General features: G+C 39.3%; 5 protein-coding genes and 1 long non-coding RNA gene across 9 annotated transcripts; 5 read left to right on the plus strand and 1 right to left on the minus strand.

The window, feature by feature from the left end:
* Positions 1-40742: 40742 nt before the first annotated feature.
* lpar4 (lysophosphatidic acid receptor 4) lies at positions 40743-54668 on the plus strand. 2 transcript variants are annotated; one of them, XM_088344394.1, is made up of 3 exons: positions 40743-40966; positions 50349-51089; positions 53776-54668. In XM_088344394.1, the coding sequence occupies exons 2-3, from the start codon at positions 50514-50516 to the stop codon at positions 54256-54258; spliced, it is 1059 nt and encodes a 352-aa protein (XP_088200520.1). In that variant the 5' UTR covers positions 40743-40966; positions 50349-50513; the 3' UTR covers positions 54259-54668. The 2 variants fall into 2 exon arrangements, with proteins under 2 accessions (XP_088200520.1, XP_088200519.1); XM_088344393.1 differs by lacking the exon at positions 40743-40966 and adding an exon at positions 48084-48287.
* An 11508-nt stretch (positions 54669-66176) lies between these two features.
* p2ry10 (P2Y receptor family member 10) lies at positions 66177-69459 on the plus strand. The gene is given in 3 exon segments (XM_088344332.1): positions 66177-66355; positions 66427-66607; positions 68662-69459. Coding segments are annotated over 3 exon segments (1158 nt in total).
* Positions 69460-74625: 5166 nt separating this feature from the next.
* Positions 74626-84169, plus strand: LOC148359197 (uncharacterized). Of its 2 annotated transcripts, none has more exons than XR_015851381.1 (3): positions 74626-74770; positions 83202-83398; positions 84078-84169. It is a non-coding gene; the product is annotated as an uncharacterized LOC148359197 (long non-coding RNA). The 2 variants fall into 2 exon arrangements; XR_015851380.1 differs by lacking the exon at positions 74626-74770 and adding an exon at positions 75672-75817.
* gpr174 (G protein-coupled receptor 174) lies at positions 76104-78977 on the plus strand. Its single transcript, XM_088344280.1, has 3 exons — positions 76104-76298; positions 77855-78619; positions 78915-78977. The coding sequence occupies exons 1-3, from the start codon at positions 76104-76106 to the stop codon at positions 78975-78977; spliced, it is 1023 nt and encodes a 340-aa protein (XP_088200406.1).
* Positions 79343-96695, minus strand: LOC148359199 (integral membrane protein 2A-like). Of its 2 annotated transcripts, none has more exons than XM_088344397.1 (6): positions 96481-96695; positions 96128-96304; positions 89509-89694; positions 89327-89437; positions 87000-87144; positions 79343-81118 (listed from the first exon to the last, which is right to left on the minus strand). In XM_088344397.1, the coding sequence occupies exons 1-6, from the start codon at positions 96547-96549 to the stop codon at positions 81024-81026; spliced, it is 783 nt and encodes a 260-aa protein (XP_088200523.1). In that variant the 5' UTR covers positions 96550-96695; the 3' UTR covers positions 79343-81023. The 2 variants fall into 2 exon arrangements, with proteins under 2 accessions (XP_088200523.1, XP_088200521.1); XM_088344395.1 differs by having other exon boundaries at positions 96128-96310; positions 96481-96694.
* A 25034-nt stretch (positions 96696-121729) lies between these two features.
* On the plus strand, positions 121730-134817 carry tbx22 (T-box transcription factor 22). Its single transcript, XM_088343980.1, has 8 exons — positions 121730-122083; positions 122263-122440; positions 124946-125047; positions 125164-125338; positions 130035-130199; positions 133579-133643; positions 133849-133934; positions 134018-134817. Exons 1-8 carry the CDS (start codon positions 121942-121944, stop codon positions 134491-134493), a joined length of 1389 nt encoding a protein of 462 aa, XP_088200106.1. The 5' UTR covers positions 121730-121941; the 3' UTR covers positions 134494-134817.
* Positions 134818-144179: the final 9362 nt, after the last annotated feature.

A 144179-nucleotide genomic window follows, 5' to 3' on the forward strand; every position in this document is an offset into this window, starting at 1 on the left:
TTCTGGTAAACCATGTTCGAGCACAACGAATATGGCACAGCAATGGAGTTTTTGGGAGCAGGACCAAATAAGCATGGTTCTTTATTGATTTGGGTGAGTGACATGAACGCTATCATCTTCTATATATTGCCAAAAACTAAATGTGGAAAGACGTTTATTGGTGTAATGTCTTAGCTTGTGACACGGGAATTTTAGGCTATTTTCCTAAACTAAGTCTGTCCTAATTTAACGCCGCTGTCTGCTGTTCCAACAGTTTGCCAATAAAGGACTAGACCAACTCAAACAGTGTTTTAAATGTTTGTTCCAAAATCAATTTAAATTTGACTTCTACCTGGTGGTATCGAGTGAAAACGAAGCATACTGCAAATGTTTGGTTCCTACACCGCAACTACAGTACAATCAGTCTTCCACAGTATTGATACACTAAATGTGCACTTTGTAAGAATTTTTAATTCATCCTATACATAAATCAAGTACAGAGATGTCAAAACCATTTTTCCCACTGGTCTCTGTAAAATAAATCACAAAATAGACATAAATTCCCACTCCCCCCTTTTTCCATGTTATGGTACAGCAGGGACACATTGTAACTAACATCTATTTACATTTGCCTTTTTCAACGGAAAAATTTGTACTTGAAGGTTTGGAGAGGCAGATGTTATGCATTTAGAATCATTATAGGTGAACACCAGCTTGAATTAAGAGATTCCTTGTAAATGATTACAAATAATGTTTATTTGGAGTTTTTCCTGTGGAAGTCGTTAAAGGGTTTGCCTGGCGGTCAGCAAATGGAGTCCGGATGCATTGGTGGAAATTAACATACTCATTTTCACAACTGAAAGTTCTGTGCAGCGAAAGGGTGGGCCACTTTTGCTGTAACTCATTTATAAATTATCTACTTGCAAAAATAAACAGCAAACAAAAACCAGCAGAGGCTTTGTGGTAGGAACTTTCCACAGCTGTTTAATTTCTATTAAAATCTTAAAGGTTCATTGTGAACGACCCAACCTTGATCCAGAAAGCTTAAGTAATTACAGAGCTGTTTCAAACCTACCATTTCTTTCTAAAGTACTTGAAAAAGTTGTGGCACAGCAGCTGAATGATTTTATATCTGAAAATAATCTTTTTGAATCTGCAATCAGGATATGGGGCGAATCACTCTACTGAGACAGCCCTGATTAAGGTAACCAATGATCTTCTACTGGCAATGGACTCCGGCGCTTCATCACTCTTGCTGCTGCTGGACCTTAGTGCTGCCTTTGACACTGTGTACCATAATATCTAACTAGACCGGCTGGAAAAACGGAATGGTCTCACAGGAACCTTCCTCTTATGGTTCAGATCCTACCTCTCAGATAGGACACGTTGTGTTAAATAGGGTGAAATGACATCTGAGCCCTTAAGTGTTACCTGTGGGGTTCCGCAGGCTTCATTACTATATATAATATCAGTTTCCATTGCTACGCAGATGGCACTCAACTATATCTCCCGATGGCAGAAGCTGCCCCACCAAACTGTGGAAATTTGGAAGCCTGCCTCACTGAAATTAAAAGACTGATGTCACTCAACTTCTTGCGCCTCAACCCTGAAAAGCCGGAAATGTTAGTTATTGGTCCATTTAAATGCCGTGACTTGTTCTCAAAAACTGCTCTGAAGATTGAGAAATGTAATATCACCCAGAGTGACTCAGTCAAAAACGTAGGTGTCATATTTGACCCCAATCTGTCCTTCCAAACGTACGTTAAGAATCACTTGAACAGCTTTTTTCCATCTTCGCAACATTGCTAAAATTCGTCCTATGCTCTCCCAGTCTGATGCAAAGTTTATAATTCATGCGTTTGTTACCCCCCCCCCCCCATCTTGATTACTGTAATGTACTACTCTCCGGTCTCCCAATGTCGAAAATCAAGAGCCTGAAGCTGGTACAAAATGCCGCAGTGAGGCTTTTAACTAGGACAAAAAAGTCCGATCACATCACACCGATTTTGGCTAACCTGCATTGGCTCCCAGTTAGCCTTAGATGTGATTTCAAGGTTCTCTTAGTATTATACAAAATCATACATGGACTTGCTCCCGCTTATCTTTCAGATCTGATTTCCCCCTATGTCCCGGTCCAAAGCCTACGTTCTGAGAGTGCCGGTCTTCTGGTGATCCCGAGAGCAAAGAAGTGTTCAGCTGGTTCGAGAGCGTTCTCCATCCGGGCACCGGTGCTGTAGAATGCTCTTCCCCCTGAGATCCGATCTGCAACCTTAGTGGAAATGTTTAAATCCAAGCTTAAAACTCACTTCTACTCTATAGCATATGAATAACCTACTCTTCTCGTCGGCTCCAGAGAAGGGGAATGTATAATAATATTCTGAAAAATAATCTGTGTAATATAGTTAAAAATCTGTGAAGCCCTTTGAGACTCTTAGTGATTTAGGGCTATACAAATAAAAATGACTTGACTTGACTTATTATGGTAATTGAAATAAGAAAACCTTGCAGTGCATTTATTTTCAATTTTCTAATGTTTTGATTGAGCACCATTAGATGCCAATGCTAGTTTTCAAAGCTAGTTGCTAATACTAATACAGCTTGTCACATCTGTGAAATCGTTTGCTTAAACAAATGTATTTGCTAATGTTAAAGTAGTAAATACCGACCCTTAAGCAATGGCAACACAGATACTATGTCTAACAGCTAACTGCTAAAGTTATGCTTACTACTTTAAATAATAATTATTGTGGTGTATAACAGTTTCAATTTCCCAATGTTTTCAATTCAAAGGCTTGCCTTTGGCGACTTCAGTCGCTAACTGCTGACCGAGGCCCCATCAGTAGCATTGTTTTCCATTACCAAAACTACCGTAAATTCTGGACTATAAGCCGCTACTTTTTTCCCAAACGTTCAGCTTCAGTGAAGCCGTTCAGCTTTAGTGAAGCGGCCAATTTATGGAATTTTTCTAACGGCCACCAGCGGCGCTGGAGTGTAAAAGGTAAGATTAAGGCCAGTAGAATATGTGCGCCAAGAAAGACTGCAACCTCTTAGTTTAGGCACACATTGTCTGTAAAGTTAAGGTACGTCCCGACAATAAGGTAGACGCCCTTCATGACGATAGTTATGAGGAAGAAGTAAAGGACGATCTTACGTGAATTTCACAATTACGGGATGTTTTCTTTGAACAGGCACGTTTAATACATTGCGAGCGTGTTGGTACCTTTCAAAGGCACGGTTTGGGATGAAAGTTACATTATTATTATTAAAGCTTTGAAAACTCTCTCGGTGTACCGTCTTTCTTCGTAAATATGTGTAACCATGTATAATATGTATTTGCAACTGTATATTTTTGTAATGTATTTATTTTAGAGATTTATTCTGTTATGTGTTCTACGGACGAATCAAAAAGAAGGGGCAGAACAAACGCGGGCTGATGGGAATTGGGGTAAAGCTGAGTTACCTGTAGATCTGTGTGTTGTCGCAGCGGACAATAGTGGATATATATTTTTCCCACCCTTAACTTTGGAAATATACATTTTGTTTCCTTGTATTACTTTCAACGGGACCCAGACTTTACAAGTCTGCATCATACGTTAATTACGGGTATCATTTTCCATTCATGATGCCAACTGTGACTCTAGAATTGTGTACGATGGAATAAGAGCTTGCTCTGTCTACTCCACGCATCAGCCCGGTATTGATCGCTGCTTGGCTCTGTGGCTAGGACCTTGACTCTTGGCTGAGAGCAAGTGTCTCAGCCCCTTGGCTTTGTAGCGTATAATGATTTGACCGATAATGGATAATTGATAAAGAATATAGAACAATAAACCATACAACCACCCCCCCTCGCCCACAATCATGGAACTTACAGGTTGGCCTGGGTTAAACTTGTGATTGTGACAGAAGGCTTAATGCGGGCGCACGCGAAGTATACATAGGTGCGGCTTGTGTAAGAACAAAAGTGGCAAATCACCTAAAAAGTGGTGGGTGCGGCCAATAATCAGGTGCGCTCTATAGTCCGGAATATATGGTAGTTATAATGTTCTCTCCTGTGTGGAAGTAAACATAGTCTTCCTTCATGCCAAAAGTACCTTACATTTTAACACTAAAATTGAGCAATGCGTTATATTCTTGTACACGGAAGCTTCACCTCAAACTTAGCATTATTCTCCTTGCATTGTCTTCTTTGTCAAAAAGTAGCACTATTGTCTTCTTCTGCTTGAAAAGCCACCATGTTTCTACTATGCTGGAAACAAGTCTACTTTTCAACACAAAAAAACAAGCACAGCGTCACTCTATTCTTCTACACAAGGTATGCAATGCATATTGTTTGATGTGATATTCAAAATTTTGGCACAAAATAGTTTTTTCTCAAGTGATTTTGTATCTAGCATGAGTATTGTCACACGCTGCTCCCCACCAATGACGAGGTCCGGCTCATCTCTGATGACGCTTTACACCTAAAAACAATGACAACCAAATGACGAAGGTTCTTTATCCGAGTCAGATTAGGAGGTTTCTCCGGCTAATGGTAACCGTTGAAACAAGTACCATCCGTTTTATGCGGGGGGGGGCAAACCCCTATCCCAAAAAAAATGGCTTGGAGAGGGATGGGTGCCGCCAAGCTGTACTTGCCCAAGACACACCACAGGAAAGGGTGCCGCAACCCTCCTGGTGGTTAAAGGATCCCTGATTGGTAAAAAAAAAACAAAACATTAAAAACAGTATTAATTTGACTATTAAGCAGAAATACATGAACTATCAAATAAACATGTATTTATTAAATAGTTATAGATCAAGAAATTTCTGTTTTATTTACACAGAGGGAGCTGACATTATTGTCTGCAATTTTGCTGCTAAGGGTAGCCCTAAAAACAACTTTTGTGAAAGGATAAGCAGAGAAATTAGAGAAAAAAAACTGTGCCGTTTGGTAACCGAGTTTGTATTCTTCCATGTGCTTTGGTTTTGTTTGCATAATACAGGGACATCCACTCGTCAAATATTACATGGTGTCTCTTTAAATGAAAAACTGTAAATGTTACTTTCATTTGAATTTACAATTTGCCTTTTGGTATTTACCTCCGTCACCACTAAAGAATGTTGTGTCGCAATAGCTAGCATTAAGTAGAATGTGAGAGGAAATGCTCTACTTTCGACAACCAAAGTGGTTTACAAAGAGGCACGTGTCCGCAATGTTTGATAATTTTCGATTAAGACTGACGCGTTGGGAAACTTGCATTCCATGAGAGTTTTTTAATTTAATTATTTTTATTTAAAGCCAATAACTCCTGAGCTGTATTTTATGAAATAATCCAAACATTGGGCTTTATTGCAACATTGACTTTATGATTTAACCAATACTGAAAATCCTTGAGTGAGGATGATAAAATGTTAAGTTGCTAATGTACAGATAAGCACAAACAGGGACAGTAATGTGCCTTCAGGAGAGGCACGTGAGGCTGTGTCTGACCTGTCATCATAGAAATATGAAATTAAAAATCTATTAAATGGTTATATTTATTCAGTGTCATCAGTGTCAAAGTTCTTTCTCATTTGAATTCACAATTTTGGGATTTTCTTTCTCAAAATCGCCAAACTTTTACATTATACTATGAATATTATTAAGACATATAACTGTGCTGAACATCCGCAGAAGCAGAACGAGGCACACAAATTATGTGTGCAATAATGAGGGCACTAGTGAGAACAATAATTCTAATATGGTGCACATCTCAACCCAAATCTCAACCCAAACAATAAAATAAGTGATATTATTGGGAAGCTAAGAGCAAGTAATTTCGTCCATTTTTTTCCATTGATTCATGGACTTTTTTTAATCAAGTAGGATTACCTGTCTTTTGATGCTTTTATTCAAAAGGAGCAGAGCATTTATATGTTAATCCAAGACAATAAAACGTTTCTATGCTACAATTTATGTATTGCTTTTTTTATCTGCCTATCAAATGAGGAATACGTTTTTTTGTCAATCTGACTGTGCCTCACCTAACATGAACCTCACCACATGTGAAATGAAATGAAATGAAATGATCTGCATTTATGTAGCGCAATAATAATATAGTCAATGAAGACCTACCGAAGTGCTTTACATTGTGTTTCACATTTACCCATTCACACACACTCACACACCAATAGCGGCCGTGCAGCCATGCAAGGCGCCAACCTGCTTATTGGGGGTTCAGTGTCTTACCCAAGGACACTTCGACATGCAACACTGAGGAGCCGGGATTCGAACTGGCGATCTCTTGATCCCAAGACACCCACATGTCCCTGAGCCTTGAAGAGTTGACTGCAGCTGTGTTTATGAACTTGTATCTTCCATGTAAATTGGTGCATTTTGGTTAAAAACTGCTACAGTTTCTTGCTGCAATACAATTTTGTCTAAATGTTGTGCACTGGAAACAATGTCAAAGAACTACTCTAAAAAAATAATCAAAATGTGCAATTGAGTACAACCGTGCACAATAGGAGTCCCCACGCTATCCCAGATTTTTTAAATTTCTTGAGCTCTAATCATTGAAAAAACATTTTTTATGACACTATTAAAATAATAATATTTTTAAAGGTTTATCTAATGTTACGTATAAAAGATTGAAGGTTAATTTGTAAATAAAAAAGATAAGTCCACTCAAAAAACTATTAATTACTATTTGATCATTTAAATTCCTATTTAAACAAAAAAATAGTGTCCCACTGTCAGATCATTAGGCTTATTTTAAGTACCATTTCTCTCGTGTTACTAGTTTCAACTTGTACATTTTAACTTTGTTAAATTCAAACAAACAATAATTATAGTATGAAACATTTTGCATATGATACTTTGAAAAATATTAAAATTTCAACTCATGTGAGCATTTTAAAAAAATATTTTACTAGAAATACAAAGTTAATCTCAACCTGAATAGGGTGATACATGAATTGAGCAAAATACATTTTAAAAATAAATTATAGTGAAGCCTCGACACATTCCAAAGAGAAATAGAAACGTTTCGTTTTGACAAAGATTATACAATTAAAAACTATCACAAGTCAAAACTAGAGAATAAACCCTTTCTACAAACCCAAGCATTCATTTACCATAAATATACTAATTACTGTACCTGCAAAATGTATTTATCCTTTTTTTTTTGTACTAATCCCTACTCTGTTGGGGGCTGCTCAGCCATTCAACACAATTGATGTTGAAATTCCATGAAGGAACAAGACTGTAACATGGGATTTCTGTATATGGATTTCCCTGTGCATATAACGTTCATTTAACAGTACATACACTGGCATAAATTACAGTACACACAATAGCAGAAATTAATGGCTTCCAAACCATTTTAAATGAAATGCTTCTTTTTCGAGGTTTTTTAAATTGCAAACTCCCACTGCATATCCCCAGCAATACACATACCCACACTTTTTTAACATTGCAGTACAGTGCATGAAGCTGTTTCTTCACAGTTAATATATATTGATTTATTTGGGTTCTGTGGATAATGAGCTTCACATGTAAGTAGATCAGAGCAGTAGCGAGGCTGTTTTTGTTTTAGGCTTGGCCCACAGCGCTCTGTTCTTCAATCTGCAGGTGGTTATAACATGTGAGAGGTTAAAAAGTTATTAAAGTAGTAAACACACTTATTACTGTGTTACTTGTGTATACATAATGTGGGGAGGAATGTGCTCTCTCTGTTTCTTGTTTACTTTATGGCATTTTTGCGCCAGAAACTTCAGATCTCATCTGTTGGGACCGTTTCACTCTTTTACACTGCTTGGGATGCAAAATGCCGTTATTTTCTTTATAACAATCCAATTCGGTGAGTGTAAATCATAAGTTGTTTCTCACTCAACACTAGACGTGGGCCGACCGATCCAAATATCAATATCATGGATACTAAGCAAGGACTCGGATTGGATCGATACTATTGTCCTGAGAGAGATGCAGTATATGTCAGAAAATGCTTTCAGGTCAGCAATTAAATGAATTGATAAATCAAAGGCAGTAATTCAACCACAAACAATAAAATGTTTGCTATTTCCTCTACTAAACAGTTTTACTGGATAATGTGGGATAAACTATTTCGATCAAAGAACAATAGTGACAGTGATAAAGTACTCTACGGTATATATGGTGACAACTGTGTAAATATTCAAACACACACCATTGCCAGCATGTCCAAATGTTCATACAAAATATGACTGAATTGACACTTTCATCCTCATCAAAAAAAGCTTGAGGCCAGGCTCACATATGGATCTGCAGTTATTTATAATAGAATCAAAGAACTCCTGCGTCCGGAAATTTCCCACCCCCCTCCTCTACCTCACAGAAAAATGTATTTGTACACAACCACATTATTATCAGACAAGCTTCCACTTATCTAATAGGGTCAATTTACCATTTTATAATCATCTCAATTCGAAGGACCTTTATACACAAATGTAGTCCGTGTGAATCTTTGGTATCCGCACTAAAGTTGTAATTTGTGAAAGTCATAAGAAAAAAAGAAAATAGGTTATCAAATACCAGAAATGTGCAGGTGCGCTTTATAATCCGGTGCGGATTATAGGCCAGAAAATGTGGTAAAATACATTGGAAATGCATAGTTACAATAAAATGATACTTAATATGGTAACCATTTAATAACATTAGTGGTGAAACGATATTAAGCATTAATTTTAGTTTATCTTGTATAAATGTAGTCAATGTCATTTTATGTGTATTTTTGTGTGCATAATTGGCCATAATAGTAGTTTTAACTTCATGCGCCTTAGTACGGTGCACCTTATATAAAAATACATATATCACAAAGGACTATTGTTAAAAGGGGCCTTACAATCAGGTGTGCCTTATAATCAAGAAAATATTGTATATTTCCATTGCAAGCTTGAGGTTAATAAAAGTAGACTTTCTTTCAAAGCAGGCAAAACATCCAAATGAGGAGCACACATATTAAAAGAATGGAAGGACACTCTCTACTGACAAAGTGACCAGATGATGGAGGTGGTTGGAGGTTTATCTTGCTACTGATAACCGTGGAAGCCGATACTCTAACAGCCTTAAGAGGGATGCGCGCCACCAGGGTTTACTTGCCCAAGACTCACCACAGAAAGGTGTGCCCCAAAGGCCTTTTGATGAATATCATCTGCCTAAGAGAAAAGATAAAACATTTACTATCTTAATCCATCCAATATCTGCACTGCTTATCCTCAATAGGATCACAGGAGCTGCTGGAACCCATCCCAGCTATCTTCGGGCAGTGGGCAGGGGACACCTTGAACTAGTTGCCAGCCACCGGCAGGGCACACAGAGACAGGCGACTCACTCGCACATTTGCACCTAGGGAAAATTTTGACCAACCAATTAACCTGAATCTTTTTGGAATGTGGGAGGAAACCGGAGTGCCCGGAGGAAACCGGAGTGCCCGGAGGACACCCACGCAAGCAGGTAGAGAACATGCAAAATCCCCACAGAGAGGTTGAGGTAGCTGGACTTGAACCCCTAACCTTGGCACCGTGGGGCTGCACGCCAACCAACCAATCACCTTAATCCATTTAGGTGCAAAACCACATTTCTACCACTGGCAGCAGAGGTGCTACAGCACTCTTCTACCTTTATGGCCTTAATCAAATACGTCATTGTGATCTTATTTCCAAGTTTTTTTCTGGATTTGTAGCCAATGGAATGCATCAAAATACACATGTGAGTATGATATATGCCTTTTTGCATTTCCTAGATGATTTTACCAAGCCTTGACAGATTTGCGAGTTATAAATAGACAATGACCAACAACACGTTTTGTACCGTAGTAACAAAGATGTCAAATATTTAAATCACTGCTTTAAAACAGAATTTAGAACAAATAATGGGTATTCAATTCCCAATGTCAAACCTGGAACCATGTCGCAGACCTAAAGGTTTATGCAGCCATTTCTTCTTGGTTTTGGTATTTAGCCGGCTTAGTGCCACAACTCTTTTCAGGAGATTTCTGATCTGTGATTTTCCAAAACCCATCATGTCCTATACAGAAAATTAATGGTTGAAAAAATGTCACCAGGAAAGATAATGTTCCTGATGAGATATAGACGAAAACAAGGGGATTTTAACAAATAGCAAAAACATGAATAATTTAGCTTTTGCCATACATACAGAAATCATTTATCAGAGGGCTCCAAAAATCAGTGATCCCTGATCAGTGAAATCCCAAAAGTAGACACTTTTATTTTTTACAACTATCACATAAATAAATATTTTGTCATACAATGAAGCCATGAACCAAATCCCGTTATTAAACAGATTACTACTTTGATGTCAAATAATGATAACCGGGGAGACTGTTTAACAATCAGAATGCAGAACACAATGCCTGATGCATCCATAAAGTAACTCAACCGTAAAGGCAAACCTCATCATAGTGAGGGATTACTGTATACCGAATTTGTTCTGGTGCGGGTGAAAAACTTCTTTTGCACAATGGGAATTAATCAAATTTTCACTAGATAACTAATTCTGAAACAAGTATTCAAAGCTAATACTCTGAAAATATTCTATGAGACAGTTGTGGCAAGTGCCCTCTTCTATGCGACAGCGTGTTGGGGAGGCGGCGTCAAGAAGAAAGATGCCTCTCGTCTCAATAAACTGGCTAGGAAAGCGAGCTCTGTTGTGGGCAAAGAGCTGGACAGCCTAACAACAGTAGCTGAGAGACGGGCACTGGAAAAGCTGCGGTCAATCATGGACAATCCATCGCATCCACTACACAGCATTATCTCCAGACAGAAGAGCAGTTTCAGTGACAGACTGCTGTTACTGTCTTGTACTACGGACAAACTGAAGAGATCTTTTCTTCCTCATGCCATGAGGCTCTTTAACTTTACCCAGCAGAGTAAAAGCCCACATTAAACCACACCACCTACATTGCATATTACCGAATTTTATTGCAATATGTATTCTGTGTAGCACTATTTAGATATTCTATATAACACGCTACAGTGGGCATTTGCACGTCACACTGGGTATTTGTATATTGTATTCTTTTTGCTTTATTATTGTATTGTTCTCAGCTCAGGGAGGCTGCTGGAAATGTGAATTTCTCTTCGGGGATGAATAAAGTGTCTGTCTGTCTGTCTGTCTGTCTGTCTGTCTGTCTGTCTGATGGCAAAAAATGAAAGTCAGAGATCTGGCCCCTGAGCCAAACTAAGTTTGACATCTGGAAAGGAGCTAACGCTTCTTTAGACTTCTGCAATTTATATTGATTTCAATTCCTATAAAACCGCTGCTCCATCTGAACTTCATACAACAAGCGTTCATTGGTCACAGATTATGCATAAAATACAAATTGAATGCTGTTTGCTCGGAATCTAAAACAGTCAAACCAATAAATGCTGGAGCCCAATTTTGAAAATGCATGCCTGTGTTATGACTTCACATCACGAAAGAATTTTGTTTGATGTGATCATTTTAGTCCGGGACAAAATGTGACAACACAGCGCACGCAACAAGGAATATTAATGTTGACATTGATGCTGTCTTTAATCTCATGCACAAAAGATCTTGGTGGTCCATGTAAATGTTGTATAATGAGATTTAATCCTGGAAAAGTATAGTCAAAATGATACAATATTAGGAAAAAATGTAGTCAGCATTGAAAAAACAGTCGTTAGCGCATGTGCGGCACAGTTCTGAGGCCATGAGATCGAATCTCCTGTGTGGAGTTTGCATGTTCTCCTTGTGCTCGCGTGGGTTTCCTCCGGGCACTCCGGTCTCCCACATTCCATAAACATGCATGTTAGGTTAATTGGTCAGTCCAAATTGTCCCTAGGTGTGAATGAGCGAGCGAATTGCCCGTCCCTGTGTGCCCTGCGACTGGCTAGCAACCAGTTCAAGGTGTCCCCTGCCCACTGCCCGAAGACAGCTGGGATGGGCTCCAGCACCCCTGCGACCAGACTGAGGATAAGCTGTGCAGATAATGGATGGATGGATGAAAAAAAACACACACACACGTTTATATATATATATATATATATATATATATATATATATATATATATATATATATATATATATATATATATATATATATATATATATATATATATATATATATATATATATATATATATATATATATATATATATATATATATATATATATATATATATGTATACAGTTTAACTTTTTTCTTCAGTTTTGACAGTGCAGGCACAATATGTCACAATCCTGCACTCGATGTCTATATCATTTTGTGTTCTCTCTTCTCTCTCATTCGCCCTTACCTTATTTGATCACACACTTCTGAATTCTTTTATCCTCCTCACGGCCTGTTTTGATTTCCCTGTGGTTTTCCTATCATGACCCTTCCCTTTCTTAGTACTCAGTCCCCTTACTTCTTTGTGCTAGTTGGTTGCGTCATATTCCAAGCACCCCTGTTACAGCACTTTTGTTTATTTAGTGTACTGATGCCCTGCCTAACAACCCATACTACGAATTCTGATTGATGAACACTTGGACAGTCAACTGGATCACTTAACCTTTTTATTGGGTGACATTTGTTTGCCTCTGGTTTTCTGGATATTGTTGCGTCAATGCCTTCCTTACCCTGTAAAGAGCCTGGCCCTGATAACAGACTACTGTTCAATCGGACTGATGTGTGATTCTGCATTGTGCTTCCACAACAACCCGAGAGCGTCTTTGAGACAATATGAACATTCATGCAAAAACACCAGTTAAAAGTTAGGTATAATTATCTTGCCTCAATGACAAAAAAATGTGGCCCCTTCTTACGAGTCTTACTTTAATATTCATTATGAAAATCGTTTTGTAAAATAAGAAAAATAATCTTAAAATGAGCAAAATAATCGGCCTCAATCCAATGCTAATCTTAACCCCCTTCTCTTTTTATTCTAGTAGAAAAAAGAAAATGTCACGGAATAGGAGCAAGATCTGCCAAGAATTAGATTTTGTTTTAGGTTTTTTTCTGGTGTGTTTACAAAAACCTGTGTGCTTGGCCCTTTCAAACATGAGGATGCTGTTGACGTACTACCGATGATCACACAAAACAGAACACGCTGAACAGCTGCAGAAGGTCGGAAGTACTTTAAGTGTATTTATGGTTGTCAACATTTGGAATTATGTTAGGTCTGTTTTTTATGTAATATAAACCACCGAGCAAAAACTAGGTTTTTTAAAAAATCAGCCATCATTAGAAATATTTCTGTTGCTGACATGTGAATAAAACATACTCAAAAGTTTGCGGTCACCTAAACAATTTGGTGTTTTTTATGAAAAGTCATCCTTTTTTCCTGAACCAAATGAGTTGCAAAATAAATAGAAAGTATAGTCAAGACATTGAGGAGTTTATAAATGATGATTTTTATTTGAAAAAATAATTTGGTCCTTCAAACTTTGCTTTCGTCGAAGAATGGAAATGTCTAAGTGACCCCCCCAACCTTTTGAATGCAGTGTATCTTCTTTTAAAATATTTTCTTAACTTTTTTGCCTTTGTTGTATTTTTCTTATTTTACCAGAAAAAATGTTGTATGAAGGTACATACCTTTTTATTATCAGTATATTTCTGCTCAGTTTTAATGTTTTGAATAAGAAAATCAGATGTTTAAAAGGAGCAGAATTATTCAAAAGAAATGTGGTAAAACAAGACAAATAATAAGATTCTCAAGTACAATTGTTGTGCTCCACTATTATTTATGCACTTTTTAATATACTGTATCTTTATCCTTTTTATAAAATATTTTAATAACATAAGAACAATTATACTTTAAAATAAGCAAAATGATCTACCTCTTCTAACACATTTTCTTCTCCTAATAATTTATGAAAGAAAATGATTACATTTGCAAAATCATACGCAAATAAAACAAGGGTTTAAATTTCGCATTACAGTAGTTCATAAAATTCATCAAAACTATGCCAAGATTTCAAAATGCACAAAACGTCCAAGAATGACAAAAGAACAAAATAGCAACATTTTCATTTGATGCCAAATCTCAGTCACAAATGAAATCACATTAATTTGTCTTCACAGCTGACAATTTCATGTGGGGTTGAGATTTTGGGAATCAAATTACTCACCAGCAAATAAATCCTGGTCTGCGTGTTTGCAAAGTACTCTCTTCAAACAGTGATCCTTTTTTGGGGAAATGAAGATTTGAAAGATTGAAACTTAAAAGATGTCAGTAAAGAAGAAGATACGTCCCTCATGCTCTGATCTCTTTACAGCATGGTGGCTCTTTTCCAAAACTGACTCAACGCAGCCAAATAGAGTAAGAGCTGTGGGAAGGAGGATATAATAAACACAATAAGCACATGCAAATAGGAAAAAGCCTGGAATTTTGTGGGGGAAAATAAAACAAGAATGACTTCCTTTTTCAAGGTTCTCAAGGTTTTTCGAGGTCAGTTTGGAATTATTGTCTTGTTCATACAAAATGCAAGATATTTTTGGAAAAGAACAATAATAGAGATCTTGGATTTCAATCCTAGGTCAGCTCATTTGTGACTTTAACAAGCTACTCAAATCAAATCAGACACCTATAGACCCCTTTGCACGTGACATCACGTTGCCTTCGTCACGTTGGTCCAGCTCATGGTCGTGAGTTGTTTTCAAACACTGCCCTAAACCTAGACAAATGTAATATCACCCTTAGTGTCTCAGTCAAAAATCTAGGCGTTATATTTGATCCTAATCTGTCGTTTCAGTTACACGTGAAAAATATTACTAGAATAGCTTTCTTCCACCTCCGTAATATCGCGAAGATTCATTTGATGCTGTCCTAATCAGATGCAGGGGTTCTAATCCATGCGTTTATTACTTCTCGGCTTAATTACTGTAATGTATTGCTTTCTGGTCTCTCAATGTCTAGCATCAAAAGTTTGCAGCTGGTTCAGAATTCTGCAGCGAGACTCTTGACTAAGACGAAAAAGTTTGAGCATATTACTCCTGTATTGGCCAACTTGCACTGGCTCCTAGTCCACTTAAGATGTCGCTTTAAGGTTCTCTTACTAACATACAAATGTTTGCATGGACTTGCCCCCTCTTATCTCTCAGATTTGATTTCCGCTATGTTCCTGCACGGAGCCTCTGCTCTGAAAATGCCGGTCTACTTGTGACTCCGAGAGCCAAGAAGTCTGCAGGCTCGAGAGCGTTATCCATCTGGGCCCCGGTGCTGTGGATATAAGATCTGCAAACTCAGTGGAAGTTTTTAAATCTAGACTCAAGACACACTTCTATTCAAAAGCTTATGATTGATGCCCACCTCATATTTTGTATTGTTCTGTCTTTTTCCAACTGCCTGGCTGTCGATTTGAGATGAGTCAGCGGACCGGCGTCTGACCAGAAGCATTTAAATGCCTGCATTGACCAGCTGGCAGATATGGGAAGCTGCATCGTTGCTGTTATGGACTTTTTGGACCAGTTTACAGGCTTGAGGCATCGTTGCTGTCATGCACTTTCCGAACAAATTTCAACATGTTACCTCGTGTTCTCCTTTAGGAACGTTTACGTTTGTGTACTGTGACTCAATGCTAAATCTATTCCACCCTGGTCATCTTGGAAGGGGGACTACCACTTATGAGACCCCTTCTCAAGGTTTCTTTTTTCCTCACGCTGAGGTTTTGAGTTTTTCCTTGCCCGCATGTTGGTTTAAGATCAGGCAATGGTGTAATTGTAATCCTGTGCAGTCCTTTGAGAAATTTTTGTGATTAATGGCTATACAAATAAATGTGACATGACTTGGCAGAATGAGAGCCATGATGGAAGGCAAGAAGCACCGTAGCGGACAGCACTTAAATGGGCATTTAAGTTGACACAAATATCTTTAACAACATCAGAAGAATATTACCACTACTTTTTACAATGGTGATTTTTTTTCGCTGTGCCAACTGGCATGGGCTGAAGCCCGACTTGGAATTTTATCGTATTTAATTCAAAAGTAGATTAATATAATCAATGTAAATTCAAGTGCTTTAATAAACAATAAAATGCAAATAGTAGTAAAATACAAAAGTCAAATAAATAAATCAAGAACATGTAGCACCAAGTAGCACATTTTTATCTGAACAGGCTCTGCAAGCAGAACAACCAAGTAGCACATTTTTATCCGAACAAGCTCTGCAAGCAGAACAAGAAAGCCCAAGAACATGAACAAAGGAGGCATTGCATATTGTAGCTGGTGTTTGGCTTCCTTTTTAAGTGGAACATGCTTTTGATGTGAAGGCAAGGGTGCGCCTCCTCTTCTGTGTTTTCATAGTCGGTATTGCTAAGCAACATTTTCCATCTGTTTTATCCGTAATCAACTTCTCCCCCCGCTAAAGTTGAATATGGTCACGTGACAATGCTGCTACGTTTGATTGGTTGAACATGATAGAGCCTGCCGGTGTTATGCCGAGAATTGCATCCCCGCCGAGAAGCGTATCCCCTGTCGCGGGAGCGCGCAGACGTCACTCCTGTTGCTACAACCACTTTTACCTCGTTTTATCTCACTTTTACATCACTTTTCGGGTATGTAAGGGCGAACATATATCCCAGACCACTTCGTCTTGCATTTGTTGGGAATGTAATACAACTTAAACCATTTCTTCTTTGTATGCGCATGCTTACATGGAGGGGATTGATTAAGCACCAAAGTGACGACTTCGATGTGCCAAATGTAGCGGAGTCAAAATACAGTTTTTTCACAACTTTAGTTAAGTAAGAGTAAAAGTATTGGGATTTAAAAATGTCCCAAAACTTACTCAAATAAATGTAACGACGTAAATGTTCACCGTTATTGCCCACCTCTGCATTTATCACAAGGTACGTTTAATGTACAGTGGTATCTTTAAATATGAATTTAATTTGCTGTGGGAGAAGCTTCATAACCTAAAAACTTTGTAAGTAGGCATGCGTTTTGTATGTTAATGCGCTCGCAAAACTACAGTTCGATGTTTTCTTAATAATTCATAAAAGAGCATCAGACCATGTAACAAATGTATGTTAGAATTAGATTACCACACAATACACATAAATCGAGTGGCACAAAATGTAAACAAAAATGAAGAAAAAAGGAAATGATAAAAATATGTACTTACCTTTATGCCTCACGATTATTAAAAAACTGATCAAATGACGTCTGCGTTTGCCGGCTTTTGACAAACTGTCGGAAATGGCCGACTTAGCAATAGCCCAACTTGTCAACGCTTTTTTCAATGGATTCCGTTCCACGAGTGTTGAGACTCCATGGAATTTTGCTAAATTGTGTTTAATTTGGGGTGTGTCCTCCTCTCCGCTATCTTGCCAAAAACTCTCCTCCTCCTCGTCTCTGAGCTCTGAACTGTGATGGTGACACGATGAGTATGCTGGTAGCACGCATGGGCACTGGGTTGTTTACATTCAAAAACTCTGGGAGCGGCAAATAGAAGCGCTTACTGTACCCTATTGTTGACTTCGAATATAGAGGCATTATTTTCCCGTTCAGGTACTTAGTACTTAGGTAGAGACATGCGTAAGTGGCGGTACCACTCTATTTTCTCGCACTTTTATGTAAGTAGTTAGCCCTTTGCACTAATCATTAACAAAAAGTAGCTTTTAGTGTGAAAAAGATTGGAGACACCTGCCCCGCGCACCACATTTTAAATATATTTGACTATTAATCTTGACAGTCTTTTATCTTATTTTCTCTTTAAAGGTAAGATGCATCATTTTAAATGGAACTAAAAAAATTGAATTCTTGATATGTTTTCAAACAATGTTAACAATGCCCGACTGAGTTCAAAGAACTCTTATGTTTTATTTTTGACCGTGATTTTATCTTTCTTTTAGCAAAGTTGCTTGCAGTGGAGTCTTGGGATTGTGGAGTGCTGGAGAGTGAAGTCATGTTGTATTTGTTAGTGTATCATGAAAATGGTAAAAGTAAGAAGAGGCCTTTTTCAAGTACAGTTCAAACGCAAATTGAAACCCCAAGAAAGGTGGAAAAAAAAATTGAGCATGGCTACAAACAGGTTTAAAAACAGGCCGTCAAAACTGAAAATATATAACTCGCGACTTATTTGGGAATTTTTGTTGCTGCTAATGTTATCTCACTGCTTTTTATTGAACTATTGTTATGATGCACTATTCTTTCATTGCACTATTATTACAATTTGCGCTGGTCTCTAAGCATGATGTAAATATTATTTGCTTATTTATTCTGACACTGTTTTATCTTAGGTTTCCTCTTCAACACACTCAATGCCAAAGACCTATTTTTACTCCATGTGCAGTTTTTCACTTTAATACTGTAAACCAGGGGTTGGATACCTTTTTGATGGAAAGAGCCATAAAATTGAAAGAGCCACCCCACATATTTTAAGACAAAATTCAACAAAATCGCCAAACTCGCTCGCCAGACAAAAAGAGATCGGTTCCTGACCACAGCAGTAAACCCTCATTTATTGCAGTCAACGGGGATACGATCCCCCTGTGATATGAGTAAAGCCGCAAACTAGTCCCATCCTTTTTTTTCACAACCGCTCATCTGGCCCCCACTCTCAGCAATAGTCAACTTGGGTTAATGTATCGCGGCCAAAACAGCGCAGTTCGTTTGAAGCGGGTTATAATGGCACATTACAGGGATTAAACCGAAAAAGGGTGCCTTGCTGGAACCTGCTCTTAGCAAAAGTTGACTGGGGATAATGGATTGTGGCCACAAACAATTTTTATTTGGGCCAGAACAGTGCACTCTCCGACTAAAGTGCCTTTTGCTGGTCCTCACTCGCAGCAATTTGTGGGTGGGCATAATATATCGCAGCCGCACCAGTGCACCTCATTTGAGGCAAGAGGTAAGGCTAAAAAAGTTTTGCCAGACCCGTCAAAAGTGCGCTTTGCCGGTCTCCGCTTGCACCAATAGGTTATCACGAATAACGGATCGTGACCGCAAAAGTTTCATTCACATTTTGGTGGACAAAATAGCAAAAAAGGGTCCCGAGGCCCAACAAAAACATGCTCCTCCGGCTACACTCACATCAATATGCGATAATGACTGGGGAATATTTTTCCACCCGTGATGCTCACCTCACTTTCTGGATACATATTCTGCTTTACGGAGACTCAAACTCCACTCAACATGCCAGATGTCTGGCTTCTCTTTCCACTGTGCATGATTTTGACAGTTTCTCATGGTCTGACACCTCCCGTCTCACATCACAAGTTCTCCTGTCTGAGGTAAATTCGTGAACCACAAACAAAAGGGTCAATATTAATAGATGTGTGAACAGGCAAATTTATCTTGCAACAAATTATTTAAGTGTAACTCATTTACATTAGTAACAATACTTCTGAGGAGGCAGTGTATAAGTCTGGTGAAAATTGTTCAAACATTGCTTTTTGTGTAATCAAATGTTTCCCCAGTTTTTCTAGGACATGCTTTTGAACTCAGCTGCAACTCAATTTGACCAGGAGGACATTTTGATCTGTTCAATATATTAAACAAACCTCATCTGGCAACCTTTCACTTGTTTAATATGAAAGATAGCCTTAGAAAAACAGGCAGAAAAATCAAATTCTCATCAAATTTATGCTGAAGCCTAATAAAATTGTAGATATTGTATTCCGATACTGTGGATATTATCTTTTAATATTTGGTAATGTTAGCCTTTGTTATCCATTGATCCAAACCTTTCTTTTCTTTTTACCCTTGAAATCTTGGCCAGGAGAGCTCTTACCACAGTCACACTTGCCAGACTCAAACCCATCTGGAAGGACAAGAACATAGCAGTGAAGTCAAAGATCAGACTCTTGCAAGCGCTGGTTACATTCATATTTCTTTAAGCCTGTGAGACATTGACTCTGAAGGCAAAAATGGAAAGAAAAATCCAGGTCACAGAGATGGGATGCTACAGGAAACTACTATGTATGAGCTTCATAGCCCATTTGACAAAAAAAAAAAAAAACGGTGCGCAACATTATCATCAGGACTGGCCAAGATCATTCTTGAGGGCACAGTCCAAAGGGGCAGAAGGAGAGGAAGACAGAAGAAAAATTGTGCCGAGAACATCAAGGAATGGACTGTTGCCAACTGTGTCACGGCACCAAAACTGTCCAGGAACCATAAGCAGTCGAGAAAGCTGTCCAGATTTGCGTCCTCAAAGGTGCCTTGACGACCCAGGTGGTTAAGGAATCCCATAACCGTGAGGGTTATGGAGGCAAAATAATCAGGGAAGCCAACATTTTTCACTCCCTACCAAATTGCCAGCTTTATCACAGGCATTCATACAAACAAGAAGACGTTCCTCTACAATGTCGTGGGTCGTCCCCTGGTCTTCCTCCCAGTAGGATGTACCCAGAAAACTGTTCTCAGTGGCCAGAAATTATACCAATCATCTGCCCAAGCCACTTCATCGAACTCACCCCAATGCAGAGGAGCAGTATCTCTATTCATAGCTCCTTGAATGATTGTGTCATTTTTTTCAACAATGGATGGCCTGGTTACCTTGTAGAGCAGTGGTCCCCGACCAACGGGCCATGGACAAATACTGGGTTATTTGGTACCGGGCTGATTGGAAAGAAACATAAGTTACATGGTCACACCAAACGTGAAACGGCCATTTTGGAGTAATAAAGTCAGTGTGGTTTGCATAAGCGAGATCAGTTAGGCGGTGCAAGTATCACGGCAGACCGAGGAACCTCGTCTCTGGGAGATACAGCGAGGAATGACAAAAACTAACAATCTGCGCATCTGTACCACAAGTCCCACAGTGCTTTAGGGCATAAACATACTCATGATGAGGAAACTGTGGGTGGACACAAATACTCTGATGCATATCTATGCATGAGTTAATCAGAAAATGAAGTATCTAACACAGGGGTCGGGAACCTATGGCTCGGGAGCCATATATGGCTCTTTTGATGACGGCATCTGGCTCTCTGAAAATTTCTGAACGAAACAAATCAATCAATAATTTTACTAATAATGTTACTTTAGAAAAAAAATAAAATAATAAAGTCAGAAAAAAAACATGTCAAAAAAAAATAAAAAAATACACACATTTTAATTTATATATATTTTCACCTGCAACTTTCCGTTCAGGCACGCAGCTAAGAGCCAATCTGTTCTCCGGTGAGCGGGAGGGTCCGCTACCCGGAAAGTCTAATTTTAATGGATAATTTACAACAATCTGCACAAGTCATTTCGAAGCAAAGAAGTAATATTTCCTCGTTTTTGGTTAGCTTTTTTATGCAGAGTGAACCCTTCTAATCAAGAAGATGACGAAAAGGAAAAAAGATGAAGATTACCGTACGTTTCAGCAGGAATGGACAGAGCAATTTGCCTTTATTGAGAGAGCAGGTTGTGCAGTGTGTCTTATATGCAATGATAAAATTTCCTCGATGAAACGGTCAAATATAAAGAGACACTTCGACACACGCCATGCCACATTTTCAGCGAAATATCCAGTGGGAGACAACAGAAAGAAGGCCTGTCAAGAACTACTTTCCACAGTCCAGGCTAGTCAGCAGCAGCTCCGTGTATGGGCCAAACAAGGTGATTTTAACTCTGCTAGCTTTTCTGGTTCTTTAGCAATTGTGAGGAGCGGGAAACCGTTTACAGATGGCGATTATGCCAAATCATTCATGCTTTATGTGGCCAACGAGCTTTTTGACGATGTTAAGGATAAAGATAAAATAATCAAACGGATAAAAGATATGTCTCTTTCAGCAAGAACTGTGCTGTGATGTCGAATCAAGTGGAGATAAAAACAAGTGAATGACATAAATGCAGCGGAGTTTTTTTCCCTCGCTTTGGATGAATCAACAGATGTCAGTCATTTATCCCAGTTCAGTATTATTGCACGCTATGTTGACGGTGACTCGCTGCGTGAGGAAAGACTTGCCGTTTTCCACTAAAAGGGACAATGAGAGGAGAGAATTTATTCAAGTCTTTCATGGAGTTTGCAAATGAAAAGAATCTACCAATGGATAAACTTATTTCTGTGTGTACCGATGGTGCTCCGTGCATGGTGGGGAAAAACAGAGGATTTGTAGCGCTGCTTCGTGAGCAGGAGAACAGACCCATCCTCAGCTTCCACTGTATTCTACATCAGGAGGCACTTGCTGTATTGACCATGTTTGGATCTACTTATGCATGCGAACAGTCGTTCTCACACCTAAAACACATCAAAACCAACCTGCGATCACGTTTAAAAGATGGAATAAACGCCTGCATAAAGCTGAACCTCACCACCTATCAACCGAACTACAAAGCCATCAGCAAAACCATGCAACACCGAAAGTCGCATTAATAGTAAGTCAGAAGTACTTTTCTTATTAATAAATACCTTTAATTTTATTTTGAACAACATGTTATAACAGAGTCTTATTATAATATATATATTGTTGGTCTTCTTCAATTTAGATAAGAAATTGCTGACCTGAGGGCCTCAGACAGCGGTGAACAAGCAGAGCGGGCAAGTAAACATGGACAGATATGAATAAAACCTCAGCCTGCAGACCAGTTGATTGTTATACTTATAAATAATTGTTAGTTTTTGTTATTAACTTACAATGTTGTTCAAAATAAATTCTGTCTTATTATACTATAAACTCGTTGATTTTCCTCTTCCATTTAGCTGTTTTTGGTATTAAAATATACATATGGCTCTCCTAGGATTAGATTTTAAAATTTGGGGTTTTTTCGGCTCTTTCAGCAAAAAAGGTTCCCGACCCCTGATCTAGCACAACCATTACAACTGAAATACTCACAGTCGGACTAAGACCTCAATCAGATTGCTGTGCATGTTTACATGGCTTCACATATCCGGAATACTGGCAATATTCAGTTTGCAATCGGATCATTGCCTGCATTTAAACAAACCCAATTCTAGGAGCACAATAGTTAAGAAAATCTGCAGTAGTAGAAATAATATATTCAGTCATGGTGGGATGTTATAAGAGGTGAGGTTAGGAATACAGACAGAACAGTAAATAAAGAACTTCAGTTTTTTGGCTCATATACTTTAAATACACAGTCTCTGAAACTGACTGTTTATCTTCTACTACATTCTTGAATCTCTTAATATCAACACATCAGGTTTATCAAACTCCTCCTCCAGGGATTAAATCTTATCCACTTGGCTGCAAAGCATTCTGGCGGTAGTTGAGGACATATGTTTGATGATGCCAGATTAGCAAACTAAAAAAGTATTTAGCAATCCTACTCATAAGGGTTATCAGAAAAGAGTGAATGAGAAGAGTCGACCTTATTGGACTTCAAACCCCTTGAAGGACAATCCAACTGACCATTAGCAATGTGGACCCAAACACTGATGACTATCCTAAAGGGACCTGTTCTTTAATATTGTATTTGATTCCATTAAATTGGTGAAATTCCCACAGGAAATTATGAATAGCCTGGAGAGGGGTGGGCACCACCAGGCTGTACTTGCCCAAGACACAGGACAGGGAATGGTCCCCCTACGAACCTATTGGTTAAGGGGATCTACTCGCTTGGGGTTGTCCATCGATTTGATGATGACCCTCTTCTTTTATTTGTGAGTCTGCTGATGTTTGAACAGTCCGATCCTGGATCCACAGATGCGGTTGCAGACTATAAAACTGAATGGTTGGTCTAACTCTCATGCACTCCAGAACCCTGCTCATGGTGTGGTACACAAAAAAAAATACATACTTCTTTTTCCTGAGAGCAAGATTTTTTCTCCCAACTACATAATTTCTTTGGAACTTTTGAGAAATATAGTTCAATGCAGACCACCTCATATGGCATCAATCCTTTTAAAAAAAGTGTCTCTCTCCAATTTTCCTTGCGCCTGACCATTCACTCAAAGTCCGTGAAACCATGGTAGACAACATCAGTCTTGTGTGTGGGAACCAAACTATGATCACATATGCCCTAAACCTAAGTTAAAATGAAGTTACTTCATGCTGGTTTTCCGGCGACACTACTGTATTTTTTATGAATAGGCAACCCAACCCACAAGTATCAATTGTTTTACAATAATTTTTACAGGTTATTTCTAATTTACAAGTAAGTGTCTTTTGTTAGGTTACTCACATTTTGTGATTCACCACTCACGGTTTATGGATTCCTTAATGGCCTGGGTTTTCAGGGAACCACTAAGGATTCAACTCTGGACAGCTATCTCCACTGTTGACGGTTTATGGTCCGAGTTTGACTCATAACAAAGTTGGCACCTGTCCATTCCTTGATGTTCTTGGCCAAGTTATTTTTCTGTCTTCCTCTTCCCTTGTCCCTTTGGATTTTGCCCTGGAGAATGATGTTGGCCAGTCCTAACAATCTCAGGACATGACCATACCTCTGCAGTTTTTGTCTGTGCTCAGTCGACGACAGTTTTGCTAGGTCCAATGTGCCCTTTGATGATGCTGCACACTGTTTCATCTCTCACAAGGGCAGACGCCCAGAAGTTTCCTTCAGCATCACATCTCCATGGCCTGGATTATCCGCTCCAACTTTGCCGTGTGAGTCCATGATGGAAGTAACCAGCGCTTGCGTGAGTCTGATCTTTGATTTTACTGCTATGTTGTTGTCCTACTAGATGGGTTTAAATCTGGCAAGTGCAGCTGTGGTTTGAGCAATTTTGGCCTTGATTTCTGGATCCTATACCTCTTCTCATATGAAAGCTCCAAGATACTAACATTTAAAAAAAAAAGAAAAAATAAATAAATAAACTGCACACTCCTATTGACCCAGGCTTTTTCTTTTAGATAGTTTTGTTTGGCGTCACGTGCATACCCAAATGTAAAATATCGACCATATCTGGATGGGTTTAACGACATGGTTGATATTATCATGGGTCTGTAATGTTATTGGCTGTTTAATGAAAGTGAAGGTTGTGAGGTGTCGTTTTTTGTCTTCTCGCTAGAGTTACGTCTCATGACAAAAGAAGTAATGAATTATCGTCAAGGAAAGGAATAAACATGTTTTTTGAGGCTTAGTAGAGCAGACACCCAAATTGTATCCAGATAGGAGAATCAGTTTTGAACATTTCATAAACAGCAGGAACATAAAGTTATTCTATAATGAATAAAAGGGAAACTGTCATGATTACTGATGCGGGGCAGCCGAGTCTGCTCCTTTGGTGCCAACTGCCTCGGACGCTGATTGGCTGCCTATCACTTTTTAAACCCCGACTTCCTGTCACCAGTTGTCAGTCCGTCTGCATACCTCAGCCCATGCTAGGCAAGCCCTTTCAACCCTGACTTTATCCTGTCCTGATTCCCTTTTGATTCCCGGCTCTGACCCCTTTTCTGAACTCAATTACGTTTCTGCTCCACCGTACCGGCCATCAACCTGTTCTTCCCCCACTCTCGACACTTCCTTCGCTCGCCACGGAAGGAAGCGATCTGCCACCCGTGACCTACGATCACTGGATCGTGGGTGCAAGCCTTCTTCTCCTTCTAAATAAAGCTGCGAAAAACGAACACAAATGGGCCCAGTCTCCGTTTCTGGTTTCTGACAGAAACTTGATTGTATTTCTTGTTGACTTTCTATATGGTAAAGAAATAACTTAACAAAACTTGTCAGGCCAGACATTTGTTGTTTTTTTTCTGCTAGCTATAACATTAACAGCATTTTTTCTCTTCCTGAGTCGAGCTAACAACTATCCGTACTTTTTTCCGATTCTCTCCGCATAAGTTAAAAACAGAACATATTGTAATTACACAGCTTCAAACTCCCGATGAAATAGTTTTTAACTTAGTACTGAACTTTCATTCAACAGGCAAACCATCTGCTTTATACTCTTTGTGAAATGATATCTTTTAGACAAGGAAAAGCATAATTCCACAGAAAGACACACGAAAAAGCACCAAAAAACTACAGAACAAGACAATTGTGAACATTTATCGTCGTAACGTAGCTTCGAAAGTTTGTCTAACGAAAAACATTATAAATGTATACATACTCATCCAACATTGTCACCACTACGAGGGTTGCCCGGATTTAGATCACCTGATCAGGAAACCATCCATATTGACTCGGACAGCACACTGCGTCAGGTCATTTTTATTGACAGGTCAGGTTGTTTTATTTCCCTGATTTTGGTCTGGACATTTCTGTTTGCTGTTTTGAGTCCACTGGTTTGTTGTCGTTTGTTCATTTCTGTGTTTTGTCATTAAACATTTTTTTTAAGCACACATACATCTGTTCCTGCTTCCCTGCACATTGGTCCACCTGCAAATCCTACCAATAGCAAAGTGTCATTCTAAATTCTAAGCAACCTAAAACTTTGGTAAATATCAAATGTTTTAAAGTATATATAGTCTGTACTATCCCATAATGATTTTGAAGGCGCTGTGTTTAATATGCTACGATTTGTCATCCCACCTATTTACTATTTACTTTACAGACCCAATAAAAACAATTCTATAAATAGGTTAATCAATAGATGAATGAATTCTTCAATTTAAAAGAATTATTTTTTTGTTTGAGGAAGTCTTGGAGCTTTACGAGGTTTATCCTTTTACTGTCCTACAGACAAGTCACGGAGAATCAAGGCATATAAAGCAGTGCCTCACATAAAGTTAGAAAATATGTATTGTGGGTATGTATAGTAATGTCAGCTTCCTGGCTATTTGTTTGAGGCTCAAAAGCAAAGAACAACAGGAAGAAAGCAAATTGTGATTGCAGAGTCACTGCACAGTGCATATCAACACAATATTATTTCATATTGATATTGTTGGAAATATGAATTTATTTGAATGTATTCTAGATACGCTTTTTTATTTGTATAAATGTCATTGTGCCCATTACATCATAAGTGTAAATTATATTAAAAAACACTTTCTCTTTTAAGTGGTGCGACCTTTTAAAAAAAACAAAAATATGTTGGTCATTTTTTTCCTAAGTAGTGGTATACTTTTTTAAAATCATTTAATAAAAGCCAAGAAAGAAAACGTTTTGAAGAATTCAAAAGATTTATTTTTAACGTTATATTATTATGACAGGCTAAACTGTAGCCCAACTTTACAATGTGTATTTAAAATATTTATCTGTTCTTCTCAATATGATGTATCCTGTATACTGTATTATTCACTTCCACTTTAAAAAAACTACCTATTCTGTCCTATTGTGTACTTTGATTATCACATCATCATTTTGACTATTAACATTATTTTGATAGTTTTCTATTTCCCTTTTTTGTGTTCAGTGACCTTGAAAGTCATGAAAGTTGCCTATAAATTGTTTCTATAATTTCTTATTATTTTCAAGAAGAATCATTTTACTGTGGTTATGGCTCAAGAAGTAAATCAGAGAAATAATTTGACTAGATGTAGTTGAAATTATATATTTCTTTTATTTCATTGTTAATTCCACTATAATGAGCGGCATGTTACACCACTTAAAAATGTGCTTCGCTGAACTAGGTAGTTGGGAGAACAGTGAATCGTCAAAATATCTAAAATACATATATAAAACATGTTTCAAATAAATCAATATTTTGTAGTAGTTGAAAACATATTTTTCAAATATATTTTTCTGCTGATGAAAAAACACTTTAAATAGAAAAAATAACATTGATTAAGCTGACATTTTTGTCTCCAAGTGGTATCAGGTGGTAGAGCGATGGTCTTGGGATCAAAGGATCCCAGTTCGAATCCCGGCTCGTCCGTGATACATGTCGGTAAGACACTGAACCCCTAATGCCCCTCAATAAGCAGGTTAGCAAGCCTTACATGGCTGCACGGCTACTATTGAGAAATGTGAAGCACACTGTAAAGCGCTTGTCATTGCCTTGAAAAGCGCTATATAAATGCAGATCATTATACATTAGTACTAAAATGTTTTGCACACGTTGCTGCCTCTTCCGATGTCTAAAATAGCACTCTGCTGCTATCTACTGGACATAGGAGAATATTACAGTGTTTTTCGTAAAACACTGCACTCATCAACATTACGGTTTTTGCAAATAATTGTCAGCTTGTTGTCAACTATTTCTATGAAACTGGAAAATTTCTCATCATTCTTAAACAATAGGAAAGTCAGTTTTTATTTGAAGTTCCATTATTTTTCATTGGTATCATGTAAGAACCTTTTGCCAGGATTACCTTCTGGATGACTAGTTTCTTTCTCAAAGACAACAGGCTCACTGAAAAAAGAGAGAGAAAATAGAAAAGAGAAAGAGAAAGAAAAATAAAGCACGAAAGAGAGAGAGGGAGAGAGAGAGAGACAGAGCGAGAGAGAGAGAGAGAGAGGTGGGGATGGGGAGAGAATAAGAAAGAGAGAGTGAAAGAAAGAGGGGGGAGTAAAAGAGAGTGGGCAAGAGTGCGAAATAGTGAGAGAAATAAAAAATAGAGCGAAATCATGAAATCAAGAAATAGAGAGAGAGCGAGAAAGAAAGAGAAAAAGAGAGAAAGAGAGAGGGGGAGAGAGAGAGCTAGAAAAAAGCGATAGAGAGAAAAAAGAGAGTGAGAGGTGAAGAAAAGGAATGAGCAAGAGAGAAAAAGAGAGAAAAATTAAAGAAAAATAGATTGAGATAGAAGGAAAGATAGAAAGAAAGATAATATAGAGAAATAAAAATCGAGAGAAAGAAAGGGTGATTGAGCAAAAAAGGGAAGAAAGAGAAAGAAAGAAAGAGAGGAAAATAGAGAGATAGACAAAGAGAGACAGAGAGAATGAGAGTAAGCGAGAAATCAACCAAAGACAGAGAAAGAGGGACAACAATAGAAAGCGAGCGTGAAAGACGGAGAGGAAAAGGAGAGAGAGAAGGAAAGACAGAAAAAAGAGATATAGAGAGAGGGTTAGAGAATAAGAAAGAAAGCAAAGGATAGAAAGGGAGTAAAAAAGAGATAAATTGGGAGGAAGGGAGCAGAAAACAGATAAAGAAAGAGAAAAAACAGGGAGACAGAGAGCAAAAAAGTGACAGAGGGCAAAGGAAAGAGAGAAAGAGAGAAACACAGGAAGACAGGGAAGGAGAGAGAGAGAGAGAGAGAGAGAGAGAGAGAGAACGTGCAAGAGAGAGAAAGAGAAAAAGAGGCAAAGCAAGAGAAATAGAGAAAGCCAGCTTCAAAGAGCCAGTTAAATTTCCACCACTAGTGGCATTAGTCTGTTCCCCAGTTAGCTGACTTGACAACAGGCAAACGCTTTGGAACCCCTCGGCGGGCATCACTAAGTCATGTCCTGGCGGTAAGTCCATAAAGACTGCAAAACTCAAGCCTCTCAAGTTGTAGGGCCTGGTTGCCTTTGTTTGGTCATGTTGTCAAGGCAAAGGCACGTATGCCACGACGATGTCGCCGTCAAAGCCCCCTGGAACACACGCATGAGAAGATGGACGCAAGCAGAGGAGAAAAAGCAAAGGAAGTACACTCATCATTGCTTTCGAGGTGGCCAGGACACAAGGCTTGATGAAGAGGGCGGACGCAGGGAGGCTACCGAGCAGAGTACTGTAATGAAACCTTTGTTGGACTTGTGGGGTGACTCGCAAAGCCTTGGCCCGGCCAGTCTAAGCTTAGTTACCAAACACAGAAAAGGGGGGGGTACTGTTCCCCCTCATCTTCCAGGGGTCTAAGCATTCCGAAAAGTCTGCGAGCGTCACTTGGGATGATGGTTGAGCAACATCAATCCAAAGTGCCAAAGTGTGGTAAATTTTATGGCAGTAGTAAGGGAGGTAGAACACTTGTTTTGGGCCCATGACGTCACAGGTTCAATTCCCAGCTGTCAATAGAATAATAAATTTTCTTATTCAAATTATGAATTCATTTTCTGCATTAAATTATTGTTGGTAATATACTGATTAAAAGGGATCACCACAAACCTGGCTGTGGTATATATGTATATATATATAGATATATATATCTATATATATATATATACTGGACTGTCTCAGAAAATTAGAATATTGTGATAAAGTTCTTTATTTTCTGTAATGCAATTAAAAAAACAAAAATGTCATACATTCTGGATTCATTACACATCAACTGAACTATTTCAAGCCTTTTATTATTTTAATATTGCTGAATTTGGCTTACAGCTTAAGAAAACTCAAAAATCCTATCTCAAAATATTAGAATATCATGAAAAAAGTATACAAGTAGGCTATTCAACTAATCACCTGAATCATCTAATTAACTCGAAACACCTTGCGAGGTTTCCTGAGCCTTAAAAACACTTAGCTTGGTTCAGTAAACTAAATCACAAGTATGGGGAAGACTGCTGATCTGACTGCTGTCCAGAGGACCATCATTGATACCCTCCATCAGGAGGGTAAGACACAAAAAGAAATTTCTCAAAGAGCAGGCTGTTCACAGAGTGCAGTTTCAAAGCATATCCACAAAAAGTCTGTTGGAAGGGAAAAACGTGGCCGGAAATGCTGCACAACCAAGAGAGATGACCGCAGCCTTAACAAAATTGTGAAGAAGAGCCGCTTCCAGAATTTGGGGGAGCTTCAAAGACAGTGGGCTGAAGCTGGAGTCCAGGTATCAAAAGCCACAGTTCACAGACGTGTCCGGGAAATGGGCTACAATAGCCGTATTCCCATGGTCAAGCCACTTCTGAACTCAAGACAACGGAAGAAGCGTCTGACTTGGGCTATGGAGAAGAAGCACTGGACAGTTGCAGAGTGGTCCAAAGTCCTCTTTTCAGACGAAAGCAAGTTTTGCATTTCATTTGGAAGTCAAGGCGCCAGAGTCTGGAGAAAGGCTGGAGAGGAGCAAAATCCAAGTTGCTTGAAATCCAGTGTGAAGTTCCCACAGTCAGCAATGGTTTGGGGAGCCATGTCAGCTGCTGGTGTTGGTCCACTGTGTTTCATCAAGTCCAGAGTAAATGCAACTGTGTACCAAGAGATTTTAGAGCACTACATGCTTCCATCTGCTGAAAAGCTCTATGGAGATGAGGATTTCATTTTCCAGCATGATCTGGCACCTGCCCACAGTGCCAAAACCACCAGTTACTGGTGCACTGACCATGGCATCACTGTCCTTGATTGGCCTGCTAATTCCCCTGACCTGAACCCCATCGAGAATTTGTGGGGTATAGTTAAGAAGAAGATGAAAGACACCAGACCTACAAATGCAAATGAGCTGAAGGCCGCTATCGAAGCATCAATAACACCTCAGCAATGCCACAGGCTGATTGCCTCCATGCCACGCCGGATTGATGCAGTAATCCGTGCAAAAGGATTCCCAACTAAGTACTGAGTGCATCAATGGACATTTTCAAATGTTTGATTTAGTTTTGCTGTTATAAAATTATTTTTTTACTTGGTCTGAGGAAGTATTCTAATATTTTGAGATAGGATTTTTGAGTTTTCTTAAGCTGTAGGCCAAATTCAGCAATATTAAAATAATAAAAGGCTTGAAATAGTTCAGTTGATGTGTAATGAATCCAGAATGTATGACATTTTTGTTTTTTTAATTGCATTACAGAAAATAAAGAACTTTATCACAATATTCTAATTTTCTGAGACAGTCCAGTATATATATATATATATATATATATATATATATATATATATATATATATATATATATATATTTTTTTTTTTTTTTTTTTTTTTAGTCTTAGGTATGACTCGGCCGAGGCTTGAACCACAACCTCCCAGTCTCGGGACGGGCGCCGTACCCCCAAGGCCACCGAGCTGGTATCTTCTCCTTATACTTCCTTTATTCTCTTAACTTCTTTATACAACAAAATAATTCGTAATATAATGCATCAAAGCAAGTGAGCTGTTTGAGACTCTTTAATGAGTTGAGCCAAAAAAGACGGTTCTCTAAAAAGAGACGGACTTCCTTTCACTACACAACTCAAACTCGTTTGACTTGATTGATTTACCGTTTCGTGATAGTCGGTGTATACCGGATGGTACCCATCATTGACAAATTTGCGTTTTTTCTTACAGATTTTTTTGTAAGTCGTACATGTGTTAAAATGCATAATAAACGTACTTTGTATGGCAAAAAGGTACAGGTTGACAGGTATGAGTTATCAGCGTGTGAGAGTGGGAGTGAATGGTTTTGAAGCACATTGTAGAGTGTTTTGTGAGGTCTTCTGTGACTTGAAAGCATGATATAAATGCAGATCATTTTCTTTTTACTTTATCTTTCTCTTCTCAGTGTCTGAAACTCGTGACAAAAAGTTCCTGGACACCAAGGCAGACAACTTGAAAAGTTGCCTGCCCAGCCATAAAGTTGCCTGCCCCATTTTTCACAACATGAAACACAATAATCGCAAAAAAAATGAAAACATTGCTCCACAGCTTTAAGTATTGACAATCAGAATATATAACAGAACAAAACTTCAAAATTAAGCTTATTATAAATGTACTCATAACATTCATTGCATGTATATGACATCGCTGTTTTCCACCTGTCATCAGTATGTACCTGTATTTATTCATCTTCATTCATGCAATTTTCGCGTTGCGTCGTCTGCTACAAGCCACAAGAACTCCTCTTTCCACGATGCTTTTAATGTACGTTTACGTTTGTAGCGTCATCAATTTTGTTAGCTTCTTTTGAATCTTTCTTCTAGGGCTGAAGTTTTGGCTTGATTCGTAACCACTTATCCATTTTTCTTGTGTTCTCTGTGCGTCTACTTTTGTTAAGATTTGTCAATTTAATAGCGCTCTTACTCGTGGAATTGCGGTAAGACGTTTTTCATTGTGTGACTTCTTTAAGCACGCACCATTTTTCGTTTTGCTAATTGTTGATCGCCATGTTGTATTGAATGGAGCCGTGTTCTTGTTTTGCTTGCTGTTGAGGAATAAATATGCCTAAAGGCTGAACAACAATGTCCTGCTTCTCACGCATAAGGAAACTGCACACGCTGACATATTGTTAACAACTTTGGAAAATGATATGCAAATGCGCAACCTTATAACGCTAGGGAAAGTCCAGAAGAACGAAGTTATTTGATGTCTTCTGATCGGCTGCCAGGTATGCAATTTGCTGAACGAACCGAAATGCCGAAATTTCCAAACCGAAAGAAGATTTCAAAATCGGAATAAAGCAAACGTTTGATTTGAAAAGAAATCTGTCAGAGACCAGGAACGGAGACGGGACCCAATGTGTTCGTTTACTCAGTTTTATTTAGAAGAGAAAAGGGGACTTGCATCCACGATCCGATGATCGTCGGTCATGGGTAGCAGGTAGCTGGAACGCGGAAGTGGCACTTCCGTGTCGAGCGAAATAGTCGTTGTCAGCGAGAAAGCAGGTCGATGGCCGGGTCGGAGGAGCAAAAACATAAACAGGTCCAGAAAAGAGGTCAGCAAAGGGAATCAGACAGAAAACAGGGCAGGATAGTGTACAAAAGCTTGCCTAGCTGGGAGCATAGGTTCGCAGACGATCTGACGGGTTCTTTCAGGAAGACAAGAGTTTAAAAAAGAGTCCGACAGCCAATCAAGGTCCGTGGCTGTTGGCGCCAACGGGGCACCCACAGGTGCCCCGCATTAGTAATCATAACAAAATCTTTTGCTTTTTTTTTTTCCCCCTTGAAAAAGTTGTCAGCCACCCGGGCGGAGACATTTTGTGAGTTGTACGCCCGACGTAAAAGATGCACGCCCCGGGCGTCCAGGCAGACGTTATTTAAAGATACTTATTCTTTTCAAAAGTAGTAAAGTGCGTTTTTCTCACTTTGAGTCTCAGTACTTTGTCTTCTTCCTTGTGCTTTGTAGAACTTGCATTGTTTTGCACTTTACAACACAGTGACATCCACTGGCCATATATTAAACAAGGGACAAGGGTGTAAAATGTAGTGCCTCCTTTCATCCAATTTTAAAAAAAAAAACATTGATACGAGTACTGGTCAAAAATACGTGAACTATCATACCTGTGTTAATTGCTATAAAAAAAGAAACTGATATTTCTTTTGCACCGTGAAATCCCCACTTAGATCAGTGCTGTGCTTGTCCGGCATCCTGCTGCCACGTTGTGCCGCGTATTACCGGCCCTCGCTCGTACCAGGCAACACCGTGCCATCTGGCGTCAAATATTACCATTTGGAGCTTGACCAACGTCTAAGGTGAAAGTTATTTACACAAACCCAAAGATCCTTAAATTTGCGATATGACACATCCCCAATAACACATCTATTACGGTGCATGACTTAAACTGCACTCCAAAGGCAACTCCAACAATGGAATTGTAAAACATTGGATGGTGTGTATTGTACTTGGTTAGTTTGTGCACACGTGTGCGTGACCTGGGCTTATGTAGTATGCAGGATATCCTGTCCTCCCTGCTGCTATTGTGATTTGGCCAGACGCTACCCGTAGAACCATTTCCCCTCAGTTCAATGTCTCTTTTTCTTTGACACACAATCTAACACACGTCTCACACAGTCATGAGTGCGTGCACACGTATAGACATCACCCACAAATAGTTCCATGCCAGCCTTAACACAATGGGAACCTGTCCAACACCACCCAGTCAGTCAGCGTGCTAAAAATAACTGCTTTGCTCAGTAATGACCTGAAAATTTCACAACAATGGGAATATAGACATTGAAGATTCATATCAGTACACAATCACGCGATTTGTGAAAACGACATACAGTAACGCTGCTTATATAGAATTGAGTCGAAGGCATAATTATTTATATTTTTCATGTATTTGTCAGATGGAATGTCAGGGGATACAATCTTCTGTGCAACATGCATCATAAAGTAATTCAAGAAGTTTTACTGTCATTGTTGTTACTGTTAAAAAAAGACAGTGTCTTGTCTTTGTATATTGAAAGGCAATCGCAACGATAGCAAGAATACGAACTACGGAGACATGTGACCAAACCAAACGAAGCTTTTTTTGTATTTGTACCCATAGCAGCACGTTTCCTTAGTGCACTCGTTAGCACATTTGCTTCAAGCACGAAAGGTCACAATTTCAAAACCGTGTGGAAACATGTGTTGGCCTGGAGAGGGATGAGCACCACCAGGCTGTACTTGCTCAAGACACCCCACAGGAAATGATGCCTCTACGACCCTAGTGGTACTCTGATACTAGATTCCTCTATATAAGGCTCATATTGTGTAAAATGAATGAAAGTGTCTTGACCTACGGGTATTCTTTCAAATTTATTTAGATCAATAATTATGGTCATATATTTAAAAATAAATAAAGGTTAGGGCTAGGGTTAGGGTTAGGGTTAGGGTTAGGAAGCAATCTTTCTTTCTCAAGGTCCCCCAAAATTTGAGGCCCTTGAGAAAGTAAGTCTTTGCACTGGCCATTCAGGAAACTGGAGCGTTTCTTGTCTTACCTGCGTTTGTTTAGTCCATCTGGAAAGAGAGTGTTGAGTTTTCTTATCCAGTGTTTTTCTGCCTTGCGTCTTTCTTCTTGCGTCCAATTGCTGTTTGTTTGTAGGCCCCATATTTCTAGTGCCTGTAGTCCATGTTGTATGAAGTGGGCTACAAGGTGTGTGTTAGTTTGCCTGCTGTTTCTGATGTTGTAAATGTGTTGTGCTAATCTACATCTGATTGAATTTCCTGTCTCTCCTATATATTTAATGTCACAGTGTTGACACTTTATGACATATATACAGTTTTCCGTAGTAGGTGTGAGTGTTTGTTTAATTAGGTAGTTTGTGTTGGTGATGGTGTTCCTAACTGTGGTGGCTTGTTTGTAGAATGTGGGGCCCTGCGTTCGTGTTATGTTGATTTCCGGTAATTTACTTTTTACTAAGTAATCTTTGAGGTTTTTGTTTCTTTTAAAGGCTGAGATGATTTTGTAATCTTGGATTATGTCTGTGTTCTGTAGTGTCTGGTTTATATTTTGTCTAATTTTTCTATTAGCAGTTTGGCTAAATTCTGAGTAGGTGCTTATTAGGGGGATAATTTTCTGTGTGTCCCGTTGCCCTGTGGTTAAAAATGTTTTACGGACTTGCCTGAGGAAAGATCTAGAGCAGGGGTCGGGAACCTTTTTGACTCAAAGAGCCATAAAAGCAAAAAATATTAAGTTTATTTTGGGAAAGAGCCACACCATATATTATGAGACAAATTTACTAAATTGCTAAACCGGCGCCCCAGACAAAAGCTTAGTCTTCAGCACATTTATTTTTGATGATTTGATAAAAATTATGAAAAGAGAATAATGACAGAGCCCCTGTCCCAAATTCAACAAACAGACCACTTTAAACTTGTCTCTTTCTTGCAATTACTCAAGATCGGTTAAACTCCTTTTGACCTTTTTTTTCATACATATTGGTTTCAAAACCAGATGCAAGCATTTATTTTGTAAAAACGTCACAACATTCTGAGAATAGGGAGCCTCATGTGCTTACCTTTGGAGAGAGATGGGAGGGAATGCTTGTACTTTTTGCATAGCTCCACCCATCCCTCCCACTCACCCAATCAAATGACTAAGTTCTCTTCCGGTGTTTTGGCGTATTTACAGTTCTGTGGATTCATCATAAAGTATCTGAACACTGAACACAGATTATATAGTGGACTTTTAAATAAAGGATTCTTTAGCATTGTACAGCCAAAACGAGTTTTTTCCCCCTTTTTTTGTGTGACACGTTGACTGTAAATTGTAGTGAAAAACGTGCCCTATATATACTGCGAAGTGTTACCTTCAACTTTAGCTTTGGTTTGGCTTTACGTGTACCTGAGTAGGATAAACAATTTCGGTTTTGAGCAAGGTGGAGAAATTTTGCATGCAATCAAATTGGTCTCTGAGCCACAGATACTCATAGAAAGAGCCATATATGGCTCGCGAGCCATAGGTTCCCGACCCCTGATCTAGAGTATCCTCTTGGTCTCAGTGCCTTGAAAAGGCTTTGGGTAGCCTTTTCAAAGTCCGTATTCTGTGAGCAGATTCTGTGGAATCTGAGCAACTGTGATTTTATCAAGCCCCTGTAGGTGTGTTTTGGATGTAGGCTGTTTTTGTGTAAGAGCGCATGTGTGTCTGTGTCTTTGAAGAAGGCCTTAGTGTCTAAAGTTTGTGTTTGGGTGAATGAGGGTCCTTTGTAAGTGGTTTTGTCTAGAAAATCTATCTGGTGGTCATTTGTGGAATGTTTGACTGTAATTGTACTATGGTGTGTGTTGAGGGTTTGTATGAATTGGTTGAATTCCTCTATGCTATTTGTCCATGTTCCCCAAATGTCATCCAAGTATCTAAAATAATTGGTGGGTAGTATGTCGCATTTTTCAAAAGCTGTCTCCTCCCAATGTGCCATGTAGATGTTAGCATAGGCAGGTGCAAATTTTTTGCCCATGGCTGTACCACTAATCTGTAAGTAGAATTCCTTGTTGAATTCAAAGTTGTTCCTAGTGAGGTTAATTTCTAGGAGTTGTACTAATTCTGTGTCTGGGCGTTTGTCGTCCGGGTATTTTTCCATCCAGCGCTTTACTGCTGTTAACCCTGCGACTGTGTTTATGTTTGTGTAGAGGCTGTCTATGTCAATGGTGAATAGGATTGTTTCCTGCGTTATTCTAATCTGTTTTATTTTGTTTACAAAGTCATATGTGTCTTTAATGTAGCTATTATGTTTTGTGGATAGTGGAGTGAGGAAGTGGTCTATGTATTCAGCGATCCTGTAGGATTCACTGTTGCAATCTGAGACAATTGGTCTTCCTGCTAGGACTTCATATGGTATAGTCCACGATAATGGTGGTTTGTGGATTTTAGGTAGCAGGGAAAATCTACGGGGTCTGGCTTCTTCTTCTCCCATTAGGTAGCGGCTTTGTTTTTTGCTAATATATTTATTTTCTAGTAGTGTTTGTATGATATCTTCTATTTTCTGGGCTGTTTCTGGGTATATCGGTTTTGTTAATTTCTTGTGTTGTGTTGTTGAGTTGTCTGTATGCTTCATGTGTGTACTGCGTTCTGTCTAAGATAACTATTGCACTACCCTTGTCTGCTGGTTTAATAACGATCTGTTTGTTGTTAGCTAGTTGAAAAAGAGCTTCACATTCTCCTCTGCTAAGGTTATCTTTGTCTCTGTGAGACTGTGGGTTTAGCGTGTTGATTAGGCTTAGGGTTAGGGTTAGGGTTAGGGTTAGGGTTAGGTTTTTGAGGCAATCTTACTTTCCCAAGGTCCCTCAAAACATTTTTTTGGGGTTCTTGGGAAACCAAGTTTTTATTAGCACTGGCCATTCAGGAAATTGGAGCGTTTCTTGTCTTACCTGCGTTTGTTTATTCCATCTGGGAAGAGAGTGTTTAATTTTCCTATCCAGCCTTTTTCTGCCCTACGTCTGTCTTTTTGAGTCCAATTGCTATTTGTTTCTAGGCCCCATATTTGTAATGCCTGTAGTCCATGTCGAATGAAGTGTGCGACAAGATGTGTATTACTTTGTTTAAGGTTCTTAATGTTGTAAATGTGTTGTGCTAATCTACATCTGATAAAATTTCCTGTCTCTCCTATATATTTAATGTCACAGTGTTTACATTTTATGACATAAATACAGTTTTCTGTGGTAGGAGTGATTCTTTGTTTAATTAGGTAGTTTGTCTTGGTAATGGTGTTCCTAACTGTGGTGGCTTGTTTGTAGAATGTGGGCCCCTGCGTTTGTGTTATGTTGATTTCTGGTAATTTACTTTTTACTAAGTAATCTTTGAGATTTTTGTTTCTTTTAAAGGCTGAGATGATTTTGTAATCTTGGATTATGCCTGTGTTCTGTAGTGTCTGATTTATATTTTGTCTAATTTTTCTATTAGCAATTTGGCTAAATTCTGAGTAGGTACTAATTAGTGGGATAATTTTCTGTGTGTCTCGTTGCCCTGTGGTTAAAAATGTTTTACGGACCTGCCTGAGGAAAGATCTTGAGTATCCTCTTGGTCTCAGTGCCTTGAAAAGGGTTTGGGTTGCCTTTTCAAAGTCCGTATCTTGCGAGCAGATTCTGTGGAATCTGAGCAACTGTGATTTTATTAAGCCTCTGTAGGTGTGCTTTGGATGAAGGCTGTTTTTGTGTAAGAGTGCATGTGTGTCTGTGTCTTTAAAGAAGGCCTTAGTGTCTAAAGTTTGTGTTTGAGTGAATGAGGGTCCCTTGTAAGTGGTTGTGTCTAGAAAATCTATCTGGTGGTCATTTGTGGAATGTTTGAGCGTAATTGTACTATGGTGTGTGTTGAGGATTTCTATGAATTGTTTGAATTCCCCTCTGCTATGTGTCCATGTTCCCCAAATGTCATCTAAGTACCTAAAATAATTGGTGGGTAGTTTGTCGCATTTTTCAAAAGCTGTTTCCTCCCAATGCGCCATGTAAATGTTAGCATAGGCAGGTGCAAATTTTTTACCCATGGCTGTGCCACTAATCTGTAAGTAGAATTCCTTGTTGAATTCAAAGTCATTCCTAGTGAGGTTAATTTCTAGTAGTTGTAGTAATTCTGTGTTTGGGCGTTTGTCGTCCGGGTATTTTTCCATCCAGCGCTTTACTGCTGTTAACCCTGCGACCGTGTTTATGTTTGTGTAGAGGCTATCTATGTCCATGGTAAATAAGATTGTGTCCTGCGTTATTTTAATCTGTTTTATTTTGTTTACGAAATCATATGTGTCTTTAATGTAGCTATTATGTTTTGTGGATAGTGGAGTGAGGAAGTGGTCTATGTATTCCGCGATCCTGTAGGATTCACTGCCGCAATCTGAGACAATTGGTCTTCCTGTCTGCACTTCATACGGAATAGTCCACGATAGTGGTGGTTTGTGTATTTTAGGTAGCAGGTAAAATCTACGGGGTCTGGCTTTCTCTTCCCCTATTAGGTAGCGTTTTTGTTTTTTAGTTATATATTCATTTTCTAGAAGTGTTTGTAGGATATCTTTTATTTTCTGGGCTGTTTCTGGGTATATTGGTTTTGTTAATTTCTTATAATGTGACGTATTGTTTAATTGTCTGTGTGCTTCATATATATATTGTGTTCTGTCTAGGATAACTATTGCACTACCCTTGTCCGCTGGTTTAATAACTATCTGTTTGTTGTTAGCTAATTGAAAGGGTTAGGGTTAGGGTTAGGGTTAGGATTTGGGTAAGAATTAGTGTTAGTATTAGGGTAGGGGTTACTGTTACGCTCAGATAATAAATAAATAAATAAAAAATTAAAAAAATTAATTAAAAACTTAAAAAATTAAGAATAAAAAATAAAAAATTAAAAATTAAAAACGAAAAATAAAAAATTACAAATACAAAATAAAAAAATAACAATGAAAAGGTGAAAGTCAACTTTTCCCCTCGTAACAATGTATTACTACAGCCCACATGAATTCAAAGAGCCCTTTTTCGAGTGACTTTCCCATTTTGTTAGTGGATGATGAAAACGGTGGAAGTTAGAAAAGAAAACATTAGTCAGAAAATAAAGTAAGAAAATAATGGTTATTATGAACTTTCATATAAGTGTACCTTTTTCAAAATACTCATAGATTCATTCATTTTTCATTACCTAACATGAGCCTTACCAGAGGGAGCTTGCATTATTGTCTGCCGTCTTACTTAGTTACTACAGTTACCTCCAAAACAAAACTTTTCAAAATCTGACCAAATTTTTGTGGAAGAAAAACGGTGCGGTACGGTCACTTAGAGCCTCTGTAGTTGGTTTTCTTCATTGCACTTTTTACCACCAGTTTTTGGCAAACCCTAACCCTAACACCATTTTTACAAGAGGTCCACGGACACCTCAGCGGTTAAGTTGAGAGAGCCCTGGCCTAGTAGACCATACAGTGCTCTGTTGTGGTCAAATAATACACACTGCCCCTTTAATAATTATGGGCAATAAAAGTGTTTGTCTGCAAAGCTGCCCGCTAGCCCTCCCTTCCCTCTTTTTCTCCCTCCGTCCTCCTCCTACTCCCCCCTGCGGCCTGACCGAGGTGCTATTGTTCAGCTTCCTGTGGCCCTGGAACTTTGCCTCCGCTCGCACACTAACGCGCAACAGTGGCAGCTAGAAGCAAGTGAACAAGCAAGAGATCCCCGCAAGAGAAAATACAACTCTCGAACAACGAAGTGGAGGAATTCAATCTTTCTCGGAAGCTCGTCAAGAATTGGAAACTAATGCGAGAAGAGAAAGGTATGGAGTCAATGGCGTGACAGCTGCTAGCGTTCAAGGAGGAGAGCTGTCATCTTTCATCACGGTGAGTTCTGTTTGCTCTCGTCTGAATACAACGCGACAGGCTGCTCCATGCCATGTTTTGGCGCTTCACGTGATTCATCTCTTTCAACATTTACAACTCAAGTACGGCTAAAATCTTTCTCCTTATACTTACTCAACTTGCCACTTACGACACTTATGTACATCAATAAACTATACTACCAGGTTTACTTTAAAAGGGAATTAGTGGTAGTTAGTCACTACTTCTTCCAAAAGGTAACCGAGTTAGTAACTGAATTACTCAATAGTTATAGTAGTTACCAGGAAAAGTAACTACTTCTGTTCCTTCAAAAACAAGTTTTCGATAAATAATTTGAAATTTTCTGAGCAGATTTGAAACCGCGGTAATGTCTTTGACCGGAGTTTACTTGAAGAGATGGGGTCCCAAATGGCTATTTAGATTGTTTTTGTTGCTTTAATCCATACATTACCAAATATTTTATAACATTAGGCAAGGAGGGGGGGAAATAAAGAAAACAAATACACCGTTAGCGTTCTGCAGCCGAAGTAACGCAATATTTTTGACCGCCAGTTACGATAACGCCGTCGTAACGACGGAAAAAGAAATTAGGTAAATTACCCAGTTACTGAAAAAAAAAGATTGCCGTTATTTATGATGGCGTTATTCACAACATTGTATACTACACATAAATTAGACCAGGAGCCTCCAACCTTTTTGAAGCTGGTAGCTACTTTTTTGTAACTAGTTAGCACAAAGAGCACGTCTCATCTCATTAGCTGCCCCGCTTATCCTCAATAGGGTCGCGGGGGTACTGGAGCCTATCCCAGCAATCATCGGGCAGTGGGCAGGGGACACTTGAAATCATGATGATCCAGCACTGGGTTAGCAATTTTACAACCGCTCCAGGGGGCTACCGGGTACTTGCGGGCATTATGTTGGCGACCCCTCTATTAGACTATCATGTCAACAGCATTGTGTTAGGAGGTTCGTGTCTGGTGAGGCACAATCATGTCTGATCTTGTTGCATACAGTGTTTCACAAAGTTGATATCAATGACAATAAAGACAATCGTATTGTATTGTATTGTATTGTATTGTATTGTATTGTATTGTATTGTATTGTATTGTATTGTATTGTATTGTATTGTATTGTATTGTAATGTATTGTATTGTATTATATTGTATTCTATTGTATTCTGATCTGTTCTGTTCTGTTCTATTCTATTTGCCATGCGTTTCCTCTGGGGAATCTGCAAAGGCTGATTCGAAGTCACCTTTTTGTATTTCTCTTTCAAATTTTGTATTCTAATTAATGTGTTTGCAAAATAATCATTGTGACAGAAAATCCACTTTTTTCCTACACTACATTAGAAAATTTAACAATACTTAATCGGTATTGTGCCAATCCAGTATGCAAATTTCTTTACCAAAGAGACTTTAAAGTTGTGGTGCGTCATTTAAGGTTTCCTTAAAAAGTTGAAAGTTAAATATCTTCTCTATTTAGTATGTGTAAACAATGCCCAACCGAGTTAAAAGAGCCTTTATTCTTTATTTTCTTTCAAGCCTATCTGCTTTTATCCTACTTTTTTCAGAGCTGTTCGTGGTGGAACACATTCGGTTCGAGGAATGGGTGCTGTATGGGTCGGTGTTTGCTTGCTGAAGAGTGTGGTAATGAGCGTGCCCGCAGAATTTTATTTAACTTTCTAATTGTTGGTATAGCCTGGAAATGGTGAAAGTAAGAAAAAGTCTTGTTTTATTTCCTTTGTTCATTGTGTATGTGTTTGTCTTGCTATCGGTCACCCCTCTCGAGGGATATGACCAGGGTATAGATAGATAGATAGATAGATAGATAGATAGATAGATAGATAGATAGATAGAAGAAAAAGCCCACCTTCAATAAAGTCCAAACACCAATAAAACCCCCCAAAAAGATTAAAATAGAAAGGTTTATTTAAGAGTGTCTGAGAAATGCATGTATTTGCACATTCACACTGAATGAGCTGACTGAGGCTGAGATAATGACTTTAAGCCAGGAGATGGCAGCAGAGAGCAAAGTCCTAAATTCCATACAACTCCTTTATTATGTCACAAAAGCAAAGGACGCAATTTAATTTACCCAAAAGTTTGTTTTTTTTCAACAAATATCTGAAAGCCACGTATTGTATGATGTGATTTTAAACAAAACAAGCCTACTTAAATTATGGAAGCCAATTCAGCCTTTTTTTCCTTTGTAAAGTTCAGAAAAAAAGAGAAATCTAACCAGTTGATGAGTCAGATTGGGATGTTTTTTTTTCCTGCTAGTGGTGATCATGGAAACCAATACTATCTGTTTCATGTGAGGGAGCAAACCACAACCCCCCAAAAACAGCCTGGAGATTGGCCTCCAGGCTGTACATGCCCAAGACATACCACAGGAAGTTGTGCCCTGACAACCCAGGCATTTTGAGGATCTGTTTACCAATAATAAAATCGACCCAGTCAATATTTTTTAAGGCTTCTAACCGCATAAAACCTCATTTTCTTTATTACATTTCACTACTTTTTTCGATTGTGTACAATTTTATTTTAGCCATCCTAAGTCCCAGAATGCACCACTGCTAATGCTGGAGATTCCCAAGTTGCCATTGTCCATTCCAATATAATGTAGTTTATTTTATAATGCATTGCTATTAAATCAATTCAAAATTACCTAAATATGCAAATTAATTTAAAGATAAAATCTATAATTAACATATCAAAACATGTTAAATTTGATGCATCATATATTTTTATATTTGAAAGGATAATGTGTATTATTCAGCGCCTTCCAGGGATCAAATACCATTTAATAAAACATATATAGATTTAAATAAAAAGCAAAAATACCTGAGCTATCATATAAACATGTATTTTTTTCAAATACTTGTTTGTGGAGAAATGTGTATTTAGTTTACATAATATGAGCCTCACCAACAGTAACTGACATAGTTACAGTATCTACCATCTTGTTTCTACGGGTATCTGAAAACAAAAATATTGTTAAAGGTTTTGGCAAAAGAATGAGAAGAAAATTGATTGGTCACTTTGAGTCACCGTAGATTGTATTCTCTCTTGCGCTTTTAGCTCTTTTTTTTTGTTGCATTAGGCAATACGACATCCAGTGGTCATATAGTACATATTTTCCCTTTAATTAAAATTTCTAATAACAGACACATCTATTTTCAAAATGCATTGATTTATTTTGTTCTCTCTGTCACCCATCAAAATTGAAAACAAGCAATAAATTTAATTAGTTCAATTGAATCTATTTTTCAAAAATGGAAAACTTAAGTATGTTAAAGTTAAGGCTTGAAATTTACGAGTTTTAATTGATGCTGAATATTGAAAGTTTTAAAAGGGGCATTGTGTTTCTTTGAGGGCCGCATATCCTGGGTGTTTTCAGAGGTTTCTCTCCTTCAACTCAGGTGATTCAAAATATCACTTGTTAGCAAGCTGCAGATATACTGGTATATTAAATATATATCGATATATATTTATTTCTCTCACTCTCGCTCTCTCTCTCTCTCTCTCTCTCTCTCTCTCTCTCTCTCTCTCTCTCTCTCTCTCTCTCTCTCTCTCTCTCTCTCTCTCTCTCTCTCTCTCTCTCTCTCTCTCTCTCTCTCTCTATATATATATATGTGTGTGTGTGTGTGTGTTTTTGTTTTCTCCTATTTTTTTATTTTTTTTGCCGAGCCTTTACAAGGTTTTGGGATTTTTGGAGTACCCATAAAAACAAGATGTCGGATAATTATGTCAACTCCCTCTAGGTGAGGCTAATGTTATGTAAAAGAAATGCACATTTATAGATCTACAATATTGGTTGATTGGGTCCCTTAACCACTCGTGTTATTGCGAACCATTTCCTGTAGTGTCTCTTGGGCAAATACAGCCCGATGGCGCCCATCCCTCTCGCGGCCAACATGTTATTTTTTGAATGCAAATTTATATGATATGTTTAATAATTTCAATAATTTTTGTTGAATTTTCAACCTCAAGATTGTTTTTTGCAAAGAAAATATTGGGCAATTTCCTACAGCATACTAGACAAAATCTTGCACTAGCTTGCCCTGGCACACTAGGTTAAAAAACACTGCTTTATACAATTATCTTCTTCTGTGCCATAACATATAAATACTTTTTCAGAAGTGTTGTCCCTAAGTGCCAAAAACCAGACAAAATAGCAAGCATTGGCTGGGACTGGCACTTCCCATTTGAGATAAACATCTAGCACTGAATGAGTTATATTTCACAAAATTTTGTCATGCCAAATTATTTGTATTCTATATAAATTATCTCATCTCATCTCATCAGCCATACCGCTTATCCTCATTAGGGTCGCGGGGGGGGGCTGGAGCCCATCCCAGCCATCTCCGGGCAGTGGGCAGGGGACACCCTCAACTGGTTGCCAGCCAATCGCAGGGCACACGGGGACAGACAACTCATTCGTTCATTCACACCTAGGGACAATTTGGACCGGCCAATTCACCTGAAATGCATGTTTTTTGGAAGGTGGGAGGAAACCGGAGTGCCCGGAAACCCACGCAAGCACGGGGAGAACATACAAACTCCGCACAGGAAGTCTGGAGCTGGATTTGAACCCACGCAGGAGGTTCCCATGACATGAACTGTGCCGCACAAGCGCTAACCACTGCGCCACCGTGCTGCCCTATATAAATTATATGTTAGCTGCAAAGCGATGTGTAATATTTTCTGATATTGTATATAATGGAGAAAAGCTGATGAGAACAAATCTTATCTATCAATGAGAAAAGATGAATCCAGATGTTGGTGAATAGAGGTAACACATAAAATAAGAAAGAAATAAAAAATGTGGCGGGTCAATTACAGCTATATTGTGAGTAGATTTGGGCCTCTTGCACAGTAAACGTGATCGAGGGAAAGCAACAGCTGGAGGATGCAGCTGAACTCAAGCCTCAGAGATCAGCACCTCTCAGAGGCCCATTTTGAGTCCCCGTCAATGGGGGTTCGCTTGCAAATGCAGCTGTCCGTAACCCGTACATGAAACCAAACACACATGGCGGAGGCTGTAATCTTTTGGCCTCATGCTGAGACGTCCATCTGTGACGCTCTCATGCACTGCAGCCTTCAGTCAGTGAGTTGTTTGTGAGGACTGGCACATTTAAATGTTTGCTTTATCCAGTGCAGATTCTGTGAGAGTGCGTTTTCTGCAGTTGGGTACAGAGGAGGCATTGTGGGCGTCGGCCGGGACATTGTGAGAGGTGTGTGAGAACACCATCAAGATGTCATTGCAGCTGGCACAGGAAATCGCTAATGGACAGCGCTAGCTCACAGCGTTTCCTTTGTGGTGTGTGTTAAGTGAATCACAGTCTGTTAAGATTTTTACAAACTATAGACAAGAATTTTCACTGTCTTTGAATGAATATATCAATACTTGTCTTATACATCTGGACTTGATATTGTAAATTAGGGGGCGGCGCACACTAAAATTTAACTAAATGTAGGTCAAATATGAGCTGATTTCTGAGTTACAACTACTGTATATACTCACAATGTAAGCTTACGTAGCATAAACGCCAACCCCCCAAAAGTGATTTAAAATAGACACTTACAAAAATAAATAGAAGAAACATAGAAGCAATTAATCCCTACATGTTCCTCGGCTTGTGCAATCTTAAGAGCTTACAAATGAAAACTTGTCCGAGACATTCTATATCCACATTGTCTCTGGTTTTCAAACCACTTGAAGATGTTTATATCTGTTCGCACGTTTGGCTTTAGTAGCAAATTTCAGTGATGAATCTTGATGTCGTCGTCTGACATTGTTTTTACAACCAAATTCTTTTGCTGCGCTAAGGTTGCTTGCTTCTTCAGAGGCCTTTACAACTTTCAGCTTGAAGTAATATAGGTTTGAATGAGCGAGTGAGTTGTCTGTCCCTGTCTGCCCTGTGACTGGCTGGCAACTAGTTTAGGGTGTCCCCTGCCCACAGATGACTGGGATGGGCTCCAGTACCCCCCGCAACCCAACTGATGATAAGCAGTGCAGATAATGGATGGATATATATATATATATATATATATATATATATATATATATATATATATATATATATATACGGTTATTGTAGAATAATCAATTCTATTAAAATAAGAAAAATAATAATAGAAATGTACACAAACAATTTTTACTCAGGAAACAGATGTATGCCCGTTTTATTTATTTATTTTCCTTTTTCTTCTTTTTTTTACTGAATGTTGTGAAATTACATTTTTTTTGCAGTGTAGTGCAATATTTCAGAGTTCATAATATAATGTGTATCTCAAAGGTAGCACTAAAGAGGAGCTTTTAAATTACATGTTTACATTTTTGCTGAGCCCAAATTACAGGTACAGGATCGATGGTAAGTTACATTATTCAAAATAGCTCCCACTCTTCAGTAAAGCAATTCAAAATAAGTGCATTCTTATTTCTTTTCACATACAATTATGAGCTCTTGAATAGGTCTCTAAAAGCCTTAATAAAGTCTTTATTCCATGTTTTGCTACTTGAAAACTCCTATATATAGCAAAATCTTTAGAAGCCGGACAACTGATCAATTGATTAAGTTGTGTTTAAAGAGGAAGGTGAAAAATAATATTCTTTTAAAAAAAGATATTAGGTTGGTGATTAGTATTTCCAATAAGTACGTTGTTATCAAACCAATAGTAGATTAGTTAATGCAGGCAGAATTCAGGGCATACTGTTTAATTTAATAACAAAAACACAAGTGAAAATAATTTGAAATGTCTGAATAAATACAGCACGTATTTAAATAACCGGTAAACATAACACAATCATGATCAAACAAAAGCTAAAACAAAGCATGGAGTTGTTGATGCATTAAATAATATGGGAAAACAGATATGTTCCACTTTGATTATTGCTCAAAGGTCAAAGGATTAAGGCAGTTGAGACAACAAAGATGGTCAGTCTTGCCTTATTACTTTGCCTTACGTGAACCTATGCATTTTCCTTTTTCTAATTAAGCAACTTAGATTTAATAGAACAAAGGGGGCATTCTCTTCTTGGTGTGAAGTGGAAAAGTCTGACTTGTTGCCTTCCACAAATGCAACACATGCACCACAACAGCTGATGAGACAAATGAAGTTCACCTGGACAACATTTGAATGGCAGAAAGAATGGACGTTGTGACAAGTATAGGTGGAAACCGAAGGAATATGGAACAAGACTAGACAAAAGAATATAAGTCATTTCAAAAATAAATAAATAAATACAGTCCTATAGTATCGCTTTTGTAAGACGTCCAGGAAGAGGTTTATGTGTAAGTTATCTTCATAGAAAAAAGGTAAGACTATTTCTTCATGAATTTCTTTGCTTGAGCACAGAAACCTGCTGTAATATTTTGATAGATTCCTTTTGATCTTGTAACAGAGTTTGGGTTGAAAAGGCATCATTCCTAGTTGAATTGTTAGAGGTTGGGGTTCTTTAAATTGGAGGTCCCCATATTAAGTTATCTTTCATGCCTGACTATTACTTGACCCGTTGTTTTTACAAGTCTATTTTCTAAAGGTAGGGTGAATCATTTTAGGTCTCCTTAAAAAGTTGAAACCTGAAATAGTTTCTCTATTAAGTTTGTGTTAAAAATGCCCAAATGAGTTTTTATTTTCCACTGCATATCTCTGCTTTTATCTTTTGGTAAAGCTCTTTGGGGTGGAAAACATTCGTTACTAGGAATGGGGATTGGGTGTGCTGGAGAGGGACGTCATACTCCTCCAGTTTTTCCTTTTTGTTTCTACTTGTTAGTGTTGCACAAAAATGGTAAATTAAGAAAATAACTGCTCCGAGTCCAAAAGCAGCGAGTAATAAAAGTTCCAAATTTGAGAAATTAGTGTCTGTTAGTTTTTCCTGTTTTCATCCTCTAAGACTTGCATACAGTATAAGGCAGGTTTGTGAGTGGCGGCTGATCATGAGTCTGATGTCTGCGGTTTGTTGATGCCAATTCAAACATAGTTAAATATGATTTACATGCGTTTCACACGTTCATATTTCATTTTCTTCCCCGTCAACCCTATTTTAAATCGGTAACATGAAGGTCTAGCCTTAAAAGATTTTATGCTTAGAGCCCCAATGTGTAAGATTTGACTACTAAATGGCACTGCGTTGTCTGGTACCAGCGAGGGCCAGTGATACACAGCAGTCTGGTGGCAGGATGGCAGACAAACATGGCGCTGACCTAAGTGGGGATTCCACGGTGTAAAAGAAATACAAATTCCTCAACATAATTTTTTTTTTTTTTTTTTTTTTTTAAATAAAAACATTCATGTATTTTTATATCTTATTAAAATGTTTGTTTTTTACAAAGAAAAGCCAATGTTTGTTCTAAGAGGCACTAAATATCACACAGTCTCTTGAAATTTCATCTGCAAAAACACTGTACTTCCATCCATCCATTATCTGCACCGCTTATCCTCAGTAGGGTCGCGGGGGTGCTGGAGCCCAACACAGCTGTCTTCGGGCAGTGGGCATCGGACACCCTGAACTGGTTGCCAGCTAATCGCAGGGCACACAGGGACAGACAACTCGCTCGCTCATTCACACCTAGGGACAATTTTTGTCCCACAAGTTGGTGTGATCATTTATGTTCGCTGTTCTGAGATGCAGCTCTTTTGGCTAACCTAAAGATTGTTTTACTATACAAAAGAGAAAAAATATATCGTTTACGTTTCAATAAAGCATGAATACAAACAAGAATATCAAATATTCTCAGTGAACTGAAAAAACAAACAAATAAAAAACAATGTATCGAAGGCAGATTGCTTTACAATAATCTTATAATCATCTAATAGGCCAATCTAAATCTGCAAAGGCCTTTTTACGGTATCCACCAGGGTGATGCTGAGTGTTTCAAAACCAATTTGATTAAGTTTTCTATTTCTATGAAAAATGTACATTTAGATGTCTGCATAATAATTTATTGTTCCTATTCTAAAGACTTGTATACATTTCTTTGTCGTTTTTTTTTTGCCTGAGAGGAATACTTTTAAAAAAGGCCAACTATGAGATGATTTTTTTTTTTAATAGCAGTGACAATATGAGAAAAATTGGAGGTGCCTACAATATATTTTTTGTCATATATTTCAGAGGATTGCAGACATCATTGGGAGATACAAAAAAAAAAGCTAATCTTTTTTTTCCCCTCCTGTCATTTTTTTTTTAACCAAATGCAGCCCACTAAAGTTTTCTCAGCTCTGTGCTAGCCTGACACAGAAGCTGCAGGTCCACTGTAGGTCAGGGGTGGCAGTAGGGAGCAAAACATCCATTGCCCTATTGGACTTTGTGCTACTTAAGTTTTAAATGAACATTTATTGTTGTGCGATGATTACAACTTCCTCTTTTCCTTCCACAGGAGGACCGAGCATCCTGACTGCCTCCATTTATGCGCTCACGATGGCTTGGAGAAGGCTTGAGGGGATCCCCTGCTGACATATCCACTCCACCCATCCCGGCCCTTTTTTTGCTCTCAAAAACATTTTGGTGTTAGCCCATCCACAAAACCCTTTCGGCACTTGCCATGGCAAGTTTGGCAATCAACGAGACTGGGATGGAGGATTGCGGCATTGATGACTCCTTCAAGTACAACTTGTACTCTGTGGTCTACAGCGTGGTATTCGTCTTGGGCCTCATCACCAACTGTGCCGCTCTCTTTGTCTTCTGCTTCCGCATGAAGATGCGCAACGAGACCACAATGTTTATGACTAATTTGGCACTCTCTGATTTAGTGTTTGTTTTCACGCTGCCGTTTAAGGTGTTCTACAATGTTAACCGCCACTGGCCTTTTGGAGATGGACTGTGTAAGATTTCAGGAACAGCCTTCATCACTAACATTTATGGCAGCATGCTCTTCCTCACCTGCATCAGCGTGGACCGCTTTCTGGCCATTGTTTACCCTTTTCGCTCTCGCTCCATTCGCACCCGCAGAAACGCCGCCATGGTGTGTGCAGCTGTGTGGTTAACCATCGTAGGAGGAGGGATATCAGTCACCTTTTTCTCAACCATTAACAGCACCAATAGAGCCACAACCTGTTTTGAAGGATTCTCTAAGAGTACCTGGAGGACATATCTTTCCAAAATCACCATCTTTATTGAGGTAGGAGTCTCCGAATTGAAAATTACCTTTATCTCTTTTTTTCGTTTTTGACAGGTGACCATAAGTGTTCACAATTGTCTCACTAGTTCATGTTTTAAAGGACACAAACATTTGTTGACTGGATGCCGCTTTGTCGTGTAGCGAAACTGAAAACGAGTGTTACAAAGCTCAAGGAATAATAGAAACTTCAGAGACTTAGTGAGCAAACTCCACAAATTTTCTTATTTTTGCTAGAAGGTGCTAAATAATACACAATTTCTCATTAATACTTTACAAGAAGGATATGCAACTCTATTAAAAATATGGATATATTGTGATGACAAGCAAATAAAACCAATAAGAATACATATGAATATATGGTTAATCACAATGTGCATTAAAAATGTCTAGATGGTTAACTTGATAAAATATTGATGGGACGATTTGAAAAAATAAAAAACATGTAAGTGGAAAACCTATCCAGTTCTGTTTATATATGCAGTGAAATATTTCATTCTAAAGCTACGAAAAATGGATACACTTTGAACTACTCTCTCCATTTCTATAATACATCAATCTAATGTAACCTATTCATAACATCCATCCATCCTTTATCCACACCGCTTATCCTCAGTAGGGTTGCTGGAGCCCATCCCAGCTATCTTCGGGCAGTGAGCAGGGGACACCCTGAACTGTTTGCCAGCCAGTCGCAGGGCACACAGACGGACCACTCACTCGCTCATTTACACCTAGGGACAATTTGGAACGGCCAATTAACCTGACATGCATGTTTTGGGGATGTGGGAGGAAACTGGAGTGCCCGGAGGAAACCCACGCAAGCACGGGGAGAACATGCAAATTCCACACAGGAAGGTTCGATCTCATGACCTCAGAACTGTGCCGCACACGCGCTTACCACTGCGCTGCTGTGCTGCCTCTTCATTAGAGTCCTTGCAAATTTCACGCGGCACCAGACTTTGCATCATTATTGATGTGTATTTCAATTTGAAAAAAAATAAGTGGATTTTATTTCCAAATGTACTTTCTATTTGAATTTGTATTGTTTTTCATTATTTTTAAGTTTTATTCCAATTGTTCATTTTGTTTTTCTGAAAAATGGTTCACCCTTTTTGATCCAAGTCAGACTAATTTATCCTTGACTCTTTGTTTTTATTTCACCAAACGCAATATTTGTTGATTGCATAACCTATAGCTTTACATATTGTGAGGTCCATAAAGAAAATACAAACGGAAAATAAATGTTTCATTTATAACCTTAAAGGGCACAATGTGTAATAGTGTTTCCTAGTGGTACGAAAATACTCAATTCAGTTTAAAAAAAAAAAAAAAAACATTGATTTGAATATTAGGCACTGCGGCTGAGTGGATAGGTCGTCAGCCCAGGTGTGTGGAGGTCCAGGGTTCAATTCCAGCTGCAGCGTCCTCGTGCGGAGTTTGCATGTTCTCCCTGTGACTACATGAGTTTTCTCTGGGCACTCCTCCCACGTTCCAAAAACATGCATGTCAGGTTAATTGTCGGTTGCAAATTGTCCCGGAGTATGAAAGAGCAAGTGTCCATGTGCCCTGCAACTGACCTCTAGGTAAGGGTGCCCACTCCCCAAAGTCAGCTGGGGTTGACTTCGGCAACCTGTGACCCTAGTAAGGATAAGCGGTGTAGCAAATGGATGGATGAATACTAGGAAAAAATACATCAATATATTATTTAATTATTATTATTTTTAAACATAGGAATTCCACTTTGTAAAAGACATCTCTATCTAGAGGTCGCCACTATATTAGTCTGGGATCTTGCTGCTACGCTGGTTTCTGTTCGCATTTGACAACAGTGCCAATATATTGGTCAAATATTACACACTATGGTTTTAATCATAACATGTTTTTGCAAATGATTTATAAAAGTATTTAATCTTACCTTTTAACTTTCCTGTAACTAAAACCATTTATAAAAAAATGTGTTATGGTACTTAGGTGTCTTCAAATTCTCAGTTGAAGTCTGACCCTCAGCGTCAAGTCATTTTTATTTGTATAGTACTTAATCACAAAGAGTCTCAAAGGGCTACACAGGTTATTGCACAGACAATTATTTCAGACTATTATTACACCATCCCCTGATCTGAAACCAACATGAGGGCAAGGAAAAACTCAAAAACCTCAACATGGGGAAAATGAAGAAACTTTGAGAAGGGAGAAGAGTGTATAGGAAGAGCACAATGAGTGTTTACAACATAAGTATAACATAAATATAAACATAAATGAACATAAATATAAACAAATAGATTCATACAATAGGAAGCAATACACTGACATTACATTTTTTTTAAAAGCCACTCAATTTGCGTTTAAGCCATTCTACTTTAGATCCCAAACACTATGTTGAGGTAATCAAGATAAGAATTGGTTTATGGACCCATCAGAATAAGCTCTCTACACAATTTAGGACAGTCTACATAGAATTCAGTGTTTTTGTATTTAAAGCACACGTGTTGTGGAAACGACCAGCTTGCCGCTCTTGGTGCCGCCACGAAAAAAAAGAATAGGCCTGAATTTAAGGCCAGTATTTAAAATCTAGCAAAACAGTAGCGGCTTGTAGTGTGGAATTTAAGTTATGCTTTTTTTTTCACTGGCTGTACAATCATATGCAATGATTATAAGAAATGTACTAATTAATTTCCTCTTCACGTTCTAGATTGTGGGATTCTTACTTCCCCTTCTTGCCAACTTGGTGTGTTCTTCGCTAGTCCTAAGAACACTGCGCCGTCCTGCCACTGTGGGCCACGGCTGCGACAGCAAGAAGCGCGTTTTGAGGATGATTCTGGTCCACCTCGCCATTTTTATCATCTGCTTTGTGCCTTACAATTCCATCCTTTTTCTGTATGCACTGGTGAGGACGCAGGCCTTGGCAAATTGCTCCGTGGAGCGTTTTGCTCGCACACTTTACCCCATCACTCTGTGCCTGGCCAGTCTCAACTGCTGCCTGGATCCTGTGGTGTACTACTTCACCTCAGAGAGCTTCCAAAAAAGTTTAACCTTGGGGAGCAAAGGATCGGGCTCCCGACCAGACAGCATTCCCCGAAGCGACTCAGATTCACAAATCCCGGCGAACACTCTACCGGGGGACACTTTGACGAGAAACGGGAAAGACCCCAAAGTATCGGAAAGTCAGTTTTGACAAGGAAAAAAACAATTGAGAGCGCGTGTGAAATACCCTTGATTTGCGAACTCATGCATCAGATGTTTGCTCCTTGAAGTGCAGAGCGCATAACTCTGCAGATTAGTCCTGTGGTAAACCTGATAACTTTGGTCTGGGATTTATCAAATAATCCGCCACTTGGGAGCAGAGGAATTTACTTTATTATGAGTTAACACTGAGAAGCCACAGCAGACACTTGAACTGCAGTGTTAACACATTGTCTTGCACTGGAATTTTCAATAGGACTTGTAAATCAGGTATTGTTAATTGTTTAAAGCACAACCTGTTGCAGCTTAGTGTTGTCAGAGTTTTAACACATTTATCATAAATCCAATCTCAAGAGGGAAATGTATCAAAATTTGGACCGATTAAACGAAAGTTCTGAATTATTGCCGTGAATGCATTTATTTCTCTGCAAAACATTTTTAACTACAAGAAATTCTTCAGTCTGAGGGTGTCAAACTCAATTTCACCAAGTAACACATCAGTGCAATGGCTATCATGCCTGATGTACTGTAGCGTATAAATGTTAACTAATCTTTCACAATAACTCTGTATTTCCTATTCAAGTCACAAATCTTAATTGCATAAAAAAAATATGTGTTAACTAAATATAATACTAAATATAATGACATCTTCTTTGACATTTTCAGGACTATTTTCCAATTCCAATCATTGGCATAGATATGGAAACACTGCAGTGTAGCGGTCCTGAGCTGTCAGTTCTTGGGAATCCAGGCAACAGGCATTGTGAAAAATATAGTTTTTTGATAAAGCAGTCTTGAACCACTTATTCCTAAAGGCTTAAACATTTTAAGCCTCCGCAAGCTACACAAAATGATGGGGCGGGCCGCATTTAGCCGGCGGGCAATGAGTTTTACACATTTGTCCAAATCGAATTGTAAAAAAAGTTGGGGATTAAAATGTTGGGTTATAAAACTTTTTTTTTTTTCTTGGAAAAAAAAAAGGAAACCATCTTTCAAATAAGTAAAAGTAGTTATTGGGAATATAAAAACATAGATTACCGCTCCATAAAATAAGCATAATTGTCTCAGAAGATCTTTTAAAATTTTGTTTACCAATGGGTTTAATTTCACTTAAACAGGATAATGGATCTTAAAGGGACTGTGTATATTTTGACCATTAGATGTCATTCTATGGTGTAGTGTAGAAGTAATTTTTATGCTCAGAGCTACTCTTTTGTTACTGATTAGTATGACGAGATACCAGTTTATGCATCTCTAAAATCACATAACTACGTTGCCAAGTTTAATTATGAAGGTTAAAAAAGGCTTAATCAACCACTTAGCATTATGCCAGTTAGAAATCAAATTTCCTAGAAAATCACAACGACCCATGATACTGTATCTTTTCAGAACCAGTCTGTGGGCTAATTACGTTGTCTTAGTGGGGGAACCATGTTGGAGACGCATGGTGTAGTGCAACTTGAAACAAGTGCTAAAATACATGATTCAAATTGAATCTTTTCTTCCGGCGCCGTCACGAATGGCAGCCACTCCAGCAGCTCCCGTGTTATTTTCGATTGTTCTCGATTGTTCTCAGCTCAGGGATGCTGCTGGAAATGTGAATTTCCCTTCGGGGATGAACAAAGTATCTATCTATCTATCTACCTATCTATCTAAAATGACAAATGAAAATGCAACATTTGATATTACACTTTTTGAAGTTTTCCGGTACCTGAAGCAGTTAGATGGGAGGACACTTAGGCTAATGAAATGTAAAATAAATGCTAATTTTTTTAACCTACCAGTATTTTTAAAATGCTTATTTAAATATTGCTTTTGATTAAATACCACTAGGGAGCACTGGGTATCGTACACTGACTATATACAGTGTTACCCTACACTGCCCAAAAAATGGCTGTTACTCAATTTTACTCAAATCATCCATAAACTGAGGGAAGAATTCTTGGCAGTGTGTGGATATGCCCCATGTCTCTTGAGTTTATTTGGGCAAACCTGTTGTGAACTAGTTTGAACTGTAAACCCTTGGAGCAGGCCAATGGGTTTTTGCGGTATACGCAAGAGGCGTTTGGGATGCATTGGGGGACTCTGGCCTGCTGTATCACAGGCTAAATGCATCTAAAGACGCAAGAAATGCTCCATTGTTCGCATGTGAATGAGGTCCTTTTGTCCTAATCTGGTTTGCCACTGTAGATCTGCTCAAAGTCTCACAGCAATGTGTACACACTCCAAAGTACGGCTAAACAGTGTTGACTAAATAATCACCCTTAAAGTACTTCAAATATGGGACAAAAACAATGATGGTGTGAGTCAGCAGATCTTGGAGATGGAATTCGCCATTACCTCATTTTTAGCGTTTTTATTTTGATAAGGTAAACGCAAGTTGGCTCCTAGCTAGCTTGCCAGAAAACACCAATAGTCACATCCTTGCCTAGTGGTTGTTGTGAAAGTAGAAACAAATGCTTTATTGAGCGGTCGACAGTTGCCTTAGTGACTGTTGGCAAGCACACGTTAGGGTTTTATTAGAATGTACACAGTCTTGCATGGTTCTAACAAGCAAGCTGTAATGTGGAGAGATGTCTGCATAACGGGTTCATATTAAAGGAACAGTGGGTATTATTTGACCACTAGATGTCACTGGATTGTGTCGCGAAACAGAGTGCTAAAAAGCACTGGATAGAATAGTCAAGTCATGTTTTTGTATAGCCCTTAATCACAAGGATTCTCAAAGGGCTGCATTGACCCGATTTTTGCAAACCACAGACTATTATAGAACCATGCCCTGATCTAAAACCTACATAATGGCAAGGAAAAACTCAAAAACATTAACCTGAGGAAAATGAAGAAACCTTGAGATGGGACCGGACATGAGGTAATCCCCCTTCCAGGATGACCAGGCTGCAAAAGATGTTACGATAACAAATAATACACAGATATTGTCAATGTGAAATATAAGCCATTCATAAGCTATAGAATAGTAGTGTGTTTTAAGCCTAGATTCAGTTTTCCAGAGGTTGCAGATCGAATCTCGGTGGACAAAGCATTCCGCAGCACAGGCACTAGAATGGAGAACCTGCAGATACATACAACAGACTCAAACTGATCAAATTGCACCATTTTTCTTATTTACTCTGGCTGTTTCAAGATTTGTTTTTTGAGGTATCCTTAGCAGCAGGATGAGGACAATGACGTCAGCTCCCTTTAGGTGAGGTTCATGTTATGTAAAATAAATGCAAATTTCCCAGACTACAAGTAAATTTTTAAAAATACATGTTAAAGTGAAAGTACATGTGGATTTCTTTAATTAAATTTATATGTTTTTTCATTTTACAAGAAGTGCAGTATCTTCTTTTCCAAATGTTGCTTTCTCATTTTTATTTTTACAATTCTTGACCATGAAAATAATATTCAATGAAATTGGTTCACCAATAAAAAGATCATTTGAACTGAATTTCAAAATCTTTTTCATTTCAGTTGGTAAATTTAAACTCCACCTGACCAAAAGTGGAATTCCATCCAATGCGTCTCAGAGAAACTCAATCAGCAATCAGTAAAATGACTCATTTTTTTCATATTCCAAACAATGTTGTATTGCAAGTGATGTTAAATACTTTGAAGCAAAGCATTCTGGGAAATTAGTACTGTTCTCCCATTTGTAAAACAAAATACCGTTTTTCTTTTCTTAAATTATCCGTTTTAACTTGGTAGTTACAACAGAAACTTGATAAACAATTAAATTATCAATTGTTATTACAACATCCAATGCAGCATGGTCATCCCGGAAGGGGGATTACATCGTGTGGTCCCTTCTCGAGGTTTTTTCATTTTCCACATGTTGAGGTTTTTGAGTTTTTCCTTGCCCTCATGTCAGTATGTAGTTTATACTATACTGGTCTGTGCAGCCCTTTAAGACTCCTCGTGATAAAGGGCTATACAAATAAGCATTAAATGGCTAGACAAGGCCATCGGTTAATTTAACGCACCGGCCCGGTATTGCAGTACCTCCGGGAACGGTGCATTCGCAATGATCGCAGCAAGGCTTTAGGGCTAGGACCTTAGCTTGGCCCTTTGGCTGAGAGTAAGTGTCCCGGCTCCTAGGCTTTGTAGCGTATTATGAACTGACCGATAACGGATAATGGATAATGAATAACGAAGATAGATCAATAACCCTTAAAAACCCCAATTTCACATGATTTTAAAAAAATACAACTAGGAGGTGTTAAATAATGCACACTGTACCTTTAAATCCAAAGTTTTACTTTTGGCATGACCTGAGAAAACGTCGGACGACTGGAAATTATGCACTCTTCTGAATGTTTGTTTTAAAAAAGGTCATTTGGGGCTTCAGCTGAGATAAAATCTATGTTATGCGTATACATCTACACCATTTTTTTCTGGTGCTCGTAGAGATTTTTAAGTATAAATGAATTTCTTGGCACGGGTCATGATTGGAGACTGTAGCATAGGATGTGCAGACAAGCTGCGTTCTGTTACTTTGAACTCCAATGGGAGGGGATTGATAATGATGACATGGCGAACAGCTACTGTATTTTTGGACAGCTGCATTGTGTCTGTTTCCTTTTTTCAGATCAAAGTCATAAAACAGACGAGACTCAACCGAGCTTGTGTCTATGGCAACGTTAGATCTGGTTTGGCTGGTGTAATCAGCATTTGCAAGGAAGCTACAGCAATATATGGTACTAAATGCATATGTATTCAGGGAGAGTAATAGTACCACTTAGCTTTTTCTGCCGCTTAGAGATTGAACTGGAACTTCTTTCAGGTTCTATTTTTAAATGAGGGGCTGATTACAATTTATTGTTGTGTCTTTAACGCAGCAAGAAAACAGCGCCTGGGCAGTCAATGTTGCTCAATGCTGTACTCTGGTGGATTAAATGAAACATCACTTAAACGTCAAAGGGGCGCAAGTCCTCTCGTATTTTTCTCATACTTGTCAACTTTTGCTACTTGTTCCCATTAATAGATTGGAATTGCCCTTATTAAACGATTATAAACCCAACAGACACAACGCAGCACCTATTTACTCACAGCAGGGGCGATTTTAGTTTGAGAGCTTTGGGGGTGCTTAGCACCCAGAGTGTCTCGCTGGTTACATTTTTTAAACTTCACTTTGAATGATACATGTAAAATGCAACTATGATACCCATCTCATCTCTCATCTCATTAGCCGTACCGCTTATCCTCATTAGGGTCGCGGGGGGGCTGGAGCCCATTCCAGCCATCTCCGGGCAGTGGGCAGGGGACACCCTGAACTGGTTGCCAGCCAATCGCAGGGCACACAGGGACAGACAACTCACTCGCTCATTCACAACTAGGGACAATTTGGACCGTCCAATCCACCTGAAATGCATGTTTTTGGAATGTGGGAGGAAACCGGAGTGCCCGGAGGAAACCCACGCAAGCACGGGGAGGACATACAAACTCCGCACAGGAAGTCTGGAGCTGGATTTGAACCCACGCAGGAGGTTCCCATGACATGAACTGTGCCGCACAAGCGCTAACCACTGCGCCGCCGTGCTGCCCACTATGATACCCTTTTAATTAAAATATTTTGTTAAAGGCATTTTATTTTAGAAGGCCTTTACATCAACTGAATGTTCATTTTAAGACCGTTTTTTTTGTAATTTGAATGTTTGTTTTTATTACCTGAATGGGCCTTTTTAAAATGTAATTATGGCACTCTTGGGCTTCCATAACGGTAATGCAGCGGAGCCTCCACAGACTCCGCTGCTATGCAACAAGTGACACTTGACAAGGGAAAGGAGCGAGAGCAGTCAGAGTAATCAAATGGACTGAACCATTTCAAGGCGGTGGAGTACTGAATTTCTGGCGATGCTGTGTTCTCATTTATGATGTTTTCCTTTTTTCTATATTTTAGCTACCCTTTTTCCATTATAATTAACCCTATTCTGTCCTTTATTAAGGTAAGGAGAGTTATAAAAATGCTCTTTTATCTGGGTACTTGGCTTGAATTTGGGGGTGCTTGAGCATTCCAAAAACTGGCTGAATATGTCCATAACTCACAGCAAGACTATGTAGAATGAAAACAAAGGTCATGTGTATAAACTTTATTTGCAAAGTAAACAACACAAATAATCATTTCAGCATTTTTTTAGTTGTTTTGTCATGAGCTCTCTCGCTAACGGTAACCAGCACCAATCACCTACTTGCTCTGTCACTGTACCCTGTTCTGTTCCACCTGTCTGTTCTCGTTTACCACCAGCTGTTCTGAATCCCCTGCCAATCAAGCTCTGAATTTAAAGTCCTGCCGTACAGCCTACCTGGGTCAGATCGTTTGCAAAGCCAACACCCGGAACCTGTTTGTCTGCGCTTCTGACTCTGAACCTAGACTTGTTTGACACTTCTGCCTTCTCTTCAGCCCCAGTCTTCCAGACCTCTGGTGAGTGAGCCTGGACCTATCTCCTCCAACTACCCCCAACGCCACTCAGCCTTGGTGGCAAATCATGACGAATCGTTTCCAACTTCACTAATGAAAAATCTGTTACGGATCTTAGGACTTTATTTTAAATATCAATAATATGTGGCTATCCTCGGGTATGGTTCCTGTAGCCTTCAAGTCTGGTGCCATTAAACCCATGCTTAAGCTACCTAAACTTGACCCGGAAAGCCTATGTAATTATAGGCCAGTGTCAAATCTACCATTTTTTTGCAAAATTACTTAAAGGTCGTTGCACAGTTGAACTGAAAGTAATCCCTCTGAATCAGCATTCAGAGCAAATCACTAATGAGACAGTCCTGGCTAAAGTAACCAATGATCTCCTCTTAGCAATTCATTCCGGTGCTTTGTCAATGCTATTGCTGGTGGATCTCAGTGCTGCTTTTGATACTGTGGACCACAACATATTACTTGTTCGTTTGAAAAAATGGATCGGTTTAGGTCCTACCTGTCAGACAGGACGCATTGTGTTAACTATGGCAATCTGACCTCTGAACATTTTGATGTCCCTTGTGGCGTTTCACGGGGCTCTGTACTTTGACCTCTTTTTAGTATTTATATACTTACGCTTGGTTATATTATCCGCAAGTGTAATATTAGTTTCCATTGCTATGCAGATGACATCTAACTGTATCTGCCACTGGAGACAACTGCTCAGGTACATTGGAGAAATTTAGGAGCTTGCCTGAGATACAAAGATGGATGTCACTTATTTTTTTGCGCCTTAACCCAGAAAAAACTAAATGTTGTTTGTTGATCCAGCCCATTGTCGTGATTCAAGAACATTAACCAAAGCAGTAATCTATCTATCTATCTATCTATCTATCTATCTATCTAATGAAATGATCTGCATTTATATAGCGCTTTTCAAGTCAATGACTTCCCAAAGCGCTTTACATTGTGCTTCACATTTCCCAATAGCGGCCGTGATCTGTGCAGCCATGTAAGGCGCTAACCTGCTTATTGGGGGTATTGGGGGTTCAGTGTCTTACCCAAGGACACTTCGACATGTAACACGGATAAGCCGGGATTCGAACTGGGATCCCTTAATCCTAAAACGATTGCTCTACCTCCTGAGCTATCTTTCGCATGGAAGATTACGCTAACGCGAACATACGATTAGCCTGGGTTAGCTTCATGTTTACGTTCATGGTAAGCCTTCAAGGATTTGGAACGGATTAAAACAATTTTACATTACTTTTAATGGGAAAAAACGGCTTCAGTGATCGTACAAAGAAATGGAACGGATTATGGTCGAGAACCGAGGTTCCACTGTACTTGGCAGGTATGCAGAAACTTGCCAGCCACCGGTTTAGCGAGACTAGTCTGCTAAACCTTTCATCATTGCCTCTCGCAGGCAAGGGGCCAGAGACAACTAGTCGATGCCGAGTCATCTTACTGGCGAGATTACAGGTCCTAGCAATATTTTTCTTTGTAATCTCAGATTGCCTCGTTTTAGTATAATTAGAGCTGACGTGAATGACTATATCGGTGTAGCTAGCTCTGTCCTGGTGTCTAGATTTGCATGTCAGCTCCCTCAAATTAGCCTCAATATCGGGTGATCTGGCCCCAGAAATACACATAACCGTGGTTAGGGTGCTAAGATTTATGTTACGGGTGATGGAGTCACCCGTAACATAAATCTGTGGTCCGCGGCACCTAACATTTTCCTTTTAAACTGCTCTAGATCACGGACACGTCCCTCTAGAAGGGCTACTTGCTTACGAAAGCGGGAGCAACCTTTACAACAACCCATACTCACTGAGTGTCTTAGCAAACGTGGGAGGGGTTGCCCTTCACCAGTGATCGGCAGCAACGCGACTGTAAAGCAATTGTGCGCGGTACTTACCTTACGCCAATCGTCCGAAATACTTACCTGAAACGTTTTTTTCCCCACCAAATAAATGCTTGTTTAAGGATAAGATTTTTTAGCAGTAACAGTATTAGCAATCTACGAAGATGTTGTGGCCTGCTGCCACTGTATTCGAGCCTAAATGAGCAAGATGAAATCGGTCTAACAAAAAACGAGTAAAAAAGAAATTCCGTACAAGAATTGTTATATGGTGTATACAATTTGAAATGATCTATAAAATGAAAAAAATTGGGGGAAAGGTATTCTGTAGTCTACTTTTACAGCAGAATCAAATAAAATAATCTTTAGCAATGCATGTTGACACACATTAAGTGCATATTAATGTATGTGATGAGCTGTTAGTGTGAGAGCATGAACTAGATTTTGGGACATTAAGGTTTGTGATCAGGTTTTGGTGGAATGACAAAGGATGAGCTGACCACTTCCCTTCTCGCAACAGGAAAAACATATTTCAGTTAGAGTGGCAAAAAGATCTATATAAGCACTTGACTGATTTGTACAGTTGCAAGGAAGTAGCCACCTTAAACCAAGAACACCAGCTTGCGTCTGTCTCTTACTGTTGCTTTACAGATCAGCGGTAATCATTACTGCAAAAAAACAAAGAACAAGGTAAAGACTCTCTTGCACTTTATAGTTTTATTTTTACACTGCTGAAAATGTAACATTTACCCAAAGTAGATTCAGTGCAAAATCAAAGCATGTGCTTGCCTTCCACCAGAATGTAACACACATCGGTGTCTAATTTTCCTTTCTTAAGGCTTTTTTGTTCTTCTTGAAATAAGTGTACAAAATTAGTTAAAGGAATGTTGTTGTTTTTAAAGTACTGGTTACTGTATAGAAAATAAAGTGCGGTAATTTTTTTTAAGGTGTTACATTTTGGTTTTGAAATAATGTTTAAAAGTTTGTGTACCATGTGAGGTTTAACCACTTACTATTCCTCTACAATTTGCCCAAAATCCTAATCCAAGACCTACCTAAAGTAAATTGAATGCTTTTCTTAAACAGTTTGGAGAATATGGTTTTGGTCTCTTTGAAACTCTGACGTTTTCCCAAACTGAAATAATAACTGCAAGTGCTACTAACATTGAGTAATCGGAGTTAGAACACACACATTTCTTTTCATTTCAATCAAATGCCTATACATGAGTGTATGGGCATGTTAGCTGAAAAACATGGGAGACAATAGCTTGAAGTCTTACCTGGTACCTTCTCAAATTTGATCACAATTTAAAATTTTACACATTTTTTCTTATGGTAGAATTGGGCCAGGGTGTTCCAAACTTTTTCAAATTGAGAGCTACTTTTTGTTACCAATTAACACAAAGGGCACCCAGTTTGATATGAATTTCTCCAATACCAACCTATCTAGATGGCTTTCTAAATGGCTTAAAGGGTACCTTGATAGTTAGCTAGAAAGGTCAACAGATAAATAAACTAAAACTAAAACGGAGCTCGATAGCTAGCTAAAAGAGTAAAAAGCCAACTAAATAGACGGATATAAAGCTTAAAAAATAAAAAAGGCAGATAGGTCGCGAGAAAGTAGGCCGACGTTTAGCTTCATAACAAGCAAAAAAGGTAAAATGTTGGATAGCGTGGGAAACAATGTTTAAAAAAAAAAAAAAGCCAACTAGATAGCTTGCTAAAAAGGTAGCTACTGCATATATTTGCTCATTCGTGTTACATAACCCATAACTTGGAATGGAGATTGTTGTATTTCCGGTCAAATAAATCCATAAAAAGATGAATAAACTAATACATGAATAGATTATACTATTATGTTTATTGATTGCTTAAAATACATAATCAATACTTGAATATATTTTTGGGCCACAAAGCCCATGAACTGGATTTATTTGAATTTCTAAAATAAAACCATTGTTATTTTACTACGTTATTACCACGTTAATTATTAAAAATAGGGTTAAATGACCAATAAAAAAAGAATTACAAAAAAATCATAATGACCCAGCACTGGTGAGCTATTTTGGGAACAGGTCCCCGCGGGCACCTCATCTGTCTTTAGGAGACATCCTGGTACTTGCGGGCACCACTTTGGAGACCCCTGGTTTAGTCAATTCCAAAAGATGCCATTTGGTTTACATCACTAAAACCTTTGCAACGGTGTAATCTACTTTGGCCATTTTTTACATATTTCGAAAGAGTTGTAAATGTTTGGCTTCTCTCTCCAGAAGTCAATCCATGATTGTGCACACTTGCGCGTGATAATTGCGCATAAAAATTGATCCCGGGTAGCATTTATGCACGTTTATTTAAGGCTTTGATTTCAAAACTGCTTCTAAAATTGCGTAATATAACGTTGGAAATTGCATTGGCTAACCAATAGGTCAAATCAGAGTTGAATCGGTCACTACATGTTAAAAATTTTAGCCAAAACAGGCCCTCATAGGTTTTCAAAGGCTAAGGACAGTCAAAAAAATCATGCCATTGGCAAAGATGGGTGCCAGTCAAAAGGTCAGAAGCTAACGCTCATAGGAAAATCATCTGACGAGTCTGTTTATTTTCAAAGGGGAGTTATGGAGTAAGTAAGTAATCAGACAGATTACATCAAGGGTTGCCAAACGATGCAGGAATGCCTTAAGGCGGATTTTTTTTAATCCATTGGCATGGTCCTGTGTTTTGGAGTAAATATTTTACACTGGTGGATTCCCTGGACACCCGTGAATGTAACCACACCATATTTGTGGAGCATAGTTTCATGTTTAGAATTTCCGAGCACTTTTGGGTGAGTTATACTTTTCGGGTATCATGTTTCATACTGATCATGATGTTTTTGTGATGAGTATTTTTGAAATGGTCATCATATCTTGAATCCCAAGAGTTTAAGCTTTCCAATTATTTGTGACATGACCTATTCCAGTGACGACATTGGAACATTAAGAGGTTAAAGCATTTCTAATTTTAATTACATTTTGATTTGATTTTCAAGTAAATAATTACTAATAACTTATTTTCGTTTTTTTTTAATGTATTTAATCCATTACAGCACACTTTTTCAAACTAAATGGTTAAATATGTCAAAGAAATATTTGTGGTAGCTAATTTGGCTTACCAAAGGAAGTGGTGTAAGTATATATTAGCACTCATTTAATTTTATACAATAATTCTTTTTAATGAGAATAAGGCATGTTATAGGCGGCACGGCAGCTGAGGTCATGGGTTCAACTCCAGCAACCAGCCTTCCTGTGTGAAGTTTCCATGTTCACCCCGTGCTTATGTTGGTTTTCTCCAGGCACTCTGGTTTCCTCCCACATTCCAAAACATGCATGTACGGTTAAAATTGTCCTTGGGCGTGAATGAGTGAGTGAGCTGTATGTCTGTGTGTGCCCTTTGACTGGCTGGCAACTAGTTGAGTGTCCCGTGCCCACTGCCCGAAGATAGATGGGATCGGCTCCAGCATCCCCGCGACCCTACAGAGGATAAGCTGTGCAGATAACGGATAGATGGATTATACATGTTACTCAAGTGCTACAACCCAAGACTCCAGACCAGAAGAGGTAAATGTTGATGTTCTTTCTCTGTTCCCTTTTCGTTCCATGCAGCAATGACATTGAACACGACTCAACCAGCACACGGGCGCCAAGGGAAATCATCATGTGGCTACACAATGATTTACTGGGAAGAGCTCATGGACAAGCTATACACCTACGTTTACCTGTTGCTCTTCATCCCGGGGCTATTGCTCAATGCCATTGCTCTGTGGGTCCTCTGCAGAAACATTAGGTACACAAACAAACGCGTGCAACACACAACCAAATTCCAATGTAAAACGTTTGTTATTTTTTACATAACAGGAGGAAAACCAAGACTGTGATCTTCATGATCAATCTCGCCTTAGCAGATCTGATACATATCCTGTCCTTGCCTCTGAGGATTCATTATTATTTGACACACACATGGCCCTTTGGACATACTATTTGCCTGCTCTGCTTCTACCTGAAGTATCTCAACATGTATGCAGCCATTGGATTCTTGGTAAGCAGTGACTGTGAAATTTGAACTCACCTTAACTCTCCCGTTGTCACAAACAAGGAACGAAGACGGGACCCAATAACGCTCGTTTTCTCTGTTTTTATTGATAAAAGAGGGAGAGCGAACACGGGTAGCAGGTGGCGGGAACGCGGAAGTGGCACTTCCGTGTCGAGCGGGGAGGATTGGAGACAGGCGGAAAAGTGAGTCGTTGGCCGGGGCTGGAGATCAAAGGCGATGATGTGTTCGTAAGTGGGGTCGTAGGCAGAAGGCAGGCAGGTAACGGGGCAAAACAGGTCAGGTAACAGGAGGCAGGCAGAACGGGCGTAATCAGGTCCAGAAACAGGTCAATAACGCAGATCAGGCAGGAAAAGGCTTTAGCAAAAAACAGAGTCGGACGGGAATGCTCACTGAGCATAATGCAACAGTTCGCAATGATCTGACAGCCACCAAGAGGAAGCCGGGGGTTTAAAAAGGGATAGTCCACCAATCAGCTGTCCGGGCCAATCAAGCCGCCACAGGTGCCCCAAATCAGCAATCATGACACCCGTGTTTGACAGTTTTTTTATCATTTCAAATTGTGTATGTCATATAACAATTTTTGTATGGAAATTCAAAATGATACCGATATGAATAATGATACTTAGGAGTGTATAAAAGTCCCAATTAATCAATGACAGAAAATTATTGAGTACATTTCTAATATACTTCATTAGAGCATTTTATAAATGGCAGAAAATCAGATTTTTATTTTCATTTCTACTCCCTGAGTGTTAACTAAGCATGAATTCTAAAATGCAATTTCTGGAGTTTGCATCAATATAGATACTTGATTTAGTTAAGAAATGATCGTCAAAGGTGATATGAGAAATGTGAAATAACGCATAACACAAATTACATGGAGTAAGGGAAGCCTAATCAAGTCTCACCCATACAAATTAAATCAGTGTATGTTAATATAGTGATAGAGTATTCATTAATTTTGTCATAAAACAATTACAATAATGATAACAAAATCATGTTAGTACAGTATTTGTATGTTTTGTAATACACATGTACCAGTAGCTCTTTGTGCTGAAGTCTAAAACTTTTTTGAGTACAAGCACTTTTTCACAATTTTCAGTCGTAACACATAATTATTAAATACATTGATACCTTTGACTGAACGTTACACTTGCTTTCTGTCAGTCGTTATCTTGCATGTTTCAAATTGACTTATTTTCCTCATAACAAATAGTCTCTCTGCTCTTGAAAAGCCAATGGATGTTGCAAATTTAAATCTGGTTTGTGGCGGTCATTACTTGTGCTGTTTTTAATTGTACATCATTATACAATTTGAGAATGGTTGATTTGCTAAATAATGGGGTTCTGTCCTTGGTTTCAGTACTACTTGCTTATTTGTAGCATGTATTTTTTTATTTTCATAAATGTGCAAAATAACATTGAGCAATTCATTTTTGATGCATTCGTGAAATACACAAAGCCCGAGAGTCCAACTCCTTCAGAGGCTGCTGATTTTCTCTTGGTAGTGGTTTTAGCCAATCACAAAACAGATTTATCCTTGGGGAAGGGATGTGGGCCTGTGAAAAAAACACGGTAGTATTGCACAAAAGTGGAAGTAAGAAATCCGACCTTATTAATCATAAAACGACTGTTGCAATTATAGTCAACAGAGTTTAATGAAATGTCAGCAATTTTGTTGCAAGATCATTAAAATAACATATCAAGAGAGACCATAGAGATGTGATAAAAGCCATTCATTTTTCACACGATTGACGGTTTGAATGCCAGATGTAGATCTAGGATACTCTTAACCTGGTTGTTAGCCTTGTCTCGAGCAGGCTAGGTGGAGAGAATAAATCATCATAGTGCCGAGCTAACATTAGCCTACTCTCAGGCAACCAACTTAAGAATATATTCGGTAATGATAATGCGTATATAATGGCTTAAACCCTTATACTAGCATCGTGCAATCCCCGACCAGGATGTGCAAAAGCCAAGGAAACCAAACCAACAATGGAAATGTCTTTCAAGTTGTGTGTGTTTTTTTTTAATCTCAGGTGTGCATCAGCGTACAAAGGTGTGTGTTTCTGCTGGACCCCTTCTTAACTCGAAGGTGGAGGAGCCGCTACGACATTGTGATCAGTATCTTGGTGTGGGTATTTGTTGCCATGGCCTGTTCTCCTTTTATACTTATGCGTACTAACAGCACTGATGTTCAATCTTCGCTTTTGGTGAAAAGCACATCTCCAACGTTCAACCCCCGCACATCCACAGAGATCCTTACAAGGGAAGAGATTCAAGTCCGCTGTTTCAAAGACTTACCCATGTGTCACGTGCCACTTTCACTGGCTGTCACACTGATGTTGCTGGCCGAGTTCTTTGGTTTCTTGCTCCCACTGACTTGCATCGGTTCAAGCTCCATCTGCATTAGCTGCTCTCTCTACAGGAAAAAGGAACACGTTTTGAGGAACTCAACACTCAGTCCCAACACGCAAGGTTGACTCTCTTCAGCCGATGGAAAGAAGCGGCGTGCCCTGAGGATGGTTCTTAGCTGCTCCCTGGTTTTCCTTTTTTGTTATGCCCCTTACCACATCAATTTTCTTCTCTATCTGATGGTCCAGCAGGACTTGGTGTTGGAGTGCACCACCAGACTGGCCATAAGGCTATTCCAGCCTGTATCCCTGTGTTTGGCCAGCTCGAGTTGCTGCCTTATCCCGCTGCTGTACTACTTCCTGACAGCTGAATTCAGGGGTCCCCTAAAAAGACGAACTTCCTCTTTTACATCCTCTTTGGTCAGCTCTCAGAACACCGGGATCCACAGGTTGTTGAGTTTTGAGTGTAGCACTTCCAAATAAGATAACTTGTAATTTTTGTGCACATGGTCAGGTTGTGACGTTATTTCTGATGGACTTGATCACACGCAAATATTTCTGGAGACTTCATAAGGGTACTCAAAGGTTTCACTTGTTTGTTGGACTATTCCACCTTACTTGCCTAATGCCAGCATGCTAAACATTTGTTAAATTCATGGTCTTGTTTACTCAATGTGTGAGCTTACAGTATGTTCTGTATTACTTTGCATTTTTTGTATTATCCAGTTTGCCCTAGTTAGTATTAAAACACTTGTTACTTGGGTTTTAAAGTAAATTTGACAACTTTTATCACTGAAGTCTCTGGGAAATATAGGAAGTATTTTCTGTAAACTACCTTTCACTGATTTATCTGTAAATTATTAATACTGAAAATGTTATTTTATGGGATGATTTTCTCCTTTCAAATCAAAACCTTACAGTGGCAGATACCACAATTAAAAAGAATATCACTTTATTTTAGTATAAACACGTAACAAAATAAAAGAATCTCAGGTTAAATAAGTAAACATATTTACAAGGTAGTGCTCAAGACTGGCCCATAATATTAGTGGAATGAAAAAAGTGCATCAAAACAATAGTGCTATGAAAAGTAGTGCAATGACATTTCACGGTAACAACATTCCAGAAAAAGTCAAAAATTGACACAAAACCTGCGGTTTTGAGCCTCTCCAGCGTATACCATTGGACTTCAATGATTTGTAATGATTGTTACTTTTTTTGTTCATACATGATCCCTTTAAAAAAAAGACGTGTCGCAAGGGAAAGGGGAATGTGATGGATGTGGAAGCTTTGTGCTTTGAAGTAATGTGCTTTGTTTTCAGTCTGTGTGTGCATGTGAATGGTGTAAGTTCAACCAACAGTAGCTTTTGTACTGCCCGTTATTTTGTTTTTAAATTGGTGACGAGACTTAATCAGCGACTGAGTCCATCATTGATCACACCAAGGAGCATTACATTGTTTTCAGAAATTTCAGATTTTCCGCAACTCGTCTGCAATGCTAGAAGGAATGGACAGTTCACCACTCAAAGGAGCTCAGCGAGCGGTAAAGCAAGAAGTCAAGTCAAGTCAAGTCATTTTTATTTGTATAGCCCTTAATCACAATTAGTCTCTAAGGGCTTCACAAGGTATTACATATAAGAAGTTTAGGTTATTCATATGCTATAGAGTAGAAGTGAGTTTTAAGCCTAGATTTAAACATTTCCACCGAGGTCGCAGATCGGATCTCAGGGGGAAGAGCATTCCACAACACCGGTGCCCGGATAGAGAACGCTCTCGAACCAGCGGAACACTTCTTGGCTCTTGGGATCACCAGGAGACCGGCGCTCTCGGAACGAAGGCTTCGGGCCGGGACATAGGGGGAGATCAGATCTGAAAGATATGAGGGGGAAAATCCATGTATGATTTTGTATAGTAGTAGGAGAACCTTAAAATCACATCTTAGGCTAACAGGGAGCCAATGCAGATTAGCCAAAATTGGGGTGATGTGATCGTACTTTCTTGTCCTTGTTAAAAGCCTCGCTGCAGCATTTTGTACCAGCTGAAGACTCTTGAGTCTGGTCATCGGAAGACCGGAAAGTAGTGCATTACAGTAGTCGAGACGGGAGGTAACAAACGCGTGAATTATGATTTCCGCATCCGACTGAGAACCCTCTAAATTTGCAATTGACATGCTTACATCAAGCTGGACCAAATACAGTCGCCAAAACGCCAGTATTTAAAACCCGGCAGGAGTGATCGACGCGAATACAAGCAGACCACATGACCTGCCGTTAAAGTGCTCAAGTTCTCTGGTAAGGGGAGTTGCAAAGCTTAGAAAGCGCAATTTGAATTAGTGGCTGGGACTTCAGGGTGGTCAAATAAAATGAAAGCCATGCAATTGGCGCTGTCACCAACTAATGATGGTGCATTCTGTCTGCTGGTGTTAAATCACGAGGAGAGACCTAATTATACCACACTGGTGGGGGCACTGCAGAGGAATTTTGGGGAATTCAATGTGAAATAATTGCTGCATATTGAATTTAAGTAACATGATCAACAGCCATGGAGAGGGATATTACAGCCAACGAGGCGCTAAAGACAACCGCTTACCCCGTTTTGGCAACGTCAGTGACGGAAAGACAGGAGCGTAGACCTGCATGGGTGGGGGAGCTTGTGTGTACAATCAAGACATGTACAGTACAACAGAAGGAGGGGAATGACCCTGCTGTCTGCTAGGGGTGTGGAGAACCAGGTCACCTGCTTTACCACTGCCCTAAGATGATGAAACAGCAGGGAAACGAAAAAGGCTCTGTGTAGACCAGACTGTGCGTACGCCTCCAATTTACCTGGGAAATGCAACCTGCATGCGGAGAAGGTGTGTGCAGGTGCCCCAGCCTTGTTCGCTTGCAGATCGGGGACGTTTCCTACACAGCCCTGGCGGACAATGGGCCTTCAGCCACGATTGTTAGGCCAGATGTTGTTCTAGTAGGAACTGTCTTAAGACCAATCCTCACAGTACTGAGAACCGTGACCGCCGATACATCTCGGATGAGAGGAAGGGGAACATTTGTGTTCATCCTGGCAGACCAAACGGCTACTCATTCAACCCGGGTGGCGAATGTGTTTGACTGTTACATATTAGGTCAAGACTTTTCGAAAACTGCAATTATTGTGGTGGGGTGCTCCTCCTGCCAAGTGGTCAATGTGTGAAGCTGATTTCAGCCTCTCAGCGGGGTGCTGAGGGAATGACCGACAACGGTGTGAGTTCAACCAACAGTAGCTCTTGTATGAATGTTTATAACGCCTGTTATTTCATTTTTAAATTGACGATGAGACTTAATCAGCGACTGAGTGCACCATTGATCGCGCCGAGGGGCATTTCAAATTATATATGACATTTGATGCAATGACGAAGCCTTTTCTCATAACAGATGTTAGTTTGGTGATGACAATTCCCACCTGGAAATAGGATGCTTAGTTGGTGAAAACCACCTTTGTCATTAAAGTGTTTAAAGACCAGACACACAGAACTTTCATTCATTCAGAGACAATGCTCTTAAATCTTATTTTTTCACGCAAGTAATCCTTTCTCTTTGCAATCTTAAAGGCAACTTTTGTGCAGACCAGTGCACGGATCTACATAATCTCCTCGTGTAGAAGACAACTCGACACAAAAGCATCTCTATTGTTTTTATACTTAATAAATCAAAGTGTTTAACAGACATATATTGAGTCGTTTTTTTTGAATAAACAGGAACTGAAGCATCAGTATGTCTTGTTTTTTAGGGAAAATGTATTGCATAATCTTTAAAGAACACAAATTTAAAAATAAATACTACAAAATATGCTAACGAAAAAAACATCTTGTTTGACCAATCTTTACAATTTTATTATGAAGAATTATTAAGTTAAATGTTTGGAAAAACGTTTTGAACTTGAGTTTTGAAAACAGAGAATCTATTTGAATAAAAAAAAAAGATTCTGGCCTTTGTTATATTTGAAACTGCTATGAGGTGCAGTGCAAAAGTGTATTACTCAAGTTAAAGTACAGTTACTTCAGAATAATATAACTCAAGTAAAAGTACAAAGTGGTCACCCAAATAATTAGGTGAGAAAAAGTAGCCTCCACAGAGAAAAAAAAACGCAAGAGAGTAGCCTGTTGACCTGGCCCGACTTAATTCCAGCAAAAATTTGGGCCAAAATTCGGGCAGTGTTCGATTCCGGGCCCAAGATCGTACCTCTACTCTCAAGGTTGGCATAATACTGTTGCCAGATGGTATATGTGAATCACAATGTGAGACGGATCTGGACTGTGAACTTCCTAGTATGTTAAAATTTATGACAGTTGGCGGCAGCGGTTAAAACACATAAACCGCTGTTTGTCTGATAACCGCTTTTCAGTACCCACAGACTTGCTCTTGTTATTGCTGATCTCACCTAAAATGCAAAAGAATTATGCAACTGTGACCGCAGAATGTCACATTATCTCCAACTTCCATTTCCCCAGATAATACAGTTGTAAATTTGTTGCTGCCAGTTCCAAAATAATAATAATAATGCATTTTATTTAAAAGCGCCTTTCAGGCCACCCAAGGACACTGTACAGACAATGAAAATAATACAATTTAAAAAGTTGTAAGCGAAATAATAAATAAAAACAAGACATAAAATCATAAAAACATAGGAAATGGAGAAGCTATGTGTTGTAGGCAGTCCTGAACAGGTGTGTTTTTAGATGGGACTTAAAAGTGGAGAGAGGTGTGCAGTTTTGGAGGTCCGGAGGTAGATTGTTCCAAAGCTTGGGAGCAGCGCAACTGAAGGCTCTGGCTCCCATGGTGCTCCGATGGGCAGGGGGCACTGACAGTCGGAGGGAGGACGAGGATCTGAGGGAGCGAGTGGGGACGTGCACCTGGAGAAGGTCGGACAGGTAAGGAGGAGCCAGGTAAGAATGCGGAGGTGGAAATAAGCAGTGCGGGTGATGGTGTTGATATGTGAGTGGAAGGTAAGCATGCTATCCAGGATGACACCCAGACTCTTGACCTGGGGGGAGGGGGACACTAAGGAGCTGTCGATGTTGAGAGAGAAATTGTTTACTTTGGATAAAGTGGATTTGGTGCCAAGAAGGAGGAATTCTGTTTTATTGGCATTTCATTTAAGAAAGTTTGTTGTGAACCATGTTTTGAGTTCGGAAAGGCAAGAGGTGAGGGAGGGAGGTGGGAGTATGGAATTTGGTTTGCAGGAGAGGTAGAGTTGGCTGTCATCAGCAAAGCAGTGAAAGTGGATATTAAATTTGCGGAGGATATGACCAAGAGGCAAGAGGTAGACGATGAAGAGAAGAGGACCTAAGACAGATCCCTAGGGTACACCTGTGGTGACTAGGGAGGGCTTTGAGGTGAAGGATTTAAAAGACACATATAAGGATTTAAAAGACACATATTGATTATTTTTGTCATTTTGGGCATGACAACAATGCAAATTAGACTTTCTAAAACATTATGCTTTCAAAACTGCTTATTAAAAGAGAACACAAGCCACACTCTCTTCATGCTCAGGAAGCTTTGTGTGGGCCGAAAACCTTCTGGGGCACATAGACAAGTGAGACAAAGGCTGAATGACTTAAGAGGATATTGTTAGAGCCTAGCAACAGGAAATTACGATATCTGAACACAAACATGGTTCAGAACAAAGCAGGGTGAATAGAACCAAACATAGAAAGTGAATAATAGTTTGGACAAAGAAATTGCTTGGCCATGGCAAGATCTTCTGCTTCCTGTCTTGTCGATGCTTAAAGGCATCACAATGGAAATACGAAAAGGTAAGGTTTATTGATTGCTATTGAGGAAAAAATGCCAGAACAACAGCTGGATGCTTTCTTTGTTCTTCAAGTTTGAGGAATGTCAGCTATGTGTGGAGTGTGTGCTCATGCACATGTGTTGATTTTTTTTTGTTCCATTCCTGTTGCACACTTAAAAGTGATCTCACTGGACCACTTCCAAAATAGCTTAACAGTTATTTTGATTGTCTTGTAAATTTGAAGGGTAAACACTAGAAAAAGACTTATTTGTTGCAGCTTACCATCAATACCAATTTCTCCACCCTTTTTCCCAAGTGACACAATTGCACTTTAACATGGACTTATGCTGCTAAGTTTTTTTAAAAGCACTTTCAATGTTTACATTATTTATGGCTTTTAAGTTCTATGGATATTTACTTTATTTACATCATTGTCATTTTTGGCCAATGTTATTTTTTCATTCCTACACTCTTTAGGGTGGATCTGCTTCTTGTAACCGAGGAAATTTAATAAAACAAGGGCCCAGTAGAGAGCTTTTAAAACAGATTGGGAATTTTACATTGTGAGGGATTTTTTTTTACAGTCCTCCACTGTTCTCCAAGTTCAAACTTCATTGATGTCTTTGCTCTTTAAGTTTCAGCTACACAATAAACTTATCAAATATATAGATAATATGACAGGACAACATTGTATACATTATTTTTAATCATTTGACTGCTCATATTCATCCATCCGTCTATCAGTGCAATGGCTGCTAATTCAACAGCCTGGTTAGACAACCACTCATTTGAATAACCTAGTCTACTCTGAGTTTCACTTTGGCTTTTTGCACTGGTTATAACAGGCATGCATGCAGCGGACGTGCACTCTGTTTAAGGGTGCAGCTTCATCAGTGAGGTTCTCTATGTGGAAAAAAATAACACCCATATCAGTTAAGTTTTGTACATACAGGGAGGAAGATGTGAACGTGATTAAGTTTCTTTTTGCCTGAGCTAGCTTTTTCTCTTCAGAGCGGCACATTAAAAGCCTAAAGACGGACTCAAGCAGGGGACTTCAAATATTTTGTATGTAAGTACTTAACAAAAACACACAGACTTGTGATAGATCTTTTGAATCAGTGTTAGTTGTAATGTGCAAATGTTCCCTCTCTTCCTGCAGTATGAATCGAATTTAAATGAATCCATTTCCTTTCTTGTATCAGGACTGCCTTTGGATTACATTTGTTGACATTAATGCATTTTTCGATAAGAAATTTAGGGAGAATGCACTGAGCTCCTCCCCACAACAACATCTACCAAGAGCATGTATAAATATTTCTCAGAATTGACCCAACTGCTATAAAACAATAATAACAATGAATAGCAGCTGCCAAAACTCAGAGGAGTTGCGTATGTATCAGCACCAAATGTATGCGGTGGTGTACAGCATCATTCTTGTCCCGGGGTTGCTGGGGAACATTGTGGCCTTGTGGGTGTTCCGGCTTTATGTCAGAGAAACCAAGAAGGCGGTAGTGTTCATGATGAATCTGGCTGTGGCTAATTTGATGCAGGCATGCCATTTTTATGTACTATATGATTGCTTTTCTATCTTTACTGGGTTGCAGAATGACAAAATATATGTATATTTTCTACCTTTTAAATACTGGGTATCAGAGTTAGGCGCATTACAAAAAAAACAGTTATTAGTTAATTCATCAAAAAAATAATTAAATAATTTTACAGATAAAAATACCAAAACACGAAAGAACACGTTTACTGTAAATTCTGTGCTAATGTTTGTACTGCCTACCATTCGCTACTGGTGACAAAACCAAATATACGCATATAAGTTCAAGTACTGATTGCAGTGTTTGATTTAATAGTTGTACATTTGGCTAGGATGCGAGTATATGAGGTAGGGAGAATATTTCCATGAGGAAAAATTTAGCAATCTCGTACTCTGTGCTTGAGACAATGGCGCCAGAAACAGAGAGAAACTGGAGTGTCTCAGTTAGGTGTTCGGTTGCTATCTCTAAAGATTGCACAAGCCAATAAATAAGAAGGGTTCACTGCCATTACAAGTTGGTGTACATATTTTTTATTATGTGGCTATTTTAAAGCAGTTACAGGGGGTGTGGGTTTCTATTCCAGTATAGAGTATATGGTAATTTTTAATCTTCTAGAATATTTACTTACAGAGTAACGTGACATGATGCAGCAGTATTCAGATATCACAAGGCATAATACTTCATGGTCTGCATTTAGTAAGTAGTGAAATAATGCTTTAACACACTGTGGGGTATTGAGAGTGGAATTACAATATTTAAATTATAACACGGTACAGAACTCATGGCGGCGCCCTGTTCGGCTGTGGCTGCATCGGCTTGCAACGTTTTTTTTTTTACACGTCGGCCATAAGATCCAGTCTTCGACTCAGTTTTAATGGCGCACAAAGTCGGCTCGAACTGCAGATTAAGATACGATCGCAGTTTTTTTTTGCTGGATATGCGATCATCCAGACATCAAGCGCTCGGTGTTTACTAGCCACGGACTGCTATGTCAACAAGACCCAGCGGCCTACAAAGCAGCGAAGCAGAGTGGCAAGACAGCGGCGTGACCGCCGAACGAGGACATCAAGCGCTCGGTGCTACGACCACTCGGGAGTGTTTATTAGCCACGGACTGCTATGTCAACAAGACCCAGCGGCCTACAAAGCAGCAAAGCAGAGTGGCAAGACAGCGGCGTGACGAGGAAGCGGGCCGGGCTAACAGCTAGGCTAAAGGCTAACCCCTCTAACATCCATTTTGCTCTCCAACGTTAGCTCTCTGGACATTAAACTGGACCATTTAACAACTGGAAGTGGCATTGAACCGCGAGATGACGAACTGCTGCGCTAAAATTCTGACGAAGACATGGTTAATCTTAATCTATCCCGGCTGACGTTCAAAGAAACTGTGCGGGTCAGATGTATCGACATTTTGTTCTGTATACACGTGTACACGAATGACAATAAAGTGAATCTGAATCTGAACTCATCACAGAGAAAAGCAATTGTGTTCCAACGTGGTCCCTTGTAAGGCATCCCAACACTGCTATGCATACCAAGCTTTAATACACTTTGTTTCAGGTTCTTTGTCATCCGTTAAGGATCTACTACTACCTTAACAAGAGCTGGCCATTTGGTCACAATGCCTGCATGATCGCTTTTTATCTGAAGTATGTCAACATGTATGCCTCCATCTACTTCCTGGTGTGCGTAAGCGTTCGGCGCTGCAAGCTCCTCATGTATCCGCTGAAGTACAACGCCTCCAAGCACAAGATAGATGTGGCCATCCGCGCCCTCGGGTGGCTCTTGGTCTGCCTGACCTCCCTGGCCTTCCCTCTTCTGAGGAACACAGGGTCCGAGGACACCCTTGTGACCTCAAGGACGAGTACCACCTCTCCCGAGGATGACACGGTCTGTTTCTCTGAGCTGCCCATGCACATAGTTAGCACATCAACAGCCTGGGTTATCTTGATCATCGCTGAACTTCTCGGTTTTGTCATCCCCTTTGGTCTGGTGTTGAGCTGCACCTGCCTGACGGCTGGGAGCCTTCAGACAAAGACACATAGAGTCATGCATGACCGGGGGGAGAAGCATAGGGCTTTAAGGATGGTTATGAGCTGTACTATTGTTTTTTTGGTGTGTTTCGCACCTTATCATGTCGCTATGCCACCGAATTTCTTGGCGAAGGCAAAAGCATTGAGCAGCTGTGTTTTGAAGGAACTGGTTCTCATTTGTCACCCTGTCGCACTGTTCTTGGCTAGTCTGAATTGCAGCCTGGATCCCATATATTACTTTACAACCAAAGAGTTCTGGAGACAACTGAGCAATTCTAAAATAGCAGAGAAGGTGAGCTTATCTTCTTGTGGATTTTGGGTTATCCGTTTTTGTGGAAAGATCAGGTACATACATTTCGTCGTGATTTTTTTATTTTTAATATGTACATGTTTTCTGTGATTTTAATCAAAAATCACTTTATGAAAGATTAGTTTTATAACATACATGTTTCTTTTTAAATTGTGGTGAGAACAGATCTACAACTATTTGTACCAACAAGGGGATCATTACAATCACTCAAACTTTTAACTTTTGAGTTAACTAATTTTTAAACCCAAACAATGATTGCCACGAACAATTGTCATAGGGCATAGCCGAAAGCAGTACCACCCAAACCACCTGCCATGCGGATGGCTATAGAGATCAATGATCAATACTTACTGGGGTGATATTGAATTTGATAGTGAATCTTAGGGTGAACCAGCATTTGTAATCTAGGAAATTTTAATAAAAAGAAAGGGTTCAAAGAACAGATTGACATTTTCTCATCTGTGGGTTTTTTGTAAGTCCTCTACAGTCTGCTAGCAAGATCAAAATTGTTTTGATCAAAATATAACATTATCACATGTGACTTGTCCGCTTTTAGTGCAAAGCTTTGTTCTGCATAAATTATAGGAATACTATCAACAGCACAATAGAAAAATGGCACAAAAAAATACAGTGGTAATGCGTTCAAAGGACACCATCTTGTGGACTTTGATGGTAAATGGTCATAGAACAAATACACAGCTCGTGTCAATTCTAACATTGTTTAATTTATTTGCACAGAGTGAATACATGAATGTTTCAATTATCTTTAATCACAAAACAGAGATCCGTTAAACGGCTGTACACTCGGACTGGATTCGGTTAGAAAACATGTCTACACACAAGTCATGTTCGATTGTCTTTCTAGACAGGCATCATGTAAGGACACCTTTGAAAATACCTGGGACCACCAACTCTCACAAAATGATCATTTATAACAAACAGGGAGTCCTTGATTTACAAAATACTTTGTATTGGTACGCTGGTGAATTTACTCCAGAATTTGCCCAAGTCTGGCGACCTTTCAAGTGAAAATGCACGCGGGGGCTCGTAGGTAGAAAAAAAAATAGTTAAGGCTTACAGAGTTTGCATCTTCTGCTGATTATGTTATGATGGATGCAGTAAACTTTTAAAGACAGTGTTAGATTTAAGTGGAGAAATTGTCAACGTGGAAGACGTTTGCTTTCAGCACAGAAAGTCTCCAGAGTAGAAGACGCTTGTCTTTAAGGTAGTGTAAAACAAGGTGGGTTAATAAAGATATTCTATTTTTTTTAATACTCTGAGTACAAAAAGAATTTGCGCATCTGGGACGGATGGTGTATCGAAGAACACAATGTTCTGGGCGCAAATGTCAGACAAAATACACGTGCCAAAAAGTCGAAACATAGGGCAGATCTGGGCATTCTGGTCAGTGAGGGCTGCACATCCTGCCAGATTGTTTAGGTTTCTCTGCTCCAATACAGGTCATTCTAAACAACGGGACTGTTAACAAGCTCCTAATAGCATGTCAATGAGCTGAGATTATGTATCACCAGAGTTTAAGAAGAGAAACCTCTAAAATCGGGCTAGACATGCAGCCCACAAGGACCGGAGTTCCAAGGTCTGTCATAGGACATAGTGAATCGAGGACTCCCCTTAATTCCAACACTGAACCATTTACATTTTTTCCAAAAATTGGATCACAACTAACAGTAACTTTCACATTTTTTTATGACACAAATACTCGAAACAAATTATCATAATGTTACATACAAACGAGGATAGACACAATGGTCTTCTACAGAGTTAGGCTGTTTTTAACTAAGCTATAGTGAAATAAACACAATCTCCTTCACTGCCATTGGCGGTTATAGACATCAAAAATCCATTTTAGCAGGGCTGACAGCAAATGAGATATAATACAGCAAGACAGAAGAAACTTCAGGAAAGAGCCTTCTGGATTTGTGCTTCTAGACAGTTGACACTGCAAAGTGATGTGTGCTATCATACTACGACATGAAAACTTCCACTACGGTACTGTAGAACTCATGAGCTGCTTTGCAACTCTTAAGCATGGGTAACAGAGGAGCGGTATGCCAACACATACTTGGCAGATGTAATACAAATGTTGAAATACAGAAGCATACCAAAGAGTTAGCGGAAGCCTAGAAAGACAAGACTAATATCCTGTAAATCCTCAGTTAACTGGAGGATGCCCTGTTTAATTGCAAGACTTGCAGGTTAAGTGTTGAAATTCAAGAACAAATACATTTTGAAGGGAATCTAGCAGAGGAGACTAAAAACTCATCACTGCGGGTTAAAGCAAGGAATGCAAACAAAATTTTGAGATGCACTCTTTAATACCTCTTCAACACTGTTGCTCACCATCGCACCGTCAACTCACTCTGGTTCAAGCCTTGCAGATCCGAGTCTGTGTTACAAACTTGTTTTCAAAGTGATGGAACGTGAAACAGTCCTCAGCAGAGCGCTTGTGGATTCCACCATCTGGAAAATGCAAAAAGTAAAATATATATTATATATTTTTTTCTTGGGTGATAAGTTTATTGAGCCTTTTTTGGCTTTTAATATTGAAAACCTGCAAAGGATATTGCATAGGATGGCAGCTCATTATTTTGACTATTATTCTGTTCAGGTTTTTTGATGATGATGCAAAATGACATCATCGTCACCATCTGTCAATCATGTTGCTTTCTTTCTTTCTTTCTTTCTGTTTTTCAGCCAAATGTTTCATCATTTGCATCTTTTAATCTGCAGAATATGATTTTCTTTTCAGTGTGATTTTGTTCAGTTTCATTTCGCTGCACTTTGCCGAAATGCGCCTTCAACGCCCAGTGCGCACATCAGCGCCAAAGTGGTTATTTGGGCGTTGCACTTTGAAGTGCACACTTGATTTGAGGGACTCAGCCCAAATGAATCCCGAAGCTGCGTTCCTCGGCCGAAACACACACTTTTGCGCCTAAGTACCCACAAGCTTTGGGTTTACCCGGGCGCTGAAGTTACCTTTTTTTTTTTTTGTGCAGTTTTAGTGTACTATTTAAGCAACATTGTAGGAATTTTGTAAGGCAATGTATATGCATATGTTCAATTACTTTGGGCTCATTCCCTCAAATCAAGTGAATCGGTTGGGTTGGGTTTGGCTGGATCTTTTAGGCCTGATCTTACCTCAAATATGACGGTTTTACCTTGTACTACTGTGATTTTTTTATCATTATTTAGTTACATCTGAGGTGCTGGCTAAATGTTGTAATAATTGAAACTAAAGGATTTAACGGCCGCAATAGTTGCGCTGGTATAGTTTCTGAGCTCTCTGATCTTTTAGGAGTAGTTGGGTCATTTCCTTTTTATAAATGCTCTATTGACTCACTCATGAATGAGTTTAATGCTACTCTGGCTAGTGTCCTGGATTCCGTGGCACCCCTACGGCTTAAATCAAGACCTAAAAGACGCACACCTTGTTTCACTGATGAAACTAGATCACTTAAACAAGACTGCAGGAAATCTGAACGAAAATGGCACGCTACCAAGCATGAGGTTTTCCGTCAAACCTGGTGTGACAGCTTGTAAAAGTATAGAGCAGCCCTTGCCTCTGCAAAATCAGCCTTTTTCCCAAAGGTGATTGCCGCACAAAAGAATAAGCCCAAAATCCTTTTCGACACTGTAGCATCGCTAACTAAGCATCAGATTATTCCAGATAGTTCAACCCATTCAGCCCATTACTTCGTGGTCTTCTTTAATAAAATGCATACGGGAAGAGATTTCTAAAGACCATGTAAATACCTCACATATTAAAGGTATGAAAATTAGATGCGCGACATGGGGGCTCTCCAGGGATTTTTTTTCCCAATTTAGTGATCTGTCACTTGATAATCTTAAACAGGTGGTGAATACGGCCAAACTGACTACTTGCCTGTTTGAACCGCTTCCGGGTTTGCTGAGTTAAGGTCTTTTTGGGTCCTAAGGACTTCAGTTCTAAATATTATAAACATATCACTTTCCTCAGGTGTAGTTCCAGCGGCTTTTAAGTCCGCTGTTATTTAACCTACACTGAAACGACCCAACCTTGATCCAGAAAGCTTATGTAATTATACACCTGTCTCAAACCTATCGTTTCTTTCTAAAGTACTTGAAAAAGTGGTGGCACAGCAGCTGAATGATTTCATATCCGACAAGAATCTTTTTGAATCTATGCAATCAGGATTCAGGGCTAACCACTCTACTGAAACAGCCCTGATTAAGGTAACCAATGATCTTCTACTGGCAATAGACTCCAGCGCTCTCTTGCTGCTGGACCTTAGTGCTGCCTTTGACACTGTGGACCATAATATCTTAATAGACAAGTTGGAAAAATGGATTGGTCTCTCAGGAACTGTCCTCTTATGGTTCAGATGCTACCTCTCAGATAGGATGCACTGTGTTAAATATGGAAAAATTACATCTTAGCCCTTTGGTGTTACCTGTGGTGTTCCGCAGGGTTCAGCACTTGACCCCCTTCTTATTATTTTTAACATTTACATGCTTCCATTTGGTGATATTATTTGCAAGGATATCTGTTTCCATTGCTTCGCAGATGACACTCAACTCTACCATCTGATGGAGGAATCAAGCACACTAAACTGTGAAAAATTGGAGGCCTGCCTCACTGAGACAAAAGAATGGATGTCACTCAACTTCTTGTGCCTAAACTCTGAAAAGATCGAAATGTTATTATTGGTCCACCTAAATGCAGTGACTTGTTCTCAAAAACTGCTCTCAACATTGACAAAGGTAATATCACCCAGAGTGAATCAAAAATTTAGGTGTCATATTTAACCCCTAACACCCAAACAAGTTAGGCACCTCGGCACCTAAGCTGGTCATGTTTTTGTCCCTCGAGATGAAACGGGACACAAGAAAGCGGCCATGTCACTCGGGTCAGGGTTGGGTTGGGTTGGCCATGGTCCAAAAATGTTTGTGTGTTTTTGCTATTTTTTCCCCCTTTTTTATTTACTTTGTTATTGTATGTTCTGTCTTGCTGTTGGTCACCCCTCTTGAGGGATATGACCAAGTTCGATAGATAGATAGATAGATGTTTGACCCCAATCTGTCCTACCAAACACACATTAAGAATATTACTGGAGCAGCTTTTTTCCATCTTTGCAACATTGCTAATATTCACCCTATGCTTTCCCAGTCCGATGCGGGGATTGTAATTGTAATGTGTTTGTTACTTCCCGTCTCGATTACTGTAATGCACTACTTTCCGGTCTCCTGAAGTCCAAAATCAAGAGCGTTCAGCTGGTATAAAATGCTGCAGCCAGGCTTTTAACTAAGACAAGAAAGTTTGATCACAGTACCCCGATTTTAGCTAGCCTGCATTGGCTCCGTGTTAGCTGAAGGTGTGATTTTAAGGTTCTGGTGGGATTATACAAAATTAAGCATGGACTTGCTCCCTCATATCTTTCAGATTCAATTTACCCCTATGCTGGTCTACTAGTGATCCCAAGAGCCAAGGAGAGAACGGCAGGTTCAAGAGCGTTCTTCATTCGGGGCCCGGAGCTGTGGAATGCTCTTCCTCCTGAGTGGAACTGTTTAAATCTAAGCTTAAAACACACATATATGTTTACCATATCTGTGCATTGTTTGTTATTGCAAAATCCTGGAAGGGGGAGTACCTCATGTGCAGTCCCTTCTCAAGGTTTTTGCATTTTCATCAAGTTGAGGTTTTCGAGTTTTTCCCCGCCCTCATGTAGGTTTTAGATCAGGGGATGGTGTAATAATAGTCTGTGGTTTGCAATAATCTGTGGTCTGTGCAGCCCTTTGAGACTTGTTGAGTGATTAAGGGCTATACAAATAAACATGACTTGACTTGTTCAGGAGTGTAACTTTCCTTTTATGAACATAAGAGACTTTAAACTGATCCACTGGGTAGTGCTAACAACCATATACAAATAAACTAGGAGGCGGTTTTATGAGAATTTCACCTGAACATGGTGCTTTTCTTCGAAAATAAAAAAACAGTATGTCCATGCTAGTGCTGGGAGGATGACCACACACGTCGCTGACACATATGAATTAATTAAGCTAGGCTGATCATTGTTGCATTAGATTCAATGCAGTTTCATGTAGGTTATGGATCAGGGGATGAAGTTATCATAGTCTGTGGTTTGAAATAGTCTTTGGTCTGTGCAGCCCTCCTTGTGATTAAGGGCTATACAAATAAACATGATTTGACCTCTAATTCCAAGCAAAAAATGTTTTTCTTCTGTTAAAGGAGCAGTGGCTTGACCACTGCCAATAAAAAAACATGTATGTAAAGAAATGTGATTTAAAAATGCATCCAGTGCAAAAAATAATACCAAGAATAACTGATTTTAAATTTTGTTTGAACATAAACTTAACAGTCATAGATGAGCCATAGCCATAAAAACAACTATTCTAAAAATACCTTATACCTTAAATGGACACTGTTTAATGTCTGACCACCAAACACCATGGTATAGTGTAGTGCAAGAGAAAACAAGTGCCAAAAAGCACAAAGAAGAATACAAGCTATAGATACTCAGTGACCAAACTGAACCTTTCGCAATATTTTTTAGGTAGGTGGTGATTTTCAGGTAGCCGAAGTAGCAAGATGGTGGACAATTATACCAGCTCCCTCTAGTTGAGTACCGTGTAAAACAAATAAAAGTTTCTCAACCTGTTATTGGTTTAGATATTGTACGTTTGTATGATACTTACTTTATAATTCAATATTTTCTTAATGATTTTTTTTACCACTAGGAGGCGTGAAATAATGTTTCCCTTATCCAATTCCTTCATTTTTATTCCGATTTCTTTAACTATTATTTGAATATAGGTGAATATAGATAAAACCTATGGATTGCTGGGTTTACAAATAAAACCATCAAACATTTTAATCAAAAAAGGATGCAATTTTTTTAATGGGTAAACTGGAATTGGAATTGAATTACATTTAATGCAATTCAGGGGAAACCTATTTTAGTCACTCTGTTAAGTAAAAATGAGATACTTTTTGAATATATTCAAGATAAGAAGCTGTTTTAAAGTGATTATAAAGATTTTGTTGATCCAAAGCATTCTGGGAAATTAATTACTGTTCTCCCACATTACCAAGCATTTTTTCTCTCTGACTTAGACATTAATTAGGTGAGCCCTTTGTGTTCAAAAGGTTACTTTTACATAATGATTTAACATAATTTGATTTTTTTTTGTTGGCTACCTCCATTCAAATTCCAGAATTTACATCTTGCATACAACCAGATAAGCAAATTGATTTTGATACTAACGTAGTGAAATGTCGTCAACTGACAGTGGTTGCAAGGTAACATGCAAAGTAGCTGGTTGAACTTTAACATTTCTTTACTAAACTGCTTCGCATGGTGACCCCCACCCCCGTTTTTTAACTGTACTTTTTTATATTAGTGTTCTGTGTTCAGCAACCATGTGTGTCCTGAAAGGAGTTTCTTAAGAAAATAAACAAGATGTATTAATGTGATTACAACAAGGTGCACCAGATCAAAAGGCACACCTAATGAAATGAAATTATCTGCATTTATATTGCGCTTTTCAAGTCAATGACTTTCCAAAGCGCTTTACAATGTGCTCCACATTTCCCAATAGCGGCCTTGCAGCCATGTAAGGCCCCAACCTGCCTATTGGGGGTATTAGCGTTTCAGTGTCTTACCCAAGGACACTTCGACATGTAACATGGACGAGCCGGGATTCGAACTAGGATCCCTTGATCCCAAGACGAGCGCTCTACCTCCTGAGCTACTGCCGCACCTAACAAAAAAGTCTTTTGATATATATTTTTTGTATAAAACGCTAAAATTGCACATCAGAATCAAATATGTCGTATATTAACGTATTCATTCATCCATCAGAATATATCATTCATCAAAATTTCATACAATTGCATAACAATGAATGAAACAGGAAACAAAACCAGATTGAGGCGTGGAGTGGATTGGATCCCATCCTGAGACAAGAAAGAACACGGACAACACAAAAAAGGGGTTTGAACCCAGTTGTAATTAATGTAATTTAATTGTGAACAGCTATCCATGTCCCTGGCGGGGCTAGTGGTTAGCGTTCGGTGGCTAGTTTGATCCCTGTTATCATTGTTATGCAATAGTCAACGATCAAAAATTATATTCTTGAATGATTAATAATTTGCACAAAATTGTAATTTTATCCACATTCAAGGCGCAATAGAGTATAAGGCGCATGTTCAAATGTATGGCCATTTTGTTGTTTTAGGGTAGGCCGTCTAGTCTGGAAAATTGATTCATTAATTGAAAAAAAAAAAAACAGTGGAAATTAACAGTAAGTAACTAATACACAGGCAGGCTTTGTCAATGCAGACCTGGTAGGCTGGCACGGCGCTCCATCCGGTAGGTTTCCTTGCCGGTGCACAGCCTGCGGATGTAGAAACCCAAAGGCTTGATGTCCTCAATGCGCTCGGTCACCACCAGGTCCTCTTGAACCAGGTAGCTGCGGTATGAGCCAGACTGGAATGCATCAGAGCAAATTGAGATTAAATGCTCAGACATTTCTCACAATCTACATTTATACAACTCTGAGTTGGGCTCTCGCATCTCTGGGGTTGATGTCACCGAGGTGGTCAAAAAGCTCCTCGGTGGCAGAGCTCCGGGGGTCGATAAGATCCGCCCGGAGTTCATTAAGGCTCTGGATGTTGTGGGCGTGTCATGGTTGACACGCCTCTGCAACATCGCGTGGACATCGGGGACAGTGCCACTGGACTGGCAGACTGGGGTGGTGGTTCCCCTCTTTAAGAAATCATACTTCTCAGCCTCCCTGGTAAGGTCTATTCAGGGGTACTGGAGAGGACGATCCGCCAGGAGGTCGAAGCTCGGATTCAGGAGGAACAGTGTGGTTTTCGTCCTGGCCGTGGAACACTGGACCAGCTCTACACACTCTGCAGGGTCTTTGAGGGTGCATGGGAGTTTGCCTACATGTGTTTTGTAGATTTGGAGAAGGCATTCGACTGTGTTCCTCGGGAGGCTCTGTGGGGGTGCTTCGGGAGTATGGGGTACCGCACAGTTAGGAGTTCAAGTATCTCGGGGTCTTGTTCACGAGTGGGGGAAGGATGGAACGGGAGATCGACAGACGGGTCGGTGCAGCGTCTGCCGTCATTCGGACCTTGTACCGGTCCGTCGTGGTGAAGAGGGAGCTGAGCCGAAAGGCAAAGCTCTCGATCTACCGGTCGATCTACGTTCCTACCCTCACCTATGGTCATGAACTTTGGGTTACGACCGAAAGAACACGATCCCGGATACAAGCGGCCGAAATGAGTTTCCTCCGTAGGGTGTCTGGGTTTTCCCTTAGAGATAAGGTGAGAAGCTCAGTCATCCGGGAGGGACTCTGTGTAGAGCCACTGCTCCTCCGCATTGAGAGGAGCCAGTTTAGGTGGCTCGGGCATCTGATAAGGATGCCACCTGGAAGCCTCCCTCGGGAGGTGTTCCGGGCATTTCCCACCGGCAGGAGGCCCTGGGGGCGACCCAGGAAACGCTGGAGAGACTATGTCTCTCGGCTGGCTTGGGAACGCCTCTGGGTCCCGTCGGATGAGCTGGAGGAGGTGGCTGGGGATAGGGATGTCTGGGCTTCCCTTTTAAGGCTGCTGCCCCCGCGACCCGACCCCGGATAAGCGGAAGATGATGGATGGATGGATGGATACATTTATACAGCAGGTCACCATATTTACATGATTAGATTAAAAGTAAAAATGACACCACAAGGATTATTATTACACAAGACATCATGACCTGGACTTGCAAATTGAAAAAATCTGTTTATTCAATTCAACTGGCAAACTATCTCTTTCTCAGTTTTGCGCGCTTGTTTATGGTGGTGATGGCCCTGGAAAGGAAACTGTTCCTGGCCCGCCACATAATTTTATGTGGCCCGTAAGAGCTTAAATTGTCTGTGTGTCTAAAAATAGGCCAAGAGTGCTGTGACTAAAAACAACATTTCCCATAACGCATGTCAACTACAACAGCTGAGAAGTGACAACTTACTGCCACAATATGGCAGCGTTTCCATATCATGGCCAATGAATGGAATTGAAAAATATATAACCCCAAAAACGTCCAAGATTTTGATGTTTCGTATATTTAGTTTATAAACTTTTACATGTGCAGTGACATTTTTTCAACAACACAGTAATGTTTATGACTAAATTAACTAATTGATTATGACTTATTTTACATAAATGAGTAGTTACATTTATTTTAGAGTTATATACACTATAACACTCACCCTGGCCACCACCTCTTTGACCTGTTGCTCTCTGGTAGGCGCTACAGATCCCTTAAAACAAGGACAAACAGGCTCAGAGTTTCTTGACCTGGGCCATCACCACCATTAACAAACATGCAAACTGCGAAGAAATATCTTGCGACATATTTGCGATTTTTTTTTTGTTGCTGCTAAATGTTATTGCGCTTCTTTTTATTTTAATACTGTCATTTAATACACTACTATTATAATTTGGACCAGACTCTATACATTACTTAGTAATTATTTTGGCCTATTTATCCTGACACACTTGTATCTTACGTTTCTTTTTAAAGTATTTATTACATGTGTAGCCTGGAGTGCCATGTCAAATGTTTTTGCATAAAATGTTTCACAACGTTGATATCAAAGAGAATTCAATCCAATTCAACTCACCATCAGCTGCGAGAAGAGGTCAACGAGGTCTTGAGGAGGCAGCACCACCGATGTGTTAAGTGGGATCACAAAGCAAGTTCTCAGAGTCAAATCCAGATATGCCGTGAGCTTCTGCTCTCACAAAAAGGCACGCAAACGTCAGCAAAGACAAGAATCTGGCAGATTTGCACTTACAGCCTTACCCTGTTGAAGTCATGGAGGATGTAAGCAGGGTCCCCGGGCCTGAAGCGGGGAGGTGGTAAGCTGATGACGGCCATGCTGTCAGTAATCTCCACTTCTTCTTCCACTTGGGGGAGATAGTATGGCTGTCTCTCAGCATCGCCGACGGTTGACATGTCACTGAACTGCATGGCGCCGTGATACAGCCTCTGAACACGAAACCACTCATTGATATGATGCATAAAACTTCACTGGATCATTATGAAGCACGTGTCAGATGTGTGGCCCGCAACATCATTTTATGTGGCCCCCTAAGAGCTTAAGATGTCTAAGCGTCTAAAAATAAATGGGTCAAAAGAGTGCTTTGACAAAAAACTACATTTCCCGCAATGCCTGTCGACTTTGATATCCGCAAATTGATAGCTTAGTGCCACTAGACGCTAGCATTTTCATATCGATTTCTATATATTGGTACTTTTTATACATTTTATTCACTTTTAAACATTGTATTCAGTCTTATTTATAGTATGGACTTCAGCATTTTATGGTTGAACACTGGATTATTGTATGTATGTGGGTGGGTGTTGTATGCTACTCTGTGTGCCTTTTAATTGCCCTAGGGACAGATAGAGTTTTGATTGATTGATTGATTAGTGGAATTGATAAATAAATGATCATTAAAATGTCCAAGAACATATTATCATTTTGTTATTCAGTGATATTTCTACAAGAGAGATCAAGTCATTCTCGGCCTGTACAAAAAATAACTGAAAAACAATAAATTTGTTCCCAGCTTTCTTAAAACATCCAAGTTAAACCTAAATAGCTAGGCATATTCACTAAAACCCCATTTAAATAGTAAATAAACATAGAGATGCCTGCCTCACTGAGATAAAAGAATGGATGTCACTCAACTTCTTGCGCCTTAACTCTGAAAAGACCGAAATGCTAGTTATTGGTCCATCTAAATGCAGTGACTTGTTCTCAAAAACAGCTCTGAACATTGTCAAATGTAATATCACCCAGAGTAACTCAGTCAAAAATTTCGGTAACATATTTGACCCGATATGTCCTTTCAAACACATGTTAAGAATATTACTCGAACAGCTTTTTCCCCATCTTTGCAACATTGCTAAAATTCGCCCTATGCTGTCTCAGTCGGTAACAGAGATTATAATTCATGCGTTTGTTACCTCCTGTCTCGATTACTGTAAAGGACTACTCTCCGGTCTCCGGAAGTCCAAATTCAGGAGCCTTCAGCTAGTACACAATGCAGCAGTGAGGCTTTTAACGAGACAAGAAAGTTTGACCACATTACCCAGATTTGAGCTAAACTGCATTGGCTTACTGTTAGCTTAAAATGTGATTTTAAGGTTCTGTTGGTAGTATACAAAATCATGCATGGACTTGCTCTCTGATATCTTTTAGATTTTATTTCCCCCCATGTTCCAGTCCGGAGCCTTCGCTCTGAAAATGCTGGTCGACTAGTGATCCCAAGAGCCAAGAAGAGATCCGCAGGTTCTAAAGCGTTCTCCATTCGGGCCCCGGTGCTGTGGAATGGTCTTCGATTTGCAACCTCAGAGGAAATGTTTAAATCTAAGCCTAATACACACTTCTATTCTATAGCATATGAATAACCTATATTTTACGTTGACAATATAAGGGGATGGTGTCATAATAGTCTGTAGTTTGCAACAGTCTTTTATCTGTGCAGCCCTTAGAGACTCTTTATGATTAAGGGCTATACAAATAAACATGACTTGACTTAATAAGAAAAATAGGATGTTAATAATTGACTACAAAGCCTCAGTCTCCAGAGTTAACGTCTGAAAATGATCATAATTTGTATTTTCTGTTGCATATGGGGGAATTTTTTTGTCTTAAAAGACTACTCGTAATTTGAATTTTTCGTAGCCCAAGCACCTTCTACATAGTGTTATTATTATATATAATTTTGTATTTTTAAAATATGTCTGGTGACATTTTTTAATACAAATGTTATGATTATGACTTGAATAATAAAATAATAATTACATTAAGGAGTAGTTACATTTATTTCACACACATTTACATTTAGTTAAATTTACAAGTTAGATCAGGCCCTTTAAGGACAGTCATGACATTCATGTGGCCCTTGGTAAAAATTAGTTAGACACCCCTGTTATAAAGCAAAGTAGACTCAATTTAAGATTAAGATATACTTTATTTGTCATTCTTCTATACGTGTATACAAGACAAAATGTCGAAACATCTGACCCGCACAGTTTCCATAAACATATAAATATAAGTATGTAATCATTAGTTGAAGCATTTTGAAAATGGATACTGTAAAATAGTGCAAAAGACTTGTGAAACAAGCGAGTAGTAGGATCATATAATGTACAAAATACATGGATGTGCAGTAGTAGGTAAATAATCATAACTATTAGTACTGTACAGTAGTGCAAGAATGCAAGAGGAGCAGCTGAACAGAGGTGTAAAATGGGCAGCTGATTTAAATATGTCCCAATCTGTGCATTCCAAGTCCTGTAGTGCCTCCATTCCCCCTTCAGTTCAAACCCTCATCTGCTTCACTGTATATTTTCCTCTAGTCAGCGGGGGCTTCTAAGCAGGAATGAGCATATCATAAAGGTGGTCAGATGCGATAAGGTGGGGGGGATCTCCCCGTGCTTGCGTGGGGTTCCGGGCACTCCGGTTTCCTCCCACATTCCAAAAACATACATGTTAGGTTAATTGGCCGGTCCAAATTGTCCCTAGGTGTGAATGAGCGAGCCCTGCGATTGGCTGGCAACCAGTTCAGGGTGTCTCCTGCCCAATGCCCAAAGAGAGCTGGGATGGGCTCCAGCACCCCCGCGATCCTACTGAGGATAAGCGGTGCAGGTAATGGATGGATGGATAATGGATTTATAACAGCCTTTTGAAATCTGCCCACACATGCTCACTTAATTCCGTCATTTACACAAACGAAAATTAAAGAAAATAAAGATTTCAATCTTATTAAAGTACAGATTTTAAAAAATATGTACAACTTTATTTCAGGAATGCTATGACCTAACCTTATGAAGTACATCTGTTACATCACAATTTATTGCCCCTTCATAACTACTTTTCATTGCAGTATTGTTATTCCAGTTGTTACTATTTCTTCATTGCACTTCTTTTATAACATAAGCCAGTCTTCATGCACTCCGTTGTAAATGTTGTTGCCACTTCATCCTGACAGTATTTAAACTGATTTTTCTCTTTAAAGTCTTTATTACGCATTTACTCTGGAGTACCATGTCTAATAAGCAGGTCGGGCGCCTTGCATGGCTGCACGGCCGATATTGAAGTGCGAGTGTGTGTGTGAATGGGTAAGTGTGAAGCACATTGTAAAGCGCTCATTGACTTGAAAAGTGCTATATAAATGCAGACAATTTAATCTTGTCTCAGACAATATTTCACAATGTTATGAATGATAATAAAGGAAATGCAATGCTAATTTAATTAATTTAAATGCTTTTCCCAATCAAATTACATTTTTAAGATATTTGTAGGTCTTGAAGATATCCTCTATTTTTCAAATTTTTGAGAAAAAGCATTCTGCCTTCTGAAACCAGGCCACTAATTTACTCATTTCCAACAATTATAATTATAAAAGGTAACACCTGATGAGAAAACGAATATCTTATTCAAGCACAGCAACATTTTAAAAATATGCGCAACTTTATAGGGTAGATCTGAGGCCATCAGCATGTATTGTTTCCTCATAACTAAACACTAGAGGGAGCTCAAGTATTGAATTGAATTAATTGTATTCATGGTCATCGATATCAACGAGGTGAAACATAGTATAAAACGCAAATAGACTATGTATTTAAATGGAAAAGTAAGATCAAAGACTGATTAGATTAATAGGCAAAATTATTCACAACATAGTGCTTAGAGATGGGCCTAAATTGAAATATAAAAATACATAATATAATTTAATACACCTGAGCAGAAATGTAACCTTAAATTTGCTTTCTAACTTACCAATTTTATTAGCGAGCATAGACTCAAGTTTTCATTGGAAATAGCTAACTGCACAATAAGACTAAATGCCACAAAAGTGATATATTTTTTTAAAGTAAAAATAATCAAGATCTTGTCTTGAAAGACGTATATGTGTATACATTAGATATTTTTGGCAGTATTAGGTATACAAGCCTAACCCTAACTGTGGAAGACTCGCTGTAAATAATTTTAAGGAGCTGTACAGAATAAACTTTTTTTTTTACTTGCTGGAGCCATCCCCTGGATTGTGTCATCACTGCTGCAGTCAGCACATTCATGATGCACGTGCTAGTTCAGACGCTCCCTACTTACGAACATTCGACTGACGCAAAACGGTAGAAACAAACAAAAAAATTCGAATAAGAAAGCTTGACGAGTTTGAGAAAATGGTCAGAACGCTTTTTTCGGACACTTTTTACCCTCTTGATGCGCCAGTCCCAAAAGTAAGTAAAACCTCACTTATATCTTTATATAGCATATTATTTTATTAAATGTTTATTTTTATAGTACAAAACTATACAGATTAATTATACAAGCATTAAACATACTCACATAAACCGTAGACATACAAAATATAGCACTGAAGCAACTTACGAACAAATTCAACTTACTAACAAATACAACTTACGAACGATGGTCCGGGACCTAACTCGTTCGTAGGTCGGGCAGCCTCAGTTCGTGCATTTCTTAGATGCAATTGAAGAAAAGACCTGGTTTGGGTCACTAGTGCAGCAGTCAGCACAATCATGATGCTCATGCTAGTACAGGCAATTCTTAGATGAGAAATGAAATGAAATAAAACGATCTGCATTTATATAGCGCTTTTCAAGTCAAGACTTCCCAAAGTGCTTTACAGTGTGCTTCACATTTCCCAATAGCGGCCGTGCAGCCATGTAAGGTGCTAACCTGCTTATTGGGGGTATTAGGGGTTCAGTGTCTTACCCAAGGACACTTTGACATGTAACACAGAGGAGCCGGGATTCGAACCGCGATCTCTTGATCCCAAGACGAACGCTCTATCTCCTGAGCCACTAATATATACTGTATTTTCCGCACTGTAAGGCGCACATAAAATCAGATTTTTTTTTTTAAAAGCTGACTATGCGCCTTATAATCCGGTGCGCCTAATATATGGATCAATATTGAATTACAAGGTCTCGCAACTTACGGTAAGCAGCCACCGACACCATTTTTTGCGTAGAAGAAGAAGTGCGCTGTGCATACTGGGAAATATTAAACAACGATTCTCTTTTACTTGTGCGTTTGTATAAAGACCCTGAAATGGCTCCTATTAAGTGACACGCTTACAACGCAGAGTTTAAACTCAAGGCGATCAGTCACGCAGTAGAACACGGGAATAGAGCAGCAGCGAGAGAGTTCAACTTGGTGTATGTTTACGTTGTAGCGGGCAGAGACGGGAGTCGTAGGCGGAGTGTCAAACAAAGGTGCCAACGAAAGCTGCTTTAATGACATTTAAACTTGCAATCGAAACTTACAAAACAAACCAAAACACGAGAGTGGCTCGAGCCGGCAGAATTAAGAGTCCCCCTAGGAAATTGCTAACTGAACAATGGTTCCATGGGTGAATTATATAAAACCCACTACGTTTTACATTTTACAGTTATTATGTTATTGCTTTACTGTTATTGTTTTGCACTTGTTGTTTTTGCACATTACGAGTGTCACTATATTGCGATTGCACGTTTACGTTTAATTTACCATAACAGTATCAGACGTTTTTTTGCGTGTTGACTAAATGGAGGAAAAGTAAAATGTTATGTCTTGCTGTTGTTCAAAGATGTGTCACGAAAATGCTTTACCTCAGAGAAAACAATAAAACGGCTGTTTATTCATTTTGGGAGTGAATGGAGTTGTGGAAGGCTTGTTTGTTATCTATTAATAAAGTTTGACTGACCTATCTGACTGTTTTGTGGACATTCCCTTTAGCGCGGCACCATCTAACGGTTGCATAACGTAACTACATCCTCTACTGCAGCCGAGTCAAGTTAAGTCACATTTATTTATGACGCCCTTAATCACAAAAATGTCTCGAAGGACTGCACAGGATTACAATTACAAAATTGCACAATTACCCGATCTTAAACCAGCATGCACTTATAGCGCCTTATAATGGGGTGCGCCTTATGTATGGAAAAAGTTTATAAATATATCATTCATTGAAGGTGCGCCTTATAACACGGTGCGCCTTATAGTGCGGAAAATACGGTATATTTTTTGGGGGGGAGTATAGTTTGGCGTTTGGACTATACTTGTAGGAGGCCTTTTCTTCCCTTCACAATTTTCATGCTACACTAACAAAAAAAACTACAATGACGAGCATTAAGTCACTAGCCAACCACCTCCTCTTTACTCCTACCTCATGTATTAGATGTCCCTAGCTTTGCTAAAAGTAAAATATAAAGCAGAAAGGTGCAGTGGGAAAAAATATAAATTCTCTTTAAACTCAGCTAGACATTGTTATCACATACTTCATAGAGAAAACATTCTACTTTTAACTTTTAGGGACACCTAACGACGCACCCTACCTTTAAGTAAATAATGAAATAAAACAATGTTGTATGTGTATTGATCGATAAATTCATTTACCTTTGGAGTGAAATATCGATAAAGACATGCTCCCCCGACGATGAGACCACTTAGGATGAAAGCGATTCCAAGCAGTGTGACCAAACAACGACCCGTAGAGCCTGCGATGGCTACCGGAGCTCCAGCGATCTCGGGGTCTCCTCCACACGTAGCACCACAACGTGCATGCATGCACGCCTGCACCTAAGCAATAAAACACCGTTAAATATTTGTCGTCAATTTCACCTCAAGGACAAGATGCACCGATTGCAAAACTGTTTTGTAGTTTGCAAAACGTATAACGGTCCAGGAGAGGTGCAGCGGCAACTGCAGGCCTGCTAATATTTCTTTACGACGCACGCACTGTGTCTCACCTTCACGGATGGTTCCTTGGTGGCCAGCGCTTTCTGCGCCAAAGCGGGGTTGAAAGCAATTTTAACCATGGTGCCAAAGACTATCCGGATTCGTTAATGAACAAGAATAGTGCTATTGGTGCCAGACCTCGGACTGAAGCGTTAATTCTCAACAGCTCTGCTCTGTGACGCACTTTGCAGCCTTTGCCTGGTTTGATCCAGTACTTCCGGTGGCAGGGATTAAAGATGGCAGGCAAGAACAGAGTACATTATTCATTTTAAATTTAGCGGGCGAAACACATACACCCAAATTGTCCTGATGTCAACAATATTCACGCTATTCATGGGTAAACACACGTTAATTTTTTTTAATTTAATATTGTTTAGATTTGTACTTAGTGCCATCTAGTGGCTTCCAAGTGAGGTAAACCACATAATGACAGCAGTGGAGGTAAGGGCTATTGTTTACGTCTGTCACCATGAGGAAAAACCGGATGTCGGTTGATAGCCTACAAAATAAACTCTAGGTGTCGTCGAGGAAACAATGTTTTATCTGTCAAATAATAAACTGAACACACAAATTCGGGGGCCCATTTATCTATGGTCCAAACTCCCGAGCCTGCAAGCATGATGTGCACTTGATGGGCTATAGTGATTTCCACACTTGTGTAGGAGGTTTTATTATGCACCACAAACACACACACACACACTTATATGTATGTATGTATGTATGTATATATATATATATATATATATATATATATATATATATATATATATATATATATATATATATATATATATGTGTGTGTGTGTGTAAAATATGACACAAAAATGTGACACAAAAGCGTCATTAGCAGAGTTTATTTTTCAAATGGTAAATGGTCTGCATTTATATAGCGCTTTTTAAATCAATGAAGACCTCCCAAAGCGCTTTACAATGTGCTTCACACGTATCCATTCACACACACAAGAAACCCACAAGTGAATATTGTATGATTTGAATGTGAACAAAACAGGCCTACTCAAAATATTGGAGGGAAATACTTTTCCAACAGTTGTTTAAGAACTGTTATCAGTAATGTCACACGAGTACTAGAAGGCAAAGTGTAGTGTGATGGGCTCCTATCCAGATAGCGCGTGGACCAGATGATGAAGGCGCTGTATCTGATTGTTAATCATGGAAACCAGTACTATCTGTTTCATGCGGGGAAACCAACCACTATCCCTAAAACGGCCTGGAGAGGGATGGGTGCCACTTAATTGTACTTGCCCAAGACATACCACAGGAAGTGGTACCCCGGCGACCCTGGTAGTGAAGGGATCTGTAAACCATAAATATTGTGTAATTGTTTTTAAATGGACCATCTCAGCTGGACCTACATTTTTTAAAATCAGCCATGTGCATGGCAAAAAAACAACAATTGATATTACTCTATAATGAATTGAAACAACCACTTAGTGAGTATAATACTGGCTACTCATTTTCTATTAATACTCTAATAGTCTACCTACCAGTTGTCTACTGTATGCCTGCTGGCCAAAGAAACAACTTTCAATGTGGTATATGCATCCACTAGTCCCAGTCACAGCTCCATTGTACACATATTTACACATATTTTCAATCCTTTCCGGTCAGTGGTGGTCCTCCGCTTTTTCTCTTTTGGCTTTGTTAGTCTTGTTCGTACAAATAAATGAACGCTCGTTCCTTCACCGTTGCTCTAATTCCATGCAAAAATTGTGGCATCGCTCCAGTCCTTATAGAAAACTATAAGAATCTCCCACTCCCACGAACATCCAAACTCAGCCAGGCTATGATATTTCCTCCATTAAACAGACAGATTGGACCAGTAATCACCACTGAAAGGTACATAAACAGAGCAGCTGATTTTTGTAGCTAACTCCCTCTCCTCTTAGCCCGCACCACTCACTGCAATAATCCTAAATGGTCCCGAAGGTTTGTTTATGGGCTCTTCTTACGCTGTGTTTGATCTGAGGCCTTGCCCACATAGGCATGCACATGCACACTTATATTGGCACACACTCGCATAGTGCAAGACAAATGGTCAATATTAACAGCAAAAGTGAACAGTAATCCCTAGCTGTATTACGGTTTATCCGTTGTGGTCTTGTTACTTAATGGATTTTCATTGTGCATTCTGTTCTTCATTCTGTTTGGCCAAACAGCTGCCCTTTCTCTGCCTGTGTCTGCCTGTTTGTCAAAAACATAGTTATTTAAGTTGTTCACGTACGTAAAGTGTTAATAAAAGCAAATACTGTAAAAAAAAAACTACAAAAGCATCTGCTCAAAATAAGATGCTTTCTTTAACCTTCAAATGTGGATCTCCACATGCTAAAGCAGGGACGTCAAAACGCAGCTTGGCCAGATCTAGACTATCTGGGACCTGATACAGACTTTTTGTTCTCTGGTGGGCTGGATTATTAAAATAATGTAACTTAAATTTTTTTAGCTTGCTTTAGTTTTACAGTTTTATACCTTTTAATCAGTCTCCTCTAGTAGCCTACCCTGGGGAAAAAGACTTTCATGTTTAGCATGAAATGTGTTAACTGGTCAATTCAAACAGTTGAGTGAACACAGATTTACACCTGAACCAGCTCATCGCACTATAGAAACTCAAGTGGGGGCTATGAAAAAATGATTTTGCTCTAATTGTTGTACTGGTATAAAACGAATAAATATACATACAAAATAAAACTTTTAACAGTGCATAGACAATACCATTAGACTCCATCAAATCAAACGACTAGGCTTAGCCGACTAAAGCTGTGAATATGTATATAATTTACTGCCGTCTAGATGCCAGAGGGAGCATTTGGTGTGCATCTATTTGAAAAAAATCATCACTTTTGATACAAATGACGTGGAGACTCGTTTCTTTTATGACACCCTCCGAAATTTATGGCAGTCTGGATTAATTAATCCAATGGGCCGGGAAGATAAAAGTAAAGTTATTTTTGTTGACCTTTGATTGATGATTTTTACTTTTAAGGAATATCGTCCCCCCAATAGCTTCTCAAAGTTGTCAATGAGGCTAAAATGACTTGCACCTCACACAAGGTAATCTTTTACTCGAATTGGGGAATTGCTGACTTTGGTCTGTGCTGGGAGCGGTGGAATACAAGTCAGACTGCTTATCTTTGCATGTGTATCCTCTTACAATTTAATGCTGATGGCTTGTCAGCACCCCGCATGGAGAAGGAAGGGGAGGGAAAAAGGTGGGAGAATTGATGACAATTTGGAAAAAAGCAGGAAGGGGAATGGTAAAGAATAGAGCACTGATGTTAAGTCATTGAAATATAAAATTTAAAAAATATCAAATGCAAGCTGGCAGGAGCTTGTTAACGGTCCAGGTGAACGGAATCACCCTAGTTGAAGAAGAGAAACCTCCAAAATCATAGGAGGCATGTGGCCCTCGAGGACCGGGTTGCTCACCTCTGGCCTAAATCTAACCCTTACCCCAAGCCCAACCACGTTTTAGGTCTCAAAGTTGGCCTTACTACATTAGGACCTCAACATTTCAATACTGTGTACTGTTGGTTCTTATGATGTGGATAAAATTCTCAAAAATAGTCCAAGAAGTGCACACATGCACACTTTTAAAAATGGTCCATCCCATTTGAGATATTCCATTTACTTCAGACATTACTTTGACCTTGGCCATCAAAATCAGTTGTGTTATCCTAACCCTAGTCTAAACCCTAAAGTCCGTTTCTAAACTGAACTCTAAAACCAAATATTGGGTTAGACGGATCAGGATCACCCAAATGTCCTAAAAGGGACTACTATTCCTTGCAATCACAGAAAAGTCCTAAAAACAGGACGAAGAATGTTGCAAATACAAGTACAAGCCTACACACGCACACACACACACACACACACACACACACACACACACACACACACACACACACACACACACAAACATGAACGAGAGATTACTGTACAAACATTCGTCTTTTTTTTTTTAATGACCGAACATGATGAGCATTGTCTGGATTGTTTTGCACATCAGTGCTTTCTTACATCGGTGACATGTCTTCATGTGTTTTTGTGGAGGTGATGCTAGAATTAGGAGACCAGCAACAGATCTTGGTGCACATGTGTTGGAAAACAGCGATTCTGCTTCAAAGACAAAATTCCCCCCTGAAACTCACACGACCACAGTTTTGGCCGTCACATATGGCTCTCAGACAAGGCTGACAAATGAGTCTTTCCTGCAAGTATCAGCTTCTAAAGCTACTTTAGTTCTTGCCTGTCTTCTGCTTGTCTTTTTATCATTTCTGTACGATACCCGTGAGGAAACCTCATAATACCACACTAAAGGAGAAGTGGTGTGTGGGTTCAGTGGGCAGGATGTCAGCTTGCAGACGAGGTTTGGGTTGCAGAGGCTCTCAGAGGATGTTTGTGTGAATTATTCACTGAATGTGTGAATTGCCAGAAACAAGTATTGTACACCTGTCCAGTTTCAAGCATACAAAAGCATCACCTTTACTCAAAATCACTAAATCTAATCAAATCTTCATCGTCGTTGTCACTTTTACCGGTAAACCACTACTGGTAGGTCCTGGAGGTAGAAATTGTGGCGGATTCTTTTTCTTGCTTTTACCTCGCGGACATGGTTCAATTGATCAACACAGGCCTAGAGCTCCTTTCTGTGGTTTGGTGAGAAAATAACATGTGAAGAGATATACAGTACCAGTCATAAAAAAATAAAACTCACTGATACGATAAAGTGTTTATAATTTCTCATATAAGTCTCACCAGAGTATAGGTCACAGTGACTAATATCACGCAAAATACAGTAGGCAGTGAAATACTTCAATATTAAATTTTTCCTTTTTCCATCCATTTTTTGGAATGTCCTCAGACTAATATGTTATAAAGAAATAATAATCATAACCTTCTTAATATGATTATGATTATTTGCATTGATGTGATGTTTTAGATTTGAACTATTACATTTAAAGAACAAAAAAGATGCAGTACTGCGCAAAATAGTAGCTTCAAAACAAATGTGTATGCTGCACGACACATGCGCGTACCTATATAATGTGTTCCATGTAAATCCCTAGCACCACTGTTATTTTGACACGGACTCAAAGTTCATAATTCTGCAAAAGAGGACAAAAGCGATGAGATGAAAAGAAGTGATGGCCTCCTTGCATATGTGTGTACTGGTATGTGCGTTCACATTTCACATGTGTGCTTGATTGTATTAGAGGACTTTCCTGCCTTTCAGAATTAAACCCTGCTCAGGATGTAGTTATGGAGCGCTAATTTGCAAGCAGTTTGATTACAGACTTTCTGCTGACCTCCGCCAACATGCACACACACTTAGACACACGCATGAACACTCACAACACACATAGCTCTCTCTAGGTTTCTCTAGTTCTCTTGCTTCTACCCCTCTCTCTCTCTCTCTCTTACACTCACAGGTACCATGAGTGTTGGAGGGATGACCTAATTGGAACCATAAGGGGGACAAAGTGATGTCACGTAAACTCACAATACTCTTGTGTGTCATGTGTCACTGTTTTTGTTCTATAATGTCCAACCCGCATGCAAGAATTTGCACACTGTATACATAGGTCCTTGTGTCCATGATTGACACAATTATTGAAAAAAATGGTGTACAGTTTATTTGATGTGGCTTATGAGGCTGAAGTAATTACTGTAAAACCTTACACACGGTCGATGTTTTGAGATTTGATTTATGGAGGAGAGTTTATTAGTTGGACACAAAAACCAAATGAATGTAATAATATATAGCCCGATGAACCTATAGGAATGGCTTATTTCAACATTAAAGAGTAAAAACCCTACCCATCCATCTTTGGAGGATGAGTTTCAGTTGACAGTAATCAACTCATGTGTGCAGGGTTTCCTGACTCAAAGTAAATCTTTGTATTCCCACTGACAGTTGTTCATTTTCTTCAAATAAAGGCAGGAGCTGCGAATAAATCATGTTTTGAAGTCCAGATAGAGTGCAAGCCACACACATCATACGAACCGCATGCTGGTGGGCGAGCCGTGTGTATGTGAGTGTGTGTGAGAGAGATGGTCTCTATTACACTGCTCTTTGGCAGACAAGACAACTATGCTTGTGATTTAAATAGCATGTTTTTGTTCAACTACACTTTTCTGTAATGTGCTGTGATTTTTATTTATTAAGGGAAAAAAACGCAGGTAGAGCTCAATGTGCATTTTGCACTTACGCCTTCAGCTCCTGTCTGAATTTGTCATGTATTGTTTGTAGAGGAACCGGCTTTATGAGCTAGCTTTTGGAGGTAAAATTTCCTATTTCATTTGAGAGGACTCCCGAGGAGGATAGGAGATCTGCGCCACGCATCCAGTTTTCTGGGTCCGACAGCACCAACCGCCGCTGAGTGCGGTCCCCTTTGGAGCCAGAAATGCGCACGCGGCAAGAGAGGGAGGGAGAAGCCTGTATTTTGTAACAACATCTAAGTTAAACAAGAATGTATAAGCAGAGACACAGAAGTACAATGACAGGTGGATGATAATAAATTTTAAAAAGTAAGCGAGGGCAAAGGCCCAACCTGAACGTAATGATTTACATTTTTGGCCCGACACGGCCCAAAACACTGATCGGGTCGGACTTGGGCTCGAGCTTATGATCTTAACTCAAGACTGAAAATGGCAGACAAAATATTTTTCCACCTGCAAAAGGCTTGCTCGCATCAGACTTGTTCGACCTTTCACTATAAATCAACACAACAATATATTTCTTTGTGCAGCTTAGTCTCTTCAAGTTTAATGGCTGTTGGAACGATTGCTTTTGTGGATTACGGCCGTCTAGCCAATTATTATTTGTGAAACCGGGGATGTCACCCAACGTCCACTAGCAGGTGCTTGACGCCAACTCAGAATCTGAATGGCCAAACCAACGGTTTTCTCAAACACTGATGTCTCACGGCCTTCGGAAATCTTCGTGAAGGCCTCCAGTCTCTATTCTGTAGATTTCTGAGCCTAGCAACAACTAATGGCTGCAATGTGATTGGTTAAATGCTTAAATATGAATGCACACATAACCTGGAAAAAGCAATGAAAGGAAGCTGGGAGACCATTTGGAATCATCTAATATGTATTCAAGGTATAACCAACATCGTACGATTCAGATATTTTTAGCCCAGCACAGAAGGCCGTGCTGGCCCTCAAGTCCCACCACTGGTTGAACTAAAGAAAGCCAAATGTACTTAAGAATGGTTTTTATTATCAGTTTCATAATTTTAAAATCAACAGATTGTAGTTGGATGTATATATGTATTTACTTGCACTGTTGGAATTAGTTTGTTCTTTTAATATTTGTATCATGGGTACCAGGGGTTTGAAAAATTAGCTACGCATTACCATAGGCTTCCATCCCCCGCTATATGGCAATTGCACTTTGCAATTCCCAACTGAAAACAGGTTAATGTCATATCCTAGAGGTCTACTGTACATATAAAACTGTAACGATATTGATGAACAGATAGAGAAGAAGCAAACATACTGTTTAGCTCAGACATGGGCATGCCAGTCCTCGAGGGCCACGTAACCTGCATGATTTTGGAGGATTAATTTCTTAAACTTAGTTTATACAAATTTCCAACTCTTAAGCAAGTTGGCAGGAGCTTGAAATCACCCATATTGGAGCAGAGAAACCTCAAAAACCAGGCAGGACATTTGGACCGCAGTGCCCAGGCCTGGTTCAGCGGATCATAATGCAGAACACAATATGCGATGCAGATCGGGGGAAAAAAGCAAAAGTGTGAAAAGTGAACCGTATATACATATTTATGTTGTATGTGGTCATATTTCATTGATTAAAAATACTTTTATATGTTCATAAATTGATGTGACCACATGGTTCCTTGAAAAGGGATACTTCAGCTCCAAAACAGTATTTCCTGATTCCGATTTCACGCTCAGTCCGCGCCCATGTGAATTGTAACAGTTTAATATTTCCCCAGAGGTCCTTCTTTGCCGAACAACTTCTTATTTGGTTTTGACTCGACCAGTATCAATCGAATTGTAGCCTGTAATCCTGTCTAAAAGACACAGAGCTATGACGATTTTGATGAGGGCCTGCTGGAAGTATTCAGGGTGCAACCCCCCTCAACCATTCACCTCAGACAGTGGCCCCTATTGAGCAGCTCATCTTGCCTCGGGTCGGGTCTATGATTGACATGTGAATTACAGTGCACGGCGGTGATGATAATAATTGTGCTAACCGGGACCAGGCCCAGGGTCTCCTTGCCAAAAGCCGACCCGGCCTGAAAGACGACCGCTGCGACCATTTGAAGAGTCAAATAAAAATGACAAGCTAACTGTTAAAGAACTGCTGATTTTTCACATGTTGTTTGGAAAGAGTTTGCGGCTTTCCATTTTCAGAAATGTTCACTTCTCCACCCTGCCGCAAGCAGATATATGAAACCCGTCGTTTATAAGACCAATCTAAAAATAATTTCCCTTGGCTGCGGTGATGCTACAATAAGACAAAGTGTTTGGCATGATTGCCTTCAGTTTAAGGAAACTGACCGAGAACTGTGCGTGTTCTACAACTTCACGACAACTTCCTACCGCACACACATGCACATACAAAAACAATGGATTTCCTCCTTAATTATCACTTTTCCCGCTAAGCATGCATAAAAAAAGGTTTGCAAAATCTTGCCCAAGATTAAAAATACTTTAGAGCAGAGTTTGGGAACCTTTTAGACCCAAAAAGCCATTAAACCAAAATGGGGGATGGGGGTTGGGGGGTGCGTTTGGGATGTGGGTTGCCACACCATATATTTTTAGAATAAATTCAACAAAACCACCGTACCTGGGTCTCCGGACAAAAGCCAATTCTTCAGAAGATTTTATTCCACTGTGTGACATTTGGAGATGAGATCAAATGTATGAAATAATAATAATGCCAGAGCCTTTGTCCTTTATCACTTTAAATATACCACTTAAAATTTGTTGTTCATCGTTCAGTCTATTTTGACTGTCGTTTTTTCCAAAATAATGCTTACAAAACAAGGTAACAAGGCAAAGTTATTTTGTCAAAATGTCACAAAATACTGAGAGTAGGATACTGACATATTTAGAGAGAGAGTAGTGACTGCCGCTAGTATGTGCGCATAGCTGCGCCCATCTCTACTGCTCAATAAAAATGCTCTGGGTGCTTTGCTGACATTTATGGGTGTTTACAGTTTGTTATGTAGGTTTTTCGTCGTTAAGTGTCTCAACAGTGAGCATAAATTGTTTGATGAGCTTATATATAAAGGATTACTTAGCAACTTACAGCCAAAACGGGATCGGTTGGTGTGACACCCTGGCTGTAAACTGTAGTTGAGATTGTGCCCTATATACGGTATACTGGCCCGAACCAACTGTGGTTCCTGTGTGGTATTTACTTCACGTGTTCTACAGTCGTCGAGGCACAATTCAAGTTTGGAAAAACACAGCGAAAGAAGCACATTAGTGAAATTTTATCTCCGAGCCAGATGTACTCATGAAAAGAACCACATCTGGCTCGCCAACCATACGTTCCAGACCCCTGCTTTAAAAGGACATTTTGTATTATTGAATATCTTCTAGTGGTAAAAAGGTAAAAAAAAAAAGAAGATTCAATCAATAACAAGCATAAACAGACAAACTATCCTATAAACATGCATTTTTTAAATACTGGTAGGTCGGGAAATTTGTATTTATTTTCCATGACATGAGGCTCACCGAGAGGAAGCTGGCATGATTGTTGGTCATTGTTCAGCTACCGGTAACCCCCCAAAAAACAAAAACCGCGTGGAAGGCTGAACAAAAAATTAGAGGAAAAATGGTACGGTTGGGTCACTCTGAGTTCTGCATTCTTCCTTGTGCTCTGTGGCACTTGTTTTTGGTTGCACTACACAATACAGTCACATTTAGTGGTCAAATATCACACAATGTTTCTTTAATAAAATGAGAGAAAATATTTTCCAAAAAGTAAAATTGTTCTCATTTTTCTTTGAAAACAAGTACGAAATACAGTAAAATTGCATCTAAAATTAGCAAAATAAACTATTAGAGCAGATGCTGGATAATTTCAATTTTGTTTATCAGGTAAAATAGGGAAAAAACACTCATATAACTAAAACTAAATTTGATGACATGGTAGAAAATGTTGCACATTCTCTGTATGTATTATAAAATAACCCTTTCATGTAGTATACTCAAATAATTACTTGAAGATACATTTTTTAAACGATTTATGAAATTTAAAAAAATAATCCTCAGAATGAGTCAAATTTAATTATCAAAGGAAATAGTTTATCAATTAGCAAGTTCATCAAATAATAATTTATGTATAATAGTAATTTATGTAATAAGTAATCTATGTATAGTAAAGTAATTGGAAGTAAAAGATATTGGCCAAATATATTTTTTTAATTTTAACTTTCTTATTTTACTAGACAACTAAGTTAAAAAATGAATAACATTTGAAAAATGATAAACTTTAAATACATTTTGCTAATTTCTATATTATTTTATTATCGTTCATGTCCTTGCAAATTTTTTAAATATTTTATTTAACTATTATAATCTTAAATTTCCCTAATGGATCATTTGTTTTTATCCAAACAGCACATGCTATTATACTAGCTTTAAAGTATGCCATTAGGAGATAACACTATAACACCTAGCAGATTTCTTTTCCATCCATTTATTTTCAATTGAAGAGAACGAGCAAGATCTAAATCCCCAAGGATCTATTCCAGTCTCACCAAAGCCTTCCGGATCCTTGCGCCTTTTTTTAACCTTTCCTCTACGGAATTGCTGAGTCTGATTTTCATTACCAATTATGTCTGTTTTTGTTTCCTATGAACCACAATCGGTTACCACACAGTTGCTGCCAAGCAAGAAGGGGAGTGAAAGAAAGCCATTCTCCTCAAAAATAATTAGCAAACTAAACAGAAGAGAAGAACATTAATCCAGGATTAGAGAGATCCATGTCAGTACAGGCGAGGATGAGCAAGGTATGGTGAGCGGATTTAGAAAAAGAGCAAAAAGATGGCAGCAATAATTCACAACACATTTGTGGCTAGAGACGCACTAGTGTTTTTTTTCTCCCTTTTTTCTGAGCCAAGGTCAGGGTTGGGAGGATGGATTTGAAAATGATATCTGATACAGTTACTAGTTACGTGTTGAAAAATGTAATCAGAATTGCAGTGGTAGGCTGTGAGGGCCTGCAAGGCCTTCCCTGCTAGCCTAAGAAATATCAAAAACATGTGATTTTAATTATAATTTGTCCATTAACACTTATAAAATAATTATAAATTGTCTGTCAGCTTCCTTTCATTGTTTCTCATTGGTTGCACTGCTTCCAGATGTGTGCTTTTATATTAAAGCATTTAACTATTCATATTTCCGAAATTAGTCATTAGGCTCTGAAATCTACTAGAAGGCCTTCACAAAATATTCTGAAGGCTACGTCCCATGATACCAGTCTTCCAAAAAGCTGTTTATTTACCTAAACAGAGTTGACGTATGAACACCAGCTAGGTTGTGTTGAGAAACATTATCGGTTTCACAAACTTTCATTGGCTAGGAGGCGGTAATCCACCAAAGTGATTGCGCCAGCAGCCCATAAACAAGAAAACATATTGTTGTGTTGATTTAATAGCGAAAGGTCGGACGACTCTGAAGCGAACAAGGCTTTCACCTGCGGGAATAAGGTTTGTCCGCCACTTTCAACCTAGAGGTAAGATCTTAGACACAAGCCCTTAAATAAAATGATTGCCATGCAAAGTAATCCTTATTTTAACAAATATACCTGTAATCTGATTACATACTTTTTTTCTGTAACATAATTAGGTAACGCCAGTAATGTATTCTGGTGCTCCCCAAGCCTGGTGACGGCAACGGTAAAAGTCGGTTTCCCAGTCATATGAGCCATTAACCTTATCGTTCCAGTAAAATTTGCCTAAAATCCCAATCCAAACATACCCAAAGTAAAATGAATGCTTTTCTTAAACAATTTAAATAATATGGATGTTTTTTTTCTTTTTTGGATTGAAATAATAATTCCCAATGCTACTTAAATTGAGTGAACTAAATTGGAACATACAGAAATAGAAGGCCCCGCGACCCTACTGAGGATAAGCGGTGCAGCTGATGAGATGAGATGAGATGAGAAATAGAAGGGTTTTTTTTCGTCTGATTTTTATTTAATTATATGTGTGTAAGTAATTGTAGCATCGGCATCTTAGCTGGAAAAACAAGTGAGACAATAGCTTGAAACCTTACCCGGTGTCACAGACCAGAAACGGACACAGGACCCAAAAGCGCTTGTTTTCTCAGTTTTTATTAATAAAGAGGGAGAGCAGGGCTTGCTTCCACGATCCGATGGCTGACGGACAAGGGGAGCGGGCGATGCGGAAGGGGCACTTCCGTGTCTAGGGAGGAGGATCGGAGACAGGCGGGAATTACAAGTTGTTGGCCGGGACTGGAGAGCAAAGGCGGTGTCAAGTTCGGAAACGAGGTCGGCAACAGGAGGCAGGCAGGTAAAGGGGCAAAACAGGTCAGGTAACAGGCAGGCAGAACGGGGCGAAGTCAGGTCCGGAAACAGGTTGTCAACGAAGATCAGGCAGTGAAAAGCAGGGCAGGAAAAGAGTCGGACGAAAAGGCTTACTGAGCTGGTGGCAACAGTTTGCATAATGATCTGACGGCTTCCTCTTGGAAGCCGGGGGTTTGAAGAGAGGGCATCAACCAATCAGCTGTCCAGGCTGTTGGCGCCAATTAGGCAGTCGCAGGTGCTCTCGGTAATCATGACACCCGGTACCTTGTCAATATGGATTGCAAACTAAAATAACTAAACATTGTATTTTACACATTTTTCAAAGGGTAGGTTTAGGCATTTCTAAAAGTGACCAGATGTACAAATGTATATTTCACTTTGGCCAATTTTTTAGACATTGTGTCAATGATCATTAAAAGTGTTTAGTCCTGGCTGAAGATATTAGGAACTACTGGAGGCAATCTCCCTTTAATCAAACAAGGCTGTATATGCTAATGTGGACCATGAAATAAAGCATGCTATTATCATAGTGGTGTAATTGAAATGTAAGAGGCTAACGACTATACCGGAAGTCATCTGAAAAGTCTGTTAATTTTTAAAGGGGAGTTTTGTAGTGAATTAGTGTACAAGAAGAAATGTCAAACGAAGCAGACCTTTATCTGTCGGCATTATCGGGGGTTTTGGAGTACCGGTAAATATTTTACACGGTTAGATTCACCAGACTCTTGCAGATATAAGGAGGCCGTGGTAGCGTACTTTCATTGAATTTGATGGCAGCAACAACGTCTTTGGTGAGTTGCAATGGGTTTATAGTTTTCGGGTATCTTGTTTCAGACTGATAGTGACATTTTTGTGATGAGTATATTTTCAAATGGGTTCAAACTTTCCAATAATATGTGGCATGACGTATTTTAGAGACTGGTGACATCGTACAGACATGTATTTTTTCAATCAAAAGTTCAGCGGCCCACCGGCGGGCTGGCGGAGTGTTAAGTTGTCAAATCTTCCCAAAGGGTGAAAATGAAGATCACAACTCACAATACACAGCTAGCCCCAAATGCTGCCAACCCACAGGCCTGAAATTGTAGCACGAATGTTCTACCTTCAACCAAATACAGACAACACATGCTCAGTCCCCCGAGAGGATGACTACTGAAATTCTTGGGAAGTGTCCAAAAATTAAACTAAACCATAAATCTGAAGATTCTTCAAAGAGCTGAAATATAAACACAGTATCGTCATATTATAGGACTGTAGCAGGCATTTAATATTTCCATGTGGTTCAAAGAAAGTAAAAAAAATGATTGCTCAATTGAAGTAATAAAAAACGTATGTTTTTTTAATGGGAGCCTGTTTATTGAAATATGCACTATGGTTGATTGTGAAGTTCCAGACCGGTGACTGTATGAAAACACGGGGATACTGTAAACACACTACATTATTCAATGATATCCACCACCTGAGAAGTTTATTTCTATTTTCACTACACGGCTACATACAAATAAATTATGCCTGTGTGGCTCCCAACTAATTTTAACTAAAAAAAAAAGCAGATTATGTAATTATAAATACTAGATATCTTATTGTTATACTGAAAAAAATGTACGTGACGGTTATCAATTAAAAGGCAATTGGTTGATGAAGATTTTCATGCATGCATACATTTTATGGAAAAAAAAAATCAATTTAGAATTAATCAATAGTGGATTTGCATCTTTGGATACCAAAAGAAAGCTGTTCACTGCAGATAACTGTCAGGACCAGGACAAATGGTAGACTCAAACGCGTAGTTCATTCAGATATAGAGGAAAACAACAACCAGCGATCCGGTGCCCGCTGGACGAGGGAAGCAAGCCGCTCACGGGATCGGAGAGTGATCGGAATGCGGAAGTGGATCTTCCGGAGCGGGAGATCGTAGCTTGGTGATCCGTGTCGACTGCCGGAGAGGAGGATCAGAGCATGGTCGGTGGTCAAAAACAGGTTGTAGCCGAAGCGGGAGATCAGAGCGTTGTCAAAAGGACAAAACGAGTCAATAGCCGGAGAATCAGGAACAGACGAGTGGTATACAGATGAAAACGGGGCCGACGAGTCAAAGTGCTTGCCTTGCGTATGCAGAGGTTCGCTGACGGACTGGCAAGGAGTGACCGGCGTACTGGGTATAAATAGGCGGGGAATTAATCAGGCAACAAGCAACAGCTGGCACCAAATGAGCGGGCACAGGTGAGGGCAATGAGTGATAATGACAGATAACACACATTTTTAGTTGCAAAAGTAATTTTACATAAATCCTTTGGCCCAGTGAAAACTATTTGAAGGGCCACTGGTTAGAATTAAAATAATCTTTTTTTGCCATTGATAACAATGTAGTGAATATTGTTGACAACAAGATCAGACATGGCACTCCAGGAAAAACTCATAATAAAGACTTAAAAGAGGAAAAAAAGAATGTCATATATTAGGAAAAATATTTACAAGGTTGTCCTTGGAGACTGGCCTAAATTGTGCATCCAAACACCAGTACAATTAAAATTAGTGCAATAACATTTAGCAGCAAACAAATTCAAGATAAGTCAATAAATAGGATATGAATTCCCGTTTTTCTATACTGTATACAGGCAAGATATATATTATATATGTGCCTGTTTAGCGTGATGATAGTACTGAAAAAGAAACACTCTCAGCCTATTAGTCTTTGTTTTAAGGGAACTAAAAGGTGATGGCAAGGTTGGGAAGGGTCCTTTATAATGTTGATGCCTCTGGTAGAGTATTGCAAGCCGGCAACATTCTACAGACTGGGCAGTGAGTAGGCAATGATTTTCTGAACTGTGTTGATGACTCTCCGTATCTTTATTTTCTGTCTGCTCCCGTCCTCCAAGAATACTATAGTGTGATGCTGTATGCCAAAATGATCTTCACTGTGGCTTTGTAGAATGACACAAATGAAATGAAATGATCTGCATTTTCTATAGCGTTTTTCAAGTCAATGACTTCCCAAAGCGCTTAACAATGTGCTACACATTTCCCAATAGCGGCCTTGCAGCCATGTAAGGCGCTAACCTGCTTATAGGGGGTATTAGGGGTTCAGTGTCTTACCCAAGGACACTTCAACATGTAACACGGACGATCCGGGATTCGAACTGGGATCCCTTGATCCCAAGACAAGTGCTCTACCTCCTGAGCTACTGCCGCAGATTCTGTCCCTGGTTTTTCTTCCTGATAACCCTCAGGAAGTGGAGTCACGGCTGGGCTTTCCCTACCACAGCCTTGGTGTTGGTAGACCAGCAGAGTTTGTCGGAGATATTTGTGCCATGTAGTTTGAAAGAATGCCCCCTCGGCTGTATTTTGGACACATCAGTCTTAAAATATAAATTGTATGATTGCCCTAAAATTGTCTTGTTTTGGTCAGGTCCAACATTAAGGACATGTCAAGAACCCATTTCGGATGGGGTAGAAGCAAAGTAAAGATACAGTGAGTAGTACAGCAAACAGTGGTCTTTCATTTAGACAGGGTTCAGTACAAAGAAAATCAGGTAGCAAGGCAACAATCTTCGTCCAAGATGCACACGAGAGGTAAGAGTTCCAGTAAGTCCAAACAGTTCATCAGGCGGTACTCGTGATCCGAAAGGGGCATGCAAAAGTTCGGCACACTGGAATAGGAGGACAGAGACAATATTGCTTGGAATTTGACATAGAAGACAACAAATCTAGCACAGAGCCAAAGGGAGAGAGTTTTTGATCAGTGACAAGAGAAAGTCGTGATTTAATGAAATCAGGACGAGGGACCACAGCCGGAAAGAGGAAAATTAAATTCGGAAGTGATAGACCAAATAAGGTAAGGTTCAGAGGAATAAGAGAGATGTGTAAAAGAGAGAGAAAGACTGACAGAAAGAGAGAGAGCAAGAGCAAGGGAGCTCAACCAGCATCACCAGGGACGGGACAAGAGGCAGCTTATGACTTACAGATGGGACATTACACACATGCATGCAATTGACGAGATGTCATGGTCAGAAGAATTTGTCACCCTAATCAGTCGCGTCGGATAGATTTTTCTCTTGATTTCATCATCTACTCTGGCGGTTTTCCCGCGCTCACTTTGACAGGACCGAGTGCCAGACAGAATAACAAACATTAAATTTGTTGGCTGAAGGAACAGCTGTTGAAAACAATGAAAACAGCACCAGATGCGCTCCGAGTGATGCTTCGATTGATTGCGTTAATTGACCCGAAATGGCAACGTCAGAAACTGGAAGTCAGAAAGTCTCCGTTTGATGCATTATGCTACAACACACTTAGTTAGATTGTCAAACTCATTTTCACTTAGGGCCACATTAGTGTAATGGCTGTGCTCTAATGGCCTACTATGAATTTTAAATGTAACAAAATGTTATGTAAAATAAATGTAACTATTCCTCTATGTAAAGTAACTCTCAAGTTATTAAATACTTAAACCACAAACATTACAGTTGCATTGAAAAATACGTCTCTACACATATAATGAAATATAATATATTATAAAAGATTATTCAATATAATATCTCATCTCTCATCTCAAAATATAATACATTTTATATATATATATATATATATATATATATATATATATATATATATATATATATATATATATATATATATATATATATATATATATATATATATATATATATATATATATATATATATATATATATATATATATATATATATATATATATATATATATATCCATCCATTATCTGCACCGCTTATCCTCAGTGGGGTATATATATATATATATATATATATATATATATATCAATTACTACTTGAATGTTTTAGTGATCAGAAAGATGTTACAGTATTTAGGGTTGAATAAAATTAACTATTAATAATTAATTATTTGGTTTTCAATTACCGTAATCCCTTGCTGTATCGCCGTTTGATTTATGCGCTTTCGTTACTTCACATATTTTTATAGTGTATTGTGTTCTGCAGCAGACAACAAACAGCAAATAGTATAAAGGGGGTAAGGCCTGTGTGTGTGTCTGTGTGTGAGTGTGTGTGTGTGTGTGTGTGTGGCGCACAAGTCAATGTGTCCACTCAAAACCAACAGCAAAACCCAGAAACAGCTAGTATTTTAGCAGTTTGTTACATTTAAATGTAGTAGTAATATACGAAATCATGCTCCCTCATATCTTTCAGATTTAATTTCCCCCTATGCTCCTGTCCGGAGCCTTTGCTCTGAAAATGCTGGTCTACTAGTGATCCCAAGAACCAAGAAGAGATCCGCAGGTTCTAGAGCGTTCTGCATTCGGGCTCTGGTGCTGTGGAATGCTCTTCCCCCTGAGATTTGATCTGCAACCTCAGTGGAAATGTTTAAATCTAAGCTTAAAACACACTTCTATTCTATAGCATATCTGTGTATTATTTGCCCTCATGTAGGTTTTAGATCAGGGGATGGTGTCATAAAAGTCTGTGGTTTGCAATCATCTGTGGTCTGTGCAGCCCTTTGAGACTATTTGTGATTAAGGGCTATACAAATAAACATGACTTGACTTGACTTCACTTAAAAGAAATTCATCAATTAAATCAGACTCAAAAAGTCAGAAGAGTGCAAAAAATTACTGCTCACCACCAGATGCTCTGTGGATTATTTTGACCTTTGGAGGTCTTTTTTGTAATGCAACCCCTGTGAAAAACAAGGGATTACTATAAATTTGGCCGAGATACAAGCCATTCTAGACACAAGCACGATCAGGGAAGAAACTAATGTTGTGTGTAGGGGTATTGCTGTATCTGAATGATAGAATAACAAAAACATTTGGGGACATCAATTATTTCTCAGTTCCACTCATTGGCATCAATATAAAATGCTGGCGTCTAGTGGTGCTGAGCTATAGCTTTGTGAATATCCTAGTCGATAGACGTCTTTGGAAATGTAGTTTTCTGTCAAATCACTGTTTTGACCTGTTTATTTGTAGATGCTCAGACATTTTAAGCTCTCGCGGGCCACATAAAATGATGCGCTGGGCAACCTTTGGCCCGTTGGCCATGAGTTTTACACAGTGTTCACAGCATCCACGCCACATATTTCACAGCTGACGGCTGCTGGAAGTTTGACATTTGGCAGCAAGCGGGCATCCGCTCCGGCGGCCTGTGCCCAGAATAACCAGAATAACGCCCCCCGACACACAAAAACACACTCACTGCTCAGCATCAGGACCTGAGTTTAAACAAACCATCAGGAGGTCCCGTCAAATTCACTCAGCACTTGGCGGCCGACATGCGGCCCTGTTTATAGGCTGGCATTATTTTTGCTGTACATGCGCTGGCGTCAATTGCAGAAAAACGCCCTGAGTGGGTGCCAGATTGCTCCTGATTGCTCCTGGGCAGCGTTTCCCGCACACAAGCGGGCACTAGAGTGAGTTTTGCAGCCACGAAGAATAAATCGAGGGGATTCATAAGCCATTTGTGATGCTGACAGAAATTAAAGCTGAATATTGACTTGATGCATAAAGCTCAAAGTGCACTATACAGCTCAGGCCAGGGTTTGGCAACCCAAAATGTTGAAAGAACCCTACTGAACTAAAAAACAACAACATATGTTTGAAGCCACAAAAAAGCTTTAAATAAGCCTTTCAATAAAGGCAACACATACTGCATATATACATTGGTGCTTAAAATCAGAGAACAACTTACAAAAAAATCAATAGGTTTGAAATAATAGCATATTCACTGCTCCACAGTGAAATTACATTCTATTGTGTCTATATCGTGATACTACAACACTTTTTTTCACAAAAAATATAGTTTTCAGAAACCCCATTTATCAAAATTAGAGAACACATTGATCGAAATTAGAGAACATTTTTTGTCATGAAAAATCAATTGTGAAGGTAACAACAATCACCAATCAGTAAGAAGTCCAGGCGATACATGTGTTAATGTCTACAGCACGTCTGCAGCCACAGGATAGCAAGTAACTCACTCTGTTATGGTGTTATTTTGGTCCATTCTTCTTCCAGCCCCCTCCAAAGTTAAGTGATTGTACTGTAGTGGGTTTCTTGACCATAACATTGTCACCATGTATTTTGCGATCAGAACTCTGGGCAGGTCATACCATTAATTTAATGTTTTCACCTTCTAGGACATTTTTGACCTGTTTTGCATGGAGCAATGTCTTGCATGAAGACTGCAGGCTGATTGGGCGATGAACGCAAGTAAGTAACCATGTGCTGTTGAAGAAGATTCTAATATACATTTGCATTCACTCGGCCATGTGGCTGTACAAGAGGCCCAACTCTTGCTGCATAAAAAATGCCCCAAATCATGACACTTTATACTCCCCCTTACACTGACTTTTTTACACACTTTGAGTTTAGTCTTTCTCTAATGTGTTACTGAACTAAATGCTTCCCATAAGCCCAAATAAATTAAGTTTGCTTTCATCACTGAAGTGAGCTCTGGACCAGTTCTCCTCTGTCCACACTACATGCTCCTCAGCAAAGCTCAGTCTAGCTTTTTGATTGTTTTTTTTTCTGCTAATAAGAGGTATGGTCACTGCAGTGTGGCCCTTCAGTCCAAATGCTCTTAAACGGTGGGACACTGTATGGTTAGACAGATCCTTACCATGTCCGCACTGAAGTGGCGAGCAGTTCCAGCTGCAATGTAGAAATGCAGGGACCTGTCGTCTCTTGCATTTTTCTTCTGTGGGCGACCAACCTTCTTGGGTGACTTTAACTAGTTTGTAGTTTTGTAAAGATTCAATATTCTTGAAATCCCATATTTGGAACGATCAACTTGTCTTGCTATGGCTGACAGGGTCATCCTTTTCCTTTTTATTTGCATGGACAACCTGCTCCCGGAGGCTTCCAGTCACATTAGAATGGCCCACTGTCTTACAAAGTCAGTGAAACTGGCAGTAACAGTTCCAGTTATATCAGGGTTGACAGATAATTAAGGAAATTAGCACCATGTGCTAGATTAGCACCATCAGGAGGGAGGCACCTGGAAGAGTTCTCTAATTTTGATCAGTGCATTTTTAGTGAAATACAAGTCATTTGGTGAAATGACTTATCTATTTTATAAAAAAAAAAGAAAAAAAAAAAGAAAAACGTGTTGTAGTGGCATGTATAAACACAACAAAATGTCCTTAAACTCTTGACCAGTTAAGATGGATTTTTTTCAGAATCATTCAATTGTTTGTAAATTGTTCTCTAATTTCTATCTCCGACGTATACTGTGTATATCTACAGTACCTTCATTGGAAAACGTTAAGAATGCTTGTGTCGTGTTTGCCCTCTTACAGAAAGCACATCATTTAACATTATCGAAGAGCTGCTTGTTGCTAACCCCTGGCTTGGACAAAGAAGTCAAACCTTTTTTTATGTATTCATAATGAAAGTCCCAATGTTTTTTGTCGATTTGATCTTGACGATATTTTCACAAAGAAATATTTTTATGATTAAATTCGTTTTTCCTTTTCTTTCTTTTAATTACATTTCCTTTTGACCTACTAGGACACATTAGAATTTTACAAAAAACAATTAATAGCAGGGAAAGGTGCAGTTATTTTCAAAAACTTTAAATAGTAAGTTTGGACTTTTTATAGATTAAAAACTGAAGACTGTACTTAACATTCTTTAAAGGCAAGTATCGTTTTTATTTTGTCCTTCACATACAAAATAAATTCTTACATAATTGGTAGAAAATTGTGCTGCTTTTCGAGGGACAGTGTGTAATAAATGATTATCAGACGTCGCTGCATTGCGTAATGAAACCGAAAACAAGTACTACAAAGCACTAGGAAGAATATAAGGAAGAACTATAAAGACTCGAAAGGACCAAACCGCATCAATTTCTTCTCCTTTTTTTGCCGAGCCTTTCACAAGGTTTTGGTTTTTGGGGTACCCTGAGCAGAAAATGGCTGACAATCATGGCAGCTCCCTCAATACAGTTATGGTGGCACTGTCAGAAGCACAGAGTGCAAGGTATCATCCCTACTGATATTCTCCCTCCTATATACAGTATACTCGCATCTAAGCTGTAACGGGTAAGGGGGCGTGGTTAATACAGGAACAAAAGGCAACGGGAAATCAATGGGGCACAGAATTTATGGTAAACATGTTAAGTCAGGTCGCATTTACTTGTATAGCCCTTCATCAAATGTCTCAAAGGACTGCACAGGTTACGATTACACCATCCCCTGATCTTAAACCAAAATGCGGGCAAGGAAAAACTCAGAAACAGCCTGTTTTTCCACGTTCTGAATTTCCGTCTATTTATTTGTGAAAATATTTTTGCAATACACCATGGCTGGAAAAAAAAACATCTTGTTCGAGGTACGAGCAATTCTAGATTCAAGCACTATCTGGGTATAAACTAATGTCATATGTAGTGGTATCTGTATAATAGGATCACAAAATGTTTTTAGACATATTTAGTATCACTTGTTTTTTTTTCTCCATGAGCGATGGAGGAAAAATCATTCGAGTGGTTTGAAGCCTGTAGACAAAATGGATATGGAGTATGTCAGTTAAGTGTTCATTTGCAGGCTCTCAAGATTACACCAGATGTATGAATGTTTCAATACTTGCAGTGGTTGATGTACATTTTTTTCTTCTATTCCTTTTTATAATGTGGCTTTTACACAGTTTTAGGGGGCTTACTTCAATGCGAGAAATTTAGTTGCAGAGTAATGCCTGTCAGTAACAGAATTACTTTTTAAATAAAGCAACTACTAATGGTAACTAAATACTGTTTTCATTAACATTAAATGGGCCCAATCTCGAGTGAAGACTTGGAATGGATTTTTTTCAGGATCAAATTTCTTTGTAAGGGGTTGCTTTAAAGATTCAAAATAAAGGTTACGTCACAATTTCACATTCAGCCACGGGAGGCAAGTGCTAAATTGGATTTCCCACGCTTTCTATTGTGCTTAATTGGAGGAAACACGTGTTCACCCCCCGAACCCACCCAACCCCCCCCCCCCCCCCCCCCCCCCGCGCACGACCCTAATGATGATAAGCGGTACAGCTAATGAGATGAGATGAGATGAGATGAGATGAGATGAGACGTGTCGACTTTTCTATCATAAAGGCAACCATAGATCTTCCTGCTTGGTTTAGGAACAAGCCACGTCACTCCATTACAGTTCATCATTAAACTTGACAGCACGTAAACTCACCGTGGTTATTTATGGCCTGTTTACGATGACAGTATCATATGAATGAAGGCAAAACGCTCCGTCGTCATGATTAGGGCCCACTAGCGCGCACACAGTTATTTCGAGCGAGAGTTTATTGGGATGCACTTTGAAAAGCAAATGACAAACCGGGAGAGAATAAACATAAATCCACTCTGCGGTCCCAAACGGGCTTTATGATGACAGAGAACATGTGATTCCTGTTGGTCATACTTCTCCATTTCCCGGCTGTTGTCAGAGATTTTCATCACTAACCAAACCAAGCGTGCTGTAAACACAGCGCTCATTTGTTTTCTCCTCACAGCAATTATAGCAGGGGATTGAGAACTTTTTAAATAGAGGCCGCAGCGACTTGTATTTGTGTAAAGCGGATCTATTTCATGTCGAGCAGTAATGTAATAATCCGGAGCTGTCATTACGGACCAGTTCCCCCAGTACGCCCAACTCCATCTGATCTCTGCATTTATGAGAACCAGACTGGCGCGCAAAAAATCGCGTTAAAGGAAGGGAAGATGAAGAAAACGGGTTTACACAACTGAAAGCGGCACAAAATTATTACAGGAATGTTTGCTTCAATGTTTCACCTTCCAGATGGTCTGAATAACCAGACAAAACTATTTGCACCGCTGATTAACATTTAGTGCGACTAAGCGTTTTCTCTTTTTATTTTTAAACAACTTAAAAGGGAACGCATTTATGAGCAAAACAAAACACATGGAACTTTAAGTCAATCAAATAAGTGTGGCCTCGATTAAGATGTTCCATTTTTGCAATGAGCAAGCTTAGCATTTTGAATTTACGTGAACTTGGGTTGTAGTTCTAGGCACCTTTTTTGCTATAGTTAATATAAATATTTTAAACCGTTTACGCCAAATGATCAATTAATTAAATTGTGATAAATACGCTCTATGTTACTTCGAAATATTTTTGCTCTACTTTTTAATTGCACTATTGTTACGATTCACTATTTTTTGTTTGACTTATTTCAACTCAGGCCAGTCTTCAAGCACTACCTTGTAAATATGTCCTCTTATTTATCCTAAAATTGTTGTATTTTATTTTTTCTCTTTAAGTCTTTATGATGTGTTTACCCTGTGGAGTGCCATGTCCATTCTCATTGCAAACGATGTTAACCACATTGTTATCTATGACGCTAAAAACAATTCAATTCAATAATGATGAAGGACGAATGCTATATTTCTAAAGTACACTTATTGCACTTCAGCAAATTTTTGTTCGAAAGACAATGACAAAAACGAATTTTCCTTTTACACACTGTTATGGAAAAATAATGGGATAAAAATCCATCCTTGCACCCATATTCTTAAAAAAGTGGCCTTTATAAGTTATGCTATATGACGATACTATGAATATTGATGCAGGCATCAAGATTATTTTTCATACTCGTTGTCATTTCGGATTCAAGTTGAGGGTTATTTTATAATTATATCAATTATTTTGAAAATATGTAGGTGACAAACGTATTGAGGTAATAGTAGGTGTGTGTTTTATCGACGTCATATATCAGTTTTGGATTTAAATATGTTTATTTACGTACGGGAACATAATAAAAGAGAAAATAAATCACCTGAATTAGAATCTTGAATTATCTCTATTGTCATTGTCGTATCGTGAACATTGTCTGCAACGAAATTAGACATGGCACTCCATATAAACACGTATTAAAGACTTAAAGAGAAAAAATGGAAAATAATGTATGGATAACTAAGACAGTGCTTGGAGAACACCCGTCGTTAAATAGCAGTGTAATGAAAAAAAATAGTGCACCATAACAATAGTGCAATAACTTTTAGAACCAACAAAAAAATCCCAAATAACTCGACGAATAACAGTAAACATTTTTCAATAAAACTTGCAAGATATATTTTTGTACCACCTGTTGACAATAAAACGATATTCCCACTTATGAGCCGTTCGTTGATTTTTTTGTCATAATAATAGTGTAAAGATAAAAATGTGCATTGTAACAATAGTGCAATGGAAAGTAGTGTAATGACATTTAGCAGCAACAAAACATTCCCAAATAAGTCGATAAGCAAGAATTCCCATTCAAATGCAACTTATATACTTTTTTCATCACCTGTCGATGGTGAAACAATATTGCCACTTACTTATGAGCTGTGCATGGATTATTGTTGAAATCGCGTGATTAAGGGCTATAAAAATAAACATGACTTGACTTGACTTGTAGAGAAAAAAGTTGTGCATCGTAACAATAGTGCCATGAAAAGTAGTGTAATAACATTTAGCAGCAACAATAAATCCCAAATAGGTCGATAAATATGTATTCGCGTTTTAATGCAACTAGCAAGATGTATGTTGCAACACCTGTTAATGATGCCACTTTGTTGTGGGCTGTTTATGATTTTTTTTCCCTATTCATCCAGGAGGAATAAAATCACCAGAAAATTAGTGAGGCAAATTTGGCCCTCCCTTTCTCATCTGTGACGCATAAAGCGAACCAAGCCCACAGAGGAAAGAGGAGGAATTAAAGGAAGACTTCTGAAACGAATTGAGTAAAAAAGAGCAATGGGAGGCGTGTCAACAATCAAGGACAGGGATGAAGATCAACCTCTCGGATGGAACCGAATCGGATTCATTACGAAACGCCCTGCAGGACCCAAATTCAACAAGAGCGGAACTGCAGCTTCCTGTATCGACGGAATTCCCGAATGAGTCTGGATCCAGAAAGAAGCAAAGTTAAGGTTCGGAATGTCGTCCGCCAAAACGCAAGGACTCAGTTCCAAGGCGCACGCATTTTCTGTCGAAGCGCTTGTGGGGAAACCTTGCAAAAGGAAGACAGTCCCAGAAGAACTCGATTTGAGTTCATTTGGCACGACTGCAAACTGCACTGGTGAGGATCAACATTTGGATTTTATTACCTTCAAATTGATAGAAACCTGCATACTCCAATTCGATAACTGAATCTGATGTTTAGCTCACCCACGTGAAATCGATTATCTGAAATTGTTTGAAGCAAAAAAAAAAAACAAAAAAAAAACAAAACAAAAAAAACACACAATTTGCTTACAGAACCCTCTGCTAAAGGGGATTTGCCAGTTTCGGAGGCCGAATCGGACGAATTTGCAAGCAAGCCAAAAGAGAGCAAACGTTCTCCAGAGAGAGAAGTTCAGGTTGAGCTGCAGGGCTCCGAGCTCTGGAAGAGATTTTTTGACATCGGCACCGAAATGATTATCACCAAAGCTGGAAGGTAAGAAATTACTACTTTATTTTTCCACTCTTTTTGCTTGTCTGCACCTTAAATATGTTGCATTTGCTCGTTAATATAGACAGGGTTGGGTAGGGTTACTTTAACTGGATTACTTTCAATTACTTTTGGATTACTCCAATACCAAATATGCTAATAAAAGACAAAATAAACTAAGTATGAATAAAATTACTAAACTTTGTGCAGGCTTGGGGAGTAACGTAATACATGGAACGGCAAAAATGATGTTGGCACGCTGTTTGGATTTATTTTAATTTTGTTTCTGTCGCATTTAATGTTAGTTTTGCCGGAGATCAAAGAGATCAAAGCCAGGAGAGAAAGCTTACCACGTGTTGTGAGTCATAATTTTATTCATATTTAGTTTCTTTTGTCTTTTATCAGCATATTTGGTATTGGAGTAATCCAAAAGTAATTAAAAGTAATCCAGTTAATGTAACCCTACCCAACCCTGAATATAGATAACTCGCGACTTATTTGAAATCGTGTTCATTATATTATTGCCGAAGTATAGGTATCTGAAAAAGTATATAATTTCAGATTGTAATATCACAGAAACGTCATATTGGAATATAATATTGTGAATGTGCTTAATTGCTGTTGAGATTGTCATGATTGTTTTCTGTTTTTAGTGTCAATAAATTTGTTCAAACCACAGACCAAAAATAATCGACTTTGGCCTGGACGGATCTATTGACACTAACAAAGATGTTATATAATGAAATTGTGAATATGCTTGATTGCTATTAAGATTTTCGAGAAGGGTTGTTCAACCCTCACATTGTGCTTGCTGTTAAAAAAGACATATTGAAATATAATATTGTGAATGTGCTTAATTGCTGTTGAGATTGTCATGATTGTTTTCTGTTATTAGTGTCAATAAATTTGTTCAAACAAAAAAAAAATATCACAGAAAGTACACGATTAATGCAAATCAAATTAAATTTTATTGATATTGAAGGCCGTGAAATGTTTTCTTCCAAATCTGAACGAGAAATTCAAAAGCATGTGCATTATGTGAACGAGTTTAAAGTGCTCAATATGCGCACCACCCGAGACGGTAATCCAGCTCTTGCCAAGTATGTTGTAGCATATGGTATGATATTCTAATGATATCTCAGTTTTGTGTAATCAAATTATGTAAATTAGGTATGAATTGAGGTTTACGTTAGCTGTTATGTGTTATTTATCTTCAAGGGCGTTTGTGTGCGGCAGGCGGTGGTCTATGAGTGGAGTTGCGTTTATCAATGTTGGAACCGTGACGACCCGACGGTTTTACGACCTGCTGCTAATAAATTATAGAATTTAAGTTGCTTGGAAAAAATACAATAAGACAGAGCAGCCAAATTGAGTTGAGTTCGTGCACAAAAAAAGACAAAATTATGTTTTCAAAAGTTGAGTTGAGTTTAAAATTGACGGTCATACAGTTGCTGGGTCGTCCTGATACTGAAAATCCAGATCAGAGCTTCATACCGACACAGGTAAAAAATAATCAGCACATAATCAATGGTGAGGTATTCATGTGTAAAATTGTATTTCTATATCACATAATGCATACTGTGTGTGGGTTATGTGTTGCTGACTGTAATAAACACTATTGCAAATAAATTCTACATAACCAAATTTATAACTGCTCCTCTCTTTTTGAAAATATAAATTGTCTTCTCAAAATAAACATTTGCTCTACAGTGTGTCTAAAAATGTATGTACACCTTGACTCTAACTTCTCAAATTGCCAATAGACTTTATCATTCGATTTTATATTTGGTTTTGGAGTAAGGGGCCTATGCCTGTACAAAAACAAAATGTTCTGAAATGGGAAAATTAAGAAGAAGTACAAAGACATGTGTAGAACTCTTTACACTACAGCTTTATTTTCACATTTCCTGAAAGTTTTCAGAATGTTTTGGCGGGTATGACTTTAAACCCAGTATCCACCTTTATTATTCACAAATCAAATTTTGAAATGTAAATGTATATATATATATATATATATATATATATATATATATATATATATATATATATATATATATATATATATATAATGTGTGTGTGTGTGTATAGACGTGTGTTGGGTTTAAGGTAGAATGTATTTTAATGACGCAAAGACAAAACACTTCTATGTCCTGAAGGTTTTTTTGTTTGTTAAAACGATGGTTTTGTCAAAGTAAACCATTTTCACGTAAAAAAGAATGTACTCAATTGTTTATTTTCCATACGTGTGACTTTTTTTTAACAAAATGCTCAAAATTGTACCGGCATCTACTGCTAAGAATCCCCCCACATCTTTTTATTTCAACTTGAAGTGAGTTATTGAGGTTTAACTGAAATCTGGGTTCTGTTAATTTAATCACCAAGAACACGGCTCATAAATCTCACAAGTGCCGATGTCCCACACATGACCATTGCATTTGAAGTGGCCGTAACACACAAGAAGATGCTTTGAAAATGTACATTGATTTTTCCATTCTTCCCTCCTACATCCAGGAGAATGTTTCCATCAGTTCGGGTCAAAGTGCGTAATTTGGACCCGTGTCAGCAGTATTACATCGCTATGGACGTCATGCCCGTTGACTCTAAACGTTATAGGTCAGTTTGTTTATACTTTATTGAAATCTTTTTGTGTGATTTTAAGCCCTCAGATCCCCCAGACACATTGACTTGTATACAATTATTTTTTTAATGAAGACATGACCCCTCCCCAGGTACGTTTACCACAGTTCGCAGTGGATGGTGGCGGGAAACACGGACCATTCATGCATCGCGCCCAGGCTCTACGTGCACGCGGATTCCCCGTGCGCGGGTGAGACTTGGATGCGTCAAGTGATCAGCTTCGACCGAGTTAAACTCACTAACAACGAAATGGACGACAAAGGACACGTGAGTCAAATAATCCAAACGCACTAGAATGACTTGTATTAAGATAATTATTTATTGGTTACGACGGGGGCCCTTAACTGGTCTGATTTGAGGACCCACCATCCCATCCTAACTACATGTCACAACCAAAATGGCAAAAAACAACATTTTTTTCCGATGTATTGAATGGGAGTAGTGTGAATTTTAATCAAATATCGTAGAATGTAGTCATTTATAAGGACATGAAAAGCAAAACCAAAACAATATTAACTTTAGCATTTAGGTACATTTGAAGTACATCCAAAACGTTTCACTTCAGTGGCTTTGGTCATTTTTTAACACACTCAACATCATGTAATGAAAACTATTGAGGTATATAAATGTTAAAACAACTCAAATTATGTACTTTTGGCAGAGAAACTTCACTCACTGAACCCAAACCACCAATACTGCACAATGAGGGAGGAACAGATGTACTTTCTACGTAGCAGTTTTTATCCACAAACTGAAAATACACTAAACAAAAAATGAAATTCAAAATTATTCAAATACACAAAATGAGATTTTTTTATGATTACCTTATTGGTAAATACTTTCTGACAATAACATAGATCCAGGTAAGATAAGATCATCTGCAATGGTGTTGGGCTTTTTTCCCCAAATAGATATATTTACATTTTCTCAATGGTACAGTCAACTGAGGAAGACAGAGGCCTTCAATTGAACAGGTTGTAAACACAGGTGTCTCCATTGAAAAACAACATGAACATATATGCCACTTCCGACCTAGACAATAAATTCAACCACAGATTCACACCATCCACAAAACTAAAATAACTGATCAAGTAAATGTATGCAACGAGAAAACGGGTGATAGATGTATTACAATTATGCTAAAACATATAAATTGTGGGGCTATTTTAACTTGTAAATAAATGTGGCAACAGGTAAGATGCATGCATTGCCTGTGGCTTCAAGCAGGAAGAAGTGCAGACGCTGCCGTACTTACGAATCAAATCGTTAGACGATCGTTCAAAAGTTGAATTTGTTCAAAAGTTGCTTCTGTGCTATATTTTGTGTGTTTAAGGTGTGTATAAGTAACCTGTATTGTTTTGTACTAAAAATAAACATTTAATAACGTAATATACTCTATAAAGATCCATAAAGTTAAGTTTTACTTACTTTTGGAAGATGAGCTTATATATGACATAGTGTATATGTTAGTTAATATTTGAACAGTTATTTAACATTTAGTTAATTTTTGTACAGTCACAACAATGTACTGAAAAAAATCTTTAAAATAAAAATATCACACAAGTCATTCTCAAAACAAAAACCCGAATAAAACCCACATTAAGGGCTAATATTGAATGGAATTAAGTTTGAATTTTTTTGCATCCTTCACATTGTACATTAAAATGAGAATAAATTGTGCTGACATCTGAAATTGTTTGACACAAGGGAGTGCTTCTTTAGTTTTATTTATTAAAATGTGAGGATAACTTGTGTGGACAAGCATACACAGTAAAATAATCAGTATTTAATTATCACTTAGATTCAATTTTAACACTACCGCAGAAAACATATATATCTTTCTACAGAGTGTACGATGTACTCTGAATGTAGTTACTGTAAAGATAATAAGTATTTGAACACCCTGCTATTTTGCTATTTCTCCCACTTAGATTTAATGGAGGTCTGAAATTTTCATCGTAGGCGCATGTCCACTGTGAGAGAGATAAACTAAAAAGAAAAATTCAGAAATGACAATCAACGATTTTTCATCAATTTATTTGTGTAATACAGCTGCAAATAAGTATTTTAACACCTGTGTATCATCCAGAATTCTGACCCTGAAAGACCTCTTAGTCCACCCATTGGAAGTCCACCTGCACTCCATGTATCATCCTGAATCAGATGCACCTGTTTGAGGTGGTTAGCTGCATAAATACAACTGTCCACCCCATACAATCAGGAAGACTTTAACTTGTAACATGGCGAAGACCAAACAGCTGTCTAAAGACACCACAGACAAAATTGTACACCTCCACAAGGCTGGAAAGGCCTACAAAGCAATTGCCAAGCAGCTTGGTGAAAAAAAGGTTCACTGTTGAAGCAATCATTAGAAGATGGAACAAGCTAAACATGACGGTCAATCTCAATCGTAGTGGAGCCTCATGCAAGGTACCACCTTGTAGGGTCTCAATGGTCCTAAGAAAGGTAAGGAATCAGCCTGGAACTACACGACAGGACTTGGTCAATGACCTGAAAAGAGCTGGGACCACCGTTTCCAAGGTTACTGTAGGTAATACACTAAAACGTCATGATTTGAAATCATGCATGGCACGAAAGGTTTCCTTGCTTAAACCAGCAGATGACAAGGCCCGTCTAAAGTTTGCATATGACGATTTGGATGATACAGAGGAGTCATGGGAGAAAGTTTTGTTGTCAGATGAGACCAGAATTGAACTTTTAGGTCATAATTCCACTAAGTGTGTTTGGAAGAAGAAGAAAAAAGAGTACAATCCGAAGAACACCATCCCTACTTTAAAGCGTGGGGGTGGTGGCATCATGCTTTAGGGCTGTTTTTCTGCACATGGGACAGAACGAGTGCATTGCATTAAAGAGAGGATGACTGGGGCCTTGTATTGTGAGATTTTGGGGAACAACCTCATTCCCTCAGTCAGAGCTTTGAAGATGGGTGGTGGCTGGGTCTTCCAACATGACAACTACCCGAAGCACACAGTCAGGAAAACTAAGGAGTGGCTCTGTAAGAAGCATATCAAAGCTCTAGCATGACGCTCTCAGTCTCAAGATCTGATCCCAAATGAAAATCTTTGGAGGGAGCTCAAACTCCGTGTTTCTCAGCGACAGCCCAGAAACTTGACTGATCTAGAAAAGATCTGTGTGGAGGAATGGGCCAAGATCCGTCCTGCAGTGTGTGCAAACCTGGTGAAAAACTACAGTGAACGTTTGACCTCTGTAATAGCAAACAAAGGCTACTGTACCAAATATTACCATTCATTTTCTCAGGTGTTCAAATACTTATTTGCAGCTATATCACACACATTAAAAAAACTTTTTAGGTTAACTCTCACAGTGGATAGGCACCGATGGTGAAAATTTCAGACCCCTCCATGATTTCTAATTGGGAGAAATAGCAAAATAGCAGGGTATTCAAATACTTATTTTATTCACTGTACATTTTCAAAGTTAATTTTCCTCTGATAGGAGTAACACTAAGAAGTGTTAGTCAGGTTAAACACTCGTTGAAACGTTATTTAAATTTAACACCAAAAAGTTCTGAGTCAAACCATCACTTGTAGATTATATTTAAAATTATTTTATTGATTTGATTACTGTTCCTTTTTTTTGTAAAATTTTGTTGAATGATCAAAATTATAAATGATAAATTTAAGTCGTCAAGTTTTAAGTTTCAATAAAATTGTACCTGTATTCTCTACTGTGTGTTTATGCTTCATGTATGATCTTGTCTCCGTTTTCTGTCATGATTTAAATGTTATAGTGCTTTCCATAGAATTTTGTGAGACCTGGGCTGACCTGAACAATATTGGGAGGTCCAGGGCATGCCTCCTCCGGATGAAAATGTTGTACATTTGAAATCAAACGCATTGATCTGGTGCAATTATAGAGCAAAATCAAGACGCTCGATCTATGATGAATGTGTGCACTTGTGAAGTATTGAGTCATAAATAAGCGACTTATGCAAAGCAATGACTCAGCAAATAATTTACACCCACAAAGCATGGTAAAAGAGACATACGGTATTACGTGGAATAAAAAACAATGTGAGTACACAAGACGCTTGAAAAATAATATAGGATAATAATAACTGGTGCACTGCAGCTGTACTATAAATCGACGACCATGTTGTCGTCAGTGACCGAGACTATCCGGATTACAGCCAAAATTGGCAAGACGAGATCGGTCTAACAAAAAACGATATTTTAAAAAAAAGAAGTTTTCAATCCAAATTTTTTTATAGAGCATACACAATTTCAAATGATCTAAAACATATAATATGGAGAAAACGTATAAGTTGACAGGTATGCAACCACATTTGTTATACATTCAGCATGAATCTACCCCAGGAAAAGTTGTGCTGCAGTTTTCATTTACATTCAAACTGCATTGCAACCAAATTAGGATAGTTTTCTGCTTTGAGCATTTTTAATAAAAAATCCTGTCCTCCATTTTGTATTCTCTATCGACTTGACCGGTTCCTGTGCTCAGTGTGCTGTTGCCGTGCAGTCCTCTTCTCCTCTGCTCAATAAACAAATTAGCGCAGCGACAGGGATGAAAACACGCGTATTAACCAATGAACCAATTAACCAAAAGAGAGTGACAGGACAAAAAAAGATGCAGGTTCACCATTGCGTTCACGATCTTTATGAGATTTGAATGAGATATCGTGAAGTCTTTTTGATTAACTTTGCATTAATATGTATTCAAAATATTATTATCTTTTTAATAACACAAGTTTGGGAGGCTTTGGAAGGAACCAACTAAACCCTGGCGGCCCGCCAGATACTTTCAATGATATAGGAAACACTGGCATTTCTTTTTTGGTGTTTAATGTCACCTTTAAACTCCATTTTGAAATACATTATTCTTATATGAAGTTTGATGTGTTGACTCGCATGTTTAGTTACAAAAAATCCAAGCCACGTCATAAGAGTATCTTCTCTTGATCCAGATCATCCTCCAATCCATGCACAAGTACAAGCCACGCGTGCACATCATACAGCACGACCCTCGAATGGACTTGTCCCAGATCCAGTCGCTTCCTGCTGAGGGAGTGTTCAGTTTCTCCTTCCCGGAAACAGAGTTCACTACTGTCACAGCCTATCAGAATCAACAGGTAACTAATTGCTTAAATGTTCTGCATAGTAATTCGATATCAAAGTTTGGAACAGTCGAGTTTGACTAACAATTTTGAAAAACATATTGCCCTGCCCAATTTATTCTAAAAACAGATGTGCTTTGACTGTCAATGCTTTTCTCTGTGTGACGTCAATACATTTTTCAGAGGCCAATGTTCATGATGTAACATTAAGAAACGTCTTGGTTTGTGCGTGTGGGTTCTTGTAAACCAAGGGGTGTCAAACATACAGCCTGCGAAGCGGATCAGGCCCACCAACAGCTTTGATCTGACCTGTGAGGCAACAGTGAGAGAAGTGCAAGAGAAAAATGAGCTACTGTTTCAAGTATGTCCAAGGATGTTGCCAAAGCCAGGCGCCACTCGCAAAGCAACTTTAGCTGTATTTCTCTCTCTCTGTCTCCCTCTCTCTTTCTCTCTTATTCTCTTTCTCTCTCTCTCACACACATACACACACTCTTGATATTTCTATCTCTCTATCTCTCTTTCTTTCTTTCTTTTTTTCTTTCTTTCTTTCTTTCTTTCTTTCTTTCTTTCTTTCTTTCTTTCTTTCTTCCTTCCTTTCTCTTGCTTGCTTTCTCTATATCGCTTTTTATTTTTATTTCTCGTTCTCTTTTTTCTCTCTTTCTTTCTCCCTCTTTCCTTCTCTTTCTCTCTGTTTCCTCTCATGCCTTTTCTTTCTCTATGTTTGTCTTTCCTTCTATATCTCATTTCTTTATTTTCTCTCTTCATTCCTTATCCTCTTTCTCTTTCTCTTTTGTTCTCTTTCATTATATGTCTTACTCTTTTTCTTCATCTCTCCCGCTTCCCTCTTCTGCTTTTCTCTGTGATCTACTAGTAGGGCCCCTGCAAGAGTGTTTTTTTTCACCACGTGGCCCCTGAGCTTAAATGAGTTTGACATTGCTGTACCTGAGCCAGTTTGTCAGTTGCCAGGACTGCCAGCCTGTTCACTCTTTCAGTTCCAAAAGCTATGCTTTAAGCATTGAATGTTCCCTTCAGCATGCACAGCTTGGGATATGTATGGGACACCTTGGTAAACTATGACCCGAGTTAGGCATTTGAATTGAATTGAATAGTCTTGATTGTCATTAATAACAACACAGTGAAACGTTGTATGTCTAATGATTAGACATGTCTCTCCAATGTTAACACGAAATAAAGTCTCTTAAGAGAAAAATATGATAAAATACTATCAGGATAAATAGACAAAAATATCAACAACGCAGTGCTTAGAACCTTGCCTGAGTTATGTTAATAGTGCAATGAAAAATAGTTCATCGTAACGATAGTGCAATTAAAATTAGTGCAATAATCCAGGCCAGCAAACAAAATAGTTAAAAATGTAATGATAATATACTGCAGTTTCCGGATTATAACTTGTACCTGACGACAAGCCACATCGTATGCGTTTTTTAAGGAAAAAAACATTTTTTACATACATAAGTCCACGCCTGATTATAAGCCATATGTGCCCTCGTAGAAACATGAGATATTCACAAAGAAAGACAACATACAGCAAGTGTTTTTTAAAATTTTAATAAGCACACACAGGTAAAAGGCACCAAGACACAACAACACATGTAACATAGCGCTAAAAGGGGTGGTTGAAAAAACACACACGGCAAAAGTCACTCAGACGCAGCAATGCAAGTAACATAACATGGCAAAAAAACAGCAGCAACTTAGCGCTAGCAGGGCTCGTACCAACCTCTTCTATATTGTCTAAATGTGGTTTTGACTTGTGTCTTCCTCTACACCACATGTCTAACTCTTGCCTTTTCTGCTTGAGGCTTTGAGGCTTTTGGAAAAATGCACAAATTAGCCGCATCTCAAAAATTGTGCGACAAAAGTTACGGCTTACAGTCAAGATATTACATTGTATATGAAATAGTAAAGTACGACTAAAATAAACTGTTGTTGTTTTGGTGGCACTTGAATAAGTATTGTGGGTTCTGATATATATTTCTTATAAAAGCTGATTAACTTTATCTACAACAGGTCTACACACTCTTTCCCCCATTGGCACTCTCTGCCCCATAAACAATGTTGTTTTTTTGGGAATCTTATCTCATGAACACCAGAATTCTGTGTGGCAAAAGGCTCTGGCGGTGGTTAAAGACTCATAGAACTGTAGTTACCAACGTAACTTTTGTTTTTTAATCTCTAAAACTACAAGTATTTTGTTTGTGAACGATGAATGGGTGACATGTTTGTGTGCCGTGCCTGTCAACAGAAAGTGGACAGAATTTACCAAAAAACAGAATTTACCAATGCCAGTCAATTTCAAGCATTTTGACTGATCTAGCAAACCTAATAGAAAATAGTCAAATCTTGATTTACCTTTGTTGGTTTTGTAATGATTGCCTATTGCCCTCACCTGTGCCCCCTCGTTTGGCGCCAGCTGCTGCTCGTTGCCTGATTGATTCCCCTCCATTTAAACTCAACGCTTCCATTCACTCCTTTTCAGTCCGTCAGTTAACCTCCGCACATGCAAGGCAAGCACTATTTGACTCTAGCTCCCTTACCCGTCCTTACCTGTATCCTGCTCGTCTTCCTCTGGCTTCCCGATTGTCTCCGGCTCCCTGACTTTTTCCTTCCTTCAAACACGCTCCGATCTCCCGTCCCGGTTACTCAACCAGGTTTTGCAGACCGACCATGCTCTGATCTCCTGTCCCGGCTTCTCAACTCGTTTATGCCCATCGACCACGCTCCCATTGCCCGTCCCGGGTACTCAACACGGGTTCGCCTTCCGGCAACGCTCCGATCCCGTACCTGACTTCTCAGCTTCCGCAATAAAGTTTGTTGTGAAACGTTACGCGTTTGGGTCTACCATCTGCCCTGGTTCTAACAGGTTTTCAACAAAATATCAGGTTTTGGAGCAAAATTCTTTGAAAAATTGCTTTTTGTGAAGAGATGTACTCCCTGGAAGTTAGTTTTTACCTTCACTGATTTCTAGGAGTCTGATCATGTCAAAACCTTGTCAGATTTGCAGTATTCGTGATCCGAATGTTCAGTGGTCTCCTCAAAGTCAGATTTCAAGTTGGGGCTGCACAAAATGTTTTGCTATGTGGAAAGAGTGGATAGAGTTTGTCAGTGGGGTTTTGAAAGGCTTGATATACACAGAAAATATGGCAAAGGCACTGCTCTGGCTGGTCCAATCCTAAAAGTTATGATCGTGCCGTCAAGGCACGTAAGAATCTGATGCACCCTGATGACTATGCCATTAATGGCGCACAAAGAAAGGAAAAATAAACGCAGACTGACTTGATCTGCGTCAGAGGGTTGGTGAACCCTACTCTAATTTTGTTATGAGCTGAATATTTATTCAAACTAACGCGCCTCTTCATCATGTCTTGTTTAGATCACAAAACTGAAGATTGACAGAAACCCGTTTGCCAAGGGATTCAGGGATCCGGGAAGGAACAGGTATGCAAAACTTCACGTCACATAATTATAGCCTCAGAAAAACTCCCAGACTGTGACCAATAGAGATGTCAGGTTGAACCACTGAAAAATGAAACCACATAAGTCCCTCAAATGAAATTGGCATAGCAACTACTAAAGGTTATATCTCCTACCCCCTGTTGTTGAGTTTTTACGTATTTCAATAACTTGTGTTTATGTGGGTTAGGGGAGTTCTTGATGGTTTATTGGAGTCTTATCCTTGGAGGTCTCCCCTCAGTTTGGAACTTAAGCCGTTCGCCATACAACTTCAAGGTAACCACCACTTGAGCTCCGTAATTCTTTGAATTTAGGTATTTGAAGCTGTTTTCATTTATGTCCCTGTGGTCTTTCCACAGGGAGCTTGGGATCTCCGATCAGCTCTGCATCACCTCTGAAAACTCTCCTGCCCCTGTCATCCCCATCATCCCTTTTGTCGCTCTCCTGCCAGGACGCCGCCCTTCACACGCTCGCACTTCCCTTCCATGGGAAATCCTCACTTAGCGCCAGCAGAGGAGACAGACTTGGGGGATTGTCGATAATGGATTCTCCGCTGTGCTCGATGCTTCAGGGAAAGAAATCTCTCACTTATCGCGATCCGAGTCTTTCTCGCTGTTTAATGCCGCTCCCAAGTCACCTCAGTCCTCAAGGATCTGCACCTTCTTTCATGCCGCATCTCTCAGAAGGCACCAGTCCGTATTGCTTTTACCACTATAGTTTCCCCTTGGACCCCCAACTTGTAACTATTTACCAGCACAGCAAAGTAGATGAAGATGAATCAGACACTCGATTGCGGCAAACTTTGTCGTACCTGTCCAGCAACCACCGCCTCTGACCGTATCTCACCCAGGAGAGAGGACAAAGCTAATGGTGATTAGGTTATCTGAGGGGGAACATCAGTAGGAGTCAACAAGGTGATCTCACGGGAGAAGTTGTGTGTACTTTTAGGAATCTGTCATGAACAATTAAAGGAAACCTCAAATTCTTGGAAAACCTTTATTCACTGTACATGAAACCAAATTCAATTTTATATTAAGGCCCCCAAAAAGGTCCACATTAAATTTATTGGTGACTTCATTGTGTAGAACATCATTAAATTTTTCTAAAGAAATTTTATGTAAAATGATTAAGCTATTTATTAAAAAACATTTCTGCACAATTTTTTTAACATGTTTTGAATTGGAATGCTTTAGTGAAATTAATGATATGGATGAAAGATTAATTAGCTTCAGTGAAACATTATACAGTGCCATGAAAAGCACTGAAAAGCTATGTTGATCCTGACAGGACACCTGTTTTACTGATGGTTTGCAAAAAAGTGAATAAAAGGGTAAACCAATGTCTGGTTCTCACAGGTTACAGAATTAATGTGGCATGGCGGCCATACGGCATCTGCACTGACCGACGTTCATATCAAGTTCGGTGTATAAGCAGTGCGTGTTGGAAATCTCCAATTCGTACACAGAGTAACAACAGTGACATGTAAAACCTTGCCCATTGTTCACTGATAGATAATATAGTAGTTTCAGGAATTCCGGAACAGGCAAGATATTATTACTGAAATGGTGTCATATTTACTATGTTCAATTATTATTTTGTGTGTGTGGATCATTTCTACTACATATCTACAGTTACTGTGATTGATATAAACACTCGTTGGTTATTGTAATCATCACTAACCAGGTTAAGTAGCAAAAAAGGTCTAATAGCGCCGAGAATGGATGCTCAAATTGTTGACAAACGATGCAATGATGGAGTACAGACATCTGATTTAATATAGTTGTGACAAAATGATGGAGGAAATGTGGATTAAATAAAAAAAAAAGACTGGTGATTGAGATCATTATTAATTTTCAATTAGTATAAATGAAAGGCGTCGGAAAGAAGCCAATGATATACATTGTGACATAAAAAAAAACAAGATCTGAATTTAACAGCATTGCGTTTTTATTCATAGCATCATCATTTATTTTTGTTTATTTGTTGTTGTATTGTATTTTTCAAAATGTAAGTGGACTGAGCTGTTTTTGATGTTACAATTATTCCTGAGACAGACTAGGGAGAGGAAAACACGTTTTTGTTTTGTTTTTTTTGTCTGGAATAATATGCCAGTTCATCATGATTAGGATTAGTTTTTTGAATCAGTTTTACAACTTACTTTCGTGTTTAATAATCATTTGTATGCAATATATTTGGACGTTATGTTGCATTTAGTAATTACATTTGACACGTTTCAGTTTTTAATCATGTAAACTATATGGAGGAAGGTTGGATTGAAGTTACACTTCCATGTAAATAGCTCAAGTATGGATCGATAAATCAATCAATTACTAATTAATGGTAAAGCATTCGGATTGTGTTATTCCTTTACTTCATTTCCTATCAGGGAGCTGTATCGGGTTTTACTGACCCACCAAAACCTGCCTTCACATTCGAACCTGTTCAATCAGAGATTATTGTAATGTGACAAAATCTGCAATATGTCCTAATGGATAGAACATTTAGATGAGCCAAGGTGTAAAAAAAAGTAAGATTTAGCCATTATTCACAAAATTAGAAAACAGTGGGAAAACTGTTCGACGATGGTCTGCCAGGACAGCATCCAAAGAACTTCAACACCCACATTTGTTAGAGAAACTAGGCAAAAGTTCATAGCGTGGAATTGCAAAGTGACTTCTTGTAGATTCCTGAAACTTTTGGGAAAGTATCATATCGTCAGGCAACTTTGTTAAAGGTATGGTTTTTTTTTACATTCTAGCTTTTATCAACACAAGAGTAAGTAACATGGGATAAAGTTTGTGTCTCATGAAGCACAGTCAGATTCACAAATAAATTATCTTACCTCTTGTTCAGTATTTGGAAGAAAGCAATGTATAAAATGTAGCATAGAATAAACACGTTATTGTATTACCTTAACTTACAAAGTAAGTCTATGCACTGCTCCTTTTGAATAAAAGCATCAATAGATAGGTAGCCTTCTATTATGAAGTCCATACAAAGTAAAAATTAAAGTACAATTACTGGATGGCTTGACATGTTGTTGGCTTGCTTATACTAAATCAGGATCCTAGGTCTCACTATTGCCCTCTGCAGTGAGACAAGAGAATTGTGTGCCTCACACAGCATCTGCAGATGCTCAGCACAATAATACCTAACATATTGTTGTATTGTTAATATTCATGATCCTTCCATTATCTGCACCGCCCATCCCAGCCATCTTTGGGCAGTGGGCAGGGGACACCCTGAACTGGTTGCCAGCCAGTCGCAGGGCACACAAAGACGGACAACTCACTCACTCGGGGAGAACATGCAAACTCCACACAGGAAGGTTCGATCTCATGGCCTCAGAACTGTGCCGCGGACGCGCTTACCACTCAGCCGCTGTACTGCTTTCAATATTCATAATATCCATCCATCCATCCATTGTCTTCCGCTTATCCGAGGTCGGGTCGCGGGGGCAGCAGCGTTAAAAGGGAAGCCCAGACGTCCCTATCCCCAGCCACCTCCTCCAGCTCATCCGACGGGACCCTGAGGCGTTCCCAAGCCAGCCGAGAGACATAGTCTCTCCAACGTGTCCTGGGCCGCCCCCGGGGCCTTCTGCCGGTGGGACATGCCCGGAACACCTCCCGAGGGAGGCGTCCAGGAGGCATCCTTATTAGATGCCCGAGCCACCTCAACTGGCTTCTCTCAACGCGGAGGAGCAGTGGCTCTACACCGAGTCCCTCCCGGATGACTGAGCTTCTCACCTTATCTCTAAGGGAGAACCCAGCCACCCTGCGGAGGAAACTCATTTCGGCCACTTGTATCCGGGATCGAGTTCTTTCGGTCATGACCCAAAGTTCATGACCATAGGTGAGGGTAGGAACGTAGATCGACCGGTAGATCGAGAGCTTTGCCTTTCGGCTCAGCTCCCTCTTCACCACGACGGACCGGTACAGGGTCCGAATGACGGCAGACGCTGCACCGACCCGTCTGTCGATCTCCCGTTCCATCCTACCCTCACTCGTGAACAAGACCCCAAGATACTTGAACTCCTCCACTTGGGGAAAGACCTTCTCCCCGACCCGGAGGGAGCATACCACCCTTTTCCGACTGAGAACCATGGCCTCGGACTTGGAGGTGCTGATCCCCATCCCGGCCGCTTCACACTCGGCTGCGAATCGCTCCAGCGAGAGCTGAAGATCACGGCCTGAGGAAGCCAACAGCACCACGTCATCTGAAAAAAGCAGTGACGCAATGGTGAGGCCCCCAAACCGGACTCCATCCCCGCCAAGGCTGCGCCTAGAAATTCTGTCCATAAAAGTTATGAACAGAATCGGTGACAAAGGGCAGCCCTGGCGGAGCCCAACCCTCACCGGGAACGAATCCGACTTACTGCCGGCAATGCGGACCAGACTCTGGCACCGGGCATACAGGGACCGCACAGCCCGGATAAGACTGTGCGGTACCCCATACTCCCGAAGCACCCCCCACAGGGCCTCCCGAGGAACACGGTCGAATGCCTTCTCCAAGTCCACAAAACACATGTAGACCGGACAGGCAAACCCCCATGCACCCTCAAAGACCCTGAAGAGTGTATAGAGCTGGTCGAGTGTTCCACGGCCAGGACGAAAACCACACTGTTCCTCCTGAATCCGAGATTCGACTTCCTGGCGGACCCTCCTCTCCAGTACCCCTGAATAGACCTTACCAGGGAGGCTGAGAAGTGTGATTCCCCTGTAGTTGGAACACACTCTCCGGTCCCCCTTCTTAAAGACGGGAACCACCACCCCAGTCTGCCAGTCCAGAGGCACTGTCCCCGATGTCCACGCGATGTTGCAGAGGCGCGTCAACCATGACACGCCCACAACATCCAGAGCCTTATTGAAGTCCGGGCGGATCTCATCGACCCCCGGGGCCCTGCCACCGAGGAGTTTTTTGACAACCTCGGTGACTTCAACCCCAGTGATACGAGAGTCCAACCTTGAGTCCTCAGGCTCTGCTTCCCCAGAGGAGGACGTGCCGGTGGGATTGAGGAGGTCTTCGAAGTACTCCGCCCACCGATTCACAACGTCCCGGGTCGAGGTCAGCAGCGCCCCATCGGCACTATACACAGTGTCGATGGCACACCGCTCCCCCCCCCCTAAGAAGCCGGATGGTGGACCAGAATTTCCCCGAAGCCGTTCGGAAGTCGGCTTCCATGGCCTCGCCAAACTCCTCCCATGCCCGAGTTTTTGCCTCGGCAACCGCCAAAGCCGCATTCCGCTTGGCCAGCCAATACCGGCCAGCTGCTTTCAGAGTCCCACAGGCCAGGAAGGCCCGATAAGACTCCTTCTTCAGCTTGACGGCATCCCTCACCGCCGGTGACCACCAACGTGTCTGAGGGTTGCCGCCGCGGCAGGCACCGACTACCTTACAGCCACAGCTCCGATCAGCCGCCTCGACAATGGAGGCGCGGAACATGGTCCACTCAAACTTAATGTCCCCCGCCTCCCTCGGGACATGGGCGAAGTTCTGCCAGAGGTGTGAATTGAAACTTCTTCTGACAGGAAATTCAAAACGATGACAAAGTCGATCATCGAACTACGGCCTAGGGTGTCCTGGTGCCAAGTGCACATATGGACGCCCTTATGTCTGAACATGGTGTTCATTATGGACAAACCATGACGAGCACAGAAGTCCGATAACGAAACACCGCTTGTGTTCAGGTCAGGGGGGCCGTTCTTCCCCATCACGCCCCTCCAGGTCTCACTGTCATTGCCCACGTGAGCGTTGAAGTCTCCCAGCAGTACGAGGGAGTCCCCAGGGGGCGCGCTCTCAAGCACACCTAAGGACTCCAAGAAGGGTGGGTACTCCGAACTGCTATTTGGTGCATAAGCACAAACAACAGTCAGGACCCGTCCCTCCACCAGAAGGCGGAGGGAGGCTACCCTCTCGTCTACCGGGGTGAACCCCAACGTACAGGCGCCGAGCCGTGGAGCAATTAATATGCGCCTCTCACCACGGGCAACTCCAGAGTGGAAGAGAGTCCAACCCCTCTCGAGAGAACTGGTACCAGAGCCCAAGCCGTGCGTGGAGGTGAGTCCGACTATATCTATATCGGAATTTCTCAACCTCACGCACCAACTCGGGCTCCTTCCCTGCCAGAGAGGTAACGTTCCATGTCCCAAAAGCCAGTTGCTGTAGCCGGGGATCGTCGCGCCAAGGACCCCTCCCTTGGCTTCTACCCAGCTCTCTGCGCACCCGACCCCTTTGGCCCCTCCTACAGGTGGTGAACCCATGGGAAGAGGGTCCTACGTCATCCCTTCGGGCTGTGCCCGGCCGGCCCCCGTGGGTAAGGGTCCGGCCACCAGGCGCTCGCCAGCGGACCCCACCTCCAGGCCTGGCTCCAGAAGGGGGCCCCGGTAACCCGCGTTTGGGCGAGGGAAATCGAGGACCAAAGTTTTGTCTCATCATAAGGGGTCTTCTGATCTGCATTTTGTCTGGCCACTCACCTAGGACCTTTTTGCCATGGGTGACCCTACCAGGGGCTTAAAGCCCCCGACAACATAGCTCCTAGGATCATTGGGACACACAAACTCCTCCACCACGATAAGGTAGCAGATCAAGGAGGAGTATTCATAATATATATAATATAATAATATATATATATATATATATATATATAGATATATATATATATATTATAATATATTTATATTTATATTAATAATATATTCATATATTCATATATTCATAATATAATGTAAAAAATTAGTTCATTTGAAAATGGAAATCCAAATTCCACACCACCACTGAATGTGTGATTATCTGCAATAATGAGTAATCGATTCATTGTAAGCTCTTTAAGAACCTATGGAGCGCAATACAAATCGAATGCATTATCTTAATCATTAGTATTGACAGAACCATAAATTCTGCTTGTTAACAAAACACCCCAAAGCTGGGGTTTTTCTCTTGAGATATAACAAATGTGGATTGTGAAACAGGAAACAATCCCATAGAAAATCTAGTGTTTGATGACTTACAAAATGTAATGTTTTGCTATAGTCTCGTCAGAGTCTGGTTCGATAAAAATGCAGGATCTGAAGGCAAATCTGCTAGGAGAGTGGCTCAATATGTCCAAATTCTTTCTTATAAATTTGAACAGAGGGTTTCAAATATTTGTAAGATATTATATAATTGAAAGAAACAAGGGCCACTTTCATTTTTCAAACTATATTTTACCAAACAAACTGTGAGATGCGTTATTGGCTTTAAGTGTTTTTAAACCACAACAAATTTTCATCAGCTCACTTTAGAGTTAATTACAGAAACATTTATTAATTTGATAAAAAGAAAAAAAAACGTTTTAATTCATCAGTAATACATGTGATAAGACAATTCTACTTCTTATCGTAAGGGAATTTAAGGGAGTTAAAGCGCTCGTACAACTCCTGGCTCCTCCGTGTTATAAGTGTCCTTGGGCAAGGTAAGTTGCCTTGCATGGCTGACACTGCCATCGGTGTGTGAGTGTGTGTGAATGGGTAAGTGTCCATCACATCGTAAAGTGCTTTGGGAAGTCTTCAGTGACTTAAAAAGCGCTATATAAATGCAGACCATTTACATTTACATTTAACCAGGTGAAATATTTATTCTAGAGTGGATTTGGTTTACACTTAAATGGGAATACCAATGAAATATTCAGGAAGCTGTTTGACATTTCAGGAAAAGGACTGCCAACCTTGGCCCACCATCGGACTATTTCAGAGCCCTGGTCCCAGGGAGAGAAATTTCTACTAAATCGACAATATTCAGGAACAAAAGTACATTTGGCAAAGCTCAACAGAATAAAGTCATTAATAAGTATATGAGATACTAACTAGAGACTACATAGTGTAAAAGGGTGGTGGCAGTTTGATTGTGAATGTGATTTGCTTGAATGTACAAGGGACATGGTCTAGGAAAAAAAAGGTTTTTTCACTTAGAACGCCATTTTAGCACGTAGAAGGCCTTATTAACCCAAATCCCCATTACAATCCAAAGAGTTGTGCTTCCAATTTGTTAAAATTGATTATATAAATGAAATTTTTAGAAATTAATTTGGACATCAAATGGCATGTATGAACGCATGTGGATAAGAAAAAGAAGTACAACATAAAATTATTAATGGACTAGTAAAGATTAATGCACATAAGTATGAATAACCTATGCTTTTTGTCGACAATATCTCTGTATTATTTGTAATCGCAGCATCCATTGCAGCCTGGTCATCCTGAAAGGGGGATTACCACATGTGCGGATCCCTTCTCAAGGTTTCTTCAGTTTCCTCATGTTGAGGTTTTTGAGTTTTTCCTTGCCCTCATGTTGGTTTCGGATCAGGGGATGGTGTAATAATAGTTTGAAATAATAGTCTGTGCAATAACCTGTGCAGCCCTTTGAGACTCTTTGTGATTAAGGGCTATACAAATAAAAATGACTTGATTTAAATGACTACTTAGTGACCAAACTGAAAGAAAAACAACAATATTTTGCTCCCCATATCGCTGCCTTTGCTAGTGTAAATCAACGAGATGACGTTTGTTTTGGAGGCAAACTGAGGGTGGGCCAAAAGGGGAGAGAGGAGGGGGGAAAAGGCTTCAGCATGGACGGAAGAAATTGACCGACTGTGAGTCCACCCTTAAAAAGTAAATTTGCATCTTTGGATATAAAAAATGTATTAAATCAATTTTCTAGGAGTAGGTATGATTTGCAGTATACAATAAACCCTAGTTCATCGCGATATTACGTTCTGAAAAAAACCTGTGCTAGGTGATATCCGTCGATTACAAAGCTTTATTTTTATTTTCTTTTACACTATACAATTAAATACTCCTTTATACGTTGTAACAAAAAATATTCATTTGATAATATAAGTACGGTCTGCTGTATCTGTAAACATTGATAATCACCTACTCTCTTCGGGACTAATTTGCTAATCAGAGCGCAGAACACAATGCGTGATGAAAATCCGTGAAGCAGTGAGACTGTGGAAGGTGAACCGCATTACAGCGAGGGATTACTGTGCTGCGATATGGGTATCGGATGTGGAAAGGCCCACGCTGTATAATTTTGCTTTGAAGATATACACCTAATCTGTTGCTGTTGTTACTACACACAAAATACAGGGCCGCTTCAATGGTTTCTCACTCCTTAATGGTACACTGTGTAACAGTGTCTCTGTGTAAAACGATGTGGAAAAACGCAAACTACGGAGTAGAGAAGGGACCGTTTAGCACCATTCTTATTATCATTTTCTTGCCCAACCTTCTGCAAGGTTCATGGTTTTTTTGCAGTACCCATAGCAGCAAGATGGTACACGACCATGTCAGCCATTGGGACCCTGAAATCCCATCTACAGCGATTATGACCACAACATACTGTACACTTGCCACTGTGAATATGCACATACAGTGGTACCTCTACTTACAAATTTAATTTATTCTAAGAGTAGCTATGTAACCTGAAAGCTTCGTAAGTAGAGACACATTTTGTATGTAATTGCGCTAATCCGTTCCACGCCCAGGAAAAGTACAGTGTGATACTTTTTTAATAAATCATAAAAGAGCATTAGAACATGAAACAAATACATGTTAAAGTTATACTACCACACAATAAACATAAAACAAGAGGCACATAAAGTAAAAACAGTAATAATAAAGGAAATAATAAAATAATTCGTTAACCTTTTTGCTGCGTGTTTCTTGAAAAACTAATCTAAAGACGTCTGCTTTTGCTAGCTTTTGACAATCCGTCAGAAATGCACAAGGCAGACGTAGTGATAGACAAACTTGTCAACACTTTTTCCAGGCGACTGCTTTCCACAAATTCTGAGACTTCATGGACTTTCGCTAACATTCCTTTAATTTGGGCTGATTGATAGCTGACTCTTGCCGGAAACCATCCTAAACCTCGTCTGTGAACTCTGAACTGTAACGGTGACCCGAAAAGCATGCTGGGAGAGTGAAGATTCGACCCGATTTGTTTACATACGCGAGGCGATTAGCGAAGCGTACTGTCCTGTATTTTTGACTTCGTAACTAGAGGCAATATTTTTCCGTTCAGGTACTTCGTAACCTGAAACTTTCGTTTGTAGAGACATTTGGAAGTAGAGTTACCACTGTATTTATTATATATCCATAATGTACATACATATATTTTGTTTTAACTTTTTTAAATGTTTATTTTATACGTTTATCTTATTAAATTTTCTAAAATTTGCACTGGAAGGAGATGTCCTCCAATATCGTTGTACGATTGTATAATGACAAATAACCTCCATTCATTCATTCATTAAGCTACCTTAATGTGATGCTACGTAAGATTAATACAAATTTCTTGACATACAAGTATTTCAAAAACTACCGATTTATGTGATAGTTCATGTATTTTGCCTATTCTTCAAATCAACTCTGTGTTTATAACTATTTTCACTAAATAATATGCAATACCCCTTTGATAAAGAACCTCCCCCCTTAAAAAACTTCACATTATTTCTGTATAAACTTTCTCTGAATATATTTA

Source organism: Urocampus carinirostris, chromosome 9, assembly GCF_059441175.1.
Source record: "Urocampus carinirostris isolate Australia breed hairy pipefish chromosome 9, RoL_Ucar_1.0, whole genome shotgun sequence".
NCBI lineage: Eukaryota > Metazoa > Chordata > Actinopteri > Syngnathiformes > Syngnathidae > Urocampus > Urocampus carinirostris.

Coding starts and splice junctions, on each gene's coding strand:
- tbx22 (XM_088343980.1), top strand. CDS start 121,942: ATGTCGTCCGCCAAAACGCAAGGACTCAGTTCCAAGGCGCACGCATTT. Junction 130,200..133,578: donor CAGCCTATCAGAATCAACAG/GTAACTAATTGC, acceptor TGTCTTGTTTAG/ATCACAAAACTGAAGATTGA. Junction 133,644..133,848: donor AGGGATCCGGGAAGGAACAG/GTATGCAAAACT, acceptor TATGTGGGTTAG/GGGAGTTCTTGATGGTTTAT.
- LOC148359199 (XM_088344395.1), bottom strand. CDS start 96,549: ATGGTTAAAATTGCTTTCAACCCCGCTTTGGCGCAGAAAGCGCTGGCC. Junction 89,438..89,508: donor TCCTCCATGACTTCAACAGG/GTAAGGCTGTAA, acceptor TTGTGAGAGCAG/AAGCTCACGGCATATCTGGA. Junction 81,119..86,999: donor GCGCCGTGCCAGCCTACCAG/GTCTGCATTGAC, acceptor TGCATTTTCCAG/ATGGTGGAATCCACAAGCGC.
- gpr174 (XM_088344280.1), top strand. CDS start 76,104: ATGAATAGCAGCTGCCAAAACTCAGAGGAGTTGCGTATGTATCAGCAC. Junction 76,299..77,854: donor CTGTGGCTAATTTGATGCAG/GCATGCCATTTT, acceptor ACTTTGTTTCAG/GTTCTTTGTCATCCGTTAAG. Junction 78,620..78,914: donor ATTCTAAAATAGCAGAGAAG/GTGAGCTTATCT, acceptor CAATTGTCATAG/GGCATAGCCGAAAGCAGTAC.
- lpar4 (XM_088344394.1), top strand. CDS start 50,514: ATGGCAAGTTTGGCAATCAACGAGACTGGGATGGAGGATTGCGGCATT. Junction 51,090..53,775: donor AAATCACCATCTTTATTGAG/GTAGGAGTCTCC, acceptor TTCACGTTCTAG/ATTGTGGGATTCTTACTTCC.